The sequence below is a fragment of the Schistocerca gregaria genome, chromosome X, assembly GCF_023897955.1.
Source record: "Schistocerca gregaria isolate iqSchGreg1 chromosome X, iqSchGreg1.2, whole genome shotgun sequence".
Classification (NCBI taxonomy): Eukaryota; Metazoa; Arthropoda; class Insecta; order Orthoptera; family Acrididae; genus Schistocerca; species Schistocerca gregaria.
In genome coordinates this window covers 180,569,616-180,691,511 of record NC_064931.1, presented here as the reverse complement: position 1 = coordinate 180,691,511, position 121,896 = coordinate 180,569,616, and the positions used below count along the sequence as shown (strand labels likewise).

Genomic DNA, 121,896 nt, shown 5'->3' with positions numbered 1-121,896 from the left:
AACACTCATAATTTGAGACGGATGGTAAGAGCTAGACGCCTGCAAATACAGGTCTGTGTGTGTGGGCTTACGGTATACGCAATGACCTAGGGATCCATCTACTTTCTGGCGAACCAGCACATCCAGAAACGGTAAACAGCCATTCTTCTCTCTCTCCATAGTGAACTTGATGTTTCTGTGAATGGAATTGAGATGTTCCAAAAACTCTATTAGTTTATCCTCTCTGTGGGGCCACACTATAAAAGTGTCATCCACGTATCTCCAGAAGACCGTCGGTTTTAATACTGCTCAGTTGAGGGCTTTCTCTTCAAAATCCTGATCTGAGAGGTTTCTAGCCGAAATATCGCAAGAAGAATTGTCGCTGTCCCGAGTGCACGCCCGAAAGATGATGGAACAGGTTTTCTGTGATTTCACTAAATTGCTCCAGGCCAATGCTGGGATGATTCAATCAAAAAGTCATGACCAATTTTCTTCTCCATCCTTGAAACAATCTCAGGTTGTACCCTATCTTTAATGAACTCATTGTCAATGGGAAGTTAAACCCTGATCTTCCATTCATGCATTTTCCAAACTTCTTTTATCTGCCTCACTGATAACTATGAATAACAATTCATATTAAGTCACAAATTAGTATTGCAGATGATTGTCTTTGCTGATAAACTATGGACTCCCAGGACTCATCTAGTAAATGAGAGTCATCCATTCGCCCATTACCCTCTCTACAACTAATCTTATAGAATTGATTAAGAATGTAACGAAGAGTCTAAGTGGCTGTATATATGAGGAGACAGTTCACATACTTCTTAAGGTTACTCAGTGTGAAAAGAATTCTAATGTAGGGAAGTTTATACATATATAATTGGGAATGGGTTGTTATGATTATGTAAGAGTTTTAACTCCATTATCAATGGCGATACTGAAGCAACCATTATTTTTAAATAGAATTATATACTATTTTAATTGCACCTGAAAGTATCTGAAAAGACGATAACAGTGATATAATGCTTGTTATTGTTTAAGTTGAAACTATTCACAAAAGAATCCAAAAAAACATAAGAAAATAGGATCACAATGTGGGTAGACAGCTGCTGCAGTACAGACACCAAGAGGCACACTTCTCTTGTGATGTCTTTTAGTTATATGTATCAAGCAAAGCCCATGCTACAAAGACAAAACCTCATTTCCTATATGACATAGACAATGGGTCAACAACGATTTTCGTGTTTGGAAGTATAGCATATGCTTGCTTCTTGCGCATCAGATGTGGATTAGGAAAACTTTTTGAAATATGTGTACGTTTCCAGATTCCGTAGGAACAATGCAGCAGAGTGTATTGACATGAAATGTCCTGGCAGCTTAAAGCTTTGTGCCAGACCGAGAACCAAACACAGGACCTTCACTTTCGCAGGCAAGTGCTTCACTGGTTGAGCTTGGAAGGAAGGAGATGAACTACTGGCCAAAGTAAAGCTGTGAGGACGGCAGCATTTTTGATGTGGGATGCACACTCTGCTGCTCCACACATCTCACCACTTCTCTTAATCATTTAATAGCCCAAGCAACCAGTCTAACCATTTCCCCATGCTTTGCTTTCATAAACCACTCATTGCCTACTACTTTGTCCGAACATTCCCGTTTCTTGGGCAAGCCCTTCATAGCAATCGACAGTGTAACTGACATGTGTAATTTTAACTTTTCTAAAAAACACATAAATAACACAATCACTTTTTATGACGATAATTGGGAAACTCACCTATGTGATATTGATTTATAAAAGAATTATCATTGTTATATTTATAAATTGTAAAGCATTTGTACAAATTTAAATGTATTACTGCCTTGTATATGGTTAACATTTTGGTTCAAGGATGGTGACTTTTGTACCAATACCAATTAAAAAAATAAAGAAAAATAAAGCCACTTCTGCACATACAATAAGCAAATATATGTGGAAAATAACAAAATTGATTTCTTAGTATGACATGTCTCAGAGATTACAGAAAATTGGAAATAGAACATTAGCACACTGATTCCTGTGAGATTGCCGGTGACCACAGGAGAGCCTCACACCTAATGTCATATACCTGGTGGCACCCACACCAGTCTCATGCCTGATACCATGGTCTGACAGTGAATCATCCATCCCAATGTGTGCAGCAGTGAATGTGTTAACTAACCCACTTGACACTGAATGCTATCATTTTTTTGTATCGTCTGCCCCTGGTAGCTGAGTGGTCAGTGCAACAGAATGTCAATGCTAAGGGCCCAGGTTCGATTCCCTGCTGGGTCTGAGATTTTCTCCGCTCAGAGGCTGGGTATTGTGTTGTCCTAATGATCATCATTTCATCCCCATCGACGCGGCAAAGTGGCGTCAAATCGAAAGTCTTGCACCCGGCGAACGGTCTACCCGACGGGAGGCACTAGTCACATAACATTTACTTTATTTTTTTGTGTCTGTAAAAGTATAATTCTAAGGAAAGTTGCAGTTTGTTTTTTGGTTCATTCATACAAAATTAACTCGAAAAAATACTTATACTACACATTCTGGGATAACAAAGGATGTAATGCTTGCAATTATAATCAAACATGCATTGCATTCCTTCCAGTAGTTGCACTTTTTGACGAAAATAAATGCTTATGTTTAAGCAGCCACCCCCTTTTGTTAATCTCTATCAAGATTTGTTTGTGAGTTAGTTAGTTTCATTTGTATGATTAATCTTAATGATGTTGAATGAGTCATTTTACATTGACATTACGCATTCATGTATAAATACTGCTGGATGCTTATCATTTGCAATTGCTTTGTTTTAATATAGATGTGAGTGAATAATTACTCATTCCCACCACTTTTTACACATTACAAAAATAGTAATTGTTCTACAGAATGAAAGGATTTGTGTGGAAGAAACTTCTTCATGCTGTTTTCGAATTTAACTTTGCTGACTGTCAGACATTTCATATTATTAGGTAATTGATCAAAAAGTTTGGCAGCAGTATTGTTCACCGCTTTTTGTGCTTACGATATCCTTAATGTGGAATAATGGAGATCTTTTCTTCTTCTGGTATTGAAAATCAATGTTGCTTTTGAATTGCAGTGGATTATTTACCATGAACTTCATGAGGGAATAAATATGCTATCAAGCAGTAGTTAAAATGACTAAGTCCTTAAACAGATGACTGTATGATGATTGTGTTACATGTTTTTGAGCAATGAAAACTTTCTTTCTTAAGTATGAGTTACCCCTGAACATAATTCCGTATAATGTTGTTTAACGAAAATAATCAGAATATGTCAAGTTACTGATTTCTCTCTCCTCACCAACGGGAAGTGCAAATGTGACTGAACTACTCTGTTTTAGAAGTTCCAAAACGTTTTTTTTTCAGATTAAAGTCTCTTCAATGTGGACACTAACATTTTCTAAGTTTCCGCCCTAGTCATTATTTCCTCCTCATGTGCCACACTTATGCGTCTCTACATGTGCAGAAGTGAAAAAGTTGTGTGTTTTTAAACTGTGATGAGACCATTTGCAGAAAACCATTCCATGATATTTTTAAGAACATTATTTAACATTTTTGAACTGTTTACAATACTAGTGTCATCTACTTAAAGAACTAATTCTGCTTTTTGTCTATTATTCGGAAGGTCGCTGACAGATAAGAGAAACAATAGAGCACCTAATATTGAGTCTTGTAGAATCCCATAAGTGATTTCCCCCAGTTAGAAGAATCTCCCCTATTTACAGTGGATGAATTGTCAAGTAAATCTTTCTGCAGTTTTTTGATTAGATATAACATTATCCATTGGTTAGTTGTACCATAAATACGATAATAATTTGATTTGTGGTGACATCTCAGAATTTATAGAGCACATTTAGCACTGAAAGTTTTACGGAATATGATAGAAATAAATCTTTTAACACCACGCCCCTATCTTTCTACAGTGTTTATTTTATGGTTATTTCTACGAAAATTTGGGACACAATATTATTTCTTGCTGTTATTATAAGATTTTCTGTGTAGTTAATAGATTCCAGCACTGCGCTTTTATATCAGCAACAGAATCTACTGGTAGCTTTTATCTTTGAGATTGTTGTTGACCGATGAATGTTATCGTGCGTTTGGTGGGAGATTTGTTTGACAATGACAGGGGGCGACCTGTGATCAGCTGTTGCAGTATCGTTACTTCGTGTGTATGTTAACGTAACACCGAATGTTTGCGTTCTGACGAGCGTTGATATGGGGAGTAGGGGATAAGGTGTTGCTAAGGCAGCTGTTTGTAACACAGAGGTGAGTGTGAAACAGAAATTACAGAAAACTAAATTGCGACAGTGAAAAATTTTTGTAACGCTTGGAGAGAACTTGAGCTGGTTAAACGTACATTCGTTGTTAATCCATGTATTGTGGTATACAATTACTGTAAGGCTTAAGGCTCAGTGCATCAACCTATTATTGTTATGTGAATCTCTCTTGAAGAATACACAAAATTCGTATTTTTTCCTGACGTTGATCCTACTGATTGTTTTCACAGGCTAAAAATGATTGTTGATTGAAATAAACACAATGAAAGTTTTAAAGTTCATTGGTGTCATTGAACTGTTATTGTGCATTAATTGAGATTGTGCAGCAGCAATATTATCGTTTCGTATTCGTGTGTTCATAATGAATTATGCAATTAACATGAAGTTATATATTTTTTCATTTCTTGTTGCCTATACCGTAGCATTTTCAGTCCACTGAAATAAATTTTCTTTCAAAACTGGATTATTCCTCTTCTAAAACCACAAGGTACTTTGCTATTCAGCAAAGGAACTCCCTGCACATAAGTAAGTTGAGGATTTTCATCGTGAGTGCTAAGCGTGTTTTTGTTTGTCGTTCCATTTATTATCTACCAATTATCTAACGTATGAAATTAGTTTTAGTTTTTCAGATAAATTAATGCAGTGAATATAGTTTTCTTGCTTGCTCTATACTGATGAGTGTCATTTTGAATAAGCATAAAGAGTTTTTATCAGCTGTTGATCACATTAATTGACATAGTCTTTTTCCATGTGTTATTCTTTGTCAGACAGTGACATCAGTTTACAAAAACACTTAATATACAAACATTCAGTAAGTACAATATATGTTAAAACCGTAAATAAATTTGATGAAATAGTAATTGTTTTAAATATAATAAATAATTTTTTATAAATCGATGTACAATAAGAACTGCACTTAGGTCTATTATTTTGAAACTTAGTAGGTCTAACTATTGTACAATTGAAGGATGAGTAACACAGTGAGTTAAGCCATTATCTTACAAACTAATACCAGCATTGTTGAGATCATAGACTTCTCGTGCACTATAAATTCATATCTTACCTTACTGCTGTTTCATCGGTTTTAATCTGCAGTTCGTAACCAATAAATTATGGTAAAAGTCAGTATGTGCCCATAGAAATACCTTACATTTTAAAATCTAGTTTCTAAATCTTTGTTACCTGTACATAATACATCTGAACACTTCTTGTGTCTCCAGGTGTTGTGTGTGCTGTTTTCTTTAATCTTTGTTAAACCAAATATTTCCATTTATTAAATTTGGCTCTGTGCAAATTCTAGCAACCATGTCGCCTTTTCATTCCTTTCCCCCCACATCCATGTTTCCTACTATTTTTTTCTGCTCTTCCTTATCCTGATATGGAATTCCCATATCCCATTACATTTAAATTTCCATCACCCTTAACTAACTGTATAATCTCTCTTACCTCATCATACAGTGTTTCAGTCTCTGCATCATACACTGAGCTAGTAGGGTATCATGTACTATTGTGGTGGGTGTTGCCTTCATGTCTATCTTAGCTACTATAATATAGAACAAAAGTATGCAAGTTTGTTTATATCTCCTACATGTGACGACATTCTCATGGCAAATACAGACTTGTTTAGGTGCTTAAGCAATTATGTGGTATGCCCTACCCAATTGAATTTTTTATTGTTGTAATCCCAGAAATTTAACACTGTCAACCTCTTAGATCTGCATGTCTTCATATGATATACTCATGCTGGAAAGAAATCTCTTACAGGTTCTGAACTGCATATAGTGGGTCTTCCCAAAGTTTAATGACACAGAATTAGCTTTAAACCACGTATTATTGTCAGTGAAAATTTGATTAGCAGCTATTTCTAAATCTGTACTTGACTTTCTACTTATTGCAATGTTTGTATCATCTGCAAACCAAACAAACTTAGCATCTGACAATGTAACAGACAAGAGGTCATTAATATACACAAGAAAAAGTAGGAATTAAAGTCCAGGGAGAAGAAATAAAGACTTTGAGACTTACTGATGACATTGCAGTTTTGGCAGAGACAGCAAAGGACTTGGAAGAGCAGTTGAATGGAATGGACAGTAACTTCAAAGGATGATATAAGATGAGCATCAACAACAGCAAAACAAGGATAATATGATATAGTCGAATTAAATCTGCTGAGGGAATTAGAGTAGAAAATGAGACACTTAAAAGTAGTAGATGAGTGTTGATATTCGGGCAGTAAAGAAACTGATGATGACCAAAGCAGAGAGGGTATAAAATTTAGACTAGACATTGCAAGAAAGTCATTTCTGAAGAACAGAAATTTATTAAAACCCAATATAGACTTAAGTGTGATGAAGTCTTTTTCTGAAGGTATTTGTGTGGAGTGTAGCCATGCATGGAAGTGAAGTATAAGGGATAATAAACAGCTTAGACAAGAAAAGAATAGAAGCTTTTGAAATGTGGTGCTACAGAATAATGCTGAACATTAGAAGGATTGGATGAGTAGATCATGTAACTAATGAATAGGATTGGGAAGAAGAGAAATTTGTGGTACAACCTGACCAAAAGAAGTGATCAGTTGGTAGGACACATTATGAGACATCAAGGGATCACCAATTTAGTACTGGAGGGAAGCGTGTGGGGTAAAAATCGTAGAGGGAGACAAAGAGATGAATACAGTAAGCAGATTCCGAGGGATATAGGTTACAGTAGTTATTCGGAGATGAAAAGCCTTGCACAAGATAGAGTAGCTTGAAGAGCTGCATCAAACAAGTTTTCAGACTGAAGACCACAACAACAACAACGATGCCATCATCATTAACTCATAAAATATAGTTGCATTCCCTTGAGAAAAATAATGGTTTCAGTTCCTCTTGCTGTCAGCTATTCGCAGTGCTGGCATAGAAACTCTATAGTGGGAAAGTGTTACAAGCCCAGATCAGCCATTCATCTGGACAGTTTCTTGTGCAACTACTCGAAAGGCTGTTGCTCAGTCTTCAAGAACTAAAAGTTCGTGTAGCTTCTGCACAGACACCAGTCTGTTGTTGCTGCATCTACAGTATGATTGTTTGTCCCATTGAAGCATGCAAGCGATCCTGTCTGGACATGGCCCATTGGGGTGTCCCATATAGCCTTGAATTTGTTCTCAGCTAAGTGTGTTACGGGTATAGCTTATACTCTCTAATAATATTTCCTGGGTCTTGTAGAAATGAGATTCTGAAGAACATCTGTAAACGACAGTAACAAAAAATTATTGGTCATGAAATTTGGACATGATTGTGACTCATACTCCAGGGATCTATTTCTGTGCTTCGAATACCCAGTGGTGGTGCTTCTGCACCTGTACTCTGACTCGTTGCAACCTGGGTACTACTGGCTTCTGTTCTATACAACATATTGTTGGTTCCAGTGTATAAGACTATTCATTAGCTGTAGTTGTTTAGTGTACAGCATTGAATAGCCAAGTGATATCCCCCACTGTAGTCTGAATATCTGTTTCTATGAACCATAACAGTTGGCCATGACACCTGTTTTCAACACACTCCGACCCACCATTGTTGGTGCTTGTGGCACTGGCTCTCTGTATATTAACTCTTTCAGGTATGATTTTTTTCTGTATGTGTTAGCGCTCTAGGTGATTTTTAATAGTTTTAGATGCAATATTTATACAAAAATATGTACCTATTTTCAAACCACACTTTGTACATTTGGGTTCATTTTAGGGACTAAAACAACAAATTACAGAGTATTCTCTAGTGCAATAAAGAATAAAGTGATCATTCAGTAATTACGATGCAAAATAACAATATTTAATTACACAGTAAAATACAGTGAACCAACCACATCCATGTATTCCTTTGGTCATAAGGCTGATGTGCACTGTCATAAGCTGCTGCACACTGCTACATTGACTTGCTGATATTTTCGTAGTGGTGCCCAACAGTTGGCAGCACTTGCAAATTTAAGGAAAAGGTTGAACATTCACAAATGTGTACCTCAAGTTTCCATTGGGAAAAATACTTCTGCTGCAGTTAAGACACCGTGAAAGTTAATGTAGACAATTGTAGCCAAAGGGTCTGAAGGGGTTAAGGTAGTCACAGTACACCCTTTAAATTGTGGTATGGGAAATGCTCAATGCCTTCATTACCTCAAGAGTTTGGGTACCCAGTGATATAATTTGTGTAACAGAAAGCAAAGTAAAGTTTGAAAACAAATTGAAAAGGTTTCTCCTTGACTACTCCTCCTATTTTGTAAAATAATTTCTATTGTTATGATGTGTAAAAGGTGGTGGGCAGGAATTGCTAACTCACATATGGTGGGGGGAGCACTTGTGAATGATCAGCATGTTCACAATTACTTTGTGATTTGAATATATAAAGTGACTCATTCTACATCACTTTGAGCTGTCATGCAGATGACCCATGGAATATGAAACTAACTTGTTGATGGTTCAGTGACCATTCTAGCATTCAGGAGGACCTATGTTAAAACCACCATCCGACCAGTCAGTTTGCAGTTTTTTTTTTTTTTTTGTTTATCTCACTCACTCAATGTAAATTCTGGGATGATTATGCTATTGTCATCTATAGTCATTAAACCTTAATCTTACTTCCTTCTAACCATTTAGTCCTCTGCAGATTTAAAGTGCCAAGCAGTATTTTATCACTGGTCCTGCTAGAATATTATATGCAGTCCATAATTTTAGTAAATATAGGTAATTCCTTCATATGGAGTACTGGTTGTTATACCAACTAGTCTTGTCAAAAATGAGCCCATAGCTAGGTCCACTTGCTTCTTGTATGAAATGTAAGATAAGAGGGTGCAAATAGAGGAATTAAAAACAAATGTAGGACACCAAAGTAAAAGATGTAGGATGGCATGATATGATAGAAGCTCAAACTTTGAAAGCTGACTGAGTGAGAATGTCCAGTGATAAGCACAATTGACTTGCATTCAGGAGGATGATGAAGCAAATCTGTGTCCAACCATCCTGATTTAGGTTTTCTGTGATTTCGCTAACTCACTCCAGGGAAATACTGGGATGGTTCCTTTGAAAGGACATGGCTGATTTTCCTTGTCATCCTGTTTGAGACTGTATTTTGTTTCTAATGACATCATTGTTGATGGGACATTAAACACCAATCTTCCTTTTTTGAAAGCAGAACTTCGACATAATACTATACTGATGAAGTGATAATTAAATCAAGACCCTAAACTGTCGACAGATGTTGATATACATCAACAGGGACAGTTGAAAATGTGTGTCCCGACCGGGACTCAAATCCGAGATGGCAGACACTCTATCCATCTGAGCCACTGAGGGCACAGAGGATAGTGCGACGACAGGGATTTATCCCTTGCACACTCCCTATGGTACCCACATTCCCAACTTAATGCCCACACACTACATTCATAGTGCCCCTGCCCATTACACTCATTACTGGCAGCAGACAGTCTTACTGAGTACCGTGAGAGTTCGGGCAATGCGTGTGCACCCAGCACAAAAGGAGGTGGTCAATGGCCAGATAGCCTTAACTATAGGCAGATGGTATCGTTCTTTCGGACATGTCCGAAAGACCGGATACCATCTTCATATAATACTATATTATTCTTGACTTTGTTAGTTACATGTTATATTATGACTGGCTGTATTATGCAAATGATTTTCTGTGATTCCAGTAATATTAATGACATTGGAAATAATAACAGTAATAATAAAATAAAATTTCTCTGAAGGCTAAAATGTGGGGCATGTCGATGATTTTCCAGACCTCTGGTAGATTTACTCCTGCACTATTGACAATTTAACTGGTAAGTCATTAAACAAAAAAAGAAAAGGCTGTTTGTTAATGTGGTTATGATAGGTGTCAGGTTATGTACTTTAAAATAAGCTTGTCAGCTCTGTGTAAATGCAACACACTGTACATGTGAACTTGTTATAAAAATTTTTGACAATATTTTCTCCATTTGATGTACTTTATTTAATTTCACTATTGCAGTTTTGGTTCTTACACTTATTTTAAGGTGTCAGATACTGACTGCAAAATGCAGTTACAATGTTATAAAATGTTAACTACTGTCTGAGGCTACTCTATTTTAAAATGTTAATTTACATCAGAAGTACGTGAACTTGATAACAAACATGTCTTTAAAATCATTATGAATGTATGTCCTTATTACATTGTGTATTCATCTATTGGCATATATGTGTCTTATGTGTTTTGCATTTCACTTAATTAGGCTATTATAACTTCCTTCAGATGCAGAACAGTTTCTGGATTGGGAGCAGAATCTCAGATTTCCTCTTCAAGGACTTTTCAATTCATACATTAGCTGGTAAGTTGAATTTTTTGGTTATCCACTCTGTCTAGAATCATTTCATAATATTGTCCAGAGTGAAACACTGTAGTGATGCTAATTTAAGTTAAATTCTATTTTTTATAGTGAAATAGTTAGATATCCACTTAAAATGCATTAATATATAAATATTTATAAACTGACAGGTGAGTTGCAGTGTGTGTGTGTGTGTGTGTGTGTGTGTGTGTGTGTGTGTGTGTGATATCATGTCGCAGGATTGTGGAAAGACATGGTAATGGTCCATAGAAGCAGGAGGAGAACAATGCCTGATAATGATTGAATCCAGAGGACCTGTATGAATGATATATATGTTGCAAGAATGTTTCCAGCCTATGCATTACAGAAATGTGAAGCATTTGAACCTATTGATACTGCACTTCAGCTTTGAAGTGTGACATAATGATGTGTGGCATTTGACGCCGTACAGAGTAGTGTAGCCTGGGGTCTAGGTTAGGTGGTAGGTGATAGCTTTGTTGTTAGTTGGCAGAGCCAATCAATTTGTTGTCATGAGAATAATTATAATTCTTGTTTTGTCATGTGTTTCACGCATATAGGATTTCGCTGAGTGACTGATGTGTGCCACTTTGATTACACCATGGGCATCAGTAGATAGATGGGTTTAGTAGATTCAGTATTTCCAGAACATCTGGTGTTTAGGCTGAAGGAAGAAAGATCCAGAACGTGGCTTGAGGAGCAGTTGTTGAAATATAACATTATATTTAGTAGCAAGTGGTACAACTGGATGGCTTGGTTGGCATTCAGCCATAGTTTATTGTACCCATACGCCCAATATTTAACGGGTGCAACTACTTCCATTGAGTGTTTTGCAATTGTGTAATTGTGCAGTAATGGATTTTTCTGCTCATTTAACTGCAGTACATTACACTTATTTATGTTAAGGGTCATCTGTCAATCCCTGCAGCATTTCGCTACAATTTTCTCCCGTTCTAGATAATCTTTATGTAACAGTATCATCCATGAAAGGCCTCATGGAATTTATGGTACTATCCACTATGTTATTTATATATTTTGTACGCCAGAAGTTACTTTTATGTGAGAAGATTCCTCTCTGTTAAGAATGATGTGCTTTCTTGTTTGCTAGGAACACTTCAGTCCAATTAGAATACTAGTCTGATATTCTGTCTCTAGTATTTTATTCATTAGGACACAGTGTGGAACTGTATTGTGTGCCTCATGGAAACTGAGGAACACTGCATCTACCTGGGCAATGGTGTCTGCTTCTGCCTGGATCTTACAGACTAACAAAGCAAGCTACGTTTCAGGAATCACCCCTCCTGCATGGTTCTCAAGCTCCTTAACTTCCACCAGCTGAAACTTCACATTGTAACGGTTAATTATACCCCCACTGGTAGTATCTCCATTGTTAATAATTACAGAATCTTTTGTCTGCCAGCTTCTCTACTACATCAAAGACACAAATCGCTGTTCCACTAGCTTTCCACAGTTCCTATCCCTTTACTACCTGGCACTTTTCGCTGAAGATTCTTCTTATCTTTACAACACTGACAACTTCCATCGTATTCTGCCATCTTCCAACAGAGAGCTGACTTCAAAATCATGATCTGCTTCCTGGTAACCATGACCACTATATTCTTATTAGTATCTACTTCCCCTTTTAAGATGTCACCTGGAAACAAATTTGTGGCACTGTCATGGGCACTAAAAAGGGATAGTTCTTCACCAACTTGTTCATTGGCATGGTTCAGATACACATAGATGATACCTTTAGGATCTTGGCACAAGTTAAGGACATCCTGTCCTCATACTTTCAGAATCTCAGCACTTTTTGCCCCATTTTATTCACCAGGTTCTCATCAGGCAAGTGAGTCATCTTCCTAAGCGTCTACATTCATTTCATTGAAGGCTCCATAAGAACCTCTGTTCACATGACAGCCAACAAACACCAATTTTAATAACTGCGACACATTCCAAACCATAAAAACCCTTTGATTAAAGTGCGGTCACACTTTGGTACCGCTTATGCAGTAACAATCAGTCCCTTTCTCAACACTCAGTCCCCCTTTCTTAATATTGCCATCACAGCATGGCCTTGCCTGACCCACTTTGTACAGAAGTATATTCCCACTGCATACATAAAACATTTCTCTCACACTTTCTGGCAACATTTCAGAACCCCTCTGTGGTTACTCAGTACCACCCAGGACAAGAACCACTTAACTGTGTCCCTCAGTGTCTGTGCTAAGGTGCTACAATCTGCACCTAAGGGAGGACCTACACTATGTGATCAAAAGTATCCGGACACCCCCAAAAACATATGTATTTCATATTGCTGCCACCTACTGTAAGATACTTTGTATCAGTGATCTCAGTAGTCATTAGACATTGTGAGAGAGCAGAATTGGGTATTCTGCGGAACTCACAGGCTTCAATCGTGGTCGGGTGATTGGGTGTCACTTGTGTCATATGTCTGTACTTGAGATTTCCACACTCCTAAACATCCCTAGGTCCACTGTTTCCGATGTGACAGTGAAGTGGAAACATGAAGGGACACTTACAGCACAAAAGCGTGCAGGCTAACCTTGTCTGTTGACTGATGTAATGTGTAATAGGCAGACCATCACACAGGAATTCCAAACTGCATCAGGATCCACTGCAAGTACTATGACAGTTAGGCGGGAGGTGAGAAAACTTGGATTTAATGGTGGAGCGGCTGCTCGTAAGCTATACATCATGCTGGTAAACGCATTGGACGACTGAACAGTGGCAAAACATTGTGTGAAGTGACAATCTGATGGCAGGGTTTGGGCATGGCGACTGCCCGGTGAACATCTGCCAGTGTGTGTAGTGCCAACTGTAAAATTTGGAGGCGGTGGTGTTATGGTGTGGTCATGTTTTTCATGTAGGGGGCCTTGCATCCCTTGTTGCTTTGTGTGGCACTATCGCAGCACAGGCCTACATTGATGTTTTAAGCACCTTCTTGCTTCCCATTGTTGAAAAGCAATTCAGGGATGGCAATTGCATCTTTCAACACAATCAAGCACTTGTTCATAATGCATGGCCTGTGACAGAGTTGTTACATGACAATAACATCCCTGTAATGGACTGACCTGCACAGAGTCCTGACATGTAGCCTATAGAACACCTTTGGGATGCTTTGGAATGGTGACTTCATGCCAGGCCTCACCGACAGACATCGATACCTCTCCTCAGTGCAGCACTATGTGAAGAATGGGCTGCCATTCCCAAAGAAACCTTCCAGCACCTGATTGAACGTATGTCTCCGAGAGTGGAAGCTGTCATTAAGGCTAAGGATGGGCCAACACCATATTGAATTCCAGCATTGCCAATGGAGGGGGCCATGAACTTGTAAGTCATTTTCAGCCAGGTGTCCGGATACTTTTGATCACATAGTGTATGTTTCTGTATCATCTTCCAGTGAGATTCTATGAAGAGGGAGTCCATTTCATTCCATGTAAACAGCTATCTCACAAAAATTTCTCTATAACTCTCGCAAACAGTGCTGTGCATTGTATCTGTAGCACCAGGAAGGCCCTGTAGTACTCTGGACTCACTGTTCTGCCATATAGAATGAAGTGGCACACTATGATGCACCTGACGTCATATGCGACGATCACCATCAGTTTCACAGAGGAAGGATTCTGACATTCTGTCCCATTGGTGATATGGCATGTTACTACTCTGTGGCCTCATGTTTGAATTATGGTTCATATTCCATGGTCCAAAAATCATCGATAGTGATTATTCATGACAGTTGTGATCACTGTTCTGTTGCCAGTTTGCTAGGTATTCAAAGCATATTGCATATCACATCCACTTGTGAAGGCTCGTGTGGTACCTGCCACAATATGATTTTGTGCAGTTGCTGCTCTGTGTAGAGTATCCTGTGGATGGTGTGTTTCTCAATGCCATTAGTCTGCTGTAACGCCAGCAGCAGCAGTAGCAATCATTTGTCTTCCTCCAAAGATACATATCATTGAGTACACTGACAACCAAGTGAGGCATTTAATATGTAGTACGGGGGGCATCCAGTGAGTACTGAAACAATTTTTTTTTCTTAAATTAATTTATCCCTGAGACATTTAAGTCTCTAATTTACCTGCGATAATGTTGGAAGCTGAAGAAGTAAATTAAAATTTGTGCTGCGTCTGGGACTCGAACCCAGGTCTTCTTGCTTACTAGGCAGATATGCTGACCTTCACAGCACCACAGCATTATGGCCAACATAGCTGCATGAACTACCAAAGTTGGGGAGGGTATTTGACTTGGGTAGTTTGTGCAGCTATGTTGACCATAATGCTGTGGTCGTGTAATGGTCAGCACATCTGCTTAGTAAGCAAGAAGACTTGGGTTCGAGTCCCAGCCACAGCACAAATTTTAATTCACTTCTTCAGCTTCCAATATTATTGTAGATAATTTTTTTTCTGAAAGCAAGTTGGTTTTATTCATTATAGTAATACAACATATTATTCCCCACACTTTTGGCTACAAAACCTTATCTTTCAGCATACCTCCATTCAGTGTAATGAGCGTACCCTACCTTACTGGGAGGGCATGTATGCCTGTATGGTTCCGTTGTACTGCTCAATATCAGAGTCAACGTCTTGCTGCTCACTGAGAGCATCCTTCATTGGGCCAGACAGATTGGTGACAGAAGGTGTGAGGTCAACAGTGTAGGGTGAATGAGTAAGAACTGTCCAGTGCTGTTTTGTGGGCGAGTATGTCAACACTACCAACAGAGATGTCCAGTTTTGCAGCAAGGTATTTGATTATGATTCATTGATTGAGGATGCGGTGGAGATTCTGGCGTCATGGAAAACACTATCACAGGTGCTAAATCGGAGGCAACAGGTGACCCAGCAGTGTAATCTCCCTTCCCAGTCCCGTCACACCTTTCTCAGCCATGGACAACACCATCCACCAGTGGAACTGCAGCGGTTTCTACCACCATCTAGCTGAGTTCCGCCAACTTATCAGACTTCACTCTTTCCTCTGCATTGCTCTGCAGGAAACTTGGTTTCCGGCAATGTGAACCCCCGCCCTCCGTGGCTACCGGGGTTGTTATAAGAACCGGGCAGCTTATGAAAGGGTGTCTGGTGGCGTCTGCATCTATGTCCTAAACTCTCTTCACAGCGAGTCTGTACCTCTCCACACACCTTTAGAGTCTGTCGCTGTTCGGGTGTGGATGCCACAGGCTGTTACCGTCTGCAGTCTTTATCTTCCACCGGATGGTGATGTCGCGCAGCATGTCCTGGCTGCTCTGATAGCTCAATTGCCGCCACCTTTCTTGTTACTGGGCGACTTTAACGCCCATAACCATCTGTGGGGTTGGTCGGTGGCAACAGGTCGAGGCGCCATCGTTGAGCATTTATTGGCGCAGCTCGATCTCTCGATCTTAAATGATGGTGCCTTCACACACTTCAGTGTGGCGTGTGGCACATACTCCACCATTGACCTTTCGATCTGTAGTCCTAGCCTCTTACCGTCTGTCCAATGGAGAGTGCATGACGACCTTTGTGGTAGTGACCACTTTCCGATCTTTATGTCACTACCACAGCGTCAGTCTTCTGGGCGCCCTAGCAGATGGGCTCTGAATAAGGCTGACTGGGACTTGTTCTCCTCCACTGCTGCTATTGAGCCTCTCTCTAACGATGACATTGATGCAGTGGTTCAATCGGTCACCACCGGCATCGTTACTGCCACCGAATCTGCCATTCCCCGTTCTTCTGGGTCCCCTCAGCGGCAGACTGTGCCTTGGTGGTCGCCTGAGATCGCTGAAGTGATTAAAGCTCGCCGGCGGGCGCTCCAGCGTCACAAGCGACATCCCTCAATCGACCACCTTATCGCCTTCAAACGGCTGCGTGCGCGAGCCCGCTGCATTATCCGCCAACGTAAGCAGGAGTGCTGGGAGTGGTATGTGTCCACCATTGGCCTCCATGTCACTCTATCGCAGGTCTGGGCCAAGATTCGCCCCCTCTATGGCTATCGGACCCCTGTCAGTGTCCCTGCGCTCTCACTGAATGGAGCAGTTTGTACTGACTCCGACGTTATTGCAAACCGCTTGGCAGAGCACTTTGCTCTGAATTGTGCTTCTGCCAACTACCCCTTGGGCTTCCGCTCCATTAAAGAGCGGATAGAACGTCGGAGTCTTTCTTTTTGCACCCACCATCCTGAACTCTACAATGTTCCATTCAGTGAGTGGGAATTCCGCAGTGCCCTCGCCGCTTGTCCTGATACCGCTCCTGGGCCAGATAGCATCCACTCTCAGATGCTGAAACACCTTTCAGTGGACTGCCAGCGACGCATCCTCGACCTTTACAACCGCATTTGGGTCGAGGGTGAGTTTCCGATGCAATGGCGGGAAAGTTTTGTTGTCCCCATTCTGAAACCGAGGAAGAACCCTTTGGAGGTGGACAGCTACCGTCCCATTAGCCTCACCAACGTTCCTTACAAGTTGCTTGAATGGATGGTGAGCCGGCGCTTGAATTGGGTACTGGAGTCTCGGGGCCTTCTGGCTCCGTCTAAGGGTGGGTTCCGTTAAGGCCGCTCCGCCGCCGACAATCTGGTGAGCTTGGAGTCAGCCATCCGTACTGCCTTTGCCCTCCGTCAGCATCTGGTCGCTGTCTTTTTCGACATGCGGAAGGCGTATGATACGACATGGAGTCATCACATCCTTTCTATGCTTCATGGATGGGGCCTTCGGGGCCCTCTGCCGATCTATATCCGCAATGTTCTGTTGTATCGTACCTTCCGCGTGCACGCCGCGGCCTCATATAGTTCCTCCCAAGTCCAGGAGAATGGTGTGCCACAGGGTTCTGTTCTCAGTGTGTGTCTGTTTTTAATAGCTATTAACGGGCTCACTGCGGCCGTGGGAAATACTGTCTCCGCTTCCCTGTATGCTGACGACTTCTGCCTTTACTACAGCTCTATTGGCATTGCAGCTGCTGAACGTCAGCTAGAGGGCGCAATCCGCAAGGCGCAGTCTTGGGCTGTAGCGCATGGTTTTCAGTTTTCGGCAGCCAAGACCTGTGTTATGCATTTCTGCCAGCGACGCACTGTTCACCCGGAGCCACAGCTTTATCTTGACGGCGAGCTTCTTCCAGTGGTGGAGTCACATAGGTTTTTGGGGGTGGTTTTTGATGCCCGGTTGACTTGGCTGCCTCATATTCGGCAGCTTAAACAGGCGTGTTGGCGGCATCTAAATGCTCTGCGATGCCTGAGCCACACCAGGTGGTGCGCCGACCGATCTACTCTCCTACGGCTTTACCAGGCGTTGATCCAGTCCTGTCTGGACTATGGGAGCCTGGCTTATGGCTCAGCATCCCCATCTGCGTTGCGGCTGCTGGACCCAATCCTCCACAGCGGGATACACCTTGCCACTGGTGCCTTCCGGACCAGCCCTGTGGACAGCATACTTGTGGAGACAGGTGTCCCTGCACTGCGGTTATGACGCCAACAATTACTGGCTGCTTATTGTACCCATGTTTTTAGGTCGCCCGGGCATCTAAATTATCATGTCCTGTTCCCGCAGTCAGTCGTCCGTCTGCCAGAACGTCGGCCCTGGTCGGGTTGTCTGATCGCCGTACGCGTCAAACAGCTTCTCTATGGCTTGGGTGTTTCCCTGTGCCACCTCCTTTCTGGGCCCCTCTGCGTACACCCCCATGGTGTGTGCCTCGCCCTTGCCTTTGGCTCAACTTGGCACAGGGCCCGAAGGACTCAGTCCCTCCGGTGGCCTTCCGACGCCGCTTTTAGTCCCTCCTGGCCACGTATCAGGGCTCTGGCATTGTCTATACCGACAGTTCGATGGTTGCTGGTAGAGTCGGTTATGCACTAACTCTAGGGGACCATTCTGAACAACGTTCGTTGCCGGCTGGCTGCAGTGTTTACACTGCTGAGCTGGTCGCCATCTTTCGTGCCCTAGAGTATATCCACTCCTGCTCAGGTGAGTCCTTCGTTATCTGTAGCGATTCCCTGATCGGTTTACGAGCTCTCGACCAGTGTTTCCCTCGTTCTCGTCTGGTGATGGCTATCCATGAGTCCCTGCATACTCTTGCCCGTTGCGGCAGATCTGTGGTCTTCGTTTGGACCCCGGGCCATGTTGGGATACCCGGAAATGAAACTGTTGACCGCCTGGCGAAAGAGGCCACTAGTGCACCATCTCTGGAGATTGGCCTCCCGGCGACTGATTTGCGGGCACTATTACGCCGCAAAGTTTTCGATTTATGGGACACTGATTGGCGCAACCTGCCTGTGCCAAACTAACTCCGCCGTATCAAGGAGACGACTACTGTGTGGCAGTCATCAATGCGAGCCAACCGCAGGGAATCAGTCGTCCTTTGTTGGCTCCGCATTGGCCACACCCGACTCACGCACAGTTATTTACTGTCTCGTGAGGATCCCCCTCTTTGTCGTTGTGGGGGCTTCCTTCACGGTGGTCCTTATTCTGTTGGAGTGCGCCCTTTTAACAGTGCTCAGGCAGACTTTTGCACTGCCTGATACACTCTCTGCGCTTTTATCTGATGACTCTTCCATAGCGGACATAGTTCTGCGTTTTATTCGGGCGGGGGGATTTTATCGCTTAATGTAAGTGTGTGAGTTTTTGTGTTGATTCTGGCCTATGGCCTACGATTTGTCAGATTTTTTTTCATGTGTTTCTCGGTGGTTGGCTTTTACTTTTTTGTTTGTATGGTTGGCCAACCACCGTCACACTGTGTGATTTTAGTTCGTCTTGTCTGGTCTTTGTCTACGTTTCTCTTGTTCTGTGTCGTCTGTCTTATCGTCTGTTGATCGTTTTTATTCCCTGTGGGTGGTTTTAGTATTTGGAAAAAGGGACCGATGACCGTAGCAGTCTGGTCCCTTTAACCCCCACAAACCAACCAACCAACCAGCTATTGCAGATTCAGTTCAGTGGAAAATGGTCACAGATTTGCATTCCAGTGTGGATTTGCCTGCTGACTCGGTTTCAGTACAGTCAGCAGGTCACCTTCAAACAACACGATTGTGCTCAGGAGATGGTGCACATTATCACCTGTGAGAGCCGATGAGCTGCCACAGATTCCATTCCCCTGTCTAGCAACCATATCAGACAATGGCCTGTTCCTTGGTGGAATGACAAATGTCGCTCGGCAGAGCCAGGCATGCAGCTTTGCAGAAATTTAGACATTACAGGAAACCGTGATGCCTTCAGACCTGCGAGAGCATATGTGAGGTGAGTGATAAAAAAGAACAGAAGAGGAACTCTTGGAAAGAATTCGCAGCTTCCTTTAATTGGGCAACTTTCAGTCCACAAATTTGGGAGTCAATACAGTGGATTTTAGGCAAGGCCAGTACACCTCCCTTATGGCCTTACTGAGAAATGGAGTCTTTGTGAGAAAGAAATGGAGTCTTTGCGGGAAAGAAATGGAGTCTTTGCGGGAAAGAAATGGAGTCTTTGCGGGAAAGAAATGGAGTCTTTGCGGGAAAGAAATGGAGTCTTTGCGGGAAAGAAATGGAGTCTTTGCGGGAAAGAAATGGAGTCTTTGCGGGAAAGAAATGGAGTCTTTGCGGGAAAGAAATGGAGTCTTTGCGGGAAAGAAATGGAGTCTTTGCGGGAAAGAAATGGAGTCTTTGCGGGAAAGAAATGGAGTCTTTGCGGGAAAGAAATGGAGTCTTTGCGGGAAAGAAATGGAGTCTTTGCGGGAAAGAAATGGAGTCTTTGCGGGAAAGAAATGGAGTCTTTGCGGGAAAGAAATGGAGTCTTTGCGGGAAAGAAATGGAGTCTTTGCGGGAAAGAAATGGAGTCTTTGCGGGAAAGAAATGGAGTCTTTGCGGGAAAGAAATGGAGTCTTTGCGGGAAAGAAATGGAGTCTTTGCGGGAAAGAAATGGAGTCTTTGCGGGAAAGAAATGGAGTCTTTGCGGGAAAGAAATGGAGTCTTTGCGGGAAAGAAATGGAGTCTTTGCGGGAAAGAAATGGAGTCTTTGCGGGAAAGAAATGGAGTCTTTGCGGGAAAGAAATGGAGTCTTTGCGGGAAAGAAATGGAGTCTTTGCGGGAAAGAAATGGAGTCTTTGCGGGAAAGAAATGGAGTCTTTGCGGGAAAGAAATGGAGTCTTTGCGGGAAAGAAATGGAGTCTTTGCGGGAAAGAAATGGAGTCTTTGCGGGAAAGAAATGGAGTCTTTGCGGGAAAGAAATGGAGTCTTTGCGGGAAAGAAATGGAGTCTTTGCGGGAAAGAAATGGAGTCTTTGCGGGAAAGAAATGGAGTCTTTGCGGGAAAGAAATGGAGTCTTTGCGGGAAAGAAATGGAGTCTTTGCGGGAAAGAAATGGAGTCTTTGCGGGAAAGAAATGGAGTCTTTGCGGGAAAGAAATGGAGTCTTTGCGGGAAAGAAATGGAGTCTTTGCGGGAAAGAAATGGAGTCTTTGCGGGAAAGAAATGGAGTCTTTGCGGGAAAGAAATGGAGTCTTTGCGGGAAAGAAATGGAGTCTTTGCGGGAAAGAAATGGAGTCTTTGCGGGAAAGAAATGGAGTCTTTGCGGGAAAGAAATGGAGTCTTTGCGGGAAAGAAATGGAGTCTTTGCGGGAAAGAAATGGAGTCTTTGCGGGAAAGAAATGGAGTCTTTGCGGGAAAGAAATGGAGTCTTTGCGGGAAAGAAATGGAGTCTTGATGGACATGCCTAAAGACATGCCTCAGGTTTTAGCTGAGAATGATTTCAGTCAGCCAGACAAAACTCCTGCATTGTAGGTGATTGTAGGATTGTGGAGATGAGGTGGCTCCCTTTCTTCATAAGTTATCAGGAGGTGTACAATCTTCCATTCTTCATGTGAGAACAGGAATCAGCTGTGTACACGGCCAGAGACATTACTCCAGTACCGGATCAGATTCACTATCCCATGCTCTGTCATCTGTGCTCTGAAGCCAAAGGAAAGCTCCTATCTCATTTCAGTCAGATCTGGTTTTATGGACAGAATCCCATGACTTGAAAGTAGGCAATATCTATTCCATTTGTATACCAGGTAGGATCATACAAACCCTAACAGTTATTGGAGTGTAGTGAGTGCATGGTCTACCACCAGTTCTGGCTCCTCAAATTTCAAGGTCATCTATGGTGCTCCCAGTGAAGTTTCAGGTGTTACCATTTGCCCCTTGACAACTTAATTCTGCTGGAGATTCCTTCTTAAGCTGAAATCATTTGGTTGGTTTGTTTTCTGACCTCAAAAAACCATACACCACTACTTCGAGGTACAATATACTTTGCCAGCTTCATGAATGGCGACTGTGGACGTCTGTTGCTTCTTATCCTATCCTTCCGCAAGGACCAGTGCTTTCGATATTGTGTTGATTAGCTCTGTCTGACTGCTACATTCAGGAGAATGACATCCCCCAAGGCAGTGTACTCAAGAGTCACATTGCTTGCAGTTGCTGTCAGTAGCATCTCCTCCACAGTCCAGAGTACTGTTAAATGCTCTTTGCTTGTGGATGACTTCACAATCTTCTACTCTTCCTCCAATCTTAAGATGACAGCGAGGTAAGTACGGCTAACAATCAGAAGTCTGTAAGGTTGGGGCAATAAAACTAGTTTTAGGTTCTCTACAGAGAACATTATATGCATCAATTTTAACTGTGCCCGTCAGAGTTTTAACCAGCCAGAGCCCACAGTGGGGGCTAGTGTTTTACACTTTAAGGCCACTGTGTGCTTTTTGGGCCTGCTATTTGACTCAAAACTAACGTGGCTCACGAAAGATCTGTAAATGAAAGGATTCAGGTCACTGAATATTTTTAAATACCTGAGCAGAAAGGTGTATGGAGCTAAAAAGTCCCACCTCGTGCAGTTTTATAGGGCATTTGCCAGATCCAGATAGATTACAACAGAGGGTTTATGGATCAGCCTGTGTTTCCTAGCTCAAGATGTCAGACACTGTCTACTGTGAGAGCATTCGGATATTGAATGGAGCCTATCAGACCAACCTATTTCCGAGTTTGTGTACAGAGGCTGGTGAACCATCACCTTGGATTTGGTACCACCTCTTTCTGGCTCAACAGTCCATGGAAATCTCAGTGTTGCCTCAGTCATTTGTATTTAGTGCAGGAATCTGTCCAAACTTTGAAACAGAGTCCAGCAATTGGCACCATGCGACCAAGCCATTTGGTATATGTGCGACTGATTGTCTCAAGGATCTAGATACATCAGGCTTCTGGATACACAGCCCAAGGATGGAAATACTAGTGCCTTGGTGTGTTCAGATGCCCAAAGTGATTTTAAGCCTGACACAGTACAAGAAAACTTGTATTCCAGATTACATTTTTATAACCCTGTTTTCTTTAATTTTAAATACATACCACCATTTTGTCATTGTTTATACAGGTGGATCCCATCAACACCCTTGGTTGTTCAGTGTTTTCCCTGATATGGTTTTCTAAGTGCACTTTCCAAAACAACTTGTAAATTATGGTGAAGATACACTCCTGGAAATTGAAATAAGAACACCGTGAATTCATTGTCCCAGGAAGGGGAAACTTAATTGACACATTTCTGGGGTCAGATACATCACATGATCACACTAACAGAACCACAGGCACATAGACACAGGCAACAGAGCATGCACAATGTCGGCACTAGTACAGTGTATATCCACCTTTCGCAGTCAATTCTTGAGCATCATAGTACGAGGTTTCTTCTCTGTTCTGACTCGCTCAGTGCGCCACAAGCAGCTCACCCAATGTGTCTGGTGGACCAGTTGATTCAGTTCATCCAGTTGATTCAGTTCACCCCTTACCTTGGGTACAACTCTGTGGCAAGGTGATGGTCTTTTCCTGGGTACCTGGACCATCAGGATACAGGGAAAAGGCATAGCTGACAAGCCAACAAAGCAGCCAAAGGAGCATATCAGGATGGTGTATGTTGATGTGCCATCCCCTTGCACGCCATCATATCATTATCTGACAGATGAATTGTGCGACAGTGGGAAACTGAATGGTTGGAGGTGACAGAAAACAGACTGCAGTCACTCAAATAGGCTACAAAGGCACAATGGACTTCATGCCATCCCCACTGATTGAAAGAAGTTCTGCTCGCCAAACTGCACATAGGACGTAGCCTTTTAACACAGGGTTTCCTTCTCTAGCAGGAGGATCCACCACTATGTGGAGTTTATGGTGTGCCATGTTTTGGCTGTGTGTGTCTTATATTCTGATACAAGGGCAACCCTTGGTTTGACTGGAGATCTGCCCACTGTCCTGCCAAGACTGACACCAGTATTAAATGGGTTCTGAAATTTGTGAACTGTTGAGACTCATCAGTAAAGTGATGGTGAGGGGAGGTTAACTTTGCATTATAAACTACTACTCATGTGGGGGGAGCCCCCCCCCCCCCAATCTCCTCCCCCCTCCCATCCATCCCCACCTCACAATGAGAATAGCATGCTGACTTTTCCTGGGAGCACTGATGACCGTGATATTTAGTGCCACACATTCAAAATAATAATAATAATACTCTGGTAGAAAGCAGGTATCACTCCTCCCACCTATGAGTAATTGAGTTCCCGCAATTCTAGTAAAATCTGCAATTATGAAATTTCACTATATTTATTTTTAGTGTGTTTACAAGTATACACTTACTCATTCTGGGGTCTCCTGTATATCTTTCACCTATGAACCTTACGTTTCTTCATGACTAGCTCCATTTAGTTGTTTTTATTTCTTAAATATAGTACAGTATAGGCCTACTTACTCATTTTTGCCAGTAATACTTCAGGTCACAAGGAATGGGTACAATATGCAGAACATACTTAATTTAGTATAAAAAGGTGCCGATTAATAAAGTATACACATTTTCAATGGTTTTCCAGCAGATACAAAAGTTTAGCTCTTACTAAAATACAGTGAAGAGGATTCATTGGTGTTCTATTCCTTTTGCTCCACCAGTGAATGTATTTGCTGAACTAATACATACCGAGCCTTCTTTGAAAATGTTAGACTTCTTCACCTCTTACTTTAAGTTTCACCTCTCAAAGTACACAAAGTGGTGCAGTGGCAAGGTACTGAAGTTGCATTCATGATGACAGCAGTTTAAAGCCCCATTTGGCTGCCCCTGTTTATATTTTGACGTCATTAGTGGGGTGTTAAACCCCAGTCTTTCTTTCTTATTCTTTCTTCCTCCTGTCAAACGCAATAATATGATCAATGTATGTTAACATTGTAAGTTCTTATTGTTTGACATTTATTTACCTTAGTTGTATTCTTTATTTGATTATGAATATATTGTATTAATTTGTTAATGGTAATGGGCTATGATTTTATTAACTTGTTCAGTATCTTTGGGACCAATTCACTTAGGAATTATAGAATAAATATTGAATTTGTACATATCAATTCTTCTATAAAACACGTGTTGTTTTTATCACATATTACACATTTATGAGGGCCTTCTAATTGTGGGTCTATAGAACATACATGTCTACTGAGTATAACCTCCTCCAAAGAAATTCGGTGTTATTGTTTAACTGGATTGAATTCCACGAGGCTGGTAGGTGTAAACTTAGTGATATTGAGAATGAATTGACACATATTCATAATGTGAAACAGTTCTGGGCAATTTTGAAAATAATTTTGCTAGGAGGAATATAAATAACCTGAAATTACTTTCCAGAATATTTTTATCATGCTGCCAAAAATTATGTCAGTAGTTGGAATATTAATTAAAATTTAGTGTGTCTTTTTACATTTATTTTCCAGGTTTCATAGCAATATGTTTTGGACTTAGTGCATTAGCAGTTTTGTATGAACTGTTGCTGGTATACCAGATATCGTTGAAGCAAACATCTGGAGTATGGAGGCATGGGAGAAGTAGGATGGTGCACACCTTGCCACACAGAAGGTAAAATAATTAGTAGGATGAAACTGAGGAAAGAAACAAGACGGGTTTCACGGGTTTGCATAGTAACTACGGATCTGAACCTGTATCTCAAAGTCAGAGTGAATGAGGCTCAAATCCCTATCCAACATTCTGAAATTAAGTTTCCTGTTTCTCTTCAATAATTTCATTCAGTATGTATTTGTTCTGTGTTCTATTTGAAGATGAAATGTCAAAGATGATGGCTCTTGAAATGTGACTGATATCTAGGTGTGGGAAGAATTTATCTTTGTACCACTGTTGTTTAGTTTTTGTGCTTCATATGTTCAACTTCTGCGGCTCTCTCTCTTCATGTTCATAGATTTTGAGTCACAGATAGAGACAACAAAAAGACTCTCACAGTTATAGTTTTCGGCTGCTAAGGCCTATGCACTCACTAATGCAAATGCAACTCGTACACACGACTGCAGTCTCGGGCAACTGAAACCACACTGCGAGCAGCAGCACCAGTGCATGATGGGAGTGCCGACTGGGTGGGGTTGAGGAGGAGGTTGGGGTGGGGAGTGGGAGGAATAGTATGGTGGAGGTGGTGGACAGTGAAGTGCTGCAGGTTAAACGGTGGGCATGGGGGAGGTTGGAAAGGGGGGGGGGGGAGGAGTAGTGGAAAAGGAGAGAAATAAAAAGACTGGGTGTGGTGGTGGTGGTGGTGGAGTGATGGCTGTGTAGTGCTGGCATGGGAACAGGGAGAGGCTGGATGGGTGAGGACATTGACTAACGAAGGTTGAGGCCAGGAGGGTTATGGGAACGTAGGATATATTGCAGGGAAAGTTCTCACCTGCCGAGTTCAGAAAAGCTGGTGTTGGTGGGAAGAACCCCTATGGCACAGGCTGTGAAGCAGTCATTGAAATGAAGGATATCATGTTTGGCAGTGTGTTGGGCAACAGGGTGGTCCATTTGTTTCTTGGCCACAGTTTGTCAGTGGCCAGTCATGTGGACAGACAGCTTGTTGGTCGTGATGCCTACATAGAATGCAGCACAGTGGTTGCAGCTTAGCTTGTAGACCACATGGCTGTTTCCACAGGTGGCTTTGCCTGTGATGGAATAGGTGACGTTAGTGACCAGGCTGGAGTAGGTGGTGGTGGGTGTATGTATGAGACAGGTCTTGCATCTAGGTCTGCTACAGCGGTATGAACCACGAGGTAAGAGATTGGGAGCAGAGGTTGTGTAAGGATGGATGAGTATATCGTGTAGGTTTGGTGGATGGTGGAATACCACTATGGGAGGGGCGGGAAGGATAGTGGGTGGGACATATCTCATTTCAGGGCACAACGAGAGGTTACCGAAATCCTGGCGGAGAATGTAATTCAGTTGCTTGAATACCAGATGGTACTGAGTTACGAGGGGAATGGTCCTAGAGGGACTGCTCATCACTGCAGATGCGACGACTGTGGGTGGCTGGGCTGTACAGAAGGGACTTCTTGGTATGGAAAAGGTGGCAGCTGTCCAAGTGGAGGTATTGCTAGTGGTTAGTTATTGGTGGTTGTTAAATTCCATCCTGGATTTTCCATTGTCTGATTTTTGTCCCTATATTTGATATTCAGTTGTCCATTACCTTTTTCAAGTTGGTTACATTTTTAATTGTGGTTTTGGGAACAAAGCATCATCATGATGTGGGGTTAGATGGACAAGGTCTGCTCAAAAAATTAAAGAACATTCATAATTTAGTACCAATGGTGTGTTGGAGCAAAATGCAGTTGGCATCCATGCACACACCTGTGATAAATGTGCAACTGCTGGATGTTGCATTGGTGTGTGTCTGTTAGTTATTGTTCAGTGCTGTATTGAATAGAACATTGTGTCACACAGTTTCTGAACGTCGAGATTCCAGAGTTAGAGAAGCAATGTGTTTGCATTAAATTTTGCATGAAACTCAAGGAAACCTTTAAAGATACGCAGTAAATGATGCAGGAAGCCTATGGCAATGGGTGATTAAGCTGTACTTGGTGTTACAAATTGTTCACATGGTTTAAAAATGGCCAGACAGAAGTTAAAGATGACCCTCATTCAGGACACCCTTCGACATCTACTGACGATGCTCATGTCAGGAACGTCAGGAAAATTGTGCATGCCAATCAAAGACTGACTCACTGAGAGATTGCAGAAGAATGTAACATTTCAGTTGGATTATGTCATGAAATCCTGACACAGCATCTTGGAATGTATCATGTTGCCACCAAGTTCATTCCACGGTTCATTAGTAAACACCAGAGAGACCTTCACCTCACAATCTGTGAAGCTTTCAGATTGTGCAAATGAGAATGAGATGTACCTTAAGAGAATCATAACTGGTGATGAGATGTGGGTCTATGGTTATGATGTTGAGACCAAGGGTCAGTCTTCACAGTGGGTTGGGAAAGGTTCTCCAAGACCAAAAGATGCTCGCTGGGTCAGGTCAAATATCAAAACCATGCTAATAGTTTTCTTTGGCTTTGAAGGATTAGTTCATCCCAAATTCGTGCCACAGGGACAAACTGTTAATCGATGGCATTATCAGGATGTGTTGCTATGCTTCTTGATGGTTACCATGTTTATGTGGAGGCTTACCGAACACTGAATTCTTCACATGGTGTCACGTAAACTTGGCTGCTTGAGGGTATAACTCTATAATCAGGGTGTAACTTCAGTCCATCAGCTTATGGAGAGGGTCGATGCAGTATTGGTGCCTACCCGCACTCGTTTCTTAACGTTCGTTCGAGTGGAGCTCCTATCTAAGACAAAGGCATGCTATTAAGTCACCTACATCAGCCCCTACATACTGAACCCAGTGCATTGCTACCAATGTCAGCATTGGTCATACTTGCATGTCATGTAGAAACACAGCCAAATGTGTAACTTGGAGCAAGCATGTTAGTGAGGGAGATTGCCCACCTCCTCCTCTCCACTGCATAAGCTGCACTGTCAACTATGCCACTTCATCCTGTGAATGCCTTGTGTACTTCGATGTGTGAGCCGTTCAGAAGATCCAGTTGAAGGCAAAGGTACGTCTCAATGTTGCTTGCAAAATATTAGTAAGCCAAAAGCCTTGCTTACTGGTATCCGGCAGGTACAGTACCATTGTTGCTACGTCATGACCTATGAAACATATGACCACACAGACCTGTTACCTCCAGTTCAGTGCTACAGTTGTGAAGTCACCTAGTGCTAAGGTGACATCCTCAACTTTGCCTGCTACAGTTGCTCAACACAGTAAAAAACCTGCACCTACCCCAGTGAAGTCACTTGTGACACAACCAGAAGAGTGGAAATTTAAAAAGGAATTCTCCCGAGAGTACTTTCCACACATCTCAAGTCGGCAAACGTCTGGGTCCATTCAACAGAAGTTGAAAAAAACTAATGTTCTTCCCCTTCTCCAACTCGGAGATCCTCTACAGCAGTGACACTGTGTCGCACCTCTGTCTGGTTGACCTTTGGTGTGAATCACCAACTGATTCTCCACCGTGTAGTCAGCTGATCGACCCAGGGAGGTTACTGGTGCCTCTGCAGAAATAATGGAAAAGAATCCTCTAGCCTCAAAACCCTGTAGTAGTTTGCAGCTGAAACACGGTGTTTGGCATCCACTGAAGTAATTTCCCCCTATAAGATAAATATCTCCTATTGTCTAATATGGCTGTTCTCCATTCGAACATCATATCATGAGATCACACAGGGCATATTTGCAGCTGTTATTGCAATTGCGAAGCCTAGTTGTTTTATGCCTCCAAGAAATGAAATTACTCCCTCAAGGCAGCTTTGACTTCTTCGTACACTTCACTTCAATACGTTTCGACCTTCCGTCTGAGGAAGGAACTCCAGCTCACAGCAGAGTCATGATGCTCATTCTGGACATCACCTCTAGCCAAGCCATTTCACTGAAAACCCAGCTACAAGTTGTTGCTGTCCATTTTTCGGTCCCCAGTTATACCTTTTCTCTTTGTAATATCTACATACCTTCTTTATCTGATCTCACCAGGGCAGATGTACTGCAGCTTACCAGTCAGCTCCCTCATCCTGTTTTGGTACTCAGCTACTTCAACCCCCACCATCCCACTTGGGCTTCCTGAGCACCTGTCTGAGAGGCTGTTTCCTGGCAGATACTATCAACTAGCTTACTCATTTTTCTCAAACTGGTGAATCCACATTTCTTTCAGATTCCATACATGCTTTCTTGCACCTGGATCCCTCGTTCTGTAATGCACAGCTTGCCTACCATCTAGAGTGGTCAGTCCTCTCCGACGTGTACTTGAGCAACCATTTCCCACACGTGTTTCGTCTGTTAACTCATGTCCCATGAGTGTACAAGACCAACTGGCAGCTTTCTAAAGCTGACTGGAGGCTCTACTCTTCACTGGCAATTGTCAACAAACATTTCCACAGCAGTGACAATTACGTGGAGTGCCTTACGAATGTTATCCTTACCACTGCAGAATGTTCCATCCCCAGAATCTCTTCCCTACCGTGACATGTCCAGTCCCCTGGTGGACGGAGGAATGTTGTGATGTGGTTTGTGTGCGGGGATGTGCTCTCTGTATCTTTGAATACCATCCCACAAAGGAGAACTGTATTTATTATAAACAGTTTCACGTAAAGTGTAGTCACATTATCAGAAATAGCGGAAAACCTATTTGGATCTCTTTTACTGCTACTTTTAACCATTTGACTCCCTCTCCTATTGTTTTGGGGTAATCTATGTCAGATTCCTGGAAACAAGGTACATCTCATGATTTCTGGCCTGACTGTAGTGAACAATGTCATTGTGGACCCTGTCGATATTTCCAACACTTGGGTTGATACTTTGCAGAGATCTTGAGCTCTGCCCATTACCATCCTGTCTTCCTACTTCGGAAACGAATTGCGAGGGAGGGGGGTTGGGCGCTCAGGAGATGCCTTTCCCCTCTCAGAATCATGAGTGCTACGATACTGTTTTTACTATGAGGGAGCTTGAATCTGTTCTCACCTTGTCACGATCCCCTTCTCTAGTATCGGATGATAATCATATTTAGATATTGCAGCATCTGTCTCTTGGTGGCAAGCACTTTCGCCGTCATACATATACTTACATCTGGACAGATGGCACATTTTCCAGACGTTGGCGTGAAGCTGCTGTAATCCCCATTCTAAAGCATGGTAAGGACTTACGTCTTCCATCCAGCTACCACACAATTTCCCTCGCCAGCAATGTAACAAATTTTCGATGGTCAGCTGGTGTGGTGGCTTGATTCTTGGAATTTATTAACAAATACACAATGTGTGTTTCATAAGCACCACTCTACAGTTGATCATCTCGTCACCCTGTCAGCCCATATTATGAACAATTTTCTGTGGATATTCCAGACTGTAGCTGTGTTTGATTTGGAGAACAATTAAAATACCTGCTTGAGGATGGGCATCTCCATACAGCCTGCCCAATTTTATTTGAGGTTTTAAAGAGACAGGGTTTTTGAGCTACATGTGGGTTTTGGCTTCATTGAACACCTTTTTTCAGGAGAATGGGGTGCCTCAGTGGTCTGTGCAGAGCATAGGCCTATTTACCATAGCAATTAACCCTATCATGGACTGTCTCCTGCCAGGCATCTCAGGCTCTCTTTTCGTTGATGACTTTGCAATCTACTGCAGCTCTCAATGGACCAGTTTACTTGAGCAACAATATCAGTGATGTGTTGACCGTCTTTACTCAAGGAGCTTCACAATGGCTTCAATTTTTACACTGAATTTGTAGAGGAATGAGGAGTTTTTTCTGCTGTCCTTACATTTCAGTCCTGTTGCTCTTTTGTTTGTCAAAACTATGAAATTCTCGAGGCTCACACTCAATAGGAAACTCTTCTTTTCATCCCATATATCTTATATCGCTGCACACTGTACCTGATCTCTAAATATCATATGTTTTTTAAATGGTACTTTATGGGGGGGTGGATTGGAAAATCCTCCTCTTATATTAATCCTTTATCTGATCAAAAATGGTCTATGGGTGTCTCATTTACTCATCTGTGTGACCATTTATTTTATGCTGTCTCAACACAATCCACCATCAAGGCACATGTTTGCTCACTGGAGCTTTTTACACTACTCTAGTTATGAATCTCTGTGCTGATGCTGCGGAACTACTACTGTCGTACCGGTATGATGTTCTCCTCAGTAGATGTGTGTTCCATCTGTCCTTTCTGCCCAACCATCCATCCTACATGTCCTTTTTTGATGAATCACTTGAGCCCAATAAAGGGTAAGCACAACTTCTTTGTTGCCTGCAGCAGTTAGCTTTTGTATACTGATTTGGAAGCTTAAGGTTACATTAACTGCCATTTTACTGATGGGTGAGAACCCTTCACTGTCTTCGCTTTTCATCGTGGACTTATTTTGCTTGCCAAGGCCACTACTCTAGATTCGACCTACTGCTGGAAGGTTTTCAAACTTTGCACACAACTTGGAGACAGCACCTTCGTGTACAGTGATGCTGCAAGACTGACCATGGCATTGTCATTGCCAACAAATGTTTTAGGTATCAGCTTCTAGAACAGCACTTGATTTTTACTGCAGAGCTTTCTGCCCTCTATCAGTCCACCTGGTACATCAGATGTCACAGGCTTCTCAACTGTGTATTATCTTCATATTCGATTTGTACCCTCCAGAACCTCTGCGTGCCATACACATACTACTCCTTAGTATAATGAATCAAAGAATACCTCCACTCACTTGCTGATGATGGAGCCAACGTGATGTTAAAGTGGGTCCATGATCATGTCGGAGAGTTGGGGTATGAAGCTGCCAATGCTGCAGTCCAACTAAGTAGGCCTTTTAGCTATTCTGTCCCTTCAGATGATCTCTGTGTTGCCAAATGTAGGAACATTGTGTCACTCTGAAAGGAACACTGGTATTCTCTATATGGAAACAAACTCTGGGAAATAAAATGCATCCCAAGGGCTTGGACGACTTCCTCTCACCCCTCTCATCGTGAGGAGACACTTTTAGCTAGGTTGCATATTGCGAACTGTCGTTTCAGTCACTGTCATTTGTTAAGGGGAGACGCTGTGCCACTCTGTGTTTACTGCAACCAATCACTGACAGTATGCCATTTTCTGCCCCAGTGGCTATTTTATAACCGTTTATCTTTTAATGAATGTTTGCCATCTCAGTTGGCAGATATTTTACCATATATAATATGAGCTTTAAATTAATTTTATTTTTCATTTGTTGCAGTAATATGGTGAAGAAAATTTAATTTTCAACCATTTGAGCAACCTCATCAAAGGGGAAGTGATGGTTTTTAGCTATCCCTCTACTCCATTCAGTTATGATCTGAGTGTTATTGACTTCAAATTCAGTCATTAATTGACCTATGACCTCAGTTGTTTCGCATTCTTAAGTGACAACAAACTACAATGTCAAGTGTAACACAGTTCCAGTATGTAACAATGTTAAACCTTGTATGTAAAATATTTTATATAAATCATGATAACATCAGAATAAACTTCCTGTATACACCACTTCTCTGCAATGCACACTGAGATGCTATTTAGTGAAATAATTGTGTAGAAAGTGTAAGATGTTAAACATATGGCATACTATCTGCAACCATACCATCCAGCCACTCTCCTCAAATGTTCACAATCAGCTCCCAAACTCAACTGATCAGCTTGAAACTGTTAGCTTGTTGGGCATTATTGGTATGAGCCAAAGGCACACAAAATGCTACCTCTACATTACTTAATAATAAAGTAGTTGTAGAATATTGGTGAAGAAATGAATCTGAGTAGGGGGTAAAAAAGCTTACTATCAAGAAGATTGCTACTATGGTTGTCAATAAAATCAGAATTAATTTATTAAAGAAAAATAAATAAATGAAAATATGCCTTCACTTCACTCCACCTATTATTCCGTACATCAGCTAACATTTTCTCAACTCAATTATTAAGTGAGGCTTGGGAGGGAATATTATGGCTCCCAGAGCCAGAAATGTTGCAATGTACCACATAGTAAAAAATTTACTTGTATTTATTAATAACAATAATTTAAAAAGTGCACATTGTGAAAGAAGTTATCCCTTGAGCAGGGGCAACTATGTATAAAGTGTGCCTACCACTAGTAACATTGTTTTGCACTGTTCCATTGTTGTTTTACAGTTGCAAGCCCATACCCATTTGGTCATTACTGATTTAGCTGACACACTGGTAAGTTGTGTTGTCATATGTCCAAGTAAAAAGCAGAAATGCAAAATAAACAGTTAGGTAGGTCAGAAAAAATTTACGATCTGTGCTCAAAAATGCCCCAGATTCTGAGCTGGCAGCACATCCCACAATGAGGCAGTTGTCTACAAGATAATAAGTAATTGAATAAGTGTTTGTTGGCTGGGATTTGATGCAACTGCGCTGTTTAATGCTCTGAGTGGGTCACAAAAAAATTAAGCAGTGATTTAACTCACATAATGTAAGTTTATTTTATTGTTGTTTAATTAAACTAAGATTAAACTGTGATTTTGCTCATACTATTTTACCTTTTAAATATAAAGACAGCTGTTGTCTACATGTTTACAAAGTTCACCACGCCCCACTTTGTGTTACGAAAATTGGTAGGGCCACTCGAGGGTTAATAACGCAGGCAGAAGAGCTAAAGCTATATGAGACTTACCTAAACCACAGACAGCCAAAGGAAAATAAATCATTGCAATTTATGCTAGTTGACTGATGCAGATGATTTTAAGAACCGTAATATAAATGTAGTAGATACAATTGAATTAGCAGGAAAAACAGAAAAATCAAGGCAGTCCTTTGAAAAATGCATCTCCCTAGCAATGTCCTACTTCAGACCTAACTGTATTGCACATACACGTACATATATCTGCATAGATCTGCATGACTACATTGTCCTGGCCAACTTGTTTGTATGGGCACTGGCCTAGAAACATGTGCCTATTGACGAATAAATGCCTGATCTGTATAGAGTGTTCTTATCTTGAATCCTTCCATTATTTATATTGCACCAAGGACTTTCCAAGGACATAACATGTATTTGTGAAAAACTCTCACCCACTTTCTCTTTTGAAATTAAGAATTTGTTAATCCTTGCCAAAATAAAAAGTAGACAGAAGAGATGTCAGTAATTACTGATCTATTTAATTGCTGAAATCCAAATCCAAATGTGTAAAGAAAGTAATATACACTAGGACAGCATCCTGATTTGCTTGTAATGATATGCTTAGTGATCCATAATTTTGATTTCACAAGGATTTCTTAACTGAGAATACAATTTACACATTCTTTCAGCCAAAAATTAAATAACAAAAACATTGACATTTAATTTTTGTGTCCTCTTGAAGGAATTTCAATATGTAAATCACAGCACTTTGTTTAAAATAAAAGTTTACTGGAATTAATTATGTAACTGACAAATGGTACACACCATTTCTAATTAAAATAATGCAGAAGATTATGGTGTGTGGTTCAGTGACTACAGACAGGGAAGATTTTTCTTATATACTGGGGATTAATTAATGGAGTTCCACAGGGTGCAAACTTAAATCCTCTTTTTTTACTCCTATATATAATTGACTATACATTGAGTATGAAAGAAGTGGACGTACTCTTATTGCAGATTTAATGTTATACATACAACAAGGGAATTTGTAAATAGTACTTTTTAAAGTGTTATTACCTGTTTTTCTGCCAATTGTCATTGCTTTAATTACAGATTGCATTGTCCGCTCTGCCTGTTAGTGTGTATTATTTTATTTTTTGTAATTTGCTTTGTACAATATGCATAAAATCATGTTTCAGTTAAGTTAGGTCATCAGTCACCACTTAATGTTATTTTAGTTAATTCTGGCAAATAGTGAAGGTGCTGACTGGAGATGTTACTGTAACTCTCTCCAGGATTTATAGAGTTTTCAGGAGGAACAGGCACCATGACAGAGTAGAATGTGTAGTAAGGCATTCAAAGAAGGGGGTGGTGAGAAGGGCCTGACAACTGGCAGATTGTACGAAAGTAGGTAGAATTAAAAAGCACAGAGATAGCTTCATGTTAGAGACAGAAACGGGTTTCATAACTTCTGAAGTGGAGAGGAGTCTCAACTATCTGTAAGGGTAAGGAGACTGTAGCAAATTTTGAATATAGTGAGAAAAACATAAGGTTGAGAGGAGGGATGGGAAGAAGAAACTTCTGCTGCTCGGTAGTAGACAGTGAAGATTGTCAGGTAGGACATGAGAACTAGAACACTAGTATATCTGTACCTATTCCAGAGCTCAGTCGCATTATACAGGATACAGAGCAACTGTGCAAAGACATATTAGAGAGGTGTGTGTGTGTGTGTGTGTGTGTGTGTGTGTGTGTGTGTGTGTGTGTGTGTGTGACACCTTGCAAAGGCGGCTTCTGGACCTATCACTGTTGTGCACTTTGTTTAATTGTTTGCATGTCATGATCAGCAGTGCTGTAAAGCTAGTTACTGTAAACTTAGGAATAGCTGTGATGGAAGCTGGCATATCCCAAATTGATATGATACTGGTCATGGCTATCAGTAGACAGTATGGGGTTTTTAAAAGCAAGGGCTACATCTGAAACAGGTTATTGAGTTTAGTGGCAGAGAATGTAGTGGGTGAAATCAGATTTGCATGGCCCAGTTCCTGTTGTAATGGGGAAGACTGGTAGATCTTTTTAGTGTGAATTTGACTAACAGGAATCCCTACTTGTGTGTGGTCTTGGTAATTATATAAGGTAATCTGATGGTTACAAAAGAAACAGACTATTGGGCACTACTGATATTTCATCAAAATTTTAGGGAGAGCCAGTCAGTGCTGCAGAAATAAATCTTGACTGTGATATATAGTGGTGACCCATTTCTTCAAGTATTCTTTATGGGCTATAGTAGCTGCCATCTGTGCCAAAGATAACATTCTGTTCAGATTGACTGAAGTGTCAAAATTTTGTTCTGAACAAATGTTTCTGCAATTTATCAAGTGTTTATTTATCAGTAAACTACACAGGGAACCAGTATATGGAGCAGTAATTGGTTGAAGTGTGTGTTTCCCTCAAAGAAGTAATGTATATCATCTTTTAGTGCCTTCTTTTATAGAATATAATTGGTTTGGTTGGTTGTTTTGGAGAGTAAAGGGACTAAACTGCAGGGTCATCAGTCCCTGTGGTGATTTGGAAAGTAAAACGTTCATATAAAAAGGTCTAGTGAACAGACTGATACGTCAATGATAACTAATTGAAAAATGCACACATGTGCATGAAAATGGAGAGAGGGGCCAAGGAGTGCCAAATAACACTGAGCACACTTAGTTGATGAAAATTTATGGGCTGTAGGGAGTCAAATGTAGTGAGGCAAGTTTTATAATATAGTGAATCAATGCATAAACATAAAACTTTGTAACAAGCTATGAAAAACTGGGAAAGAGATGCCAGAATTTTAGTGAAAATGTAAAGAATACAAGTTGTGAAAAAGAAAATGTGTTTACATGTGACAACAGAGAATATTGAACAACTGTGACCTATTGTTGTGCAAAATATGTGACTGTTTATAGCTTAATATTGGAAAAATTTGAAATAAACAAAGACTGTGTTAACACCATAAGTGGCAAACTTGTTTCTGATTTGTGACATACGATTTGTTGTATAGTTGTAATGTGCAGCCCCCTACACAACCTTTCAATAGATATTCTAAACTGTATAGTGGTCTGTCTCCAGACTCCTACAGTCGCCAGGAATGAGCCAGGTGGGATGTGATGGTGAGAGTCTAGTTACACTTGAGAGTGCCAAGAAAACATCATTGACAATAACACATTTATTCGGCAGTAATACAGGATTGTTTTCCAAAGCACTGCACCACAGCTGGGCCAGCAGAGTAGCATCTCATCAGCGGTGGAAGGCTGGCATTCATGCGTTCGTCTTGCAGTATCACCAGCACAGCAAAGCATTGGGCGACATCTGCTACGTCATGGGTGGCCATCGACCATGGAATCTGGTGGCCTCCAACTCTGCGTATCGATCTCCATGGTGCTCTTGTGGAGTTGAGCCCCAAGTCCTTATGAAGTACTCAATGGCTCATAGGGGTCGGCTCTCAGCGCCTGTGTAGGGAAGATGAGCCAGCAGCCTCAGTGTCTGCCACAGGAATGGGATGAGCAGCAGCGGTACCCATCTACTCGAAGGCGGATGACAGACAATGTCCAGGTCATGCAGATGAAGCCTTCAGCAGGGTAATGGCGGCCTCTGCATCCCATAGAATTGTCTTGGAAGTTGGCAGTGCAGGTGGCAGCAGCCACGTCCACCTGGCTGGACTCGTGGTTCCATAGATAGTTGGATACAGTGTGCCGAGGGTTAATTTCCCCAGCTTCCCCTCTCACTGGGTAGCTGCAGCTGACACAAGGGCTGAAACCATGCAATGGGCAGCCAGCAGTCAGTGCTCATCAGCCAGCCATGAGTTAAGAAGGGTGGGATATTTATGTTGGCACTTCCCATGTGCTTTGCGGCAGCAAAGATTGCTATGATATCGTGTGTCCTGGCTTTTCCTTGCTGTCATCTCTCCTTGTGACCTCAGACTTTGTCAACTTCATCTTTCAGAGGCTCTTTGCTCTGCTGTCTTTGTACCTGAATATTTATTGTTGTGTTATTCCTAGCCTTCTTTATGAAACTCTGCATTGTCACTACTATGATGGTACCTCTCAGCTCCCATGATGTCATTATGCTTTGCTTGCAGACTTAGAAACTTGGTTGCTCCCTCTTGTTGTGATAGCTTTTGTGTTTGCCGCAACTCTCTCAGTATTTCTCCCTAGCTGGCAGTCTGCTGATCGTTGACACAGGTGGTTCGGCTTCTGGGAGCCAGGGCTACTAATCTGGGGCATAACAGCTGAGTGATATCAATGCTTTGGCCAATTTCAAAAGAAGCATTCACTGGTGGTTTCTAGTGGCAGTTTTATTTACACTGACAAAAAAAGCATTCTTGCCATTGGAAATTAAATTGGAGATGAATAAAGGTATTTTGTTTAAACTTTGTTCTTGTCTTACGACACGATTCAAGGAACTTTCAGATACACCTTGTGTGATATAGACACTACTACTGAGATAGGATAAAATAAATGTATTGTACGTTACCTATCTGGCCAGTTCTTCATAAGAAACTGTAAAATTTACCAAAATCGAAATTTATTGAGAAGTTTGAGGTTGTTAATGTATAGAAATAAAAAAGTTAAATTTACAAATAATGTATGTGCATCAGCTGCCATTGGGAAAACAGAATGCACACAAAATATAATGACAATAATTTATATTTAAAGAAAGAGGGAAATCATTTTGAAAATGAAGGTATCAGATTTTGGTACAACATTAGAAATGAATTACTTTCTTAATATGAGTAGTAAGTTATTGATGCATAAATTTCTGGATGACATAATTTGTGATTGTTACAGGTTGTACTCTAGACTTTTCCAAACATTGCTGTACACTGCTCAAGTTCTTCTTTCCTACGTACTAATGCTATCTGTAATGACATACAATACTTACTTCACTGCATCAGTTGTACTTGGTGGTGGCATTGGTTATTTTCTACTAGCAAATTCAATTTTGGAACTGAGGGACTTTGGTGGCTGTGACAACTTTGCTGATGATGGCAGTAATAACAGTGAGTACTTTTAATGTCTCCAGATGTAAGGGTGCCATTGAGAAATAGCATGAAAGAATTCTGTCCTTTACATGTTCTTAAATGCTGTGTGCTTAATAGCAGAATAAAATGGAGGTTTCCTTGTAGTAAAAATTGTAATAATTCGTGGAAATAACAAGTACCCATAACTGGACAAATAAGACACATAACTTCCTTATGTGGTCACACACACACACACACACACACACACACACACACACACAGGGAGGGAAGGGGGGGGCAAGAGAGAGAGAGAGAGAGAGAGAGAGAGAGAGAGAGAGAGAGAACAAGTGGGGGGGGGGGGGGGTGTACCACAGCTCATAGATATAGACGTATGTGTATTGATGTGCTGTGAAGAATAACAAAAGTTCACAAACTGAAGTACCAAGGTTCAGATATATTTTCTGGGCTTATGTACTACACAGTGCCTTCAATGGAAGGTGAGGGAGTAAGTCTCATATTAACTTTTTTTCTATAGGCATGTATGATACTATTGTTTTGGCCAGAGTTAAAGATAACACCACCTATGTAGCATGTAGTAGCAATGATGTCTGGGTGTCTGATATGAATAGATGGTGGTATGTGTTGGTGCTACTGCTCACAAGGTGGGACCTCTGTGGCTATGCATGTCACTGGGCGACTACTGCAGAACTGAAGAGAGTAGTTTGATGAGAAATAGCTGCCATTTGGCCAACAATAATTCTCAGAGCCATGGGCAACTCCCAAGTGAAGGTCACAGTACAATATCAGTGATAGTTGATCGGTGAATGGTGATGCCTTTTGAATTTGTTTGGAGGAATTACAACATATGACCACCTTACATGAAATAGTGTGTTTTGGTTTCCTTGGTTTGTTGAGTTTCTATTGCCTTTCAAGATATGGAGGCCTTTTGTGCTTCAGCCTGTATTTCACTTGTGAAACATGCCCTAGCTGTTAGCATACCCATCATTTCATAGGAAAGGTTAGCCCTTTAAAGAACATAATTTTAGAGTGTCATATGTCACTTTGTGATAAATATGATCATATCACGATGCGTGGTTGAAGTGGTCACATGTTTACATCCCATCAACAATGGACCTGGTGCAAAGTTATTTTGGAAAATTCTTTATACGATGTTTGGAAATTTAGTAGTGGCAACTATTTATCTGCAGCTCGTACAAAATAGATACATGTTTTGAAGTTTTACTGACCTTTAAAGTAGTCACCAGCACTGTGTATAACTTGGTGCCAGCGATGTGAAAGTCTTGGATACTCTTAGCAGTGCCAGTTGTGTTGACAGTTCGAGCGTCACTGTCTATTGCCCGATGAATTTGTAACAGTTCAGTTTTGGAACACAACCTACGACCAGCATAGAGACAGAAGTGATGACACTTTCTGCAGGACCTGACCATCATTTTGGAGGACAATGCTCAAGCACATACAGTGCAAGCTGTTACTGATTTGTTTGACTGATGGGGCTGCTAAGTGCTATACCACCTACTGCAGTCCCCTGACTTAAGCCCTCGTGAGTTCAACTAGATTTCTAAACTGACATAAAGACTTCACGGCATTCGCTTCAGAACTGCTATAAATTCGTCAGGCAATAGACTGTGCCGCTCGGACTGTCAACACAACTGGCACTGCTAAGAGTATCCTACGACTTCCACATTGCTGGCAATGGGCTATACACAATGCTGGTGACTACTTTGAAGGTCAGTAAAATTTTGAAACAGGTATCTATTTTGTATGAGCTGCAAATAAATAGTTGCCACTATTAAAGTTCCAGCCCTCGTAGTATTCACACTGTTACTGGATGAAATAATTCATTTTCTTTTCTTCCTGGGCATTAGTGGCCATTGTGGGTTTGGATAAACCCTTTCTTTCAGATACTGCATGAAAAAATAGGCACTGTCAGATCATGTGAATATAGTAACTGAACTACTACTGAAATGATGCTATTGCTGCATAATGACACATTGGTACATATTTCAAGAATATATTATGATATACCATACCAGGTGTAAAAGGGAACATTTTAGCTTATTACATCATATTATGATACTATATGGATCTGTTTTTTTCTTTTTTTTATGAATAGGTTTAAGCATTCTCTCCAGTCTTTTGCCCCTTTTTTCTGCTTGGCAGAATATTTGATAATTTACTGTTGGCTTATGAGCTTAATTCAAATTTGTAGTACATTGTAAAAATATTAAATATCTATGGGCTGTGGTGCACATTAATAAGTAAGTAATAAATTGCTATAGTAGTTATTACATCTAACACACATAAGTAGCAGAGTAGTCAGGCAAATAAAAGTGATTACACAGCTATTTCTAACTTACTGTTTAATTTTTGTGTATTCTGAAGTTATATTTTTATAAGAACTATTAATTATTTTCAGATGTTCCTCATGTAGTAGTAGTGAGAAACTTGTATCCTCCCCACTACTTTATCTGTGTGGTATTTTTGGGTTTTACGTATGTAACTGATTACTTTTATCCTTCATTTTCAGTCTTATGTTATGATGTAATTTAAAACGAGCCACTGCTTTATCTTTAATAGTATTTGTATCCTTATTGATCTGGTCTGAGATTTCTTAGACATGGCATGTTATGCAAGTAATCACTTATCTTCTAGCTAATTCCATCCTCTGCTTCAACTTGCTTACTATGTTCCAGTGGAGTTGTTTTGGCTTAATGTTATTTGGCTACAATAAAATGTGTGGATGGGGAGCAGTTTTTGGTCCTTGTCTATGCTTCATGTAACTTTAGCTTTATATGTTTTCTCATATTTTGTGTCAGTTTTACAAATAGCTTTGTCAGAAATGAGGAATTCTCCAAGTATTTTTCTGAAAACACAAGGAGAACATTCTAGTAACTAAATACAAGGCAATGCCACTCCATAACTCCTCAACAGATTGAGAATGTTCCTGTACTACAGTATCCAATTACTTAAACATTCTGTCCCCCTGGGGATTTCTAGTGTACACCATCTTTTGAAACTTAGGAAATTTAAAAATCTAACACAGCAAGTGAACTGTTCTGTGGTACCAGAATCAGAATTTTATTGTCTCATTTCATACATGTTAAATCATTGAATTAGTGTCCAGGAGACTTTTTAAGTATATAACTATAATAGGTTTCTCATGGAATACAACATTTACTAGAACTATAAAAATCTATATATATATATATACCATTAATTTTTAACCCGGTCAGATGGTCAGATCATCATTAAAAATTTTAGTAGAGTAAAAGCCCTTTTTTTTTTTTTTTTTTTTTTTTTTTTACCAGAGGGCTGTATAATTTTCTTTTTACTGAATTACTTTCAATCGTTTGAAAATTTTTCTTTTTAGCTTATTGTATATTTTCATCACCATGTATTGTAGGGTCTGTGTAAAAAGACTGTGTTTGTCTAGGAATCGTGAAACTTTCTCTGTTTCTAGTTTCATATCCATGCTGGAAGTTATTTGGAGAATACAATTCTGGATTAGTATTTGTGAAAAGAATTATTTCTTAGAATTAAAGTGAGTGAGTATATGTTTAGGTCTCTAGAGGCCAACAAGATTCTCTTGGCTTTGGACTACACATGTTCCTTATACTTTCTTTTTATAAAGTTAATATCTTGTCAAATTGCTAGCATTTCCTCAAAAGACAATGCTGTATCTCACTACCTTCTTCATGTCTATGGCAGTGAAACTGGCTAAGATTGACAAAGCTATTGGCAGGCTGTTTGGTTTATTGTTTAAATAGTCTATATGTGAGGACCAAAGCAGATTTCTGTCCAACTGTATTTCTAAGGATTTAACACTTTCTGCTTCATTTAGTTAAAGACTTCAGTGCAAAATGTTGATATAATTTGTTTTAGACTGTTTTGTCTTCAGCTGCATAAGCTGTGTTTTTGAAATATTTTGTTTTAGGCCATTTACATGGCACCACACATCTAGATTTTTTAGAGTTTTTATGACATTTTTGGGAATTTCTTCTGCATTTTTATTTTCTATCGTTATTGATGTGTCATCAGTGAATTAAGCTGAACTATACTTCATATTTATGGGTAAGTCGTTTATGTAAAAAAAGAAAAAGTATTGGGCCTAGAATTGATCGTTGTGGTACCCCCTGTGAGATAGTTCTCCATTTTGAGGAGTATTTTCCTTTGTCTGATGTTATGATTACCCTTTGGTGTCTCTTTGTCAAATATGACAACTGTAAGGCTCTGCCTATAATTCTGTATTTTTGGAATTTATTTAATAGCATTGAGTGGTTCACACAGTTGAAGACTGTGGATAAGCCACAGAAGATTCCTGCAGTGTTTTGTAATTTATCTAAGGTGGAATTAACTTTATTTATGAATTCATTAATTGCATAAATTGTACTTTTTCCTTTTTGGAAGCAAAATTGATTCTTTGAAACACTCTTAAATTTGTGACAGTAATTTTGAATTCGGATTGTTATGATTATTTCAAATATTTTGGGAAATGCAGGAAGAAGGGAAATTGGATGGTAATTTCCCATATCTTCTTTAGAGCCTTTTTTTAATACTGGTATCTTGTAAATAATTTCAGATATCTAAGCAAGATTTTGAAAAAGCAGTACGCAAAGAGGAGAGTATTTCACGATATGATTAATATGTGAAACTCCCATATACCACAATATTCAAGTGACTACCGATTTTTTTCTGTGAAATGATGTAATATTTAAGTGCCATCAATAGCTGGTGAAACGAGAACTACTGTGGGTTTGGAACTATATATGTGAAGAAATTAGTTTATTTTTATATTGAGAATGGGCATTTTCATAAACTATTGTCATGACTTTACGTCAGTTGCTGTTTTATCATTCTGTGTCACAATGTCTGCTGCATTATTATGTCAGTGAGGTGAATATTTATAAAGTCAACTGTATTTTGGAAAAAGACACTGATTAATGTGGCAACAAGGAGTCTTAGGTATTACTCAAAACTCATCACTGATAACCTCTCTCTGAAGAAAAGTAAAGGTGATGATAAGTCAAGGGAAAATAAATCGCAACTTCAATTGAAATTTCAGCAAAATCCTATACCTCAGTGTATGTTTCATAATGAATGCTAAGGACTGAAACTGGGCAACAGATTTTATTTCAGTGGCTCAATAATATAAGAAGTATTAGAACAGTTAACAGTACACAGCATGCCATCTTTTCTTTCCTATTCCTATACAAAATGAGGGATTGTACTTTTTCACCACACACATCTTTTAGTTTGTCAAAGATGTTGGTAATCTGTTTACACATTGATAGGTAGTTGACTGGATTTTGCAAATTTAAATGTTTTCATATTTCTCAGATCATTGAGATACAGAAATGAAATTCTTTGGTCAGTGTCAGTCCACATTATTCATTATTAAAAACATACTGGGGTATAGGATTTCATTAAAATGTCAACAAAAGTATCAATTTATATTCTCCAGACTTCCTATTCCCATTCATTTTCTTCAGAGAGACATTATCAGTGCTGCGTTTTGAGTAATACATTAAGTTTCCTTGTTGCCACGGTCAAATCTGCTTCTTTTGTCAAAAACAGCAGAGTTTGTAACTATTCATGTCACTGACATTCTAATGCAGTTAAAAATTGCAACAAAAAACAGCAACTGATGGAAAGACAGGTCAATAGTTTATGAAATTTCCCATGTCTGGTATAAAAATAAAGCGAAATTTCCTCACATATGATGTTCCAAACCCAAAGTAATTCTCATTTCAACAGTTATTCCGTGCTTAAGAAGGGCATTTGTTGGATCACATTTACTTTATGATAGCGTGGTCTATGGATCAGTCCGTATTTATTACCTTAAGATGTTAGACGCTGCTCATCACGAGGGCATTCGGATATTGACTAGAGCCTTTTGGACCAGCCCAGTTCAGTCTGTGGCTGAGGCTGGTGAACCACCACTGCGGATTTGGCAACATATCATTTGGGCTCAACAGGCGCTGAAAAACTGTGTCATCTGTCATTGGCATTTAGTGCTGTGATCCAACACAACTTTGAATGGCTGTTCAGGAGTCGGCCACATGCGACCAAGCCATTCGGGATACGTGCTACTGACTGTGTCAAGGATCTGGATCTATCAGACCTCCAAATATACAGCCAGGGATGGAATGTGTTGTCACCTTGGTGTCTTCAGAGGCCCAAAGTGATTTTAAGTGTAATGCGGTTCAAGAAAACTTGTGCTCCAAATTACATTTTTACAGCTTTTTATTCCATTTTAAGTACATATCACAGTTTAATCGTTGTTTATACAGGTGGATCCCAGCAAGAGAATGCCCTGAATTGTTTCACTGTTTTCCTGATAAGGTTTTCAAAGTGCATCTCCTCAAACAATTTACAAATTATAATGTGGAGTTATATGGCATTATGATGGCACTGGAGAGGATTCGCAGACATCACCATACAAGGTTTATTGTCTATTCCAACTTGCTTAGTGCACTGCAAGCACTTCATCTAATGTATCCAGTAGACCAACTGATTGAGCTCCTCCATGATTCCTTACAGCAGCTCCAACACCATGGCAAGGAGGTGCTTGGTTACATCAGGATACAGGGAAATGGTATGGCTGAAAAGCAGCCAAGGAAGCATGTCTGGATGGTGTTGTCCGTGAGTGTCCCATCCGCGTGCACGCCATCATCTCATTTTCTGACAGACGCATATGCTTCAGTGGGAGGCTGAATGGTTTCAGGTGACAGGAAACAAACAGCGATCACTCAAATCAACCACACAGGCATTCTGGACTTCATGTCAGCATCATTATTGGTGCTTAAATATTGTATTATTTCATTGAAAAAAGTTGCTTGAGTACCATGGTATATATGGAACTTTCCCATATTAATCATACGGTGAAATACTCTCCTCTTTGCTCACTACCGTTAGCCAAAATCTTGTATCAATGCCTGAAACCATTCACAAGATACAAGAAATTTTGTAAGTATTTCAGTCTGGCTTTTTCACTGGCGCCTGAGTTTGGGATGAAACGCTTTATATAAGACCAATTTTCTCGAGATTGGTAATAGATAGCAATATCCTTCAAAGTTTAAAGAAAAATTCCATGTGTTAGCTACAGTTCACATGCAGCAACATATGATCAAACAATCACCAAATGCAGTTTCATAGCAACCTCTATTTTTCATTGCATAGCTTCCTGAAATTCTGCCAGTGGTTTAATTAAGCTTAAAATATCACAATAAATCTGACAATTAACAAAATGATATGCAGTTTATCATGAAGCTGACAAATGAAGCTATAAGATGTGAGAGAATCTTTTTTTTTTTAACAAATAGTTTCTTTACAATTGTTTGAGAAAGATTGCCATTGAGCCGGGTGACACGCTGTGCCGTTTATTGAGTAAAGCCAGCCAGCTAGCTTCTGTGCTGAATCATTTATTGTGTGAAAGGTTCAGCATGCAAAGTAGCCATCATCTCCACCTGCTAGCCAACAGTCATGGACAGAGTAAAATAACAGTTAGCGATTGCTATGCAAGTCTTGACCAACTACTTGGAAAAATGTGAAAACTGCAAAAGGCTAGGTACCTAAACAAGAAAGTGTTTCGGAAATGAAAAATCTTAAATAGTATGGAAAGGATTGTCAAAAAATAAATTGGTGCTTTTTTTTTATAGAAAATATGTTTTCCCTGCTAAGCCTACAATGTATAATCTTGTCACTATGCAAATAACATTTTTGTTTGCACTTTGCTGTAATTATGTGAGCTTTCCCAGAGCATGTTTATTTTGTCTTTTGGGAGAGTCTACTTTCAATTTTTTATTGCCGCCGCCGCTGCTGCTGCTGCCACTGCTGCTGTCTTCTACCTGAATACTGATTTGATTCAGCTCTTCATCTAGCCTATTCACCTCCGTATAACTACCACAACTTGCATCCCATTTGAGTATGCTTACTGTATTCGAGTTTTGGTATCTCTCCACAACTCCTCCCATCCTAATTCCAAATGTGTCCTATCAGCTAATCAATTCTTTTAGTCAAGTAGTGCCAGCTGTGCCACGCCAGTAACAGGGAAGTAACTGATTTTGTGACATTTTACACGTTCCTAATCAGGAGCGAATTATTTAGTCTCTACTGTGCGCTTTGGGTGTTTAACTTTTGAATCTCTGCATGTTAATCTAAGTTGCTAGACACAGTTCTTGCGTTCTCGTCAGTGTCTACAGTAGAGCTCTGCAGCGCATGTCAATAGTCTTTTGTGTGGTGTAGTTTTCCACCATCTTTAGTATGGATAGGGACTGTGATTGCTGTGTGTGAATGTGAGCAAAGTTGATGACACTTCACTCTCAGCTCATGGCTGTGTCGGCTTTGGTTACGCAGCTTGCATTGGATAGGCATCACTGTTGTGGACCAGCCATGGGGATCCAACAGACATCCCAGCATGACCAACAAATTTGCTGTTCAGTCTGCACTGGTAGCCAGCCTGGGTACTGCTCGCATTGAGATTGCCTCCTTACCCACGGTCAAGTGGGAGCTCACCTCGGGACATGGCAAGCTGCAGAAGCTAAATGTAAGGCCTCCCCCATTAGTCTGACAAACAGATTCCAGGTGCTATCTGTGGCTGACAATGATCAGCCAGATACAGTCTCTTGTACTGTTTCAGAGGAAACGTCTCAGCCTGCATGATACAGGCAGTCACAGAGTGTGGAATTATTGGTAGTTTGGAGCTCCAGTGTTAGGTGTGTCATGGGGCTCCTTAGGGGACATGGCTGCCAATGAGGAAGAGAAATCAATGTTCGCTCCTTGTGCACACCAGGTAGAGTCCTTCCATATGTGGAATAGATCCTGCCCGGATGGTGTGCCAAGCACAGGGTGCAGCCAACTGCTGGTGGTGGCTCATATCAATGGTACCAATGATGTGTGTCACTTTGTATTGGAAGAGATTCTGTCCGATTTCGAGTGGCTATGTGTAGTGGTAAAGGCTGTCAGTCTTGCTTGCAAGATGAAATCAGAGCTCAAAATTTGCAGCATAGTTGACAGGACTGATCGCAGACTACAGAGCTGCGTGGAGGGTCTGAATCAGAGGCTCAGACAGTTCTGTGACCATGTAGGCTGCAGATTTCTTGGCTCGCACCATAAGGGGATGGTGTTTCAGGTTCTGTTAAATAGGTCAGGAGTCCACTATGTGCAGGAGATGGCTGCATGGGTAGCAGGTCTTGTGTGGCATGGACTGTTTTTTTAAGAGGGTAGAGGGACATGGGAAGATGCAAAAAGTGCTTTAGTCTCAAAGGTTGCAGGTCGAGCACAGGAAGAACGTGATATATGAATCATTGGTATAACAGTTGTAAATTGTCGTAGCTGTGTTGGGAAAATACCAGAGGTCCGAGCGGTAGTAGAAAGTACTGATGCTCAAATCATTATAGTCATTCAGCTGAAATTTTCGCAAAGGATTTAATATTGTTCAGAAAGTATAGACCAAATACAGTTTATGATGGCATGTCTGTTGCTTTTAGAAGTAGCTTATCTTGTAACGAAATTGAAGTAGGTAGTTCGTATGAGTTAGTATGGATTGAGGTCATTCTTGGCAACCAGAATAAAATAATTATTGGATCGTTTTACTGAACTCCTAACTCAGATTATAACAACTGCTGAAATATTCAAAGAAACCTTGAGTCTTATTCCAATCACATACCCGACTCATACAATTATACACTGAAGCGCTCGAGATACTGGCATAGGCATGTGTATTCAAATACAGAGATATGTAAATAGGCAGAACACGGTGCGGTTGCCAATGCCTATATAAGACAAGAGTTTGGCGCAGTTGTTAGATTGGTCACTGCTGCTGCTGTGGCAAGTTATCAAGATTTAAGTGAGTTTGAATGTGATGTTATAGTTGGCACACGAGCAATGGGACACATCATCACCGAGGTAGCGATGAAGTGGGAATTTTCCTGTACGACAATTTCACGAGTATACCGTGAATATCAGGAATGTGGTAAAACATAAAGTCTTCGATATAGCTGTGGCCTGAAAAACATCCTGCAAGAACGGGAACAATGACAACTGAATAGAATCATTCAATGTGACCGAAGTGCAACCCTTCCACAAATTTCTGCAGATTTTAATGCTGAGTCATCAACAAGTGTCACCATGTGAACCATTCAATGAAACATCATCTATATGGCATTTTGGAGCCAAATGTCCACTCATGTACTCTTGATGACTGCACGACACAAAGCTTTACGCCTTGCCTGGACCCGTGAATACTGACATTGGACTGTTGATGACTGGAAATGTATTGTCTGGTCGGATGAGTCTCATTTAAAATTGTATCGAGCAGGTGGGCGTGTACGGGTATGGAGAAAACTTCATGAATCCATGGACCCTGTATGTCAGAAAGGGACTGTTCAAGCTGATGGAAGCTCTGTAATGGTGTAGGGTGTATGCAGTTGGAGTGATACGTGCCCCCTGATATGTCTAGATAAGACTCTTGACAGGAGACACGTATGTAAGTATCATATGTGATCACCTGCATCCATTCATGTCCATTGTGCATTCCGATGGACTTGGGCATTTCCACCAGGACAATGTGATATCTCACATGTCTGGAATTGCTCCAGAGTGGGTCCAGGAACACTCTTCTGAGTTTCAACACTTCCGCTGGACACCAGACTCCCCAGACACGAACATTAGTGAGCATATCTGGGATGCCTTGCAACATGCTCTTGAGAAGATATCTCCACCCCCTTAAACTCTTATGGATTTATGGACAGCCCTGCGGGATTCATGGTGTCAATTCCCTCCAGCACTACTTCAGACATTAGTCGAGTGCATACCACATTGTGTTCCGACAGTATGTGTGCTCGCGGTGGTCCTATACGATAATAGGCGACTGTACCAGTTTCTTTGGCTTTTCAGTGTAGTTGGTGGTGACTTCAATTTACCATTAGTATGTTGGTGGAAATACATGGTTAAATCCAGAGGTATACATAAAACATTATTCAAAACCATGGTAAATGCATTCTCTGAAAATTATTTCGAGCAATTAGTTCATGAACCCACTTGAACGGTAAATGGTTGTGAAAACACACTTATCCTCACAAGAACAAATTATCCTGAACTAATAATGGGCATCAAAATGGGTACGGGGATTAGTGGCCACAGGGTTGTCGTAGCAAGTTTGAATACTGTAACTCACAAATCCACCAAAAATAAACAAAAAATGTATGTATTAAAAAGAAAAAGCAGATAAAAATCTGTTTGATGCCTTCCTGAGAGACAATTCCCACTGTTTACAAATTAACACTGTAAATATAGACCAGATGTGGCTTGAATTCAAAGAAATCATACTGACAGCAATGAGAGATTTATACCAAATAAATTAACAAATGATGGAGCTGATGCCCCATGGTCATATTTATAAACAAATTCAAAATCCCCAAGATTGCTCACCTTTTACAGAAGCTCGAAATTTAGTGTGGAATTCAATGTGAGATGCTTATAACAGTTTCCACAATGAAACTTTGCCTCAAAACCATAGCAGCAAGACACAATCAGTGCCTCCTGTGCCCGATAGCAATGGAAATACTATCTACGGTGCTGCTATAGTGGGTTACTAAACACAGCTTTCCAAAATGCCTTCAGCAAAGAAGACAAAGTAAATATTCCAGAATTTCAATCAAGAACAGCTGTCATTTGAGTAACTTAGAAGTAGATATCCTCAGAGTAGCAAAGCAACTTAAATCACTTAATAAAAGCAAGGCTTCCAGTCCAGATTGTATGCCATATACGTTCCTTTCAGAGTACATGGATGCAATATTTCCATACTTAACAATCGTACACAACCGCTCTTTCGATGAAAGATCTGTACCCAAAGACTGGAAAGTTGCACTGGTCACACCAATATTTAAGACGGGCAATAGGAGTGACCCACTTAATTACAGGCCCAGATCATTAACACTGATATACAGCAGGATTTTGGAATATGTAGTGTGTTCGAAAATTATGCATTACCTTGTAGAGAATGGTCTATTGACACACAGTCAGCATGGATTTAGAAAACATCATTCTTGTGTAACACAACTAGCTCTTTACTCACATGAAGTTTTGAGTGCTATTGTCAAAGGATTTCAAATTGACTTCATATTTCTAGATTTCCAGAAGCCTTTTTGTTATAATGTCAAGTTGAACAAATATATTTCAAGGACGACACAATACATGTAAGCCACAGATCAAGTAAACAAAGTAAGTCGGGTGTACACTTTAACAGTAAAATCAGAACTGAGTCAGAATCTAGTGGCTGTTGGCTGGCTGGACGCTTAGGTGGAGCTGCTGCTGCATGGCTGGCAGACAGCGCCGCATGTAGAGGACGCACATAACTGCGCGGCAGCACTTTGACAGATCGGTGAGTCACAACGCTTTTGATGGAGTACCTAAAAAGTGGCCTATAAGCAAACTGCACACTTGTGGAATATCATCTCAGTTATGCAACTGGGTTTGTGATTTCCTGTTGGAGAGGTTACTGTTCGTAGTGATTGACAAAAGTCATCGACTGAAACAGAAGTGATTTCTGGTGTTCTCCAAGGTTGTGCTATAGGCCCTTTAATGTTTCTTATCTATATAAAAACAATTTAGGAGACAAATGGTTCAAATGGCTCTGAGCACTGTGAGACTTAACATCAGAGGTCATCAGTCCCCTAGAACTTAGAACTACTTAAACCCTACTAACCTAAGGACATCACACACATCCATGCCCGAGGCAGGATTCGAACCTGCGACTTTAGCGGTCGCGCGATTCCAGACTGAAGCGCCTAGAACCGCTCGGCCACACCGGCCGGCTAATTTAGGAGACAATCTTAGGAGCCATCTTAGGTTTTTTTCATATGATGCATTCGTTTATCATGTAGTAAAGTCATCAGGTCAAACCAAATTGCAAAATGATTTAGATAATGTATCTGTATGGTGCAAAAATTGGCAATTGACAGTGAATAATGGAAAGTGTGATGCCATCCAGATGAGTGGTAAAAGTAATTCGACTTCAGTTACACGATAAACCATTCAAATCTAAAGGCTGTAAGGCCAACTAAATACCTAGGAATTGCAATCGCAGACAAATTCAGTTGAAAAGAACACACACAAACTGTTGTGGGGAAGGCCAACCAAAGCCTGCGTTTTATTGGTAGGAGACTTAGAACATGCAACAGATCTACTAAAAAGACTGTCTAAAATATGCTTGTCATTATCTCCTTTGTAATACTGATGTGCGATGTGGAATCCTTGTCAGATAGGATTAATGGAGTACAGCGAGAAAGTTCAAAGAAGGGCAGAATGTTTTGTATTATGAAAAAATAGGGGAGACAGGAACAGGGGCATGATACAGGATTTGGAGTGGAAATCGTTAAAACAGAGGTGTTTTTCATTTTGGTGGGATCTTATCATAAAATTTCAATCGCCAAATTTCTCCTCCGAATGCAAAAGTATATTGTTGACGGTGACCTACATGTGAAGAAACTATCATAATAATAAAATAAGGGAAATTAGAGCTTGGATGGAAAGATGTAGGTGTTCTCTTTCCACATGCTGTTCAAGAGTGGGATAATAGAGAATTAGTGTGAATGTGGTTTGATGAACCCTCTCCCAGGCACGTAAGTGTGATTTGCAGAGTGGCTATATAGATGTAGATGTGGATCTTCTTCAGTCTATCTTCTAAGATAAGCTGTAGGGACAGTATTGCCTCACATGTTCATACATTTCTCCGGATCCAAGCTGAGGTAGGTTATTTTTCTATAAATAATTCATGTCAGTCCTTTACAGCTATGACTCTTTAAACTGATGGTTTGATAGTATTCACACCTGTCAGCACCTGCTTTCTCAGGAACAGGAATTGTTACACTCCGTGTGTCTCGTATATCCTGCACATCAAGTGGAATAATTTTTTCGTGGCTTGCTCTCCCAAGGATCTTAATAATTATTAGACAATTTTGTCTGCTCAGAGGACCTTGTTCCTATTTAGGTCTTTCAGTGCACTGTCAAATTCTTCATGCAGTATCATATCTCCCATCTCATCCTCACCTACACCCACATCTCTTTATGTAATATTATCCTCAAGTTTTCATGCATAACATAGATCTTTTATATATTCCCTCCATCTTTCTGCTTTCCCATCTTTGCATAATACTGGCTGGAATCTGAACACAAGATAATCATACAGCAGATTATCTTTTGTCCAAAGGCCTCTTTAATTTTTCTATAGGTGATATCTATCTTTCCTGTAATTATTCAGGCATCTGTAGTTTTGCTTTGGTCCTGTAGTCAGTCCTGCTTAGCCATTTTGCACTTTGGCAGTCTCATTTTTTAAACGTCTGTGTTCACTTTTGTTTGCTTCATTTGTTGCACATTTATGTTTTCTTCTTTTGTCAGTTAAAATTCAATATCTCTCTTGTTACTTACATATTTCTACTAAGTCTTACCTTTTTATCCATGTGATCCTCTGGTAACTTCCCTGTTTCAGCTTTCAAAATTACCCTTTCTTTTTCTATTGTATTTCTTCCCTGTTTCATCTCTCAATTCTAGCAATTCTTCTTCTATTGCATTTATTTCCCCTGTTTTAGTCCAAGGTTGCCTAATTTTCCCTCTAAAAGTCACAACTACCTCTAGTTCCTTCAGTTTTTGCAATCTCTTCAGTTTTAATCCGCTGTTCATAACTAATAAATTATGGTCAGTCTACATCTGCCCCTTTAAATGACTTGCAGTTTAAAATTTGGTTCTGAGCTCTGTCTTACCATTTTGTAATCAGTTTAATACCTTCCTGCATCCCTTCCACATATAAAACCTTCTTTCATTATTCTTAAACCATTTGCTAGTGAAGAATCAATTATGGCCTGTACAGAATTCTGCCTGGTGGCTTCCTCTGTCATTTCTTCTCCCAGCCCATGTTCTCCTGTTACCTTTCCTTCTCTTCCCTTTCCTTCTGTTGAATTCCAGTCCCCAATTCACATTTAAATTTTTGTCTCTCTCAACTATTTGAATAATTTCCTTTATCTCTTCATACAATCTTTCAATCTCTTCATCTGCAGAGCTAGTTGGCATATAAACTTGCACTGCTGTGGTGGGTGTTGAGTTCTTTTCTGTCTTGCCTATGATAACACATTGTGTGTTGTTCACTGTAGCTTATCCACATTCCATTTTTCTGATTCATTATTTGGTCTCGTCTTACATTACGCCTGTTTGATCTTGAATTGTGAGCATGTCCTGGCATGAACCGAAGTCCTGTACTTCCTTCCACCACACTTCATTTTTTCTCACTATATCTGACTTAACCTATCTATTTCCCTTTTTAAATTCTCCAACATGCCTACACAATTAAGGGTTATAACATTCCATTCTCCAACCCACAGAATACCAGTTTTGTTTTTTGTGATGACGTCCTCCTGAGTAGTCCTCCTCCAGAGATCCTAATGAGGGTTTTTCCACCATAGAGTAAAGTTGCATGCCCTCAGGAAAATAAATGATGAATATAGTTTCCCCTTAATTTCAGATGTTTGCAGTACCAGCATAGCAAGACCACATTAGATAATATTGCAAGGCCAGATCAATCTACCAGCCTGTTGCCTTTGTAACTACTGGAAAGTCTGCTGCCCCACTTCAGGAACCACTGGTTACTCAGGCCTCTGTACATATATCCCTCCATTGTGGTTCCATCCACAGAGTCGCCATCTGTATCCTTGAGGCACCCAAGCCAACCTGCCTTGGCAAGGTCTGTGGTGCATGGGGTGTCTTCTAAATAAGTGAGACTAATTTCATAGCAAGACCTTTCACCACTTTTCAAAAGCTTTTTGTTGTATGAACTGTTCATTGTCCAAATTTCTTTACTGTTGCAGGAAAATACCTATAAAAATGACATCATAACACTTAAATTAATTTTTAGTGTTAACAGATTTCCCTTTTTCAGAAACACTATACCTGATATTGCCTATCTGCATTTATATCCTACATATTTTGGCCATTGTCATTTATTTTTTGCCCAAACAGCAAAAAATCACTAACTGATTTTAGTGTCTGATTTCCTAATCTTATATATATATATATATATATATATATATATATATATATATATATATATATATATATATATATATATATATACAATTTTACTCACTGACTATATCCTTATACTCTAGGATAGATCCCCCACTGACTTCCTAACTACTGTGTGGGGTGTTGGGATGATTTTCCCACCTTGTTCCCTTCTTTTACACCACATATTTTGGTTAATTTATGTTCATTCCTTACACTTGGGTTTGAAATCAACATTTTTCAAATTTTTTTACAGGTTGTGCAGTTCCTGCATGGTTGGTCAACCAGTACCCAGCATTGTAGCCTGCCCGTGTGTGTGTGTGTGTGTGTGGGGGGGGGGGGGGTGTCGTGAAATGACCAAAGTTATCAGCTTGTGGTCCAGAAGCTCTGGCAGTCTCTTCAAACAGACTGCAATTTAGCACTGATCATTAAGACCCTAGGACCTTTTTCCCTCCTTGGCTAGGCCACAGCATGGAAACAAAACCAAGTGATTTGCAGACAGTTACTCCACTCAATTATTTTGGTTTGCAACAGTAGAGTTGTGTAGCAGTTTGTGAAGTGATTCCATGTTGATTAAGGTGGCAAATTCTTCCCAGTTCAAGGTTTTACTTTCTTTTAATCAACTTGTTGATTTATCTGTGACCATTACACCCCATAAGAACATCAATGTGTTACAGGGATTAATTTTTTATTTGGACCCAATGCTGCAGACAGACAAAGAACTATGCAAGTACTTGGTACATTGAGCCCCACCAGACTACAAGGTAGACCCTGGGGCATTCATCCTCACTTTTGAGGGGATACGCATCCAGGCAAGGTCAATTTCATGTTTAAAACTGTGATGAGAAGCAGTATTTCCCATACTCAACATACTGTGTTAAATCATTTTACCCATTTTGATGTTTTAAATACCAGTGCTTCAGGCATATGTCTTCCTGTACACGTGACCCAATTTGCAGACTGTGGCTGACTACTTTACAGGAAATCATTGGTGTGCTACCACACATCTGTGTAAGTTTCAAGAACCACCACCCTCCCCATTTTGTGAAGTGTGCCATCCTACTCTAGAAATACAAAATTCGTAAATCGAAGGTCAGAGGTTATCTGTCATATTTTGAAGCTCAGAAGAAATGTAATCATTTGTATCCAGTCTCAGTAATGTTGACTTTTGCCACAACTGTGGCTAGATCATTAGCAGTACATGGTGAGTTTATTTCCTCTGTGGTGACATATGTTAGTTGCATGAGTAACTTGAACATGGAGCTGACACACTCTCCCCTTTGTTGTTCCTGTGGCACCATCTTCAGGTACCAATCCTTGTATCCATCCAGAGACACAGCTTCTTCCTCCAGCATATACTGGTGGCAGGGCTCCCTCCTGGGTACCCTCTCCCCAAAAATTTACAGATAACAGTGGATAAGCCATCACAAGAATCTCAACTGCTGAAAGTTGTGAAAGAGGAGGAGAAGAAACTCCGGAGACTCCTGGGGCAACACCACCTCCTCCCCCTCCCCCTCCCCCCAACCCCATGCCCCCCACTCTGTCCAACTCCAAACTGATGTTCGTTGTTCATTAATGTTGTTCCACTCTCCTGGGACATGGTCTCTTTACACGTAACTGTGACACCATCAGTGTGATGATAAAATGGAACTGCAGTGAATATTACTGTCACCTGCTGGAGCTACAATTAATTTCCTCTTGTTCTGCAATGTGTGTTGCTCTCCAAAAAACACAATTCACTGATGACCCTTTCCCAAGACTAAGTTGAGACTCGGCAAGGTGGCTGTTGGGAGCCATTGTAAAGGCATTTCCCATGAACTGACCCCCAACAGCCACCACACTAAGTATCAACATAGTTTGTGTGAATATTACATTGGTTTGCATAGATGTTGTCAGTGGAATCCCCCCGTACCTGATTGGAAATAATAGCAGTGTGAATGCAAACAACCTGTGCAATCAACATTTGTGAAGTTTATTTACCTGCATGCAGTGCAGTTACTTTGAGATAACTTCCTTTACCCAGCAACTCTCTTCCCCTTTTCTGTTGCTTGGGAACCTCAGTGCGAAACAACCCCAGTGAGTAGAGGGGTCCCTGTGGTAAAGAAATTCTGATTAACCAACTTCTTTCCAATCTTGTTCTGTGCCTCCTCAATGACAGTACTCCTACCAGCTTTATTGCTGCCCATGACACCTATTCAGCTATCAGCCTTACACTCTCTTCTGCCAGTATTGTGGCTTCACTGCAGCAGTAGCTATGTGATGACCTTTGTGACACTGACCCCTTTCTGGTGATCCTGTCACTTCCTTGTCACCATGTGACAGGCTATACCACATAGAGCTCTTCAAAGAGCCAACTGTCACCCTAGTCTATTTGTATCAGATTGCATTGGTGAGGTCGTGGTGGGTGTCTGTCCTGTGATGCTACTGGAACTTCTATTCCCCTTTCTGCAAGCCCCCTCTACTGCCAGCAGAGGCCTTGGTGGACCAAAGGCATTGCAACAGCTATTTAGGATTGTTGAAAGATCCTGCAAAATCTCGAGGTGCATCCTTCACTGACCACCCTCTTCACTTTTAATAAGCTTCACACTAAGGCTTGCTGTCTAATTAAACACAGTAAGAAGTAATACTGGGATCACTCTGTCTCATTCTAGTTCCATAGTCTTCTTGGCCACTGAAGATCAACAACTGTTCTGGTTCCCTTCCTTCAGGAGGGTGTTTGTGGCAGTGTGCCAGGACTTGTTGAAAATATTGAGCCCCACTTTGTAACAGCCTCAGTGGTCTTTCAGATGCATAAGTGACAAGAAGAAGACCTCTCACTCCCCCCCCCAATTCTGCCACCTGCCACACTGAATTATGTAACGAATATTTCACTGATTTGAAACTGGATAATGCCTTGCTTATCACAATGCAGAGCCCTAGTTGCGGATTCAGTTCATAATCAGATGATCCAACATGTGAATGTTACTCAAAGGCTCCATTTCTCCATGGTCTTCAGTCTTGTTTGGCTTGAAGGTGTCTTTCCTTCACTATGTCGAGGCAGTATTACGGTCTCAATCCTTTGGCCAGGCAAAGATCTAATGTCCATCGACAGGTACCAGCCACTTAACCTGACCAATGTGCTCTGCAAACTTCTTGAAAGGATGATAGGCCCACTGATTGTGCTAGGTTCTTGAATCACAGAGCCTTTTGACCCCATCAGTGTGGTTTCCAGGAGGGAAAATCCTAAATCTACCATCTGGTTATGTTGGAACTAGTGATCCAACATGCTTTTCCTGAATGCCATCACATCATACCAATCTGTTATGACCTACCTGAACTGCCTGCTCGGTTGTCTTTCTGTGTATTCCAAATCATGTAGGTATCTCAGGCAATGAAGTGGCCAACCATTTGGCTAGAGAAGCGATTACTCTTCGACGATTCCAGGTGTGGATTTGCAAGTGCAGATAAGATCTTTGCACATTCATAAATGGGACAGCATCTGGTGGACTACTGTCCCCTTTAATAAATTTCACACTATTAAGGAGAATTGTGCTGCTTGGCACTCTTCCTTCTGTTCCTACTCACTTTTGGGAGGATGACAGTTCAAATCCCCATTCAACCATTCAGAGTTAGGTTTTGCATGATTTCCCTAAAGTGATTCCTCTGAAAGGGCATGGTCAATTTCCTTCCCCATCCTCTCTAATCCAAGCTTGTGCTCCATTTCTAATGACTGTGATGTTGATGAGACATTCAACACTAATGTTCTTCCTTTCCATTCCTTCTGGAAGGAATCCACTGTCCTATGTCACCTCCACATCGGTGATATTAGACTAACCCGTAGTTTTACGTAACAAGCCACACCCTTGTTGTGGTTGTGGAGCCTTACAGTTAGTAGCTCAAATCCTGGTGGAATGCCCCTTTCTTCTGGCTCTCCATGCTAAGCATGGTCTTCTGGATTCCTTGCCTCTAATATCAAAGGATGACTTGCAGACTGTAGAGCTGTTTCTCCATTTTCTCTGTGAAAGTGGTTTTTACTCTCAGACATAACAATTTTAATAATACCTTCGAGATGGAGACAGCAGTAGTTGGGGTTGCAACATTCTTGCCATATATCGGGTGTGGGAGCCTCTTGACCCTACCTCCTTTGCTAGCTGTCACTGTCATCCCACTTTTAGCCTTGGTTTAATTGCTTTAGATGTGGTTTGCCCCTTTTTCTGCTGCGCCATATTTTCTGTTTTAGGGCTAGCACACCATTGAATAGTTGGTGCTGTTCCCCTTCAAATGCATTGACTGTAATGGGTAGGGGGTGGGAGGGTTGTGGGTGGATTGGCTGCCATCACATGCAGAACCCCAGCGACACTCACTTGGGCCCACCCACCTGCTGCCTTTATTATTGTTACATTGTTGATGGGCTAACTGAGTTCATTACATTTCTAGCCTTCTCACTTTTATTTTTGTGGTACTTCTGACTTGAAGGCATTCTTTACTCTGCAACTGTCTTTCCTCTTAAAAGTATTGGTGGGGGGAGTCAGATGCTGGTGTAGTTTCTCTCACCACAGATGAGTTCTGGGAGACCAGGTGTCTGCTCTGACCTATGTACCAGTTGGATCCATGTATTTTTACTTCTCCTTAAATTATTTCTCAGCTCGGGCATCAGTTTTGCTTTCAGTGCCTTGATTTTGCCACTTCTATGTGCTTTCATAATTGGCCTACATTTTTCTCTTAACTTGCAACCAACCAACCACCCAATCACCCAACCACCCACCGACGATGACGACGACGACGACAACGATGATGATGACAGGAACTACTGCTAATTCTTCCTCTTCCTCTTCCTCTTCCTCTTCCTCTTCCTCTTCCTCTTCCTCTTCCTCTTCCTCTTCCTCTTCCTCTTCCTCTTCCTCTTCCTCTTCCTCTTCCTCTTCCTCTTCCTCTTCCTCTTCCTCTTCCTCTTCCTCTTCCTCTTCCTCTTCCTCTTCCTCTTCCTCTTCAATAGCGACGACAACCTAATGCAGTGGGGGTGGGGGCGGGGTGGTTTGACCATCTTGGAGTCATTGTCAGTACTCCCTGTACCATCTGGATCCTGTTTTTTATGGAAAAAATATGTTCAGATTTCCTTGAAGGAATGTAGTAATTTGTATGAGGTGTGGTTCCTCGCTATATCGTTTACAAGTACAGTGCAGTTACAGGGTACGCTTATAGGTAGTTCTGTAAGGTGTCATCTATTTGCAAGCACAGTGTTTTCTAAGAGCCAGATGTGAGATCTGGTCCCATAGGTGGTCTGGATAGGGCATTGTGTTGGCATGTTGTACTGTTGGCTGATAGTGAATTGAATGATTGTCATTTTTGAGAAAGAGGACCCAGCATTGTAGGCATGTCATTTTTTACGGAAGGCAGTTCTTAGGACTCAGGAAGGAAATTAATGGTTTATGGTCTGTTATGAGGTGAAATTTTGTGCTGTAAAGAAATATGCGGAATTTTTGGATGCCAAATATGATAGCCAGAGATTTTTTTTATTTTTTTATTTTTTATTTTTTTATTTTTGTTGTTGATTTATTTGAGAGTGATCTGGGCTGAAGCCAGTGTTTTGGAGGCATAAGGGATTAGCTGTTCACACCCATCATCGCTTTAAATAAGACAGAATGGCCTTGATGCCATGCTTGCAAGGATAAGGTGTTTCAATGGATCATAGAGTACCAGGCGAGGAGTGAATAATAAACAGTTTAACTTGTGAAGGCTCTCCTGAGACTACTGTGAGCATTCCTATTTTAGATCTTTCTTACATAGATTATTAAGGGCTCTGGCAGTCTAGGTGGTATTTGGTATACATTTTGCATGATAATTTATACAAAGAGATGACTGAAGGTCTTTTAAGTTCAAAGGCACCTGGATTTTTCTATGGCTTCCACATGCTGCCAAGTTAGTTGAAGTCTTTTACAACTCAATATGTGGCAGAAGTACTCCACTTGACCTTGAAAGAATTCACTCTTTTGTTGGTTACTCTTCAGTCCATTTTGTTGGAGTCTCTGGAACAGTAGACATAAGTTCGCAAGATGGTGTTCCCCTGTAGTGCTACTTGCTAATGTATAGTGCAGTAATATATTTTGCTCTAAATGTTTTGAAATAGTTGTTTCAAAAAAATCGTTTGAAAATTGTTAGCACCCTAGCAATTTTGCAAGGCAATCTGTTGTATCTGTACAATTCCAATGTAGTGTTGATGGCTATGAATTGGTTGGACTGTTCATTTAGTAGCAGACGCAAATTAGCATCAGAAAGGTCGGTTTTTGAAAGTACTGCCCATCTGATAGTCTTGTCTGTGGAATGGCATAGACATTACTTTCTGATTGTGCTTACATAGTTTATTTAAAGTCACCAATGGAGCCATTTAGTTTTCATATCACTACCAACGATTTTGCCCATTAACTAGATGTGACGGCTGTGAGGTTGTCTTGTTGCACCAGACAAACTAATTTCAACTTGAGATAATCTTGCAATGCTACTGACACTGGTCTAGCTCTAAAGTAGAGACATCCTACAGAAGACTTTAGCTGAATGTGAGCTACATAATTATTTGCACACCCTAAGTGTGGTGCAAATAGTTCTGAAATTTCAGTGCACAGAGAATGGAGATTGAGTGGTACAACTGCTGTTACAATGTTGCTGGCACCTACTATTTTACAATGAAAATATGAAAAACCATCCATCTCAAAAATGTCTTGTACTTGATGACTTGATGGCACAGCTAAGAAAGTAATGAGACAACTGACTTTTTGTACTGTTACTGTGCATTTAGTGCTCAGAAGTAATCGGTGTTTGCTGTTGGACTGTAACCTTGTTATGTCAGCTGAAGAGACAGAGAACCAAGTGCAGCATAGGTTTCCTCATTTGTAATAGGAATTGGTGAATTGGTTTAAATAAGAAATTTTATTAATTGGCTGTTGAGTGTTAATGATAGAGAGAACTTTTACAGTTGCTCTGTGAAAGGTTTCAGCTGAGGCTAAAACATGTTCATGCTGGTGCAGTGTCATTTGTGCAATGCAATTTCGCTTTTGTAAAGTTCTGTCACATTTACTTGTTTACAGCGATGTGCACAGTGCATTTCCCTAGATGCCCACCGAGTGAACAGAACTGGGCACCCTGGGTACTGCTTCCTGCTGTTGTTATAGCAAGGTTGGATGGTAGAATGGTTACATAAAGGCTGCGAGTCCAATATGAGCCACCGCTGTTCAATTTTTTCAGTTTTGTCCATAAATGGATGTTGGGGTTTGAAGCCTGAGTTGAATGACAAAGACGAAGCTCTTAGGGGCTTATCATTCATTTCCTGGGTACGAGCGTGGTGACTCTGGGGTTCCTGAGCTGGGGACTGGTAAGTACCGCCAATCCTTGTCATCGTTAGCTCTGGGCATGCTTCAACGACCACTATGTAGAGTGGCAGTGAAACATTGTGTATCACAGGGAACGGGCATCTTGGCTCAAATGCCAGGATTCCGAGGATGGTAAAAACCTCTATACAAAAACCCTCAATCTCGTGTGCTGTGCACTGATGAGATACATTGTTGTTGAAGTGGGACAGCCATTAACAGGTGACCTCTGGGTAACATGCTGCACTTTAGTTGTATAGAGTTTACCGAGGCATGTGTGGCTTTGTCTAGGTGGACTTTTGTTTCTCTAGCCGCTCATGGGTCTGGGACGGATCCTTCAAAATTTTCTCTTCCTCCTCTCAGTGGAAAGGGTGGACAATCAAACAGGAGGGCTCTTTTTGCCAGTGCTCCAGACTTGGTGTTTACGAAGTGTCTTTCAATCTCTATTAACAGAACATGTGCTGGTGGCCAGAAAGTGTTTCTTATAGTTAAATGGAAAGAGGGTAGCTTTCAGAAAGTCTCACTTTTCTACATACAAAAAGGTTTATATTACATTGTTAGTACTTGGGGATCTTTGAAGTGCCTTGAAATGGGATCCTGTTGGTAGAAACAAGTAATTCCCAACAAGCTTGAACAGACACCACTGAAATGGATGGTCAGCAGGGCTAACTAGATGCTGTTCACCCAGCTGGCTGTGTTTGAACACCGTGACAAGGTCTAGGAATGGGTGGGCCATATCACACAAGTGATCCATCATGCCGCTGACTTATTGATCCCAAAGTCTTCAGTCATATTAGAAAGCAGTCTGTATCTTGGTGCCCTGATGACTGCTGCTCAACAGCTCACAGCTGAGCCTTTAGAGTCAGGACAGCCAAGCCTCGATGTGTACTTAAGGAGAGCAAGGAAAGGCCATGGAAAGCGTTCCATCAACTGATCCACTTGTTCTACGGGGGCATAGGAAGCCATCCTGAGGATTTCTGGTATACAGTCATTTACCAGTATAGTCAGTGCTGAAACAAGGGTATCTCCAAACAACACCTGGAGACATTGCTCAGATGATCTCAGAGCATTTTGCAAAGACTACTGTCAATGCCAACTAGGATCCTGGGTGTCACAGCTATGGTGCAACTGTAAAAATGTGCAAGGTGGATTTCAGATCCAACAGTTCTAAATCTTACAAATCCCCTTTCTCCCTGTGGGAGCTGTAAGTGGCACTTTCTGAGACTTGTGATACTGCATCCAGTCACAACCAGATCTGTTCCTGAAAGTTTCAACATTTGTCTACAGTGTCAAAGGAAATCCCCCTTGAATGTTTTAATTTGATGTAGCAGACAAGTCACTTTCCCAGTCTTGGAGAGAGGCAGTTTTGATCCCTCTCCTTGTACTAGGAAGGGATTGCATGTGTCCCAATAGTTACCAGAGTATTGCTTTAACAAGCTATCTCAGAAGACCCTTGAGCAAATGATTGTCATCTGGTCTGGTTGTTAGAGACCAGGCAACGTCTTAGCTGGACTCAGTGTGCATTATGGAGATTTCAGACCACTGTCGATAAACTGACCTGCTAGAGGCAGCTGTTCAGCAAGCTTTCCTTTGTAGACATTGCTGTCTCAGTATTCTATTTGACATCAGTAAGGCATATGACACTACTTGGAGACACAGTATTCTAGAGCAACTTAATCAGTGATACTTTCATGACTGCCTCCCACACGATTGTGTGTGTGTGTGTGTGTGTGTGTGTGTGTGTGTGTGTGTGTGTGTGTGTGTCCATTTTTAATTTACCTACCTTGGATATGAGGGACACTGTTCTATGTTTTAAAGACTCAGTGAGGTTTCTGGGCCTTATTTATACTCGAAATTGTGGCTGCCACACCTGAGAGACCAGAAAGTCAGAACCCTGAAGGCTCTGAATGTCATAAAGTGCCTGCTCCAATTTTATAGGGCTTTCATACTTTCGCAGCTACACTATTTGTGCACAGTGTATAGATCGGCAAGGTCTTCTTATCTGAAGATGATTGACGCTATCCATCATCACCATGAGGGGATGTGTTGTGGCTGGTGCACCACAATGTCAGATGGCAACTCCTCATGGTGTGTTAGGCATGCGAGTTCCTTGCAGCCTGAATACACTGGCATACCATACTGCTGCTTGTCCACTTCTGGGCCATCTTTTCTCCAGTCATCCATGAACCCATCTGAAATGTGCATGCGGCGTATGCTGCAGTCCCTTAGTGTGGAGTAGGAACAACCCCAGATCCAGGAATTTTAACCATCTGTCAGCCTTGTTACTGCAAAGGCCCAGAGTAGTTACAGACTTAGTGCAGTACAGGAGAGGTTGCACTCCTGCATATGTTTTTAATACATTGTTTAAAGACATTATAACGGAGCTTCACACATTTACAACTGTCTTTATGGATGGATCGAAACAAGGTGGCTCTTTTGGTTGTTCTGTTGTTGTCCCTGATTGTGTCCTCAAGGTCTCAATGTCTCAGGTCTTTATTGTCTTCGATGCAGAATTGTACGAGATCTTGTTGGCACTTGAGGTTACGAGACATGCATGATTCGAGTATTAAATTTCTTGCCTGTTCCAATTCTGTGAGTGCCCTTCACTCTATACAACACTTGTACCTAACAGAAAAGGTAGTCCAGAATATCCAGGTTGCTCTCCTCCAGCTACAATTACTGTGGAAGGAGGCGTCTCTCTGCTGGGTGCCAGGGCACTGAGTAATGTGGGGAATGAAAGAGCAGATTTAGTAGCGAAGGAGGTGCGTCACAATGCTCAGTTAGTTTGGTGTGCCCGCCCCCTGCATGTTATTGCCTTGCTATTGAGATAGTCTTGCATTGATGGGAGGGTGAGTGGCCAGCAGTAGCAGACAATAAGCTGAGTCTAGTAAAGAACACAATGCGGCCATGGCATAACACCTTCCAGCCACGTCGATGGGATGAGTTGCTCCTTAGTCATCTTCGCATAGACCACTGCCCTATGTTGCATACCTTCTTGCTCTGGTGAGAGGACCCTCCAGTGTGTGGTGCTTGTGGCATACAGATCGCTGTGCACCACATTCTGTTAGACTGTGTTTCATTTTCCGACCAGTGGGCAGTGGCAGTTTTGCTGACAGATCTGCCCTCTATTTCAGGTATCATTCAAACCCAAAGGGGAGAGATTTAAGGTTTTGTGATGCATCCAACATGTTTCCAAAAAAATTAGAGAGATCTTCTTTAATGTGTTTACAGGCTGACTGGCTCACCTATGTTTTCTGTGAGTGGTCAGCCAATCACATTTCTCAGTGTCTTTCTTTTAGTTAATTTTAATCCCATTTATAGCACCATTTCATGTTCACAATAGAAGGAGTGTGTGATGAATGCAACTGCGGTGGGAGGGAATGCATGAGTGTCATTTAATAGGTTTACACACACACACACACACACACACACACACACACACACACACACACACACACACACACACACACCTGCATGCACACACTCGCGATGATGAACTGGATGAGTTCTGATCAAGCTTACTGTGATGTTAATGAATGGGAATGCCGTTTTGTGGTATCTTCTTCACTTTCACCAAAATTTTTCTGTGCTGCATTTGATATTTTAAGCTCTTTTGTAGAGGCCATGTTGATTTCTCCAAATTGGGCTGTGCTGCAAATATTATTGCTATTGTTAACATTTCTTCAATTAATTTCAAAGCCTGTACACAAACTTTATCGGGTCTGTGTGTAATTATTACATCATCCACTAATGAGTCAGTATAGGATTGTTTACAATTTTGATTTTCACACAAAAATCGTCACTTACAAGTCACCCCTTTGAGATCAGCTGCCCACGCAGCATACGATTGATGTGACTTCTTGCAATAATGGAATAATTTGAGCCAAGCTGCTAGAACAAGGGTTTTCTAATGCTTAGAGAGCAAACTATGGCTATCAGACAAATCTAACTCAGGTTTATTTTGAGAATGTAATTTTTGTGGTAGACATATTATTTGCGATATTGAGTCTGGCCTCAGTAGCCCGATGCTCTGGCCGTGTGTGTGTGTGTGTGTGTGTGTGTGTGTGTGTGTGTGTGTGTGTGTGTGTGTGTGTGTGTGTGTGTTTGTGTTTGTGTGTGTGTTTATTTATTTATTTATAATGAAGGCCTTTTTGGCCAAAAGCTTCCTTGATGGCAGCTTTTTTGTTGTGCCTATTTGTGGCTCAGCATCTCCACTATATGATGTTGAGTAGCAAGCATCCTTTTCATAATATTGTCCTTATTTGGGGTATAGTAGATAACAGAAAAGCACTCTGTTAAGCAATGTTGGTTATGTTATTCACCTGAAATTGGAGCTCCAGACATCTGTAGCTTGAGTCACAGCCTTTGTCTTTTGGCTGAAATGGTGTGAATGGTTGTGGTGAATGCTTCCCTGGCTTTGTGAACTGGAATACATTTACATTTATGTGATTGCTCTGCAGTTCACAATTAAGTGCCTGGCAGAGGGTTCATCAAACCACCTTTAAACTACTTCCCTACTGTTCCACTCCTGAACAGCACGCAGGAGAAACAAACACTTAAATCTTTCCATGTGAGCTCTGATTTCTCCCATTTTATTCTGATTATCATAATCCGGGTCGTCCAGTGTCAAGCAAATCCATCACTAATCCATAACACAGCAATCCAAAATATAGTCCAGTAAAAAGCAGTAGAGAGCCAGGTCATGGAAGTAAGGTATAAGCACGGTAGAGACTTCAGCATAAAATGATTGCAATGTAGTGGCCTTGCTGTTGCATGACACACACATAGTACCAGCCTTCCCTTCCCTGCTTCTTACTGGCTTGTCAACTGATCTCTTGATATACAGCTGCTTCTCTTGCAAGATTTCTTTAATTTTCCAGTAGGCATCATCTATCTTTCTTATTGTTAAGCATGTTTCAACAGATTTGTCTTTCTTCTGTAGCCATGCCTACTTTGCCATTGGGCACTTTCGCCAGTTTCATGTTTTAGATGTCTCTGTCCCCTTTTTGCCCGCTCTATTTACCAAATTTTTGTGTTTCCTCCCTCCATCAATTAAATTCAGTGCCTCTTGTGTTATCAAACGATTTCTACTAGGCCTTGTCTTTTGGCTATTTGAGCCTTGTCTGCCTTCACTATTTCATCTCTCAAAGTGACCCATTCTTCTTCTTCTGTTCTTTTCCTTTACCCTGTTTTTCAATTGTTGTCTAATGCTGCCTTTGAAACTCTTGACAACCAATGATCTTTGAATTTAGTCATGTCCTATCTCCTTAACTTACTGACTTTGTGCAACTTCTTCACTTTTATTCTATAGTTCATAACCAATAAATTTTGACCATGGTCCATATTTGCTTCTGGAAATGTTCTGAAGCCTATTTTTTCTCTCAAACTCTGTGTCTTACCATTACAGTAGAGCGTCGATTATCTGAACGTCGGTCAACCGAACGACCGCTTAACCGAACTGTGTACTCTCTAGCACCTGTTACTCTCCCATTCTACCGTCCATCATCCTCCTCACTCCCAAAGCAAGTTTCCCACAGTAGTCGCAGCACTGGTCCACCGCTGGTGGAACATTGCTTCTAAGAAAGTGAAGATGAAAGTATACAGCCTCTGAGGCGTTCACTTGTTTAGATACTGCCTTGCGATGGTTTGAAGCCCAAGATGAAAGTGACCAGTTTCAGACATCTGTAATGAAAAAAGTACGTGACTTAGCTGCTCGTAAGTGTGTAGGCTTGCTTAGACAGAGCAAAATAAAGGATTTTTTTAAACATTAATTTTGTAAACTGTGTGTATTGTTCATGTGAAATGCGTCTGTAATATTTATATATTTTTGTTTAATAAACTGTACCACATACTATATATTCCTACTGAAGTTGCCTTTGTAAGTTACTTTGTAATACTAAAGGAGATGCCTGTTTTTATGAATAAATTTACTGTACAGTACTTCTTTTTGGCAAATAAACATGTACAGTTCGATTATCCGAACAAACCAGTTTTCCGAACACCCTTGTCCCCCAATTACTTCGGATAATCAACGCTCTACTGTATATAATCTTATAAGGTTTATAATTTAAGCAGCAACCAGCCACAAGTATGGCTTAAGAAAGTTTATTTAACTCAAACCATTACACATTTTGGATTCTTACAAAGCTATCTTCAGACAGCTTCTTACAGCTTTCCTTTCTTTCCTGCTGGGACCACATTTTATATTTGTTGCTGATGTTGTGCACTAAGTAATGAACACACAACAAGGTTTCATTAGGAAAGAAAGGAAAGCTGTAAGAAGGCATCTGAGGTTGGATCTGTAGGAATCTGAAACTGGTAATGGTTTGAGCTAAAGAAACTTTTTTAAACCATACTTGTGGAAGGTTGCTGCTAAATTATGAGGTATATAATTTTACCATGCTATGTCTCTCAACATGTGAACTGCTGACAAGATCGCATTTTATAATCTATCAGAAACCACCTGTTGTGTGTCCAGCTCCCTTCCACACCTACAGCTTCCTTTCATGGTTAGTAAAACCAAGGGTTAGCAATGATTAAATTGTGCCTTGTCCAAAATTTTACCTGGCAGCCTCATTTTTCATTCCTTTCCCCAATTTCATATTTTATCACTACTTCTCCTTCTCTTCCAGTCCACTGTCACAATCAAATTGTTGTCTCAAAATAATGGGATTCTCAAGTCAGAGGTATATGAAAGAATATGTAGAAGTTGGAAATTTGATAATAACAACACAACAGAACCTCGTAAATTTTTGTTGACTTTTAAGAAACCATTAAAAGCTCTTGAATGTGCATACTGCTGTGATGATTTAGCTCTGTATGAGTGCGACTCTGTGCTTTTGGTGGAAGGAGAGTGTTTTTAGCTATAGATGAAATGATGCTGCAACTGATAGATATGTACAGGCGGCAGGAGATATTTAAAAAAAAAGAAAAGGTTCAGAAGATGAAGATAATTATTTTAAAAAAAGGATATTAATTAGGCTGTATTTTAGAACTCCCATATTTCCTCTTGAACTTCATCAACAGTCTCTAAATTGTACAAAATTTAAAGTAATTTAGTCAAAAGACAATTTTCTTCACAGTAACAAAATCAGAAGAGAGGAACAAGTGGTATGATTTAATATTGTTTTACTGATTTTTTTTTTTGGTGGGAGTAAATGTTCTTCTTTATGTTGACTGTGTAAGTAAATTTTAATGTAAATGTTTCTACAAAGAGCAATTTTTACATTTAAGTTCATTCATGATTTTGGTTTAGGTCCATCTGCTGGAAGGGGAAGTCGTGCTGCAGGAGTGTTGAAGACTGTTGCAGAAGACATATCAGATTCTGTACTTGCAGGTGGTAGCAATAACCTGAACAATAGGAGTACTACTCCTGAAATTGTGACCGCATGATGGATTTTTAAGAAAGGACAGACTGATAGATAGTAGCTTTTCTTTTATGGTGTCTTTATTGATTGTCTGGAATATGACATGAGCTTTTATTTGAAATAACCTTTTTGTGTATAGGTGAATCACTAAGTCTTGATTCTGATGTACTACAAGTTAAAAAATAAAAGTTAAAAAATAACGTGACATTTTTATTTAAAAAAAAATCCTCATCCAGACTTTTTTCACAAAGTTAAGTGAAAGTACTTGTCCAGTAACAGGAAAAGAAACTCCAGAAATATGATTTTATAGTCATGTGAAGGCATTTGTGATTGGTAATACTGGTTGAATCAGTTTGTGTTTCCTGACACAGTTATTTTTGTACTATCACTATATAGGTAATAGACATCTGAACATGGTTTTGAAACTGTTGAAACCACTAATGTAAAAAAGTGACAGTATCAGGAAATAAAAATTATTGAATAAATGTTAGTTTATCGCAGTTGGAAGCTGTGTCCTAATAATGGTGATTTTTATTTCATATTTTATGACTAGCATCAACATTAGGGTTATGTTTGAGCTTAGAGATAGGCATTTTTCATTTTGGTCATGTGGAATTAAGTTTCTGACAATAGGACTATAGTGTGTGAGGCAGATACTAGTGGAGATGGAGGCCAGGGGAATTTTGAAATTGAAAGATGTGTTACACGGACAATTGCAGTTCACGGGAGCTGGTGATGGTTGAGATGGCAGCTTTTATAGGAGGCCCTTCCTCTGCAGGGATACGGTATGTCTGAAACATGGGTGTTTTGCATGTACAACAGCGGCTGATGACCCTGTAGTTTGGTCCCTTCATTTCCCAAACCAACCAACCAACATGTGCATGTAGTATCAGTAAGCGTGCTGTCTGTATGTAGAATGGGGAAGGTGCGCAATCTATTAGAGTTTGACTGAGGACAGATTTTGGTGGCCCGTAGGCTTGACATGAGCATTTTAAAAAAACTGTGTGCCTTGTGGGGTGTTGAAGTGATGAAACCAAGTCTGGATGTCACAGGGTTGGTTGGCCACCCCTCATTACAGATGTTGGACATTGTAGGCTGGGCAAACTGGTAAAACAGGAGACGTGGTGACCAGGCTGTAATGCTGGGCAGAGTACAAGTTTATGTGAGCACATAGTGCACCGAAAACTCCTAACAATTGACCCTCCGCAGCTGATGACCCATGCATGTGCTATGACATCGCCAACTACAACTGAAATGGCCATGTGAACCTCTGGCACTGGCCATTGGGGCAGTGGCAGAGCATTGCATTGTCTGATGGATCTCGGTTCTTTATCATGCCAATGGGAGGGCATGAATCCATCGTCTTCCAGGGGAAGAGCTCCTCAACATATATACTGAGAGAGAGAGTCAATCTGGTGACAGGTCCATTATGCTCTGGGGAACATTCCTGTCGGCATCCCAAGGCACCGTAATGGCCAAGGAGTATCGTATACTGGTTGCAGACCACGTACTTCCCGTCCTGACAATCATGTGTCCTGATGCAGTGATATTTTTCAGCAAGAGAATGATCCATGTCACAAGGCCAGGAGAGTGATGGAGTGGTTTGAGAAACACAGTGGTGCAGTGATGAGTTCCAGTTGATAACTCACCACATACGGGATGTGACCTGAATGTGGTGACGTGGTGTCAGAGCTCATTCGCCCACCCCCCACCCCCCTGCTCCTGGAATTTATGGGAATTAAGTAACTTGGGTGTGCAGATTTAGTGCGAACTCCTTCCAGCAACCTACCAAGGCCTCATTGCTTCTATGCTACAATGCATTGCTGCTGTTATCCGTGCCATAAGTGGACATACCGGCTATTAGGTAGATGGTAATAATGTCCTGGCTGATCAGTGGGTATGACCAATGTGGCAAGTAGTTATGAGGTACTGTGGCATAAGGATGGAGCAGGATATTTCGTAGATTGGATGGGTGGTGGAATGTCATTTTGGGAGAGATGGAAAGTATTTTGAGTGTGATATCCTAAATTTCACAGCATCATGAAACGTAGCCAAAGGCCTGGTTAAGGATGTGGTTTAGCTTTTACGGCCACTTCTACACCAAAATATCTTTCCCATGTAGTTAAGCTACTGACAGATGATGTATCTGCAGTTTTAGAGAAATCCCTATCCCAGTATACTGACGTTCACTTGACCATTACAGACAGGTTCTACCTCCCTAAACCAATACAGCAAACAAATCTCCCACAGAATACACACATTCTCATAATACATCAGCCACCCCTATTAACCACCTATAAAGGATCACATTCTGCACTACCCATTACCACTGTGGACTGGAACTTTTAAACTACACCTTCTGTAGTGGATTCCATTTTGTTTAATTGTACCCTCAACTGAGGAATATCCTTCCTAAAATCATTCCCACATCTTCCAGAATTGTGTTCCACTGCCCAAACAATCAACGAAATATCAATCCTTATGGCATGCCACATTTGTACCTGGAAAAACAAGTCCTTTCCCATGCACCTACCTACCTCATCATATTCCATACTGTTAGAGACATATCCTATTCTTTTTGAGACATGGCTACTTGTGGAAGTAACCATGCCATATTCCAACTATAACATAGCTTCTGTACAGCCTCTTATGTGGACATGTCCAAAAACCAACTGTACATCGAAACGGATGAACGCCGCCAAGCTGGGACTGAGAGCAGAGTTGATCATCCATTGGTAGAATGTGTCATTAAGTACAAAATACTTAATTTTAATGGTTGTATCACAAACTAAAATTGTGTGTCCATCCCATCCATCCCCACCATAACAGCACCTGCTTCTCTGAAGTGCTTAAATTGGAATTGCCCATACAAAACAAACTTCAGTTCTCAAATTCCCATCACCTCAGTCTCCACTAGTTTCTGTACCATGCTCATTTCCACTACTTTTCTCGTGTCTCTTCTTCCTCTTTGTTGAAACAGCTCCCACAAATTTGCTTTAGTTGGATTCATCCATTTACTGAAATACAGTCTCTGTCTTTCTGTGTTAAACCTTTACACTTGCTCTTGCTGATGCCATGTTGTTAACATTTTCACTTACAGTTCCTCCCTCCCTCCCTCCCTCCCTCCCTCCCTCCCTCCCTGTTTGGATGTCTGTCTGCTGGTCAATACCTGAAGCACTCATACAGTTAGTAAAATTGCTGGAACTGATGAAATATGAATTAAGAGCGATTGTTAGACAATCTTATTAGGCAAACCTTAATTGCAGTTATCTTTGAAAACATCTTTATGGTAGTGTCAACCTTAGTGGTATCACTGCTATTTAACCAAATACATCAACTTTTCAAAAGGAGCAGCAAAATTAATATGGAAGTGCTGCTGTGTTTCATCTGGGGTCAGTTATTGTCAAAGAGCTGTGTGAGGTGCAGGTGGAGTTTTTGCAGTAGTAGTACCACAAAAGAACTCCACTGGATGACTGTCACAACAGACTTTATTAATTCAGAAAACAACTTATTGTAGTGGGCTTACCAACCACGGAGTGGCTCACAATAACAATTCAATAACACATTTACAGAGGAAAACATGTAACTGAGCTAGAGGTGGCTGGGCTTGTCTATAAAAGATGTCAGACAGCCAGTAGAGTGTGCAGATGAGAGGCTGCACGCACATCCACAAGTGGTGGCTTCTGGTAGTTGTCAAACTTCTAGCTGTACCTGATGACTTCTGTGGCGCGTCTTATGACTGTTTGCTGTCATCTTAGGTGAGGATCTATATGGGTCACTACACCCCAACCCCCCTGGGGGCTGAGCATTGCTGATCCCTGGGTGAGATGTGGATGGCTGACGTGAGCAGAGTACTGGTGCCCTCTCCCACTTTTGGAGCATGAGATGACACAACCAGCAATGGGCAGTCCATGTTGGGATCTGTGGTGGTGTCCGACAGCAGTGTGGAAGGTGGAGGCGACAGTGTGGCAGGCTGAGACTGCTCCTGTGACATCAAACTGACTAGGGCTATGCACTCTGGCGAGAACGCCATTGAAGCTGCTGCTGGAGGCTGTGAAGGTGAAGGTTCATCAGACAGAGGCACTGCCATAGGTGGAAGAAGAAACTAGAACCCTTGAGGGTAGGAGATGCCCATTGACCAGGGTGGTACTGTAGTTGGGTCGGGGTTGGGTACTAACCCAGATGCAGAGCTGATTTTGAAGGCACCTGACATCCTGGTCCACTGTCCCTATGATGCAGATGTGGTGTCTGTTCTGGTGCATGCTGACTGTTGGTATCCAGTGGGGGTGCTGATCAAAACCATACTCTCAGACTGCTGTCCCTGGCATAAAACCTGGAACACGATGGTTGGTGAGATCCAGGATGGAGGAGATGGAGCAACATCCTTGGCTGGCACCCATGGAGAAGCTCCACTGGGTTTGCAGGAAGTAATAGGAGATGTCCAGTAGGACACCAGAAAAAATTTAATGCCTCTTCAGTGTGGAAGTCTTCCAGATATTTCTTCATTGTGTCTTAAAGGTGTGAACTGTTCACTCAGCCTCCCGTTTAGGTTGTGGGTGAAAGGATGGGAGCAAACGTGGGGAATTCCTGACCACACACAGAAGTCTTGAAACACCTGAGACAGTTACTAGGGTCTCTTGTCAGAAATGAGGGTAACTGGGAGACCTTCCACAGAAAAAAATTTGGAGAGAGCTTGAATAGTGACCTCAGTGGTGGCTGACGGGCACTGGGCCACCTCTGGAAAATGTATGAGTGACAATCAGCCAGAACAAATTTAGAAACAGACCCACAAAATCAACAATGATGTGTTCCCAGGGCTGGGTTACTGGAGATAATGGAGAGAACGATGACGCAGGAGCCACTTGTTGACTTGCATTCTGGGGACACACAGCAATCAAGTGTTCCAGCTCCCAATCAATGCTGGGGCAATAAAGATGTCTGTGAGCCGAGACTTTTATCCAGGAAGCATCCCAGTGTCCTTTGTGTAACAGACATGATACATGCCACTGCAAAATCCTAGGAATGGCCACCCAGGGAGCTGCATTGTCTGTGGAGATGAGGAGGTTCGCATCTAAGGCCAAAAGATGATGATGCAAGACAGAGTAGTGGCAAAGCAGATCAGATGAGTGGCCTGGCGGATAAGACCAGCCCTGCTCTATGAGGTGGACTATGTGCCTTGGCAACTAAGGCACTAGTGATTGGGAAACTATCTACTGCTTTGCGAGAGGAGACATCCAAATGAAATCATGAGCACCACCTGATCGAGCTTGAGGACTGTGCCAATGGGCAGCTGGTACAAAGCATTGGTGATGGAGTGGTGCCCCGTGGGGCAAAAGTAATCTCATAGCTGAACTTGAGGAGGAATGAGACCCGCCGCTGCAACCTTTGGGCCGCCTTATCGGGGACACAGGTGAATTGAATACATAACAAAATTAAGGGCTTGTGATCTGTAATTAGTTGGAATTTGGTGCCATATTAGAAAATGTGAAATTTGGTGACTGCATATACAATGGCCAGAGCCTCCTCCTCGACCCGAGAGTACTGGACCTGTGCTGAACTGAGAGATTTGGATGCAAACACCAGTGGCTGTTCCGGGTGGTCTGCATTCCAATATGCAAGGATCACACTCATGCTGTGCTGTGAGGCATCTGTAGCCAAAACCAGTAGGTTGTTGGATTCGAACGTAGCTAGACGTGCCAATTGGAGATGTTCCTTCAGCATGGTGAAGACCCAGTCCCATGCTGGAGACCACAAATTGAGTATCTTTCCATAGAATCAGACGCAGGGGGTGCACAATGGTGGACGCCCTGTGGTTTGAACTGGTGGTAATATGAAATTTTATCTTTAAAAAAAACCTGCAGTTCATGCAATGACAAGGGACACAGTATATCCGTAATGTCCCTGACAAGACTCTCCGTGTATCGGACATCGTGCCCTGAGATGATGTGTCTCAGATAGTCAAGAGAGGTATGGAAAAATTTGGACCTCTGCAAGACTGTAATGCAGGCCCATGGCCCAGATTTTTGAAAGAGGGCCTGGAGGTTTTGCAGGTGTTTGCTCATAACAAAGATGTCATATAGGTAGTTGAAGCAGTATGGAATAGTGGATGTGATATGTTCCAAAACTGTGGGGACACTTGCCACCCCAGTCATCAACTGTTGATATTGATAAAGGCTGAATGTCAGGTAACAGGTGATGTGCTTCACAGAAATCTGTTCGTCAGGATGTGGCAATGGGTACATGATAACCACAGACTGTGAATTCATGGTGGCCTTAAAATCGCTGCAAAGGGACAATTTACTAGAGGGCTTCTTAGTGATGACAAGGGGTATGGCTCATTCAGTAGTGGAAATGTGAACCACTATCTTGAGAGAGGTGAGCTGGTCCACCTCTACCTTCGCTCTGGAATGGAGGGCAAGAGGAATTTGCCTAGCATGAACAAATGTTGGATGAGTCGACTGTTTCAACGTTATGTGGGCTTGAAAGGCTACGGTATACTGTAAGCCTTCCGTAAAGATATCCTGAAATTCTGAGTACAGAGATTCCAAAGATTGATATGGGTCCTCAGCAACCTGAAAAGGTTGGCTGAACTAGTGTCATGGACAACAATAAAGGTAATAGATTGAGTCACTAATTTATAGGTTACAGGCAGCATGAATTGGCCAAGCAATTAGATTTGCTGTTTACCATATCACCAATAGAGAGACACCTCAGCGATGAGGCATCTCTTTAATGGTGATAGCTGTGGAAAGGTAAGGTCTGAATGTGTTTTGGCAGGAAGCAGGCAGACTGCTGTGCTGATGTCTATATGCAGGCACAACTGTCATGAGAGACTGAAACCTCAATAAAAAAAAAAAAAAAACTTGTTGCAATCATGATCAGGAACTGGCTATGATGGGGATACTTCCTGAATATCCATATCCATGGTCTCTGGTACTGCATTCTATGGTGCTGAGTAGCAGATTACCATAACATTGCTTTTTTCCAACACTTATGACACAGTCCAATACTGAGGACATAGTGATATGTCAGATTCGAAGTAATACGACAGCAACAGGGTGCGGTGGCTAGAATACTGTATATACATTGTTCAAGAGCCCCTATGTTAGATGGCTTGCACCATCACAACTTCATCCTCACCAGATGCACCAGGGCCATTCTGTACCACCACAACATTACATCAGGATTCTATTTGCTGACCAGCAGTATGTGAGACGTCATACAACTGGGCAATTGTCAAAACCAATTCAAGGGAGGGGTTCTGTAATTGGAGGACCTGTTGCTGGACATCCGTAATCTGGGGTAGAGAGGATAACATCAAAAACCATGATGTCCACATATGACTGTTTTGACTTGTCCGTGACAAAGTGGCACTTGCGACTAAGGCTGTGAAATGTCACAGCCCAGGCATGATAATAGTGACCATTGGTAAAATTAAACCCTAGTGAACATGGCATATGTGTGGTGGTGATAAGAAGAAGATAGCAATGAACATAAGGTGTCGAATGCCATTGAGGAAGATTCGTGCAATGGGGACAACTGCTGCAACACCTGGCACAAGGCTGGAGAAATCCATGAGAAAAACAGCGCATGACATACCTCTGCAGTGTGTGTGTTGGCAGGTGTGATTTTTGTATGCTTCATCCTCCAGTGATCTTTATGTTGGAGTTTTGAAACATTTTGGCAGAGTATGAGAAGGACAGTGACACAATACTGATTTTTGAGTCTTGTGATCACGAGTACAAATGGCAGTGCATGTTTATGAGCAAAAAAGGGTATAATTCAGATTCCATAATTTCTGACTTAAGCTACACATTACTGAGCAAGGTGGCGCAGTGGCTAGCACACTGGACTCGCATTCAAGAGGACGATGGTTCAATCCCTCATCCGCCCATCCTGATTTAGGTTTTCCATGATTTCCCTAAATCGCTCCAGGCTTATGCTAGGATGGTACCTTTGAAAGGGCATGGCCGACTTCCTTCCCCGTCCCTCCCTAATCCGATGACCTCTCTGTCTGGTCTCCTCCCCCAAACAATCCAATCCAATCCAATCAGGCTACACATTTTTGTCATAATGAAATAGATGCCTTAAGATAGAATCCTGTTTTTATAGTAATTTTGGCTGTTTTTGGAGAAATGCATACTACCATGTTGTTATGACCCCCTGACCTCAGGGGTCATAATATGCCAGGGTGAATGACATGATTTGGGGGAGAGGGGTGAATCGTGCTGGGGGCTGCAGAGATACAAAGGTAAGTTGGGCATAGACTTGTATGTTTGTCACCACAAATACCTGCACTGGATTCTGCTGCTGTGGCACCCGGCTCCTCCATTGCAAGGACAGAGTGGCCGGGTGCCAGAGCAGCAGCTTGCAGACTGTCAGATGATGTCACCCAGAGAGCAGAGGCTGGCCGCCCCCCTGTTCTCTGCTCCTCTGCAGTGCCAAGTTCGGACTTGCCTCACCATGGCTGTGGTGCTTCTTTACAGTGGAGCTTGGTGATTGATTCAGTGGACTGGCTGGGTGCCCAAATTCACCATTAAATGTTCATTGCGGTTGGCCTGCGACTTAAACTACCATCATTCTCTGGAGTTCCAGATGCAGACAGAATAGTGACACAACTGCTCCCTTGACCTCCTGGGCTCTCTTATTTATACTCCTTTTCCTACAACTCTCACGTACTCCCTCTGGAGGGGATGAATGCAGTGTTCCTTAATAATTATAGCATCAGATTTTTCTAGCCTGCTTCAGCCCCCACATACAAGATGCTAGGCACTTCTGTAACTGCAGTATATGGTTTTTTTCATAGTATGTCAATGCCCTGTGTTGCATCTGATTACTCCACACCCATACCCGTATGTGTTTATAGTGCCTGCCAGGCCATGCTCCTTCACCTGTGAGCGGTGTTGTAAACTAGCCTCGCAGTACTATTTGCTTAATAACAACATGGCCAGTGCCCACTACCTGATGTTTCCCTTGGTCCTTTAATTTCTACCTTCTGACCATAGGTGCACAAAAATTTCAAGAATTCCACAAATCCATGCCTAAAGTATATTCATGGCCCAGCATACCGCCTTCTCTCTTCCGAGGAGATTCATTCCAAGTCTTTAATATTGGGCTCTCACTAAACAACCTTAACTCTAATAATTGATATGTTGAGGACAGTCCCCCAATTTCAGAATTTTGTGTTCCCAAACAGAAATTCCACTCAAAATTGTATTGCCCCCTTAACTAAATATCATGTACCTTTATTATGCTCTTATTTAATAATTAAGTCCTCAAGACTAAGTACTTCTCTGGCCAATGCTAGTCAACCATTCTACTGGTAACTGGAGTATTGGCACGTCTGCTTGCATTTTATCCAGAAAAACAGTACACAAAACTTACTAGAAACACGCCACAACTGGTAGCTGATGCACTTGCTACTAACACTTTCTGCTGCTGTTGTTCCCGAAAATGGTGTATATATTGTTACATTTGTTCCATCAAAATGCTTCCTTGCTGGGACTCTATTTATTTGTCGAACAATGACATAAGTTCTGTACTGAGTGTGTTATTTAAATAGGTTAAATTTTGAATGGGTAGTACCCTCAGAAATCCTTCCCTCTAATAAAACATATTCTGTGACGATGTCGCAACAGTTGAGCATCCCAATTACCTCACAAGTTGTCCCATTAATAACACTAGCCAGCAAAATTTTACTTTCTTTCTGTAAGCGGCATGAAAACATCTAATCTTTATGTTTTCAGGTGCAGATAATGAAAATGTTGATGAAAATCCAAGATTTGCTACTGTTTTGGAGTTTATGATAACTTTACATTATTGCCTAAATAAGCTTATGCATGTATTCACCTTGGTGTTATCTGTTAGAGGAAGATAACTGAAGGCACAACCACTTTGCTTGACATTTGTAGTTCCCTGCCGGTAATTCCCTGACCAATATACAGCAGTATTTGCTATCTGCACTCTACTTTTCGTGGTCTCTCATTTCCACGTCTGAAATTTGCTGGTGGATGTGATCCCTATGTTCGTCAGTTACAGCACCACAGTTGTCAAAAAAAAAAAAAAAAGATGAAAAAAAAAAGGCTCTAAGCACTATGGGACTTAACTGCTGAGGTCATCAGTCCCCTATAACTTAGAACTACTTAAACCTGACTAACCTAAGGACATCACACACATCCATGCCAGAGGCAGGATTCGAACCTGCCGGGCTGAAGTGCCTAGAACCGCTCGGCCACCAGGCCGACAGGAAAGAAGTCCAGGTGCGACTCTAGGAAAATGTAACTTCGAGGACATGTTGCAACCCAGTTTATTGTAGCAGTGTAGAATACTTTCCACAAGATGTTTATAGTTTTCTGCCCTCTTATTTCCTAGAAAGTTCGTTAACCCTTTAACTGCTCTGGACGTGTTAACGTGTGTGCCTTTGTACCTGTCCCTATGTGCTCTGAATGTGTTTACACACGCCACAAGTCCTTCTGCCTGGTACTCTGAACATGTCTATGTGTAGACATGATGCCGTTATGCAGTAGCATCCTGTTGAGACTTACTCTCGAGGAGTTGAACAACCTTCATTGACTGCTTTTATAGTCAGTGCCCATAGCTGCCATTAGTCCCTGTATGTCACTATAAAATACTAAGTTCTTTTCACTTTCGAAGATGGAAAGGATGACATATGGCAGTTATGGAATGCAGTCATATTCACTATCTTATCAAGACAAGTCCACTGTTGTAGTCTTGACGCCAACAGTTGAGTTTTACCTTTAGGCAATTCCAGATCTCTCACTAGGTTGTTGTTAAGTTCATACTGCCTCTGTGCACTCATTGTTACACAAAAAATTAGGATCTTCGAAGAACTGGGTTTTTAAGGTGATGATGCAGCACTAATTTCACTATTGGCCTTGTCACTATCACAAACAGTTGGGAAAGGAAAAGGCAGTCTGTCTTCATGAGGCACTGGTTGCATGGACGATGGAATGTTAGGATACATCAAGAAAGACTTTTTCTTCTTGTACCATGTGTTAATGGTATTGTCATATAAATGTAATAACCATTCACATGATTTGATAGCTCCTGCCAGATCATGGATATAGCAAAGCCCATGGAAGCTCTTTTTATGACTGGCCTACAAATGAAGACTGAGGACACAAGATATGCAACATACTTGAGGAGCTCAGGACTTGTCCTGGTCCCTTATTCCACAGCCAAAGTACAGTCTTTATGCCTTCATGATATACACTGAGGTGACAAAAGCCATGATATACCGCTTAATATCATGTCGAACCTCCTTTTGCCCAGTGCAGTGCAGAAAATTGACGTGCATCGACTCAACAAGTCGTTGTAAGTCTCCTGCAGAAATACTGAGCCATGCTGCCTTTATAGCCATCCATAATTGAGGAAGTGTTGCTGGTGTAGGATTTTGTGCACGAAATGACCTCTTGATTACATCCCATAAATGTTGAATGGGAGTCATGTTGGGTGATCAGGGTGGCCAAACCATTTTCTTGAATTGTTCGAAATGTTCTTCAAACCAATTGAAAACAGTTGTTGCCTTGTGATGTGGCATATTGTCATCCATGAAAATTCCATCATTTCTTGGGAACATGAAGTCCATGAATGAATGGTTGCACATGGCCTCCAAGTAGCTGAACATAACCATTTCCACCAGAGGATCCATTGCATTCCATGTAAACACAGCCCACGCCATTGTGGAGCCACCATCAGCTTGCACAGTGCCTTGTTGACCACTTGAGTCTATGACTTTGTGGGGTTTGCACCACACCCAAACTCTACCATCAACTCTTATAATCTAAAACTGGGTCTCATGTGGCCAAACCACAGTTTCCCAGTCATGTAGGGTCCAACTGATATGGTCACAAGCCCTGATTGTCTACTGCAATAGCCCACTGACTCCAATTTTGCCACACCATCCCTAATGGTTACATTCGTCATACGCCCCACATTGATTTCTGCACTTATTTTATGCAGTGTTGCTTGTCTTTTAGCAGTGACAACTCTTTGGAGATGCAACTGCTGTGAAGGCCTTTGGCCACCATATTGTTGATGGCGAGAGGTAATGCCTGAAATTTGGTATTTTCAGTACACTCTTGATACTGTAGATATCGGAATATTGAATTCCCTGATGATTTCCAAAATTGAATGTCCCATGCATCTAGCTCCAACTAGCATTCTGCATTCAAAGTCTGTTAATTGCTGTCGTGTGGCCATAACCATGTCAGAAACCTTTTCACATGAATCACCTACATACAAATAACAGCACTGATGCACTGTTTTTTACACCTTTGTGTACGCGACACTGCAGTCATCTGTCTTTGTCACCCCAATATTTGGCATTGTTAGCCTCCTTTACAATTTAAATGTAGACTGTCCAAAAAAGTAGCAAATTTGTCAGCATTGTTTACATGTCTGTGAGGCATATTGAATCACAGGAATTACAATGACCACAAGCACTAATTAGGAAATTGCACACACACAAAATGGGGTCTTTGCATTGATGGTTTGAAATTAAGTAGACCAGCTACTGGAGCTCCAGAGAGAGGATACATGCATATCATTGGCTGCGGCGTAAGCATTTGAGGCAGTGCGCTCATTCTGCGGTGGCGGCTGTAGTAAATGCGACTGCTTGACAGGAGACGGGATGGCGGCCGATATTGCAGAAATATGCTCCGCTCCTTCCTTCCACTTCCCTTCCCCTTATTGCTTCGAGCCTGGGCTAAAAGTACTGACAAAATACTCACAGCTATTGTTGCCTGAAATTTTATCACTCTGTCTACCATAAGCAGAATTTCGAAGCCTATATAGAAAGGGATCGATAATGAATGCTGATGAAATATAATTTGATGTACCTCCTCTAAACTGGAAATCAGAGCCAATTCTAGTTTTTCATTGTCGCTTTGGCTATCAGCATGGGTGATATAGTTAACAGTTATATTTTCGCTGTTGGCTAGTGTAAACATTCTGCTGCCCCAAAACTCGAGTTTCCTGTACTCTACCAAACTTGCTCCTTTGTAGGAGTTCAAACATACAGCGTCTGGCGTGAGTACTGAGTATAACCAATGTGTTCCTATTCTTTGGAAGTAAGTTTGAGCTGGCAGAAGCTCCTTCCCACAACTCGTCCCATTTACTTTCCCAGGAACAAACTCGCTTCACATATCTGCATATCTGTCTGTAACTGACCATGTGTAGAACAACATTACTCTATCACCCCCTCCCTCCTTCTGTGAACAAACAATACACAAAAAAATCAATGATAATAACATGAATAAAACTAGCAACTCTGCAAAAAATACCCTTAAGATAGTAAAAATACACTCTCTCCAACATACTCATCTGAAAACCTCCAACAAATTACCATCCTACAACTTACTTATGTGACATTAACCTATATGACACATCATGCACCTTAAGCTGCTCACCAGTTCCACGTCCCTTCTTTTTGTTCCTTGTAGCTTTCTCCTCAAGGTTGGTTGCTGATAACTGAGGTATCCCTGCTACACTTCCTGTAAACGGTTTTATGCAACTGACGTGTATAACAGACGTTTTTGTAGGGAAATGTATCTTCACGTTGACTGGTTAAGTAATTTCCACAGCCTGGTATGGTCCCTGGTACTTAGTTCAAAATTTGTTTTCGCCTTTTGGCGGTTAGGGATTCGTGAGTATCACCCACTGTCTCATGTGGTACTGAGGCAGCTTGCCTTGTATCTGTTTGGCTGTTCTTGCTGTACTACTGCCTTTGTGTTCACCTTCTGTTCATTCCTTATTCTTTTGGCAAACTTTGTTACTGACTCACCGTCCGGCCCTAATTTAAGAGTCAAGATGTCAAAGGGAGACAGCAGCTTCCCACCATACACAAGCTCAAATAGTGACCAGCTTGTTGCAGTGTGGACCTTTGAATTACAGACACAATGGACAATGGGGAGATAGGTGTCCCAGCTGTCGTATCTGGAATTAACGTAATATCAATTTTGAAATTGGCTTGTGCTAACATTTGGTTCTGCCTTGGTCTGTGGGTGAAATGGAACTCATCCATATCTTCTGTGTACACAACATGTGACATAATTGTTTCATTAAATCTGAGATAAAGCTCGTTCCCTGATTTGTAACTATGGTATCAGGTACCCCAAACTTCAATATCTAGTTGTTTGCTAATGCCTGCCCCATGGTATTAGCCTGTTGCTCTTGATTACCTGTTCCCTGCAGGTGTTTTATTAAATGGCCCAAGGACATCCAGCCCCAACATAGCTAATGGATTGCACACCTCTGGTAATATTTGCAGCAGCACTTCCTGATGGACAATGTCAGCCCTTTGCACACATGGCACACACTGCCTAACATATTGTTCCACATTGGGCTTCCTGTTCCTCCACCAAACCGGCTCTGCTGCAGGTCTATCTGTTGCACATTGTCCTCCATGACCTGACAAAATATGGTCATGAGCTTTGTGGAAAACTTACTTCTAGAAAGCAACTGTAATCACCATATGTGGTCCACACCTTGTTTTTCTTAAAAACAAACACTCATGAATAATAAAATGTGCTGTGATTTAAATGCCTGGCACTGCTTATCCCTTGCCCATGCCCCCTGCCCCTCCTCCAGGTTCTTCTGTAACATACTCACCATCACTACTCTACAGCTTAATGCATCAATGTTTGCATACAATCTTCCTGGTTTATGGATTCCATCATACTCAAATTCAGTATACTTAAATGCCCACTGAGTTAAGTTGCCAAACAGATCTTTTAAGCTAAGCAACTGATTCAATGAGGCATGGTCTGTCATGACATTAAACTTCCTACCGCACAGCTAGCATAGAAAATACATAATACCACATATGACTGCCAACATTTCTTTTCTCAGTTGTTGAATAGTTATGCTCAGACTTGAAACTTCCTGGCAGATTAAAACTGTGTGCTGGACTGAGACTCGAACTTGGGACCTTTGCCTTTCGGGCAAGTGCTCTACCAACTGAGTTACCCAAGCACGACTCACACCCCGTCCTCATAGCTTTACTTTTGCCAGTGCCTTGTCTCCTACCTTCCAAACTTTACAGAAGCTCTCCTGTGAAGCTTGCAGAACTAGCACACAATTTTTAATCTTCCAGGAAGTTTCATATCAGCACACACTCTGCTGCAGAGTGAAAATCTCATTATGCTCAGACTTGTTTAACTGCCTCAAAATGTAAGCTGCCAGATGTTCTTGAGCATCTACCATCTGTCCCAAAACACAACTGCACAACTGACTGCCTCATTTCAAGCACCAGATGAAAGGATAAACTCATTATCAAAATCCAGAAAAACCAGTACTGGATCTGAAACTAATATATCTTATAATTTTTCAAATGCCACTTGACATTGCTCCATCCAATGGAATTTTACCCACTTTTCCAGTAGGTTGTTCAAGGGTTTGGCTATTTTTGTAAAGTCTTTCATGAACTGCCAATAATAATTACGAAGGAAGGTGAATGATGCTACCTGATTAGTCACTTGTGGTGTCAGAAAATTTTGAACTGCATCTGTAAGACGAGGATTGTTCTATATGCTGAATTCATTAATCACATGACCAACTGAGTTTACCTGAGTTTGCAGAAAATGGCACTTGTCCACATTTAACAACATATGTGTTGACAATAGTATATTAAAGACATCCTCAAAGCATCTCACATGCTCTGGTAGACCCTTCAAAAAGACAATTATGTCATCCACATACACATACAAGTTTTTGGTTTTAATCCCCTCAATACCCAATCTAACAACAGCTGAAAAGTTGCCAGTGTGTTCTTTAGTCCAACAGCATGAACTTGTCATGAAAATGGCCACCTGGTGCTGTAAATGCTAATTGCAATCATCCATTCCCCATTACTATCACTCACGCACACCAAACACCTGTGGACAAAACAATGAAAACTATCCAACTCTTCATTACTTAAGGGTGGTTCAACCATGTGTAAAATTGGTATCCATTGAAACCCACACTATCTTCCCCATACCTGCTGGTATTTTATCCTGCTGATCAATCATTACTGAAAACGTATGCAGTTCAGTTTGTCTCATCCCTGTGATAGTTGAACCTTGCACCAATGCCTCAGTTGTAACTATTTCCCTCAATTGGAACAAGCTGAGTTGTTCTGCGCATTGCCAAAGATAACCTTAGCATGAAATTTGTCGTGAAAGTCTAGCCTGTGAATCTGAATAACCTTAGCCTATGCATGGCAATACCTCAGTGCATTCCCTGAATTTAGTTTTCCCAACCAAAACTACCAGTACTGCTGTACACAATGATTCCACACTATTATTGCCGACCCTACATAATTTTGCTGTGAGGCCCCAGTCTCCTCTTTCCCACAAGGTCCAGATGCCCCCCTACGTCTGCCAAAAATCTCTGTTTCCTGCCACTCACCACGCCCACTAAGCAACATATCATCTGCGCACTAACATGTGCATTGTTACAGTCTGTCGTGACTGCCCTTCTATGTTTGAAGCACTGCATTTTCCAGCTGCTTCCCTTGCCAGGGCTCCCCACCTTTTCTGTTTCTACAATCAGATGACCGGTGGCTCACTCTGCGACACTTTGGTTATCTTCATTGCTTCCTTATATGCCCCTGCTCACCCTATCTATAACGCCTGATTTCGAAAGTGGACACTTGGTGGTGCACTCTGGCTTCGTTGGAATATCCACTTCACCTATGTGTGTTGCGATCCTAAGAGCTGATGCTCAGTCCTCTGGATTTACCATTTGTATCCTCCATGACGTTTCTACAGGTGTACTACATATAAAAATGTCCACTGCTCTATTTCCTGCCACCTGCAACAACACCCTATTAGCTTCTGCATTCTGGGTCTGTACATATGTCTTCTCATTCAGTTTGTAGATTCTATCCAAGAAAGCCTCCACAGACTTGTTGCAATGCATTGACAAAGTACTTAGTTTCTCCTGAAGAAACTGCGCACTATTTTGCTTTTGGTATTGCTGGCACAAACAGCCCTTTCCTGAAATGTTTGTGCTTTAATTGAGGTCTCATGGTATGCAACATATTTTGTGGCATCCCCTGCCAACCACATAATAGCAACATGCAGGGTTATTGCGTCTGATCACCCATGCACTCTCACAGTGTCCCTAACATCCTTAATAAAAATTGTCATGTCTTCTGTTGCCTTTTCCGAGAACGGATGGACTAAGGTGCCCACTGTCAGGTCATATGGAAGAGAAGACTCCCATTGTTGCTGAACCTGACTCACTTGCTCAGCTTGTAACTCACGATTAACTTCAAAATTTGTCTGTTAACACATGCACTTATAATCCTATGAATGGCATTCGCGTGTGTGTGCTACACTGTTTCCAAATAATGGAACTTACAAAATTGTCACAAGGAAGCCAAGTATAACACTACCACTGCAATTGCCTAAATATGACTTAAATACACAGTATGTGTTACCCTCTGAGAGTATTTTTAAAAGTTTGACAATGTGTTACCTAACAGACAGAGGGAATTGAACATGAAGTTCTTAATAATAACAGTTGGTAGTCAACAGAAAGACTAAAATTTTATAAGAAATTAGAGTAACAGAGCTCCTGTAAATGAAATATAAAATGGTTGCCAGCCTAATTAGGCATAATAATGTGAAAACATTATTTTTAATGAATTTATTTTTACTCTTGCAAAAAGTAACTTTCATAAATCCTTTCTTAATTAAGTGCAATGAACACCTACAATAACCAAACGAACTACACACTGGGTAGCAGTAGTTATCAACAGCATTGCTAAGCTATCACAGAAATGCAAAAGAGACTTTATCCCTGATAACCACAATCTTCACTTCTACCTTTCACCAATTTGGCACATGAATTGTTCCATAGGACATACACAAGACTAAGTGGCGTCTGGTGAGAATTAAAGTTTGACTAACGTGTATATATACATAACAAATGCAGTAAGATAACACTGCGCACATATCTTTTATACATACTATTTTAAATAATCGCTTCTAGTTTCTTTAGGTAGAAAAAAAACTATTCAGTTTGGTTTCTTCCTGATATAAAATAATGAAATGGGGTCCCACAACCTATCCCTTCTTTACATAAGCAAACTATACACACTTTCCAGAAATATTTTGCATTATGAAAAAAGCTGAATTACTGCCCCACATAAGATCTTTTATCTTGCAAAGTTGTGTTGCACTAACAATACTCTGTACAACTTCAGAAATGACTTCAAGTAAAAGTTCAGCTTCAAAAAGAATCAAAACCAAATGCTTTATAACACCACTTGGGAAGCAAGTGATCTTCACTTGCAACTTTCATACCACTGAACATTAAAACACTGATATTTGTAAGATGGAACCAATTCAAAAAACATTGGAGATTTTTATGAATTAATCAGTGTGTGTCTACCTTGATTTCAATAAAACCATTAATCTGACTATTCACATTTATATATTTTTGCATTCAGAAATTAGGCACAATCAAATAACACAGATTATTATCAGTTTTCACACACAGGATACTCATTATTTAGTAATTTTGAGGAGAGGACCCTGTTAGGTACAATGAAAGAAGTAAATTCATGGTTTGAACACAATGTTCAGAAATTTGAATTATTATTGCAAATTAAATCACATAAACACTCTGGTTCATACTGTTATACAGTTTTAATCTCTCGAATCTGATGAAGTGGTGGCGGGCACGTGGCTTCAACCTGGTCTCTCCTTTGGCAGGTCAACATGAATATCATTTTTAGAGCCATTTTCAATGCGAGAGCACTATTTTACAGCCATAATTACACCCGAGGCTGTTCCATTTCAAATTAGATACTGGATGCCTCGCTTGGCACCTGCGCTGTTGACTAGTTCGCTGCTGGCTCCGGACTCATTACTGTGCTCTCTCACTTTCTGCCCAGATTGAGTGCCAATTCCATCTTTTAGCTGGGACCACACCATTTCCGTAGTGGAGGGGAATCACTATGTCTTTTACATTATAAAATACAAAATCCCTAAGTATGAAGCAGTTTTTACATTGCAGTTTTTCATACATAAACGAACATATTTAATAAAATTCCATTATTTAAACACACTATTACGTTAAACAATTTATACATCATAAAGTACCACCTCTGCCCAACAATCCAAAGAACTAAACAAGTAACGAGTAAACACTTCTTAAATAAAGTTGCACTTTACCGATTGCTCACAATCAGTTGTGGTGTTACACATGCCGCATATTTCACTGAGGTTTCCCATCAGGGATACATCGATGACACATCAATAACATCTATGTAGTGTTCAGCAGGCAAAAAAATTTACTCCATCCAACCACAGTTGGGCATAAAAAAATTCACAAGATACAATAAACATACTAAGAAACGAAGCAGTTTATGCAAATTACTTTCAAATCAAGACAATACATCAACATTCATTCTCCTATTACTTTAAAAAACAATAAATCGATTATTAAACAAAACATCATCAAACATACTCATTTCATGTAGAGGTACCATAATTCATCTTTATTTTATAAGACAATAAGCAAACAGTACACAATATGACCTACATAACTTGAGAAAATGGTATTGCATCCAAGAGAAAAATAAGTATGCATATACAAGAACATGCATAACAAAAGCACAAAACATTTTACACTGTACACTTCAAATCCCAAAAAGCATTTTTAGATTTCTCAAAAAAAGAGATCTTTGAATACTGATCTCATTAATAGCAGTCCAAATTTTTGTTAATCACACAAACAAACAATTACATCTATATTGAACCTAGTATCATTATTCACTGCCCTCGTTTTAAAATACAGTCCATTTTAGAAAATTCATTGCAAAACACATGCAACAATAGCTAGAAAAATAATCAAATATTTTGCTGCCTGCAGTAGCGTTTGGCAGTCCATTTTAGCAAACATTTAAACACAAATTCACTTAGAAAACACTCAAAATACTTTTAACTTTATACACTGCCCAGTCTTGATCTATGGCAGTCCAGGTTAAATCTATGCATTCTTGCCCTATATTGGCAAGTCTTTCTCACTGCCCGCAAAGTATGCCAGGCAGTCCCCTTTCATTTTTGTCATTCTTACTTAGCTGCCCAATTTTACATTTTCCTGGCAGTCCATTTTTCCATACTGCAATTATTCATTGTTGCAGCCTTCATTTTGTCACATCCATGAACACACAGGTACAAAATATGTTTGTTTATGTTATATAGAATCTGAAACTTACAGACAGGTATTATAAATTTGGTAATAATATTCTGTCCAACAGGATAACACTTGGTAACACACACATCATTAATAAGAGCATACATATTAAAGTACATAGACATTTTCTCCATTTTTTCATTATTATTCACTCCTGTGGACATATAGTTTTAGGTCGACAATATTGCATACCACTAAAGATTTCTAGACTTTGGGTACACTAGAAAGTAAGCGTTAGTATGTGGCATTCCTTGCACCTCAAATGGACCATTATAAATCTATTTAAATTTAGAGATTTCCTGTTTTATCTCACTAGATTTTTTGTGAGTTTTCACTAAAACAAAGTCACCAATTTTGAATTTAGCTATTTTGAGGCCCTTATCATGCCTTTTAGACCTGCGTCTGCCTTTTCTTTCATTATTTTCCTAACCAAATCCTTTTTTCCCTTAGGTCAAGCCCTACAATGGGTGGAAACTGCAAAGTTTCTTCAATCACACTCTTACTTTTATAATTTAACAGAATTTCTTCAGGTGTAAAACCTGTGGTTTCATGGTAGAGGGTATTCATTATATTTTCAAGATCTGTAACAAACCTGCCCCAAGCCTTGTGATTGTTTTGGTAGTAAGTTGTTATTTACTGAACGATCACCTATATCTGGTGGCTTCTTCAGCCTCCTGCTTTCTACATTGTTTACAATCCTATCCAACTCTTTGCCATCATATCGTATGGTCAGGTGGCTCTTTCGGTTTTGGAATTTCAGATCTTTCATGACTGTGATCAAGGCTCGCCCTAGTATTGTATCATCTGGAGGCTCTCTCAATTTATGCCCCGGCACCGTTTTATCCAGCAGCTCTTTCTTTTTTGGTTCAGTCTCAATTTTCAGGTTTTGTTTTGAAAAAACTTCCATTTATTCTTTCATATCCATTTTTGGTAAAAGTGTATTCATTCTTGTCTACTACTTTATATTCTCCCTCATCTGAACTATCACTGAGTTTTTCATCACTATCTGATTCAAGTAAGAATACAACTTTCAGGCAACGAGTTAATTCATTAGTTGATATTTCATTAACTTTGGTTTATTGACTATCTTCTACATAATGAACTTGGCCTATGGATCCAGGCACTTTTTGATATCCCTTTGAATAACATCAGCTTTTATTTCGTATATGCTGTAATCATCATTCACTTCAGTAATTTGCATGTCACATTTAGACTCATTCTCCTTCTCGCTATCACTAACAAATGATTGTGCAAGATCGCTGTTAATCATAACCTCATCTATAGTACCGAGGATTTCATCCTTCAGTCTGTTTTCACTTATACTGGCCATATTACTATTTTTCACCTTATTCTCCCCAACAATGGCAGCTCGCATACTTTCTGCAGCGCTCTCATTTCTTTTAGCCACTTCCTTTAATGTTGCTGCATGCACGCCTTACACAGCACTTCTTATTCTCACTTCATTTCTGCTCACTGATTCTGTCTCTACTCCTATGCCTCCCTTATTTATAATATAATTGGTCATACAACTCTTTTCAACATTAATTACCTCCCCTCGCTCTTTTTCGTTCCTTCACAACTCTTTCTTGCACAACATTTATTTCTTATTACTTTCATTAATTAACATGCTCAAATTTTGATCAGTTTCAGAGACATTTACTGCCAAAACCTGTCTACTGAAATAATCGATTCCATTCTCCCTTTTCAGCACAACTATCTCGGCCACACAGTGACCAGCTGCTTGCTTCTCAATGTTCATTATTTGCTGTAGCTTAGGTGGCCAGTGCTCACCTGTTACCTTGTTTCTTGAGTATGACTCATATGTGACACCATCTGTTATTCAGCGCACCCCGACTAGCGACATGTTCTTACAGTCAACTCATTGCTTGCATTCCTTACTCCTATTATTTCTGTGTAATTTCTTTCATTTGGGCCTAAAGTCACTGTCCGCGTGGATCTGGCCTGTAAAACACGTGGCCTCTATTTTTCCATATGATCCCTATTTTGCAAATTTCATGGCATAATTCCTCTACCACAAAATCACGTGTTACTGTGACCTCTACCTCTGCCTCTCTGTATCATATTCATGCGATAGCATTCATTTTCATTTACTTTGTTTTGGTCATAGTTTTCTCTCATCCTGTTGTTATTATTCAGACAGTAGTCACGGTTTCCCCTCCAATAGTCTTTGTCTTCAACTCTTTCTAAGAATGATGAGAAGCTCTTATGGTTGCTTCCCACATATCTCTTTGGCTCCTCAGGGAGCTTCTTCCACAGTTACCACACTGTTTCGGATTCTGTTTGTCTAGATTTTAAATGAATTAATTTTCTGTACCATGTTTCACAAAATTCTTTCAAAGAATTTCTGCCCCTATTATCATGTAGCATAGCCATTATAAATTCTTGCCACAAATGGTCCTGCTTCTGTTCGGACTAGTATTATTCAATAAACTTCTGTTTGAATTCATCAAATGACATCTGACTTGTTTGTAAATTTAATCCCGATCTTTTAGCATCACCTTCTAAAGCACTAATTATTACATTGATTTTCTCTTGGTCTGTCAAATAATCTGGAGAATTCCTTTCGCAGTTTTTCACAAAATCGAGAGGATGCCACCCTTATGTCTTCTGGCTGAGTTGAACCGTTCTTCTCCCTCTAGTAGTTTACTACTAATTACTCTTTCAGTAATGTGGTTAGGTCTTTCTCTTTATTTTCTTTCAATGCTCCGCATTTTGCCTTGATAAGTGTTGTGCTCGCACTTTTTTTCACAGTTTGTTATCTGTTGACATAACTCTCTTTCAGTTTCTGTCACCAATTGTCTCATTTGAGCAATTTTGGTGCTATAGTTAGTTAGTATTTCGGGTTTGAGACCAAACACTTTTTCGTCAGTTTTAGTTACTACTATAGGTTCTACCTGATATTGAATTTTTATTATTTCTGATTCAAATCTTTCATTAATGTTATTTATTTGGCCTTGCATAGTAGCAACATTACCATTAATATTATCTGCTTCAATTTTAAGGTCTCTAATGGCATTACTCACAATGCCTAATTTCGCATCCACTTTTTCAATCTGTTTTTTTATCTTAATCTCTTGCACTTCAGTCTGATACTTGATTTTTCTTCAAGTGCTTTAATTTGGTTATTCATGTTACTAATATGAGCAGCGACCTGATTTTCAGTTTGGCTGTTTATAATGCTACTTTGTGCTTTGAGTTGCTTATTAATTTGTTGACCTTGTACTGTAATCTGAGCAATCAATATATTTAACAATTCTGTAATATCTAATAGTTTTTCACTTTTCTTTTCTGATGCATTCTTGAATTCAAATTCTACTTGTTGCGACTCCCTCACTTCACTTTTGACCTTCGGTGAATCAAACATATCCATTCATTCGTTGATATATCTACTATCGTTACTCATGTCCTCTTCCCTGCCTTGTTCCATTTGTGATATGTTTAGTATACGAATCTGATCATTTATGTGTTTGTGGTAGTCTAAGTAAGACTGCTGTCGACTCATGGCGTCATCTGTTGTTACATCTGTCAAACTACTGCCACCAAATGCATTCTGTACTCTCCTGTCCTGCTAGTCCTCTTTTATTTTTGGCTTTTGTGTCCATCTTTTATTCTGTTACTGTTTTGTATCTTTAGCTTTCTGCTCTAGGAAAAGTTCAACAAACAATTTATCCTAATATGTTACAGGTTCGTGCTGCTGGATGTTTATTACTTGTTCTACTTTTGTTTTGAACTAATTCTGACAGTGAAATTCAATAATGTCCTGTCACACAGTGCCATGTATAACACTATTACTGGTGTTCGTGTGTGTGAGCTACACTGTTTCCAAATAACAGAACTTACAAACTTGTCACAAGGAAGCCAAGTATAACACTACCACTGAAATTTGCCTAAGTATTACTTAAATACACAGTATGTGCTACCCTCTGGGAGAATTTTTAAAAATTTCAACTGTGTTACCTATCAGACAGAGGGAATTGAACATGAAGTTCATAACAGTAGCAGTTGGTAGACAACAGAAAGACTAAAATTTAGTAAGAAATTACAGTAACAGAGTTCCTGTAAATGGAATATAAAATAGTCACCAGCCTAATTAGGCATAACAATGTGGAGACATTACTTTTAATGAATCTATTTTTACTCTTATGCCAACGTCCTTGCCGCAGTGGTAACACCGGTTCCCGTCAGATCACCGAAGTCGCTGTCGGGCTGGGCAAGCACTTGGATGGGTAACCATCCGATCTGCTGAGTGCTGTTGGCAAGCGGGGTGCACTCAGCGCTTGTGAGGCAAACTGAGGAGCTACTTGATTGAGAAGTAGCGGCTCCGGTCTCGGAAACTGACATATGGCCGGATGAGTGGTGTGCTAACCACATGCCCCTCCATATCCACATCCAGTGTCACCTATAAGCTGAGGTTGACATGGCAGCTGGTCAGTACTGTTGGGCCTTCATGGCCTCTCTGTTCGTGAGGAGAGTTATTTTAACTCTTGCAAAAAGTAACTTTCATAAACCCTTTCTTAATCAAGTGCAATGAGCACCTACAGTAACCAGACGAACTGCACAGTGGGTAGCAGTAGTTATTAACAGCATAGTTAAGCTATTGCAGAAATGGAAAAGAGACTTTATCCCTGTTAACCACAATCTTCACTTCTACCTTTCACCAATTTGACTCATGAATTGTTCCTTAGGGCATACACAAGACTAAGTGGCATATGGTAAGAACTGAAGTTTGGCTAACACATATATACACATCACAAATGCAGTAAGATAACACTTTAATCATACCTTTTTTATACCCTTTTAAATAATCACTTCTAGTTTCTTTACCTAGAAAAAAACTATTCAGTTTGGTTTCTTCCTGATATAAAAGAATGAAATGAGGTCCCACAAACCATCCCTTCTTTATATAAGCAAACTATACACATTTTCCAGAAACATTTTGCATTATAAAAAAAAAAAGCTGAATTAGTGCCCCACATAAGATCATTTATCTTGTAAAGTTTAACATTATTTGCACTAACAATACTCTGTACAACTTTAGAAATGACTTCAAGTAAAAGTTCAACTTCAAAAAGTATCAAAACCAAATGCTTTATATCACCACTTGGGAAGCAAGTGATTTTCACTGACAACTGTCATACCACGGGTCATAAAAACACTGATATTTGTAAGATGGAAGCAATTCAAAACACAGTGGAATTTTTTTTATAAATTCATCATTTAGTGTCTCCCTAGATTTCAATGAAACCATTAATCTGACTATCCATATTTATATATTTTTGCATTCAGAAATTAGGCATAAGCAAATAACACAGATCTTATCAGTTTTCACACACAGGATACTCATTATTTAGTGCTTTTGAGGTGAGGACCCTGTTAGGTATCATGAAAGGGGTAAATTAATGGTCTGAACACAAAGTTCAGCAATATTTGAATTATTAATGCAAATTAAATCACACAAACCCTCTGGTTCATATGTTATACAGTTCTACGCTCTCGAATCTGATGAAGTGGTGGTGCAATAGTGGCGGTGAGCATGTGGCGGCTACCTGGTCCCTCCTCTGGCAGTAATATGCTCTATTTAGTTCATCTTGGTGATGTGAATATCATTTTTAGAGCCATTTCCAATGCGTGAGCACCCATTTTACAGCCACAATTATACCCAAGGCCATTCCATCTTAAATTTTATACTGGATGCCTCACTCAGCACCTCTGCTGGCTACAGACTCCTTACTGCGCTCTCTTGCTTCCCACCCAGATTGAGTGCCAATTCCACCTTTTAGCTATTGCCACACCATTTACATAGTGGAAAATACAAAATCCCTAAGTATGAACCAGTTTTTACATTGCAGTTTTTCATACATAAACAAACATATTTAATAAAATTCCATTATTTAAACACACTGTTACGTTAAACAATGTATACATCATAAAGTACCACCTCCATCCAATGACCCAAAGAGCTTAACTAGTAACGAGTAAACACTTCTTAAATAAAGTTGCAGTGTACCGATTGCTCACAATCGATTGTGGTGTTACACATTCCGTGAGTTAAAGCAGTAATTGGTTCTGCAGTAGTAGTAGCATGTATTTCCATGATTTTGTGTACTCTACTTTGACCTTAGTTCAACTGTTAAAAACAAAGAAAAACAGAAATTCCTGTTTAACCACACCACACACAAAAATCGAACTAAAAATTATTGCTTCTGATGAATCATTGCCTATTTCTACTCAGTATTATCCAGATGACCAATTCACCTACACACAGAATGAGAAGATGCAACAACTCTAGTATGCATCAAGTTATGCCAAGATATATTACAAAATGGACATCTCATTGGCAGAAATTTATCATGTCCACCATTACTTCTATACAAAGAAAAAGTCTGTGGGGTTCTGTGTCTTCATAAAAGTAACTCTAAACTTCACATACCTTAGCTCACACAATTAACTCTTACACCAAGAGCAAACACCACAAATAAGATAAATAAAACTTGATTCACAACACCACATTGTACTAAGCTGACACCACTGAATCCCCCCATCAGAGCCCATCACTTTTCAGTGAGTTTGTGCTTGTCTACCACAGCACTCTGGCCATTGCAGCACCTCTTCTCTTTCCATGTTGGATGTCCCTTCTCCTCCTGTTCCACCCTTGGGGAACATGTCTTGGATATTTTTTGGAATGTGTTGTGAAGTTTTGGTGGCCTGTCATCAGAACAGTCCTTTGTCTGCTTTTCCTTCTTTCTTCATTCTCCATTTCCTCCACTTCCTCTGCTTTGGTGTTTGAGGTCTCTGTTTCTTGTTCCTCCCTGTGCACTCCAGAGAGCCGGCCACTGCATTGATATTTAAAAGGTGACTGAATATGTGTAATTCCCAACCTTTCGTCAACAGGTAGGATTTGTACATAGCACCTGGTACACCCAGAGAGGGGTGTTTGCATCAGCTGTTATCTTCACAGTTCCTGGTTGGTCAATCTGGTGTCTGAGTATGACATGAGGTGTGAACAATCACGTAAGTCCAGATGAGCCCCCCCCCCCCCCCCCCCCCCTCCATTTGAAGGAAGAGTGCTCCATCAGAGATGATGGCAATCGTGAAGAATTTTTTCCCAATGAGCCAATCATCTTCGTCTCTGTCTACACTTACTAAACATAAACGGAATGAGGCCAAAGATGCAATGACTTTCCTAGCTGCACCTCAGTTCCTCATGGAGTCATGAACAGAAGAAGGTAGTCTGTTCCTGCAGCTAATTCGTTCATTATTCAGAAAAGTGTTGATGTATAAGTGGAGGCCCTGTGAAATCCTGCTCTCGCTTACATAATGGGACTTCGCCTCTCTCTGGAGATCAACTGCAATTTTCAAGCCCAACAACTGCTTATAGCTTTGCTCCCACACAGCAATCCTGTTTGTGTTGGGACCCAGTGTATGCTGAATTCTTTATGTGGTATCATTGACATTTAGCTACTTGATGGTCTGACTGAGGAGGAAATTCAAAATTATCTCTCTGATGAAGGCATCACTGCAATTCATCTGGTAATTGAAAAGGTTGATGCAAACTTAGTGCCTACATGCACTGTTTTCCTCACATTTGCTTGAATAGTGCTTCCATCAAAGATTAAGGTGGACCATGCAGTCATCATGGTCCGACCGGACATTCCAAACCCAATGGATTGCTACCAGTGTCAACGTTATAACCACATTCGCATGTCCTGTCAACTCTTGGCAATATGTGTTACTTGTGGTAGAGACACTCATGAGGGCAATTGCCCACCTCCTTCTCCCTGCTGTATCAATTGTAATTGTGACCCTGTCACTTCCCATGTACCTTGATGAGCAGGCTGTCCAGGAGATCTGGGTGAAGGAAGAAGTACCCTACCCTGTTGCTTGCAAGTTGTTACAAGTTGAAAGCCCTGCATTTTACCATCTGGCACATACAGTACCATTCTTGCTATGCCTTGTTCCATGATGGACAGGGTCATGCAGACTTGCAACCTCCAGTTCAGTACTGCAATTGTGAAGTCCCCCAGTATCATGTAGCATCCTGCAGCTGCGCAAAAAGTCACCAAATCTTCACCTTTGCATGAAATCACCTGCTACACAGCTGGCAGGCAGAAAAGTACAAAAGGGAACACTTACATGAATACCTTTTACGTCACTCCAGTCAACCAACATCTGAGTCTTCGTCTGCCCATCGTAAAGACACTAAGAATTTGAACAAAGGCGAACATTCTTCTCCTTCCCCTACTCAGGGATCCCCTTCAACTGTGTTGCAGCATCACCTCAATTTTGCCGGTGTGTGCCAGCTACCATTTTTCTGTCCTGTAAACTGCAGGCTGACCTAGGGTAAATGCCAATGTCTCTGTAGATTTCATGGAACAGGAGTCTCTAGCATCCACACTCTGTCATTCTTCGAAGGCTGGCACTTGGCTGCCACTGATGTGACTGTCCTTCATCTGTTCCCTCCTCCCCATTCCCTGTTATGACTCATCTCCAATGGAATGTTCATGGCATTAGATCCAACAAGAAGGGATGATGGCTGCTCTTGGAATTGCAGTGACCAGTTGTTTGCTACCTCCAAGAAACGAAATTGCGATGTCGCACCTGCTTTGATCTCTCACATTTCCTTACGGTACTCTTTGACCTTGCCCCTAAGGACAGCATTACATCTCATGGGCTAGTCATGCTGCTCATTTGCGATGATGTCCATAGCCAACCCATCTCACTGAACACTTGGTTGCAACTATTGCAGTTCACAGTTTCTGTCTTTGTTTTGCCATTTCTTTTTGTAATGCCTAAATCCCTTTGTAATTTGCTGTCACCTGGGCAGACTTACTCCAGTGTACTGGTCAGCTCACTGACCCCTTTTTGCTTTTCAGCAACATTAACAGCCACCATCCCCTTTTGGGCTCTTCAAGAACTTGTCCGAGAGGTTGCCTCTTGGCAGATCTTCTCAGTCAACTCAACCTGATTTGTCTTAGCACTGGAGCATCCACATTCCCTTTCCCGTTGTCTCCAGTGGTCCATTCTCTCTGAAACTCAAGCGAACATTTCCTGTGCAGTGTCCATTTCCTGATTCCTACCCCACCAGTGTGTAAACCCAATTGACAGCTTTCTAAGGCCTACTGGAGGTTTTATTCCTGCCTGGTGACCTTCAATGAACAACATATCCCCAGCTGCAATGACGTTACCATCACAGAATGTTCCATACCTTGCACCTCTTCTTAACTGCACCATGTCCCGGTCCCCTAGTGGACTGAGACATGCCACAATGTAATTTGCACATGGAGATGTGCTCTCTCTGTTTTTGACCATCATCCGATGATGGTGAACTTTATTCATTATAAACAGTTGCATACACAGTGTTGTTGCATTCTTCGGGATAGCAAAAGAGCTAACTGGATTTTCTACACTAGTTCTTTTAACAGTCTTACTCCCTCTTCTGCCATGTGGGGCATTCCCGTCAGCTCTCTGGGACCAAGGTTCATTCCCAGATTTCTGGCCTGACTGTAGCAGATGATGTCATTAACACCTGGGGCCGCTATTTTGCAGAGATTTCTAGCTCCACCCACTATCACCCTTTCTTAATCGCTCGGAAATGAGTGGAGGAGGCTTGGATGGTATCCTTCTCCTCTCAGAGTCATGAATGCTACAATGGTGCCTTTAGTATGAGGGAGCTTGACCATGCCCTTATCTCATCCCGATCGTCTGCCCTAGGGCCAGACCAATGTTCACATTCAGATGTTGCAGCACCTTTCTCTTGCGGGCAACACTTTCTCTTCCTACATACAATCGCATCTGGGCAGATGACATGTTTCCCAGACACTGGTGTGATGCCTCTGTATGTAAATAGCGGGTTTTAATTGGGTCTTATACGCTAAAAATATTTAAGTATTTGAAAATAACTAATACAGCTCTATAGTAATATAGTAATACAGTACTAAACTAGTACTAACACTTCGAAACTGAAAATTTAACATCATGTATGTATTTAATTCTCTATTTTATAAAGATTTTTAATATTGCTCTAAATGCCATTATTATGGCTAGAATGTCTTCAGAAAGGTGCAAATGTCAACTGTCTGACTGGATTACTGAATATGAAGTCGTTGATGACTGGTCGGATATCCAATTCCTCCAACACATCTTGGTGGGCATGAAGACCAGCCAAGTTTTTCAGTCACTTCTGTCCCATTTCTGATTGGATATATGACTTCAGACATCTAAGGGTGCTAAATGACCATTCTGCTGTTGCTGTTGTGATTGGAACTACTTGGAGAAACTTAATGCACTTCACTACTTCACATAACATTTCTCCAACTGCAGGGTCTTGTGTAATGTACTTTCTTACATCACACATGTTTTTTTAAGACCAGTTGTTTTTTTTATTAGCGATATCAGCTAACATATTCAAGTGTAAGTGCAGTCTCTCAATGTCTAGGTCATTTTTGAAAACTTGTTGATTTTTCCAAATTTGTTTCACCTCTGTTTACTAAAAGCAAGCATTCATGTTCAACTGCAATGACATGTGTGAATCTAGTTGAAGCAAACTGTTTAGTAATGCAAGATTACACTCTTTCACAAATTTCATTGTAAATAGCTTTGTAGTATTCCTTTGGGGTTTTGAAAGTGTCCAGTGAGCTGGCTTAGATGTTTTCATATTCCGAGGAAGAGAAGGATCATCAACTTGTGAAGGTTTTTCTTTTCAACACAATTCCCAAAAGTGTTCAGAACTATCATGCCTTACATTCAATATACAAATCAAGCCCTTATACACTCCTGGAAATTGAAATAAGAACACCGTGAATTCATTGTCCCAGGAAGGGGAAACTTTATTGACACATTCCTGGGGTCAGATACATCACATGATCACACTGACAGAACCACAGGCACATAGACACAGGCAACAGAGCATGCACAATGTCGGCACTAGTACAGTGTATATCCACCTTTCGCAGCAATGCAGGCTGCTATTCTCCCATGGAGACGATCGTAGAGATGCTGGATGTAGTCCTGTGGAACGGCTTGCCATGCCATTTCCACCTGGCGCCTCAGTTGGACCAGCGTTCGTACTGGACGTGCAGACCGCATGAGACGACACTTCATCCAGTCCCAAACATGCTCAATGGGGGACAGATCCGGAGATCTTGCTGGCCAGGGTAGTTGACTTAACCTTCTAGAGCACGTTGGGTGGTACGGGATACATGCGGACGTGCATTGTCCTGTTGGAGCAGCAAGTTCCCTTGCCGGTCTAGGAATGGTAGAACGATGGGTTCGATGACGGTTTGGATGTACCGTGCACTATTCAGTGTCCCCTCGACGATCACCAGAGGTGTACGGCCAGTGTAGGAGATCGCTTCCCGCACCATGATGCCGGGTGTTGGCCCTGTGTGCCTGGGTCGTATGCAGTCCTGATTGTGGCGCTCACCTGCACGGCGCCAAACACGCATACGACCATCATTGGCACCAAGGCAGAAGCGACTCTCATCGCTGAAGACGACACGTCTCCATTCGTCCCTCTATTCACGCCTGTCGCGACACCACTGGAGGCGGGCTGCACGATGTTGGGGCGTGAGCGGAAGACAGCCTAACGGTGTGCGGGACTGTAGCCCAGCTTCATGGAGACGGTTGCGAATGGTCCTCGCCGATACCCCAGGAGCAACAGTGTCCCTAATTTGCTGGGAAGTGGCGGTGCGGTCCCCTACGGCACTGCGTAGGATCCTACGGTCTTGGCGTTCATCCGTGCGTCGCTGCGGTCCGGTCCCAGGTCGACGAGCACGTGCACCTTCTGCCAACCACTGGCGACAACATCGATGTACTGCGGAGACTTCACGCCCCACGTGTTGAGCAATTCGGCGGTACGTCCACCCGGCCTCCCGCATGCCCACTATACGCCCTCACTCAAAGTCCGTCAACTGCACATACTGTTAACGTCCACGCTGTCGTGGCATGCTACCAGTGTTAAAGACTGCGATGGAGCTCCGTATGCCATGGCAAACTGGCTGACACTGACGGCGGCGGTGCACAAATGCTGCGCAGCTAGCGCCATTCGACGGCCAACACCGCGGTTCCTGGTGTGTCCGCTGTGCTGTGCGTGTGATCATTGCTTGTACAGCCCTCTCGCAGTGTCCGGAGCAAGTATGGTGGGTCTGACACACCGGTGTCAATGTGTTCTTTTTTCCATTTCCAGGAGTGTATATTTTTTCCAGATCAATAACACTTAGATGATGGCATTGAATTTTTTCATTGACATCCTCTACTGGGTTTATTGCGTGGCAATAAAGACGTAAAAATAGATAAGTCTTGAATTGTAACATTGACTCAAGGTAGTCTGCACATTTGTAACCTGCCTTTGTTTTGTCCTCTGCAGAAAATGTTTAAAAAAACTCAAGTTCTTAAAAGCTTTTCAGTATTCTCAAGATACTAGAAGCTCACATAGTCCATCGAGTTGGGCAAAGGGGTCGTAGACCGGGTTGGTCATTGGTGCTCTCACACCGTATGCTTCTGAAAAGTTCCGTCCTTTTGTTGGATTCCCTTATGGTGTTTATTAAGCCCTTGGCTAAAGCCATAATATCCCTCATAGATGTAAGATGGCAGAGACTGTCTACAACTGCCAAGTCTAAAGTGTGAGCAGTGCAGTACACATAATGTGCACTGATTGTATATCTAAAATTAACTTTTTTAGTTCTTTGAACTTACCTCTCATATTCGAGGCACCATCATAGCACTGTCCTCTTAAGTTATCCATTGACAAATCAAGACGAGCAAAAACGTCTTTTAAAATACCAAACAGAGTTTGTGATTCAGTGTTGGGGGGTCTTGTATAAGTCAATAAAGTCTTCACTGATGATTAGGGAATCATTGACAGTACAAATACAAAATGACACTTGTTCACGAATGGAAGAATCACTTGTTTTGTCAAACATAATAGATAAATTTTCAGTCTTCTTGAATGAAGCCAACACCTTTCTCAACACAGGCTTTCCAAGTAGATTCCAATGATCTCATTTTGAATATCATGGGATGTCTACTTATACCCAGAATTGCCTAACCAATCTTTAAACTCAGGTATGTCATTCTTTCGGAGTTCCAACAATTGAGAAAAATTTGAGTTTATATTTTTGTATCCTCTAATTGCTAGTCCTTGTCGGCATAGAAATTGCATGGTAGTAAAAACTGTCACAAGAGCTAAACGGCCTTTCTTCATTTCACTATCTAACTGTTCATTCAATTGGGAGGCCACACTTCGGTTAATGATAGAGTTTAGTTTCAGAATACCTTCTTTATGCATAAATGTATTTTCATGAAGACAGAATTTTCCAAAGCCTTTTTTCCAGTTAGAAAACCCTACAGAAGTAAATGCATCTTCTTTTTTTGAAGAAAATTGTAACAGATTTTTAGCATCTGGCTCTTTGCAGGTTTTGCAAAAAACTTTTTCGGTAGATGCTTCATATTCTAGCCATGTATATTTGATCAACCAAGACTTCTGAAATAATCTTCCCTTACCGGATTGTCCAGGTTTTGGCTGTGAAGGGTTCTCGCCTGAAGATGATGAAGCAATTGATGACACAATAATTCTTGGAAGTTGACTTGCAGTATTATCAACTTCCAAGTGCACCTTTTTGGTAACAAATTTGTCGATTGCAAACTTAATTCATGATACACTAAGGGACTAAAGTAAACAAATAAAATATAGTCATATAAAATAGTCCACTAGACACTAAAGTCGCAACACTAAAGATGTCTGCAGCATGCACTGAATGAAACTATCCACACTGAATGACAGTGGCAGCAGGGTGGGCTTTATATAGCTGCGGCATCATAATGTCTCGAAGTGTCAAGGCGACATGAGGCAGACGATTCCAGGCACTTCTGCTCCAGTCCTTTTGATGTTGATGCAGCTGCAGCCACAGCATTGGCCCGTTGGTGCCAGACATTACCCAAAGGTTTGTGCACTGGGATAAATTGTATGTGTGCCCTCAGCACTGTAACACTATCATGATTCACACCACTTGTTTTCAGTTAACATGCTTACTACAGCAATAATTATTTGTTTTAACTCAGTACTGAATGTATTTTAAAAGGTAACTATCGTCAAACAAGGGAAATAAAAAAATCCAACATAATTTTGTGATTTTATAAAGCATAATATAACTAATAATTTTCTTCAATTATTAGAGGGGCTCCCCCCCCCCCCCTCCACCCCACCCAAACAAATTTTTGAGGGGGCTCGGGCCCACTCAGGCCCCATGAAGTCAGTGCCTGTGCACAATAACATTAGCCATTTCTGTGGATACTGTACTTATTTGGCCCCTGTCTATTGTGCAGCACAGTTGGCCAGACAAACCACTGATCCATGCCTTGGATCACTTGCATAATTAGGGGAAGGCGGGGCAAGATGGGGAAGCTAGCTTTAAACCCTTACAAAAGGGACAAAAATAAACAAATTCAAGTAGGTTTGATTATCATTTGTTTACTTAACCATTGAATTACAATAGCATGCAATGAATCCTGCAAACTTATTACATTTGTTTAGAAATATCTCGATTTGAAACATGAACTACCAATTCCCCGTCTTGCCCCATATGCGGTGTAAGATGGTGAAATAGCATTAATTCATCTCTAAAACTTAAATAAGGACTGGAGTAACGAAATCATGTGATGATAAGGTTTAGAAACATGGTTCTGCGAATTGTGGAATCAGGTATTACATTTATTTAGGCCTCTTACTTTCATGTAGTACACTTTCTAACAGATCGAAAAACCGATCTACAGCAACTCGGTTAAAACCCATTGCTCGTGCAATTTATGTGGCCTCTGGTTTTCGTATTGTTAAGGTAGGATTTCGTGCAAGAAACCCATTTAACCAATCTCTTTCAGCAGATTTGGCTGCAGTATTAATTGGCTGTTTGATGTTGTTTTGTTCAGCTAGCTGAAAAGCAAGTTCACAAAGTTCTTTAAGTGTTAGGCCAAAATACTGTCCTTCCTTCTGTGTTAAGTAATCTTTAAGTTCAGCCTCTTGTTCTGGGGTAGACACACTAGTGATTGGTCCTAACCATTTCACAACTGTATAGCCAGGATTCGCATTTTTCTTTGCCACATGTCATTCAATCGTTGTCTGTGGCATGTTGAACTGTCGAGCAGCCCTGAAAGAACCCATATGACCTTCTATAACAGCATTTACAGCGCCTTCCATTGACTCCAATGATCAATATTGCCTAGACGTTTGTCGCCGATACTTGCAAACCATCTGAAATAAAACACGAGGAACATACTATTGGGTCAGATCATTCCTGGTAATCTATATTATATAGTAAATAACATATTTCCAATAGTAAGTCATGAAAGCATAGCAAGAATACTGCCTTTGCACGTTTTGTGTATTTTTATTCACCATATAGACTAAGGCATACATTGTAATTAATCAGGAAACGTTGGAATAACCAATACCATTCTATTTACAATTGTATTCAACGTATAATGTACATGTTCAAAACCCGCAGCGAGATAAACACGAGACGATAACAACGTAATGGTTGGATGAATAGTAGGTGCAAGACGGGGAAGCTCCCCATCTTGCCCCACCCCATCTTGCCCCCTACCATGCTGTCAGGTTATGTTACGCCTACATGAACACTATTTAGTGAACATTGGCTACTGACACAGCATATTACTCTTAATGAGACGTACTATTCAGTGCTATATATACAGTCTGGACAAATGTTCACGAAAGACATGTTTTAGGACCTCAAAAGGTGTAAAACATTGCAAATAAGTAAAACAATTCTACGTATCTTGCAAAGCTCACAGAAACCGTCGCAAAACTAAGGTTCAGCAATGTCAACACACTGGGACCTGTGTATTGATGATGTTGACGTAGCTATCCACAGATGGCATCACTCTAACTGTAGCTTATAGCCCTTCCCCGTCTTACCCCACCTCCCTGTCTTGCCCTGCCTTCCCCTACTTCTCCCTCCAGCACTATCTTTCTGTGTGTGACAGGATTCTTTTGTTAGCTACAGAGGGCGCTGCTCCTGGGGTTGTGATTCCCACTTCCTTATGCTGTAATGTACTATGGCTTCCGCATGTCTCACCAAACCTATAGCCTGCTGGCATGTATATTGGCTGGGCATAGATGGGCACATAGGTGGCTTATTACCACTTGCACTCACTGTGTTCAGCAACAGGCAGCCTCGCAGGCATCTTACTACCCCTAGCTGATGCTGCAGCTCTCACAGGAATGTCTACAGGTCGATTTTGCTGGGACCTTCCTATATTAGTATTGGCTCATTGAAGTGGACACCTATTCCAAGTTTCCCTATGTGGCACATTGTCCATCCACGTCCGCTGCGGCCACTATTCCGACCCTAGCTAAGACTTTTGCAATTGATGGACTTCTTTATACTGTGGTTACTGATAATGGCCTCCAGTTTCTTTCTAGAGAATTTGCATCTTTTTGTCAGGCTAGTGGTGTTTACCACGTCACAGCTCCCCGTTTCATCTACATCTACATCTACATGACTACTCTGCAATTCACATTTAAGTGGTTGGCAGAGGGTTCATCGAACCACTATCATACTATCTCTCTACCATTCCACTCCCTAACAGCGCGCGGGAAAACGAACACCTAAACCTTTCTGTTCGAGCTCTGATTTCTCTTATTTTATTTTGATGGTCATTCCTACCTAAGTAGGTTGGGCTCAACAAAATATTTTCGCATTCGGAAGAGAAAGCTGGTGACTGAAATTTCGTAAAAAGATCTCGCCGCGACGAAAAACGTTTTTGCTGTAATGACTTCCATCCCAATTCGCGTATCATATTTGCCACACTCTCTCCCCTACCACGTGATAATACAAAACGAGCTGCCCTCTTTTGCACGCTTTCGATGTCCTCCGTCAATCCCACCTGGTAAGGATCCCACAAATGGCTCAAATGGCTCTGAGCACTATGGGACTCAACTGCTGTGGTCATCAGTCCCCTAGAACTTAGAACTACTTAAACCTAACTAACCTAAGGACATCACACACATCCATGCCCGAGGCAGGATTCGAACCTGCGACCGTAGCAGTCGCACGGTTCCGGACTGCGCGCCTAGAACCGCGAGACCACCGCGGCCGGCTAAGGATCCCACACTGAGCAGCAATATTCTAACAGAGGACGAACGAGTGTAGTGTAAGCTGTCTCTTTAGTGGACTTGTTGCATCTTCTAAGTGTCCCTCCAATGAAACGCAACCTTTGGCTCGCCTTCCCCACAATATTATCTATGTGGTCTTTCCAACTGAAATTGTTCGTAATTTTAACACCCAGGTACTTAGTTGAATTGACAGCCTTGAGAATTGTACTATTTATCGAGTAATCGAATTCCAACGGATTTCTTTTGGAACTCATGTGGATCACCTCATACTTTTCGTTATTTAGCGTCAACTGCCACCTGCCACACCATACAGCAATCTTTTCTAAATCGCTTTGCAACTGATACTGGTCTTTGGATAACCTTACTAGACGGTAAATTACAGCATCATCTGCGAACAACCTAAGAGAACTGCTCAGATTGTCACCCAGGTCATTTATATAGATCAGGAACAGCAGAGGTCCCAGGACGCTTCCCTGGGGAACACCTGATATCACTTCCGTTTTACTCGATGATTTGCCGTCTATTACTACGAACTGCGACCTTCCTGACAGGAAATCATGAATCCAGTCGCACAACTGAGACGATACCCCATAGGCTCGCAGCTTGATTAGAAGTCGCTTGTGAGGAACGGTGTCAAAAGCTCTCCGGAAATCTAGAAATATGGAATCAACTTGAGGTCCCCTGTCGATAGCGGCCATTACTTCATGTGAATAAAGAGCTAACTGCGTTGCACAAGAGCGATGTTTTCTGAAACCATGCTGATTACGTATCAATAGATCGTTCCCTTCGAGGTGATTCATAATGTTTGAATACAGTATATGCTCCAAAACCCTACTGCAAACCGATATCAATGATATAGGTCTGTAGTTAGATGGATTACTCCTACTACCCTTCTTAAACACTGGTGCGACCTGTGCAATTTTCCAATCTGCAAGTACAGATCTATCGGTGGGCGAGCGTTTGTATATGAGTGCTAAGTAGGGAGCTATTGTATCAGCGTAATCTGAAAGGAACCTAATCGGTATACAATCTGGACCTGAAGACTTGCCCGTATCAAGTGATTTGAGTTGCTTTGCAACCCCTGAGGTATCTACTTCTAAGAAACTCATGCTAGCAGATGTTCGTGTTTCAAATTGTGGAATATTCCATTCGTCATCCCTGGTGAAGGAATTTCGGGAAACTGCGTTCAATAACTCCGCTTTAGCGGCACAGTCGTCGATAACAGTACCATCGGCACTGCGCAGCGAAGGTATTGACTGCGTCTTGCCGCTTGTGTACTTTACATACGACCAGAATTGTTTCGGATTTACTACCAAATTTCGAGACAATGTTTCGTTGTGGAATCTATTAATGGCATCTCGCATTGAAGTCCGTGCCAAATTTCGCGCGTCTGTAAATTTTAGCCAATCTTCGGGATTTTGCGTTCTTTTGAACTTCGCACGCTTTTTCCGTTGACTCTGCAACAGCGTTCGGACCTGTTTTGTGTACCACGGGGGATCCGTTCCATCTCTTACCAATTTATGAGGTATGAATCTCTCAATTGCTGTTGCTACTATATCTTCGAATTTGAGCCACATCTCGTCTACATTTGCGTAGTCAGCTCGGAAGGAATGGAGATTGTCTCTTAGCAAGGCTTCTAGTGACAATTTATCCGCTTTTTTAAATAAAATTATTTTGCGTTTGTTTCTGGTGGATTTGGAAGAAACGGTATTGAGCCTAGCTACAACGACCTTGTGATCACTAATCCCTGTATGTCATGATGCTCTCTATCAGCTCTGGATAGTTTGTGGCTAAGAGGTCAAGTGTGTTTTCGCAACCATTTACGATTCGCGTGGGTTCGTGGACTAACTGCTCGAAATAATTTTCGGAGAAAGCACTTAGGACAATCTCTGAAGATGTTTTCTGCCTACCACCGGTTTTCAACAAGTATTTTTGCCAACATATCGAGGGAAGGTTGAAGTCCTCACCAACTATAACCGTATGAGTGGGGTATTTATTTGTTACGAGACTCAAACTTTCTCTGAACTGTTCCGCAACTGTATCATCGGAGTCTGGGGGTCGGTAAAAGGAGCCAATTATTAACATAGTTCGGCTGTTAAGTATAACCTCCACCCATACCAATTCGCACGGAGTATCTACTTCGACTTCACTACAAGATAAACCACTACTGACAGACACAAACACTCCACCACCAATTCTGCCGAATCTATCTTTCCTGAACACCGTCTGAGGCTTCGTAAAAATTTCTGCAGAACTTATTTCGGGCTTTAGCCAGCTTTCTGTACCTATAACGATTTCAGCTTCTGTGCTTTCTATTAGCGCTTGAAGCTCAGGGACTTTCCCAGCACAACTACAACAATTTACAACTACAATTCCGACTGTTCCTTGATCCAAGCACGTCCTGTATTTGCCATGCACCCTTTGAGATTGCAGCCCACCCCGTACTTTCCCGAGGCCTTCTAATCTAAAAAACCGCCCAGTCCACGCCACACAGCCTCCGCTACCCGTGTAGCCGCCAGCTGAGTGTAGTGAACTCCTGACCTATTCAGCGGAACCCGAAACCCCACCAACCTATGGCGCAAGTCAAGGAATCTGCAGCCAACACGGTTGCAAAACCGTCTGAGCCTCTGATTCAGATCCTCCACCCGGCTCTGCACCAAAGGTCCGCAGTCGGTTCTGTCGACGATGCTGCAGATGGTGAGCTCTGCCTTCACCAAATCAGATAGCCGCTGGAATCCAGAGAGAATTTCCTCAGATCCAAAGCGACACACGTCATTAGTGCCGACATGTGCCACCACCTGCAGCTGGCTGCATCATGTGCTCTTCATGGCATCCAGAAGGACCCTTTCCACATCATGAATGACTTCTCTCGGAATGCACACGGAGTGTACACTGGATTCCTTCCTCCCCCCCCCCCCCCCCCCTTAGCCGCCATATCCCTAAGGGGCCCCATTACGCACCTAACATTGGAGCTCCCAACTACCAATAAGCCCACCCTCTGCGATTGCCCGGACCTTGAAGGCTGAGAATGATCCTCTGAAACAGGGCAGGCAGCTACTGCTGGCTCAGCCAGAGACAGTGCCTGAAACCTGTTTGTCAGACGCACCGGGGAGGCTTTCTGGTCAGCCTCTGCGGACGTCTTTCGCTGCCTACCACGCCTTGGAACGACCTCCCAATCAACCACAGGCGAGGGCTCAGCCCCATTGCAGGCAGCAACCGGGCCAACCACAGCGGCAGACCGATCTGGGGACAGATGGGACGATGTTGACATCCCCGTGATACCCAAGTCCGGCTCCTCACAGAGGTGCCCATTGGTAACAGCCTCAAGCTGCGCGACCGAAGCCAGCGCCGCTTGCAGCTGTGAGCGAAGGGATGCCAACTCAGCCCTCATCCGAACACAGCAATTGCATTCCCTGTCCATTCTAATCGATGTTGAACAACAGTTACTGAAACACGAGTCTGTGCCTAGATAACGCAAGCGAAACACGCAAAGGATATATTAACTAACCTGTACAAATGCCTAACGACTGCGCTACAATCTGCCTGAATTTACGATTACAGTAACTAAAACTCGAAGTTACACCTCCTATACGAAACTCACACGCAATGTAAGGAAGAATCTACCAAGTAAATACTAAAGCGCGATGCTACAACTCTCAAATACTATAATACGCCCGAAATTTATGAATTAAACAATGCAAGTACCCAAAAACACGCAAAGAAATTAAGAATTAAACTATGTAACAAATAAGTAAGCTAGAGGTATACGACTTGCTGCTGGCAGCTGCTTATCCAGCGACGGCAGGGAGCACACATCCTCAATCTAATGGTGAGGACGAGTGCATCGTTCAGATGTTTAAAACTCAGATGTGGAAGTATGTATCCGGCAGCTCCCCTAAGCTACTTTAGACTGTTTTTGAGTTCATACTGTTTTATTCTAGTCAGGGACAAGAGCCCGGCAGTGCTGCTACACGGACGCCAACTACGGACCCTCCTTCACTTGCCGCATCTGACGCTGCATCTGCCACTGTCACCAGCTCCGTGACGATTCTGGCCAGGTGGGCCTGTGGTTTCGGCCACCAGTCTAACTGGGTTCGTGCCATCATTGAGTGTCGCCAGAATGGGTGCCTGTTCATCATCCGCACATCTGGGAGGCAGGCGTCCTGTAACTTCGACTAACTGTGGCCACGCATTGCGGGGTCTATTTAGAGGGCCCACTTCCTCCCCTGTCCCTGCTGCCGCCTGTTCCTGTGTCACAGAAGGTCCAGTTCATGCCCCGGCAGGGGTCGCTGCCTGGCAGATCGCTCTCTGGGTTTCGTGCCTCCACCCCCACTCCTCGACTGCCATTGCCGGTTCAGCACCTGCTACACCTGAGGCCAGATTTGCCACCATCTCTACTGCCGGGTCCTGTGTGCCACCATCTCCAATGGCCCCGCTGATTCCTCCAGGGCCGACTGCTAACGTTGACGAGGATGTTACTATGGAGACACCACCCCTGGACCTGGCCTATGGCCTCTCACAAGAGGGCAGCAGCACATCAAAGTGCCTCCTCATCACTTCCTCCCCAACTCACTGGCACTTGCCTGCCACATGCTGCAGCAGTCGTCATCGTTGGGCAATCAAATGAACGTCAGCCCGGTCATTGGTGTTTTGTGTGATTTGTAATCACAGTGCCTTGTGAGATAATTGTTCTTGTTTTCTTTTTCATGGTGTCAGTGGCTTTTTTCTGTACCAGTGCTTTTCTTCTGTACCATGTATTTTGCTGTGCCTAGTGTTATTATGTATGAGGTCTGTTCAAAAAAATTCCAGAATATTTGTAATTTTGCGTCATGGTGTGTTGGAGTGAAATGCGGTTTGCATCCCTGCACACCCCTGTTTTAATGTGTAACTACTGGAAGTCACGTTGTAAGTCTGTATTGAATAGAAAGTTCTGTTGCGCAGTTTGTGAATTTTGAGATGACAGAGTTAGAGGAGCAATGCGTCTGCATTAAATAAACTCGGGGAAACCCTTACAGAGACACACCAAGAGACGCAGAAAGTCCACAGTGAGACACACTCGGTGTTATGAATGGTTCAATGGTTTAAAAATGACCAGATGAAATTTAAAGGTGACCCTCGTTCTGGACACCCGTTGACATCTACCAGTGACCGTCGCGTCAGGAACATCAATGAAATTCCAATCGAAGACAGAGTGTCCAAGTGATTGCAAATGAATGTAACATTTCAGTTGGATCATGTCACGAAATGCCATTGACCTGACCGCAGTTGTTACACCGATCCCCGTCAGATCACCAAAGTGCTGTCGGGCTCAGCTAGCACTTGGATGGGTGACCTTCCGGTCTACCGAGCACTGTTGGCAAGCAGGGTGCATTCAGTCCTTGTGAGGCAAATTGAGCAGCTACTTGATTGAGAAGTAGCAGCTCTGGTCATGAAAACTGACAATGGCTGGGAGAGCAGTGTGCTGACCTCACACTCCTTCATATCTGCATCCAGTGATGTCCACAGGCAGAGGATGACATGGTGGTCTGTCAGTACTGTTAGGGTTTTTTGAGACTTGTTGAGACAGAGTTTAGGGTTAATGTCATGAAATCCTGACACAACATCTTGGAATGCATCATGTTGCAACCAAGTTCGTCCCATGGCTCATGAGCCAGGTTCAGAAAGACCTATGTGCCACAATCCGTAAAGAGCTGTTGAATTGTGCAAATTAGAACTAGATGTTCCTTAACAGAATTATAATTGGTGATGAGAAGTGGGTTTACGTTCATGATGTTGAGACACTGAAAGGATGAAAATTTGCAATGATAGACGAGATAAAAGAAAATTTCCAGATGGAACTTCGCGCAATCCAGCTAAAGGCATACCAAGACTACTTCTGGAAGTGGAGACAGCATTAAGAGCAGTGTATCAATTGTGGAAGAGAGTATTTCAATGGAGACCATGCACAATAAGTAAAAGGTACGTGTAGAAAAATTTTGTCACCAAAGTTCCGTAATTATTTGAATAGGCCTTATATGTGGTTTTCCCACCCCAGGAAGGGAGGAGTACTGTATGTCCACTCACAATGCATGTGATTTCAGGGATTGTGCATCCGTACAGTTCACAGGCTCACTTACAGAGGCTACAGAGTTTGGTCCCCTGGCGTGCTCTGATGAACCGTCAAAGAAACAATGTTATTTAAACAATATCAAATGAGTGCTTGGCCCACTCTGTAACCTGTATTACTGTTGTCCAGTCAATGTGTTCATTGCTATGCGCTACCTGCATTTCACTGTGTGTTCTTCTGTAAAGTACTACATTCTATAAATTACACTTGTTCTTGCTATAGCAGATACATGCTAACCCTGGATGGTGAAGCTTTATGAATAAAGTCATCAGGTTATTTAGATGGTTTTGTAGATTGTTCCTTGTCATGATAATATCATTGAGATAGTTCATACACTGTGATATATCTACATCAGCATGTTCATTCACTGTATTTACTGAAGTATAAGATGAACCTAAACATGAGATGACTATCCCTCCTTTCCCCCCTTTCTTTTAGAGGCTCCTAAATGCAATTTTGTTTTCAACATATTCTGATTAATCAAAATTACAACCTGTTTTATTGATATAAAGTACCTGCCTAAGAAAGTTAACATTATACCTATCCTAAATGTATGCTATTTATTTATAGTCTACATTTTGGTAATACAAGGAGAAATAAAATATATAAAAAGAAACTGTTTACATTAATTTTTATCTTCATTCCTTTTTTTGCTTACTATCTAAGCCTGTTGTCTGCAGTATCAATATTTTGGCTGTAACTTAGATCAGGGCTAGCACCAGTATAACAGTGTCTCTGTACTGCTAGTAGGTTGGCAAGATATCAGATTTAATTTTGTGTAGCCAGTGGGAAGATACTTTCACATAACTAGATGTGAGAAAAAAAGCAATCAGTTTCTACTGCCAAAATTGGAACCATTCTTTTCTTCTCTATTGTCACAAATTATGAGGTTGTGGTTAGTTTGGGACCTAATACCACATCTTACATTGCTGTGAGGAAAATGAGCAGCAGTTAAATGTACACTCTTGTTTGTCACAAATATTTGCCTATTTCTTCCAATTATGTTGCGATTTTTGTATCTACATTGATGTGAGAATGCAACAATAGAACTTTGTCTGTTGCTTCCAGACATGTTGTCTGCTTGCTGCTCTTTCATTGTTTGCATAAAACCAGCAGCTGACAAACCCCCTTTTGTTCGCATCATACCTCATGGTGAGTTTTAACAGCAATACTACATGAAACATATAAGTATACAACTGGTTCCTATCTACACATAATCACCTCCTATGCTATACATTCCAACAATTGGCAATGTGATAGTATTTGCTGCCTACTCACCACTTCCCTCTCCACAATCGTTATAGTCTCAATCTTTTGTTTGAGCTGGTGTTACTGTCCACTTCCAACCCTTCCCAATTCTTCATTTGCCAAAGCTTCATCTGTAAATGTAAGACAAATCATGTATTAATCTATTACACAACATAAATATATTGATCTTGGTGGCAATAGTTTAATCTGTGAGTGTAAGATAATCCTGTATTTTTCAAATGATGATTTTAGGATAATGCCTCTTCTTATAACTGGGTATATACAGTACATCTACACTCTTCAAGCCCCATTATGAAATGTGGCATATGATATTTCTTATATCACTATCTTTTCTTACCCTTTTCTGTTCCATTCATGAATAGATAATGGGAAGAACAATCATCACTTAAGCTCAATATGACATCTGATTCTCTGATTTTCATGAGCATTTTGTGATACATATGTGGGAGGAAGTAAGATGCTGCCCGACTTTTCTTGCAACAGATACTTAAAACGTCATCATTAAATCTCTTCATGACAGACAATTTTTTTTGTTACTGTAGCTGCCACTGTAGTTTCTTGAGCTTCTCTGTAATTTTCTCTTGTTGAGAAATGATCCCATGATGAAACACACTGCTCTTCATTGGATCATCTCTATATTTTCTATTAATCCTACTTGGTAAGAGTCTGACACTGGTGAACAATATTCAAGAATGTTCAAACGAGTGTTTTGTAAGCCAGTTCTTCCATGAGTGTATTAGACTCAGTTCCACCTGAGGTCCTCTGCTGGAATTTTCTCTCTGTTCTTGGCGAGTTTGGGGGCTCAGAAATAAGCTACACAGATAGATCGCTGGTCAATGGTTTTTTGGCTTTGCTTATGCTCATGTTGGCCACATGGAACAATGCTCCTTGCTGGATGGCTGCAGCATATTCACTGCAGAGCTGGTTGTCATCTATCACACTCTTGAACATATCACCTACTGCTCTGGTGAATCCATAGAATTTGTAGTGACTCCTTAAGCAGCCTACAAGCTCTCGACCAGTGCTTCCCTAAGCATCCTTGTTAACCCAGGACTCTCTTTATTCCCTCTACAGCAGTGGACGCTTAGTGACCTTTATTTGGACCCCAGGCCATGTCGGGATACCAGGAAATGAACATGTTGACTGCCTGGCCAATCAGGCCACCAGTAAACCATCTCTGGAGATTGGCCTCCCAGAGACTGATTTGGAAGCAGTCTTCTGCCACAAAGTTTTCGTGATTTGGGACACTGAATGGCGCAACCTGAGCACACCAAACAAACTCCGTACTATCAAGGAGACGACAAATGTGTGGCAGTCATCCATGCGAGCCACTCGCAGGGAATCAGTTGTCCTTTGTCGGCTCCATGTTGGCCACATGTGGCTAACACATGGCTACCTTCTCCATTGTGAGGACCCACCTCGGTGTTGCTGTGGCTCCCTTCTGACTGTCATGCACGTCTTGCTTGACTGCCCACTTTTAGCTGCTCTACGGTGGGCTTTTAATCTTCCCAGCACCCTACCCTTGGTGATGGGTGACGATGCCTAAATGGCAGATTTAGTATTACATTTTATTGATGAGGTTTTTTTTTATCTTACCACCTAAGGGTGGGCATTTGGCCTTCTTTCTGGGGCCTCCACCCTCCCTCCCTTTTAAATCTCTCACCCTTTGTTTGCATTCATTTGTCTTTGTGTTCGTCTTTTCCCTACATGTCTTCATCTCACCTTGCATTTTTGCAGTGAACATTTTAAAGTGTTGCAGAGTGGCTGGCTCATCCTTCTAGGTGTATTACAGTAGTTACTGTTTCCAGTGAATTGTTTCCATTACTGTAATCACAGCAGTGGATCTCTTAAACTGCCTGTGTCTAATACATTAAAATGTATTTATGTTTATGGTCAACTGCCAGTCCCTGCAGCAATGGTCAAACCTCTGCAGGTCTTCCTGCATTTCATTAGAGCATTTTGTTGTTGCGAACTTCCTATATACATGGGTATCACCTGCAAATACCCTCACAGATCTTCAATGTTATCCATTAGATGATTAATACACGTTGTAAAAACTAGTGCCCCTATAAAACTCTCAGTTTTGTTTAATTAAGAATGCCATGTTGAGTTCTACCTGTCCTAGTCAAAAATCTGCTTTGGTCCTCACTAAGCTCATATTTTCTTAACAAATAACAGTGTGGAAACTATATCAAATGCATCCTAGAAGTCAACAAACATGGCATCATCCAGAGCACCTTCTTCTACGATGCTCTGGATCTCATGGATAAACTTGTTTCTGAAACTTCTCGAATATTGTTGAATCATTTGACATTCCAAAGAGTAACTTATTATGCTGGTACAGGCTGAAATGTATATTTATTGAAGTAGTGTTCCACGATGCTTCATCTGAAGAAACATGCAAGTAGGCATCTAAAGGATAATGTTAGACAAATATTTTTCACGTGCTGATTTACTGAAAGTTTGTCTGACCAAGGGATGGGATGTGTGTGCATTATTGTTTGTGCATTAATCATGATTTTGGAATCCCCAGAAACTCTTACAGATCCAGTTGGTTACAATACTTTACGAATACTATGAGTGGGCATAGTCACTAGGAGAAATTGGTTTGATAACTCCTGTAATCTGTGGAGTTCTTGTTCAAGTGATTCTTTGAGAGTGAACATGACTGGCCATGCCCTATAGCATTTTAGGGTGGCTGTTGGTCAAAGTGTGATGTGAAATTGGAATTGGGTTGCATGCCACAGCCTGGGCTCAAAAATGGGTGCAACATATGGATAAGGATCCTCTATTTCAGTGACAGGAATGGTAGCAGAGATTAGAGATTGACTGAATATTATACTGTGGAATCAAAAATGGTTCATGTGTCAAACCTTGAAGATGTTTTCCTACATCTAGCTGATTGATTACAATAATAGCCATTATCTGTGCTTTAAAGTAGTTACCTACCTCCAATGTATGTATCTGATGCAGTTGTGGCGAAAATGACTACCAAAGTACAAAGGACCAGTACAACAAGCAGAAAAATATATATATGTTCAGCAAACTAGTTAAAAAATGGTAGTAATGTTTCAATGAGGAACTTGAAATTTTCAGCACAGGTCAGCAGAATGTAGATGAACTATGGCTCAAGTTTAAAAGAATAGTTGACCATGCACTGGATAGATTTGTACCCAGTAGAGCAGTTCACAACAGGAGGGACCCTCCATGGTATACAGTCACTATAAATTAACTTTTCAAGAAGCAGAGACTACTCCATAACAGGTAAAAAACAAAGCATAGGACTATAGATAGAGAGAGGCTGGGTGAAACACACTTGGCTGTCTAGAGAGCAGTGTGTCAACCCTTCAATGACTACTGGGTGTGCCCCAGGGCAGTGCACTGATACCTTTGCTGTTATATATTAATGACCTTGCTTACAATATTAATAGTGAAATTATGCTTTTCACAGATGATGCAGTTATCTATAATGAAATACTATCTGAGAGAACCTGCATAAATATTCAGTCAGATCTAGATAAGATTTTGACATGGTACAGAGACTGACAACTTCATCTAAATGTTCAGAAATGTAAAATTTTGCACTTCAGAAAATGAAAAAACATAGTAGCCTATGACTATAATATCAATGGATCACTGTCAGAACGGGACAACTCATACAAATGCCTGGGTGTAACAGTTTGCAGCAATATGAAATTGAATGATTGCAGAGGTTCAGTCATGGGTAAAGCAGGTGGTAGACTTTGGTTTATTGGCAGAATATTGGAGAACTGCAATCGGTGTACAATATGGTCTGCTTACAAATCACTCGTGCAACCGACCCTAGAATACTGCTCAAGTGTGTGGTATACATACTAGACAGCACTAACAGGAGATATCAAAAGTATACAGGGAAGGACAAAATGAATGGTCACAGGTTTGTTTAATCCATGGAAGAGTATCACAGAGATACTGAAGAAACTGAAATGGTGGACTCTTGAAGGCAGACATAATAAATTATAGCAAGAAATTCTGTTAACAAAGTTTCAAGAACCAGTTATAAATGATTACTCTAGGGATACACTACAAGCCCATAAGTATCTCTCACACAGGGATTGTGAGAATAAGATTAGTTGAATACTTATTGTATGCACAGAGGCATTCAGACAATCATTATTTCCACATTCCGTATGTGACTGGAACAGGTAGAAACCCTAATAACTGTTACAGTGGGATGTACCCTCTCGCCTGCACCTTATAGATGTAGATGTAGATGTAGATCTTTCACAAAACCTAGGGAAGTTCTGGTCATATATAAATACTGTTGGTGGCATCAAAGGTAGTGTCCAGTCCCTATTGAATGAGGCAGGAACTGGAATTGAGGGAAGCAAAGAAAAAACTGATATGCTTAACTCTGTTTTCAAATGCCCCTTTACAAAGGAAAACCCAGGAGAACTGTCCAAATTTAACTCTCATACCACTGAAAAGATGAGTGAAATACCTGTAAGTATTAGTGTCAGTAGTGTTGAGAAACAGCTGAAATCATTAAAACTGAGCACCAGAGCCTAATAGAATCCCTATCAGAATCTATGGTGAATTTGTGACTGAGTTATCCCCTCTTGTAACAGCAATCTCATGAACAAAATCTCATGAACAAAACACTGTGCCCAGTAGTTGGAAGAAAGCACAAATGACACTCATCTACAAGAAGGGTAGTAGAAGTGTTTTGTGACACAACAAACCAAGATCCTTGACATTGATTTGTCTTAGAATCTTAGAACATATTCTGAGCTCCATCTTGATGATGCATCTTGAACAGAATGACGTCCTCCATGTCAGACAGCACGGATTCCGAAAACATCAGTCATGTGAAACCCAACTCTCACTTTTCCCACATGACATACTGAAAACTTTGAATCATGGGAGTCAGGTAGATGCAGTATTTCTTGATATCCAAAAAGCATTTGACTCAATACCACACCTATGCTTATTGTCAAAAGTATGGTCCTATGTGGTATCAACTGAAATTTGAGACAGATTGAGAACTTTTTGGTAGGGAGGCTGCAGCATGTTATCTTGGATGGAGACTCATTGTCATTTATAGCAGTAACTTTGATTGTGCCCCAGGGAAGTGTGTTGTGAGTGAACATTTATGCTGTATATTAACGACCATGCAGACAATATTGATAGTAACTTCAGACTTTTTTCAGATGATGCAGTTATCTATAATTAAATACTGTCTGAAAAAAGCTGCATAAATATTCAGTCAGATCTTGAAAAGAAGACAGATGTAATAAACTATCCCGAGAAAGTCTATTAACAAAGTTTCAACAACCAGCTTGTGGTGTGGTATTGAGTCAAATGGCAACTTGCATTAAATGTTCAAAATGTAAAATTGTGCACTTCATGAAATGAAAATCATAGTATCCTATGACTATTGCATCTATGAGTCACAGTTGGAATTGCAAAACTCATATAAATAACTGGATGTAACACTTTGTAGGGATATAACATGGAATGATCACATAGGCTCAGTCAGGTGACAGACTTCAGTTTATTGGTAGAATATTGGATAATGTAATCAGTTTACAAAGGAGATTGCTTATGAATCACTTGTATGACACATTCGAGAAAATTGCTAAAGTGTGTGATGGATCCATACCAAATAGGACTAACAGGGGATGCTGAAGATAAACAGAGAAGTGCAGTGCAAACGGACACAGCTTTGTTTAACCCATGGCAGTGTATCACCAAAATATAGAAGAAACTGAACTGGAAGACTTTAGAAGATAGGTGTAAACTATCCCAAGAAAGTCTACTAACAAAGTTACAAGAATTGGCTTTAAACAATGACTCTTAGGAATATACTACAGCCCCTTATGTATTGCTCACATAGGGATCATGAGGACAGGATTAGAATAATTACAGCACATGCCAAGGCTTTCAAACAGTCATTCTTCCCATGCTCCATACATGAATGGAACAAAAAGAAACCCTAATTACTGGTACAGTGGGACATACTCTGTGCCATGCTCTTCATGATGGTTTGTACAGTACATATGAAGATGTAGATATGGGTGTAGATGTATCATTCAGACAAATTTGAATGCCTTCTGTATTCATGTTTTTACTAGCTTTTGATGTAGACCTGTAATATGAGGAGGAAAGAACATTGTGTATTGAAGGTACAATGTTACTGGAATATTTTAGGCACTGTACCATCTAGCAGGTTTAGTTTCAAAGTGAATAGTGGATAATGGCAAAATAGTTTCAAGTTTTGGGAACAAATAGCCCTGTGTACACTGGCTACTGGTCAGCATCCACTACGTGATCTGGGTTTTTTATATGAATACTGAATGGATATGCCTGTCTTTGTGATTGTGCAGGATGTGACTTCTGTTCGTGAAGATGGTGTTTTTTTACTGGTGTTTCAGGGAGAGGGGGATGTTGGCAGCTTCTTTCCCCTGCACTCACTGGGTGTGCCCTTGCTATCAAGCATTCCAATAGCATTTCGGTGAATAATGGTGCTGGTAACATTGTTAATCTATTACCAAATCATACTATAAGCAAGACAGATAGAAAAGCTAAATCTGAAAGTATGCAAAAAAAGTTCTTTAGTCTTTCATGTTGTGTATACTCATCTGTAATTGATCAGAATTTAGCCATATTTAAACAAGAATTAAGCTGACAGTTATTAAATTTACTGTTTCATTTTAACTATGATTTACTGTGTAAGTAACTTTTGGGGAATGTGATTAAATTACTAAATCACTCTCACTTTTCCACTGATCATGTTCCACCCAAGTATTTCTAGCACTGTATTAAACTGTCCTATAAGGTATATAAGAAAGCTCTGTCAGTACCTAGTATCTCGTGCAGAATAGCAAACTGACTATTTTTTAAAAGTGAACTCCTGTTTGTACATCTATGATTTGTGCACTGTGGAGATGTGAAGTTTGAGAACAGCAGTGTTGGAGTGTGGTCAGATTGTATTTGGTAGCTCGATTAGTTACTCAACCTATTTCCCATCAGTGTAAGATGGATTTATGGATTGCACCTAGTAGCATTTCTGTACATGTTCTGCATCTTCTCATAGTTCTTTGCTCTTGTCATGATTGAGTGGCTCAATGGAAGAAGGACCTATACTGCCTGATGATCAAAAAGGAGTTATGCATACAACATGTATCCTGACTCCACCTGTGATCAGTTTACACAATATCATGTTAATATTTTTCTCCAGTAGGTTGCAGTTGAAGTTCATTCTGAAGCTCATAACTGCGTTGCTCCTACTCTTTGAGTGGAAGAAAGGCCAGCCCAGTCC

General features: G+C 41.2%; 1 protein-coding gene and 1 non-coding gene across 4 annotated transcripts; both read left to right on the top strand.

The window, feature by feature from the left end:
• Window positions 1–4,061: 4,061 nt before the first annotated feature.
• Window positions 4,062–70,061, top strand: LOC126297456 (probable low affinity copper uptake protein 2). Of its 3 annotated transcripts, none has more exons than XM_049988316.1 (5): window positions 4,062–4,284; window positions 10,553–10,628; window positions 25,360–25,501; window positions 38,908–39,119; window positions 69,750–70,061. In XM_049988316.1, the coding sequence occupies exons 2-5, from the start codon at window positions 10,553–10,555 to the stop codon at window positions 69,884–69,886; spliced, it is 567 nt and encodes a 188-aa protein (XP_049844273.1). In that variant the 5' UTR covers window positions 4,062–4,284; the 3' UTR covers window positions 69,887–70,061. The 3 variants fall into 3 exon arrangements, with proteins under 3 accessions (XP_049844273.1, XP_049844274.1, XP_049844275.1); XM_049988317.1 differs by lacking the exon at window positions 4,062–4,284 and adding an exon at window positions 4,721–4,820; XM_049988318.1 differs by lacking the exon at window positions 4,062–4,284 and adding an exon at window positions 10,084–10,103.
• On the top strand, window positions 14,948–15,020 carry Trnat-agu (transfer RNA threonine (anticodon AGU)). The gene has a single exon. It is a non-coding gene; the product is annotated as a tRNA-Thr (tRNA).
• Window positions 70,062–121,896: the final 51,835 nt, after the last annotated feature.

Coding starts and splice junctions, on each gene's coding strand:
- LOC126297456 (XM_049988316.1), top strand. CDS start 10,553: ATGCAGAACAGTTTCTGGATTGGGAGCAGAATCTCAGATTTCCTCTTC. Junction 25,502..38,907: donor CACACCTTGCCACACAGAAG/GTAAAATAATTA, acceptor TGATTGTTACAG/GTTGTACTCTAGACTTTTCC. Junction 39,120..69,749: donor TGATGATGGCAGTAATAACA/GTGAGTACTTTT, acceptor ATTTTGGTTTAG/GTCCATCTGCTGGAAGGGGA.